The following is a 144,179-nucleotide window of genomic DNA, read 5'->3' on the forward strand; positions in this document are numbered from 1 at the left end:
TAACTGTGGTCAACCCAGGTTACAAGTACATGGCATGATGCCAAAACAGGTGATTTCTGTAACAGACCTGCACACTTGGTGCATCAGGTGCCTTGGGCCTTCTATCTGTTTAAAATGCAGTTGAGGACGCATGCAGGGACATTAAATCCAGCAGAAGAAACTTTATGGCTCTTTGAATGCTGGTCCATAAACATTGACACTGAAAGCATCAACCTCGATGGCTGCTCAGATTTCATCTACTACTGGGAGTGCAACAGCATCAAGGAGGTCTCCACCTCCCTCGATATCAGGTGCTGATATTAAGCCCCAGGATTGGTCAGCATTAGACCCAACTTCTAGGACATGTTCCGGTTCAATGTCATCCTCATCAGCACCAAAGGTTCACAATGCTGAGCATTGAGCGAAGCCAAAGAAGCATAAACATCGGTCCTTTCTGAAGCATGGTGCTGGGAGCACCAGGGCTCGGCATTGCTGGTACCTAGAAGCACCAGCACTTAGAGGATAGTTCCCCCTCTTTAGTTGATGTGCCAGTCTCCGAGCAATCATAGTGCACCTGGGAGGAAACGATCTGACTGATATCAATAGTGTTTTGGTAGTAAAAAAGATACAAAATGATTTTCTGGCACTAGTTAGCCTTTTTCCACAGTCACGCCTGGCCTGGTCTTCTATCACCCCGAGATGGAAGTGGAGGGGCGAAAGATCTCACAGGTCGATAGACAAGGCCAGAAAAAAGATTAATAAGTGGATGTTGAAGCTTATTCACAAGATAAAAGGACATGTAATAGTGCATGAGTTGATCTCTGAGTTCTGCGATGGACTGTACAGGCCAGATGGAGTTCATTTATCAGACATTGGGATAAACATTCTGAACTTGGATTTCCAAGAATATATCGAAGCAATACATTTAGGAAGAGGCCGCAGCTAGGATTGGTGGCGGGAGCCCCGGCAAGCGAGGAGTCACTGCCGAAGCCTGTGGCGGTATGTGATGTCAGTCATGGCTGGGTATGCAGCACCTTGACAGTTAATAGTTGAAAGTGAAGTGTTCAACTATGTTGGTTAAGTTGAAACTGATGAAAGGAAGGTATGGCCACAAAAACAGAGACAGGGTGCATAGATGGCAACACTTGTGAGGTAGTAGGAAATTGCAGATAATGAAGGCTGTGCACCCTAGGCAGGTGTTTGATAGCAGGAATGTTGCAAGTCATGACATTTTTAGATTGTTTAAATAAATACTATGTTTATGTTCCTGGCTGCGGTATTATTAATAAATTCCAAATTCTATCAAAACTGACTCCAGTGTTTTGGCAGAATTATAAGGCTCAAGCTGAGTGTGTGCCGAATGCCCAATTTGTTTAAAAATAAACTTGCAGAGCTATTGTGAGTAATATGTAATTTATTTTAAAATCAAGCATGGTACTGGAAGATTGGAGGGTGGCCAGTGTAATAGCAATTTTTAAAATGAGTTCCAGAGGTGATCCAGGAAATTATAGACCGGTGAACCTGACGTCAGTGCCAGGCAAAATCATAGAGACTATTATAAAGAACAAAATTACAGAGCATATACATAAGCATGGATTAATGAGACAAAGAGGGGCATAATCAAAAGGGACGCCCAAGTTTTGCTAAGGACGTCCTTGCAAAACATCCCGGCAAAGAGGTGGGGAAACCTGTATTATTGAAACAAGATGGCAGGGGCGTAGCCACGGGTGGGGCCCAGGCCCACCCACTTTTGCTACAGGCCCGCCTCGCCCGCGACAGCCCCCTGCACTGACCTGAAGCGTGTTCTCCCTCCAATCCAGCACCGGCGATCATAGCCAGCCTTCTACCACGTCTAGCAGGAAGTTGCAGAGTAGGCGGGACGCGCCTGAGAAGAAGCTCCGACGATGCGCGCTGGACGTGGTAGAAGGCTGGCTATGATCGCCGGTGCAGGATTGGAGGGAGAACGCGCTTCAGGTCAGTGCAGGGGGCTGTCGCGGGCAGGGCGGTTGTGGGTGGACACAAAATGTGGTGGCGGCGGACGGTGGAGAGGAAAGAGGTCTGTGCCCACCCAGTCCACCTCCAGGCCCACCCAAAAATTAATCGCTGGCTACGCTACTGCAAGATGGGCGTCCATCTTTCGTTTCAACAATACGGTTGGGGACGCCCAAATCTTGACATTTAAGTCCCTAGAGCCGTATTATTTTAACAAGATGGGCATCCATCTTTTGTTTCAATAATACGGTTGGGGACACCCAAATCTTGAAATTTTGGTCGCCATTAGAGATGGTCATCCCTAGACTTGGTCGTTTCTGATTTTCAGCAATAATGGAAACTAAGGACGCCCATCTCAGAAACAACCAAATGCAAGCCCTTTGTTCATGGGAGGAGACACCATTCGTAGTGCACTGGTCCCCCTGACATGCCAGGACACCAACCGGGCACCCTAGGGGGCACTGCAGTGGACTTCAGAAATTGCTCCCAGGTACATACTGTAGCTCCCTTACTACGTGTGCTGAGCTCCCCAACCCCCCCCCCCCCCCCAAAACCACTACCCCCAACTGTACACCACTACCATAGCCTTTACGGGTGAAAGGGGGCATGTAGATGTGTGTACAGTGGGTTGTGGTGAGTTTTGGAGGTCTCACATTTACCCCCACAAGTGTAACAGGTAGGGGGGGGTGGGCCTGGGTCCGCCTTCCTGAAGTGCACTGCACCCACTATAACTGCTCCAGGTACCTGCATATTGCTGTGATGGACCTGAGTATGACATTTGAGGCTGGCACGACAACTTGTTTGTTGAGGGTGGGAGGGGGTTAGTGACCACTGAGGGAGTAAGGGGAGGTGATCACCGATTCTCTCCGGTGGTCATCTGGTCAGCTCAGGCACCTTTTTGTGCCTTGGTTGTAAGAAAAGCAGGACCAGTGTTACACTCTGTTACACTCCTCCAGGTGTACACCCTGCTTGCACAGGGTATGGTCATTCGAGGATGTGGTGGCCATCTTGGATTTGGGCATCTCCAGGATAGGGCAGCTATCTTGGAGATGGGCGTCTTAGGTTGTGGCAGCCATCTTGGAGTTGGGCGGCTTGAGGAAGGAAGCCAATATTTGGACATTGGACATCTCCTCTGATGGAGGCAGCCATCTTGGAACAGCTGCACATGTTTGAGCCTAATTCCTGCACTATTTAAAGCCCTGCCACCAGTCCTTCCATGCTTCGGCTTCTATTGCTGTAGAGGTCGCAGTCCTCATCTGTGTTCTACTGCTGGTTATCTTATGATCCTGTGTTCCTGTGTTTTGACCCTTGGATTGTTTCCTGACTACTCTGCTGTGTTGCTGCCTTCCTGGTTCCTGGTCTGTGTCAGTTTTTCCGCCTGTCTGGTTGGTGGCCATTCACCCTGCAGGTTCCGGAAGTCCTGGTGGCTGCCTGCACTTGGGGGCTCAAATCCCGGGGAACGGCGGTCGCTTCCCAGGTGAAGCTAGGGGTTGCCTGGCTGCCTGACCGAGTGCGGTGTTGCTCCATCTCCGCCATGCTCAGCCGGGGCACAAGGGCTCACTTCCTAGACGTAACAACCAGGTAAAGTCGTCCAAATTCTAGTCAGGGATGCCCTTTTTTTTCCATTATGGGTTGAGGACACCCATGTGTTAGGCACGCCTAAGTCCCACCTTTGCTACACCTCCGACACGCCCCCGTGAACTTGGTCGTCCACACGACGGAAAGCAGTTGGGGATGCCCAAAATCGGCTTTCGATTATGCCGATTTGGGCGACCCTGTGAGAAGGACGCCTATCTTCCGATTTGTGTCGAAACATGGGTGTCCTTCTCTTTTGAAAATAAGCCTGAAAGCCAACATGGATTTAGTCATGGGAAATCTTGTCTCATCAATCTACTACATTTCTTTGAAGGGGTGAATAAGCCTTTGGATAAAGGTGAGCCAGTCAATATTGTGTATCTGGATTTTCAAAAGGCATTTGACAAAGTACCTCATGAAAGACTCCTGAGGAAATAAGAAAGTCATGGGATAGGAGGTAATGTCCTATTGTGGATTAAAAACTGGTTTAAAGATAGAGAGTAGGGTAAAATGGTCAATATTCTCAAGGGAGAAGGGTAGATAGTGGGGTTCCCCAGGGATCTCTGCTTGGACTGCTGCTTTTTAATATATTTGTAAATGTTCTAGAGATCAGACTAACTAGTGAGGTAGTTAAATTTGCTGATGACACAAAGTTATTTTAAGTTATTAAATCGTAAGAGGATTGTGAAAAATTGCAAGAGGACCTTATGAGACTGGGAGTCTGGGCATCCAAATGGCAGATGACTTTTAATGTGTGCAAGTGCAAAGTGATGCATGTGGGAAAGAGGAATCTAAATCATAGTTACATGATGCAAGGCTCCACATTAGGAGTCACCACCCAGGAAAAGGATCTAGGCATCATCATTGATGATATGTTGAAACCCTCTGCTCAATGTATCGTGGCAGCTAAGAAAGAGAATGTTAGGAATTATTAGGAAAGGAATGGAAAACAAAACTGAGAATGTTATAATTCCTTTGAATCGCTCCACGGTGCAACCGCACCTCCAACACTGTGTGCAGTTCTGGTCACTGCATCTCAAAAAAGATATAGTGTGTGATGACTCAGAAGCTTTATCTAAAGATGGCAGGCAGATCAGGGAGAATTCCCCCCTGTTTTACCCTGTGGCCTAGGTTTTTGAGAGAGGTAGAAAACCTGGCTTGGCAAGAGAAAGGGAAGGTACTCAGTCAGCTTCCATGCCATCTCAGAACCAGCCCTTAAAGACAGACCAGGATAGCCAAGCTCCCTGGCTAACCAAGCAGTTTAACATGGACACGGGCTAATAAGAAGGAGACGGTAGGAAGTGAGGAGATGGAGTGGGTTGATTAAGACGTGCCCCAAACTGCTCCATAGATCGCATTTCCTGAACAGGAGGAAAGGATGGATGTAGCTACAGAGAATGATTGAAGATAGCTGTTAGAATTTTCAATGATTCAATGCACTCTACATTCTGTTTTCACATTGTCCCTGTGGGAGGACAGGACCAGTAAAGTGGGAAGTGGGGACAAACCCCAGTGTAAGTTATGCTGGGGCTGTTGCAAGAGGTATGAAAAGCAATTACCGTGCTCCCAAATTTGGGAGGAAAATGTGGGTGCATTTTATAGTCCGAATGTAGCGTACCTGCTTGCTGTGGGGGGGGGTGGGGGTGGCCAGGGCCGGACTTAGACTGAGGCGAGCGTTGTGACCGCATAGGGCCTCGCGTTCAAAGGGACCTCGCGCAGTGCGCCTCAGCTCCACCCAGTGCTTTTTTTGTGAGGTCCGGCTCACCTGCCTGCTCCCTTCCGTTCGTGCACCCATGCTCCCTGTTTTGAAATCTTTAATTTACCCGAAGTCGCGGCGAACCAGCAGTAAAAGAAGCAGGCAGGCTCGCCTTCTCGTTGCGTCCCTTCCCTCTCAGCGCGTCCCGCCTTCCTCTGATGTAACTTCCTTTCCGTGAGGGCGGGACGTGCTGAGAGGGAATGGAAGTGACGAGGAGGCGAGCCTGCCTGCTACTTTTACTTACTGCTGGTTTGCCGCGACTTCGGGTATGTAAATCAAAGATTTCAAGGCAGGGAGCACGGTTGCATGAACGGAAAGTCGGGGAGGTGAGGATGGACAGACAGGCAGGCGGGCGGGCAGGCAGGTGGGCGGGGGATTGAATGAATCGCTAGACATGGGAGAAGAATTGCTGGACAGAGGGGAGGGGAGGGCAGGGGAGAGAGGAGAATCGTTGGACATGGATGGCAGGGAACTTTAACATAAGCAGTAGCAGTGCTCTAAGTTTCATTTTCTGTTTATTTTGAGACTAGTATAAAAGGCCCGTTTCGGTAGGCAATGAAACGGGCGCTAGCAAGGTAAACCCCCCCCCCCCCCATGCAGCATCCTTCCTGTCTCCCCTGCCCCCCTGCAGCTACCCATCTGGTCTCAGGACCCCCTCCCCACCAACCCTCCTCTGCCCCTGCAGCCACGCATGTGCAGCGACTCTCCTCTCCCCCTGCCCCCCCTGCAGCCACCCAGGTCCAGCGACTCTCCTCTCCCCCTGCCCCCCCTGCAGCCACCCAGGTCCACCAACCCTCCTTTCCCCCTGCAGCTACCCATGTCCAGCGACCCTCCTCTCCTCTGCCCACCTGCAGCCACCCATGTCCAATGACCCTCCTCTACTTTCCCCTTGCCCCCCCTGCAGCCACCCATGTCCAGCGACCCTCCTCTCCCCCTGCCCCCCTGCAGCGTCCCTTCTGTCTCCCCTGCCCTCCCCTGCAGCCACCCATCTGGTATCAGGACCCCCTCCCCACCTTCCTCTTCCCTGTCCCCCCTCCAGCCACCCATGTCCAGCGACCCTTCCCTCCCCCCCTCGGCACATCACCCAAACCCCTACCCCCCCTCAGGCACATCAACCCCCTCGCCACCCGCAGCTGCCAATACTAACGTTGTCTGGCTTCACCAAGACAAAGTAACAGTCAGTGCTCCTTAGCATAGATAGTTCTTTCTGTAATGTTAGTCCTCCTATGGTTTAAATCCAGAAAAGGATGGCACACTTCACTCTCCCTCTCCAGATGAGACAAACTCCCAGACCAAACAGTTTAAGGATCTGTATTTCTGCAGACTTGAAAACTATCAGAGAACTTAAATGTCTCCCACTTCTAAGCACAGTCTTATCCTATATAATAATTCTCACCTCCAACGTTCTAATGTGCCTGGGACCGTGGCTCCCTTGGAGGTGGTCTGCTAGGCAGTTTAGAATGCACTGACGTCAGTGATGTCACTGACAGCTGATTCCAAGGCAAGGGGAGGAGTAGGGAAACACGCTCCGCGTGTTTCCCTACTCCTCCCCCTGCCTGGGAAACAGCTGTCAGTGCCCCCCCCCCTCGGCGCAACACCCAAACCCCTGCACTGCAAAACCGCGAGCCAGGCAGGGGGAGGAGTAGGGAAACACACGGAGCATGTTTCCCTACTCCTCCCCCTGCCTACCAATCAGCTCTCAGTGCCCCCCCTCGGCGCAACACCCAAGCCACTACCCCCCCCTCGACGCATCACCCAAGACCCTCCCCCCGGCACATCACCAAAGCCTCTACTCCCCCCCCCCCCCCTCTCGGGCACATCAACTCCCTCGCCACCCGCAGCCGCCAATACTAACGCTGTCCGGCTGCTGCTGCGTCTCCTGTGGAGCAGTAGCGGCCAGTACAAAAAGAAAAAAGCCAAAAAAAGATTTTAAACCTGAAACATGGCTTCGTAGACAGCCATCTGGCATTGGCTGTCATCTCTGCAGCCGCTCCTCCTCTCCCCTCTGACGTCGCTGCACTCCTCCGGGGTCTTCCTGCAGGGGCAGTGACGTGGAGGGGAGGAGGAGCGGCTGCAGTGATGACAGCCAATGCCAGATGGCTGTCTACGGAGCCGCGTTTCAGGTTAAAAATCTTTTTTTGGCTTTTTCTTTTGTACCGGCCGCTGCTGCTCCACAGGAGAAGCAGCAGCAGCCGGACAGCGTTAGTATTGGCGGTTGCGGGTGGCGAGGGAGTTGATGTGCCCGAGAGGGGGGGGGGGGAGTAGAGGCTTTGGTGATGCGCCGGGGGGAGGGTCTTGGGTGATGCGTCGAGGGGGGGGGTAGTGGCTTGGGTGTTGCACCGAGGGGGGGCACTGAGAGCTGATTGGTAGGCAGGGGGAGGAGTAGGGAAACATGCTCCGTGTGTTTCCCTACTCCTCCCCCTGCCTGGCTCGCGGTTTTGCAGTGCAGGGGTTTGGGTGTTGCGCCGAGGGGGGGGGGCACTGACAGCTGTTTCCCAGGCAGGGGGAGGAGTAGGGAAACACGCTCCGCGTGTTTCCCTACTCCTCCCCTTGCCTTGGAATCAGCTGTCAGTGACATCACTGACGTCAGTGCATTCTAAACTGCCTAGCAGACCACCTCCAAGGGAGCCACGGTCCCAGGCACATTAGAACGTTGGAGGTGAGAATTATTATATAGGATAAGACTGTGCTTAGAAGTGGGAGACATTTAAGTTCTCTGATAGTTTTCAAGTCTGCAGAAATACAGATCCTTAAACTGTTTGGTCTGGGAGTTTGTCTCATCTGGAGAGGGAGAGTGAAGTGTGCCATCCTTTTCTGGATTTAAACCATAGGAGGACTAACATTACAGAAAGAACTATCTATGCTAAGGAGCACTGACTGTTACTTTGTCTTGGTGAAGCCAGACTGAAATCCTGGACTGGAATTACAATTCGGATTGCAGTAGTTTTTTTTAAATTGTTTGTTTTGTATTTTTGGGAGACTTGCTTTATAGCAGCCTCACATTCCAACACCAAAAAGAACTCCGTCCCAGCATCTACAAGCATCGCAGCCAAGGGGGCGTGCTATAAATGGAATTAGAAAATGTACAGGGAAGGGTGACAAAAATGATATAATGGGATGGGACGACTTCCTAATGAGGAAAGGCTAAAGTGGCTAGGGCTCTTCAGCGTGGAGAAGAGACAGCTGAGGGGAGACGTGATAGAAGTATACAGGTAGATGTGAATCACTTGTTTACTCTTTCCAAAAATACTTGGACTGGAGGGCATACAATGAAACTACTAAGTAGCAAATTTAAAATGAACCAGGGAAAATTTGTTGCCAAAGAATGTACGAAAAGAAGTTAGCTTAGCAGGCTTTTAAGAAGGTTTGGATAAAGTCCTAAAAGAAAAGTTCATAAGCCATTATTAAGATGGACTTGGGAAAATCCACTGCATATTCTTTGTCCTGTTTCTCTGTCCTAATTAGATTGTAAACTCTGTCAAGCAGGGACTGTCTCTTTATGTCCAGTGTACAGCGCTGCGTACATCTAGTAGCGCTATAGAAATGATAAGTAGTACTAGTAGTAGTATTCTAGGATAAGCAATATAAAATCTGTTTTACTCTTTTGGGAGCTTACCAGATACTTGTGCACTGGATTGACCACTGTGGAAACAAGATACTGGGCTTCATGGACTTTCGATCTTTCCCAGTATGGTAATGCCTATGCTCTTAAAATCCTGAAAGGTGTTGAAAGGGTGAAGGTGAATTGATTTTTCAAAGACCAGGAGACACTCAATGAAATTGCATGGAAATACTTTTAAAACAAATAGGAGGAAATATTTTTTTCATTCAAAGAATAGCTAAGCTCTAGAACTCATTGATGAAGGATGTGGTAATGGTGGATATCGTATCTGGGTTTAAAAAAAGGTTTGGACAAGTTCCTAGAGGAAAAGTCTATAGTCTGCTATTGAGATGGACATGGGGGAAGCCACTGCTTGCCCTGGGATTGGTAGCATGGAATGTTGCTACTATTTGGGTTTCTGCCAGGTACTTGTGACCTGGATTGGCTACTGTTGGAAGCAGGATAATGGGCTGGATAGACCATTGGTCTGACCCAGTATAGCTATTCTGATTCTTATGTAAATTAGATCATACTGATCTCCAATGAGGGTGTGGTCATGGGAGGGGCAAGGGCATTTTGTGGGTGTTCCTAAACATTATACGCAATGTTACTGAATATACTCGATCTACACATAAATATACATCAGCTTTAAGTTCATGTAAATGGCTGTACCTAAATTTTAGTCATGAAATGGCCCACTATCCATATTGTATAAACTGCAAATTTGTTTGATGCCATATAATCTGGTCCAAAATGTATAACTTCTCTTTAAATTTTGGGATAAGAGGGAATGGATATGGTCAAAGAGAAAGACACAAAAAGAAATCCACTCAGAGGTTCATCTATCAATCAGTTAGTGCTTTATTTGTCACAACCTCTCAACAAAATTATATGACTTAACACAGGCCTTTTACGCACCTTACTTTAGGTACTGAATTGGAAGTTGGCACACTTATAAAAATCTATCCTTGCATAACCACCATATTTGACATGAGTCTCTTTAAGGATTACTGCCCGCTTAACATGCATTAATAAGTTGAATGAAATTAAAGGCCCTAGCTATGAATTTCCTCTCCCTGCTGATGACCCACTTAGTCGATTGCTCATTTATTTGCGAGACCAATTGCCTTGCTGGATCTGCATCACCCTCCTGTCTCTCTCCCCCACCCCAACCATCCATTATTGTTCCATTTCTACCCCATTATCCCTTTTATCTTCCCCTCCTACTTACTCACTTATTGTTCAACCGGCCCGCTGCTTCCTGAGGTCAGCACTGTAGCACCAGCATCATAAAACAGAAGTCAAGCACAGGGACATTGCCCTATGTGTGCCATTGATAGTCCCAGAAATAGAAGTTAGCTCAGAGTCTATGTAACTTCCTGTAGCTGTGGTGTGTACAGCAGTAGTTGGTTACAAATTCTCACTGCAACTTATTAATTATCCTAAATGATACAATCCAAAGTATAAAACAGTTTGAGTTAAACTTCCTGGAAACAAAGGTGAATTCCCTTAACTGAACCCAAGCCAAAAGGAGAATAAAATAAACCACCATACAACTTTTTCTGGCCAACAAGATGCTGACTCAGGATCCTGTTCCAGGAAACAGCAGCTGCCAAGGTGTAACTTACTGTTTCTGGGACTGACAGAGCCAGCTGTGGAACACATAGGGCAGTGCCCCCATACCTTCCTTCAATTTGCTGTTGCTGCCTCTGCCATTGAGACCTGGGGAAGCAATGGGCCTGGCAGAAGAGTTGGAAACCAAGTGAGTGAGTGAGTGGAAGGGGGAGAGGAAAAGGAGAAAAATGGGGGAATGCAGGATGGTGGTGGTGGTGTGGGGAGTGAGACAGAGAACATTGCTGGATTGGAGGAGAGAGGCAGAAAAACAGGCAAAATTGGATGGAGTTGGTAAGAGGAGGAGAGATGAGACAATACTAAAGTCCGTCTCAGATAGGAGAGACAGAGAGATGGTGCTGGATGGTGAAGGTGTGAAGTAAAATTAAGATATTCCCTTACCTGTGGATAGTGGTAAATCTTGGACAGGCTGGAAAACTCACTCGATTGCTCAGCTGAAAGACCTTCAATGACAGCACCCAGTCTTCCAGATGTTTTGCAGCTGTAATTTGGGATCCCAGTGTCCATTCCTGAAAATATATTCATGGCAGCAGTATATGTTAAGAATAAATTGTTGCAAGGGTTATAAATGTGGAATCCCAGCGTGAGATTGGGTAAGAGCTCCGAGCTGTTGTTAATCTCCTCCACCGCAGACACAAAGGCCAAGAAGTTGTAATAGTTCAAAACTGTAGGACTTTAAGGACAATAAATGACAGATAATATGAAATTAGCACCAAACTAAACAAATACAGAAACATTGGTAGTAGGCATGAGTGAAATAGGGTTAGGATTAGGTAAAAAAAAAAGAGTTTGCTACATATTTGTCTGCTAACATGATGGAGAAGTAGATATTTCAGTTTAGCACAAATTGAGGACATTTCTTTCCTCTCTCTCTGCCATAATGAGTACATCCAGTGGTGTGCTGGTAAATGTTTAACAACAGGCTCTCTCCCCGGTCCCCCTCTGCGCCCCCCCTCCCCCCAAATTGCAGAGCTGGCTATAGCCGGGGAGAGAGCCTGGGTGGGGGGGGGGGGGGGAGGTGGCAATGCATTACTCCAGAAAAAAAATTAAATGATCCCAGGTTCCAATCTAATTCATGTTTAATGTGCGATAAAATGCCATAAATAAGTAAATAAATATAAACTCTTAATGTTGAGCACCTGATTCTCAAGGTGAACATATTCCAAACACTATAATGAAAATAAAATGATTTTTTTTCTACCTGTGTTGTCTGGTGACTGTTTTTCTGATCATGCTGGCCCAGTATCCAATTCTGCTGCTATTTGTCCTCTTAACTCCGTTTCTAGGGCTTCCTTTCCATTTATTTCTTTCCTTTCCTCCTTTCTTCTTCATTTCTGGTCCTCAGCTTCTGCCTATTTTCTTCATCCATGTGCAGTTTTTCTCCTCTCTTCCTTTTCCCTCATCTCATCTCCTTCCTCACTCTTCCATCCCCTCCATCCATGTCCAGCATTTCTTCTCTCTCCCCTCCTCTCCCCTGCCCTCCATCCACCCATACCCAGTGACCCTCCTTTCCCCTGCCCTCCATCCACCCATGTCCAGCAGTGACCCTCCTCTCCCCTGCCCTGCATGCACCCATACCCAGCGACCCTCCTCTCCCCTGCCCTGCATGCACCCATACCCAGTGACCCTCCTTTCCTCTGCCCTCCATCCACCCATGTCCAGCAGTGACCCTCCTCTCCCCTGCCCTGCATGCACCCATACCCAATGACCCTCCTTTCCCCTGCCCTCCATCCACCCCTGTCCAGCGGTGACCCCCCTCTCCCCTGCCCTGCATGCACCCATATCCAGTGACCCTCCTTTCCCCTGCCCTCCATCCACCCATGTCCAGCAGTGACCCTCCTCTCCCCTGCCCTGCATGCACCCATACCCAGCGACCATTCTCTCCCCTCCATCCACCCATGCCCAGCGACTCCCTTCTCTCCCCTGCCACCCCTCCCGAGTTGTTCAGCAGCGACTTCTCCTCCCTCCCTCTGGATCCGTCCCTCACCAACCTGTCCTTCAAATTCCTCGAGGCAGGCAGTCTTGCCTTCCCACTGAAAGCGCTGACTCTCCCCTGCCGGTTCGCGCTTCAAAATGGCCGCTGAGACTTACAAGGGCAGCCTCCAAGACTTCAGCAGAAGTCTCGCGAGGCCGCCTCTGGAAGTCTTGGTGGCCATTTTTAAAGCACAAACCGGCAGCGGGGGAAGAGTTAGCGCTGGCAGCGGGCAGGTAAGACTGCCTGCCCCGAAGAATTCGAAGGACAGGTCGGTGAGGGACGGATCTGGAGGGAGGAGACCCGGCTCGCGGGTTTTAACAACCAGCTCACAAGTCGGAAGAAAAGTTAACAACCGGCTCTTGCGAGCCGGTGTGAGCCGGCTCCAGCACACCACTGAGTACATCTATATCCTACCCACATGCACACAGCCTTAATCAATGGACTGTAGCACCTATTTCTCTGACCATCCCATCAAATAAACTCAACACTCAAGATTAAGCAGGGGCTAGAGGAGACTGATTCAGGAATTGGCATCAGGGGGAGACGGTATGGCTGGAAGTACCGGTGGAGGTTTTCTACCCCCACCAATAATAATGAGGTGTTAGCAGAAATTCATATGCAATGTAGTGAATATGTGGCTCAGACTGTGAGAAGTTAGGAGAGGGGGAGAATAAATAGAAGAAAGCAAAAAGGAAATGGGGAGAAATGAAGGGGTAAGAAAGAGGAGGCCTTAAAAGGGAATTGAGGAGAGGTGAAGTGGGAGAACGGGGGAGTGAGTATAAGGATGGAAAGAAAAGGATAGGTGAAGAAAAGAGAAGAAAAGCAGGAAGGGACAGACTAGCACCCCTGAATCCCTCCGCAATAGTACCCTTAAATGCCAACCCTTCTTGTACTCACAATGCCCCATACTCACAGGACTCACACAAGTAACATGCAAAAAATGCACAACCACAGAAAACATGCATTTTTTTTGATCTTTGAAAACTTTTGCAAATATGTGATCTTGATTTGTCCTTGCCATTTTTAGGGCATAGACCATAGAAGTCTGCACAGCAAGCCCTTGAAAAGCTCTACTTCAGCCCATCCAAATCTATTCAGCCTTGATTGGGGCACAGACCATAGAAGTCTACTCAGCACTGGCTTTCCTACCTAATCACCGCTATGCTTCTTTTGATCCATTCCTTCTAAACATGATTCCTTTGTGTTTGTCCCATGCATTTTTGAATTCTGTGAGACTCTGCATCTCTACCACTTTCTGTGGGAGGGCATTCCAGGTATCTATCACCCCTCTCAGTGAAAAAAATATTTCCTGACATTATTCCTGAGTCAGCCCTCTTTCAACCTCAATTCCTGTCCTCTAGTTCTACTGCCGTCCCATTCTGGAAAATATTTGCAGATTAATACCTTTCTAATATTTGAATATTTATATCATGTCATCCCCATTTCTCCTTTCCTCCAGGGTATACATATGTATTTAGGTCAGCAAGTCTCTCCATGTATGTCTTGTTACGCAAACCCCATAAAATTGTTGTTGCTTTTCTTTGAACCGTTTCAAGTCTTTTTACATCCTTAGCAAGATAAGGTCTCCATAACTGAACAGTATTCCAAGAGGGGTCTCACCAACAACTTGTACAGGGGCATCAACATCTCCTGTCTTCTGCTGGTCATACCCTATTCTATGCAACCTAGTATCCTTCTGGCTGCAGCCACCACCTTGTCACACTGTTTTGATAATTATTATTAGCACAAAATTGACTGGTTAAATGCCCCATCAGGGAATGCTAGGGAGATAAAATTCTTAGACATAATAAATGATTGCTTCTTGGAGCAGCTCGTCAAGGAACTGACAAGAGGGGGAGCTATTTTAGATTTAGTCCTTAGCGGAATGCAGGATTTAGTACAAGAGGTAACGGTGTTGGGTCCGGTGGGAAACAGTGATCATGACATGTTGAAAACTGACTTGATAGCTAGAGTGCAGACACTAAAGAAATCTACTGTATTAGCATTTAATTTTCAAAAGGGTAACTATGATAAGATGGGGGAAAGTGATTTTTAAAAAAGCTGAAAGTGTCGGCTACAAAGGTTAGGATTTTAAAGGTTTCTTTTATGAAACTGCACTAGAGGTCCCCACTTTGAATAGGTTTCATCAGCGTTACCACACGGATTGATAAAAAAGGCCCTAAATCAGGCATGGACATTGTTTAAAAATACCAGTTTGGAAGTCCACGTCAGATATATTCCATGCATTTCCAAAGGTGGAAACAAGAACAAACGATAGCCAGAATGGTTAAAGGGAGAATTGAAAGCAGCTGTTAGAGCCAAAAAAGCACCTTTCAGAATATGGAAAAGATATCTGAATAAAGAAAACATGAAGCAACTGAAACAGTTTTAGCTGCACTTGTCACAAAATTCAGAAGTATAATCAGCAAGGGACATAACATTTTGTTGTTACAATTTGACATGTTCAGTGTGTTTGATGTAGTGGATCACACTATATTATTGAGCTTATTAGACCATTTTGGGTTTAGCGGTGCTGTGTATACAAGGTTCAGTGGTTTCTAGAAAAATACATCATATCAGGTCAAACTGAACAATGTCATCTCGAGTCCATGGTCATCTGAAAGTGAAATACCTCAGGATTCTCCTAGTTCCCCAATTTTGTTGAATGTCATGATGGCTCCCATTGGATAAAATTAGCAATCCTAGGGTTCAATCCTTTCATTTACACAAATGATGTTACTATCTATATTATTTTTATAAATGAGTAATTGGAAATATTTGATACCATTAAATTGGGCCTAGAAATGGTGGAAATATGGGCCACAACAACTAAACTTAAATTGAACAGAGATGAGACAATATATCAAGCTCATATTCCCATATTTCCTATCAAAATGTTATAATTAACCAAGTTAACTACTCGATCGAAACCCAGCTAAAAATTTAGGAGTAATCTTTGGTATGCAGTGCACTTATCTTTTAAAACTCAAGCAGCTGTCATCATAGCCAAAATTTTAAAGATCTTTTGTAGATTAAAAATGATTAGAGACTATTTAACAAATCAAGCTTTCCAACTGTTAGTACAAACAATGTTATCATCACAAATTGACAAACTGTAATTTAATGTATGTGGGTAGAAAGGAGACTGATTAAAATGCTACAGACAGTTCAAGACACAGCAGCCCACTTGATTTTCAGTGTATCAAAGTACGACAAAGTAACTCCGTTATTCCTTAAAATACACTGGCTCACAATTAAAGCACAATTGATGTCCAAAACCAGTAACCTTATCTACAAAATTTTGCTTGGAATGACACCAGGTTATATGGCAGATTTAATTGATCTATGTAGAAGGAAAGCAGACCCAAGACAAGGGATTATCTACTTCTGCAACTCTCAGTTACTTGGGATCCAAATGGTGGAAACAAATTCCCAAGGAAATAGGAGACATATTTCACAAATACCTGAAAACATATCTTTTTAAGAAATTCTTTAATTAAAAATACATTGTAAAATTGTGAAATAGTGGCCACCCATCTGGAAAGCTACCTAACCAATTTTGCTATTTTACACAAGTCCCAGTCAGGTTTCAGGCTCCACTTCAGCTCAGATATAGTACTGACCACACTAGTAGTCAACTTCAAAAAACTAATCAGCAAAGGTCAAAACATTCTGCTCCTACAATTCAACATGTCAAATGCCTTTGACATGGTCGACCACTAAATTCTGCTAAGATTGCTTGAATACATTGGCATCAGGGGGAAGGTGCTCAACTGATTCACCGTCTTTCTCACATCCTGCTCCTAATAATGGAAACCATAATGATTCTAGGTGTCATCGTGGACTGCCACCTAACCTTCAAAAAGTGAGTCAAAAATGTCACCAAGATGTTCCACATGATGGGGAAACTAAAGCGTATCAGGAGATACTTCCCTATATGTATGGTTCAATCTATGGTTTTAGCCCACTGTGATTAACACTGAAGAAATTAGAGACAGAGAAAACCACCGTAAGACTTATTTATGGGAAGTAGACTTATATATGCCTTGCCCCAGAATATATGATGAATATATAGCACTACCAATCTGAAATGCTATCATAGTCACAAGGAACTATCTAAACCTCCACTTTCCTAACCTCCAAGGTATAAAGTACCGAAAATACACATGCAACATTTCACCTGCTTATGCACCAAGGCATGGAATGCACTTCTGAAAGACCTAAAATGCAGAAATAAGGTTTCTTCAGAAAATTCTTCTTCGAGGAAGCACGGTAGCCCCGGCTACATCCATCCTATTCAATCAGATGCTTAATTATCCTTTGACAGAATATCTCTGTTAAACTTGTAATGTAAGCCATTTTGAACAAAGTCACATTTGGAAAAATGTGGGGTACAGGTGTTGAAATAAAATAAAATACATCTTTATGATTGATTCTTGTCTATTCTGATTGTATTCATTATATTGTTATAGTTGAGCTTCATTAACTGAAAGCCACATTGAGCTGAAATTAATTTTTTTAATAATGTATGATATAAGAATAAATAAATAAATAAATAAACAAACATAAGCAATGGCAAGTTAGATTCAACACATTGATAAAGAAGGATAAGCGAGTATATGAAGGGAAACTTGCCACAGAGGAAAAACTCATAGTAATAACTTTTTCAGGTATATCTGAAGCAAAAAGCCTGTTAGGGACTCTCTGTGACTGTTAGATCATCAAGGAATAAAAGTTGCACTCAGGGAGGATAGGGCTACAGCAGAGATGCTGAATAAATTGCCTTGATCTTTACTGAAGAAGATGTAAGAGATTTCTTTCAGTTCCTCTACATCAGTGATGGCGAACCTTTCAGAGACCGAGTGCCCAAACAGCAACCCAAAATCTAATTATTTCTCGCAAAGTGCCGGTACTCATTATGGGTGGGGTCACCACATATGACTCCACCCCTATGATAGCCACACCCCTTACACCAGCCATGGCGCATATAAACAGACATCATTGAAAATATTATACTAGTATATGAGAAAAAAATAACATGATTTTCTTTCATTATAAATCATTTCTGTAAGCTGTTACAGCTCCAGTATACCCAGTGCAAAATAAGACAGCAGATGTAAATTCTCAAATTGGACATATTCCAAACACTAAAATGAACATAAAATGATTTTTCTACCTTTGTCGTCTGGTGATTTTGTTTTTCTATCCATATTGGTCCTAGTCACTGATTCTGCTGCTCTCTATCTGTTCTCTTAACTCTATTTCCAGGGCTTCCTTTCCATTTATTTCTTTACTTTCCTCCTTTCTTGCCTTCCATCCATGTCCAGTAACCCTCCTCTCCCCTCCAGCCACAAATGTCCAGCCACCCTCCTCTCCCCTCCAGCCACCCATGTCCAGCCACCCTCCTCTCCCCCCTGCCCTCCCCTCCAGCCACCCTCCTCTCCCCCTGCCCTCCCCTCCAGCCACCCATGTCCAGCCGCCCTCCTCTCCCCCCTGCCCTCCCAGCACCAGGCAGGCCTCCCTCCCACCCAGCAGCACCCAGCATCAGGCCTCCCTCCCTCCCACCCAGCATGTAGCAGCACCCAGCAGCAGGCTTCCCTCCCTCCCTCCCACCCAGCACGCAGCAGCACCCAGCATCACGCCTCCCTCCAAACCAGCACCACCCAGCATCAGGCATCCCACCCACCACCAAGCATCAGGCCTCCCACCCACCCAGTACCAGGCCGGCCTCGATCCCTCCCTCCCTCCAACCAACCAAGCAAGCATCAGGCCGCCCACCCGTCCTCCTTCCCTCCCAGCACCAGGGCTCTCCCTCCTCCTCTGAAATTTAAAAGGCGTACCTCGGGGTTAAGGCGGCGTTGGCAGCGGCAGCGAAAAGCATGTTCTTTGCTCGGCACACCGAGCAAAGAACACGCTCTTTGCTGCCAACGCTGATGCCACCTTAACCCCAAAGTACGCCTTTTAAATTTCAGAGGAGGAGGGGGGGGGGCCTGGTGATGGGAGGAAGGGCGGACGGGCGGCCTGGTGCTTGCTTGGTTCGTTGGAAGAGGGAGGGAGGGAGGGAGGGCAGCCTGGTGCTTGGTGGGAGGGATGGAGGCCGGCCTGGTGCTCAGAGGGAGGGAGAGTGGGCAAACCAGCGACGGCGCGCATGCCAAAGGAGAGGGCCCTGCGTGCCCTCTCTGGCACGCGTGCCATAGGTCCGCCATCACTGCTCTACATCTTCACCCTTGAAAACCATCTCTGGTATAAGGGTGAAGTTGTAGAGGAACTGAAAGAAATCTTGGTAAACCTGAAAGATATATTGAGCAAAACTGACAAATTAAAGAGTAGTAAATCAACTGGACTGGATGGTATATACCCCAGGGTACGGAAAGAAAAAGAATTCAAATATGAAATTGTAGATGTGCTGTTAGATGTCCATAGTACCTGAAGATTGAATGGTGGCCAATGTGAAGCCTATTTTTAAAAAGGGACCCAGGAGTGATCCATGAAATTACAGTCCAGTAAGCCTAACTTCATTGCTGGGCAAAATAGTTGAAACTATTATAAAGAATAAAATCACTGAACACATAGACAAACTTGGTTTAATGAGACAGACAGGCTCATTTTCAAAGCACTTAGCCTCCCAAAGTTCCATAGAAACCTATGGAACTTAGCCTCCCAAAGTGCTTTGAAAATATGTCAACAGGATTCAGCCAAGAGAAGTTTTTTTCTCACCAGTTTGCTTCATTTCTTTTAATGCATGAATAGACTTGTGGCTAAAGGTGAGCAGGTTGATGTAGTGTATCTAGATTTTCAGAAAGCTTTTGACAAAGTTCCTCATGAGAGACTCCTGAGAAAATTAAAAACTCATGGGATAGGAGGCAATGTTCTCTTATGGATTAGGAACTGGTTGATGGATGGAAAACATGGGATATAAATGTCACAAATAAATAAATGGTCAAATTCATTCTGTGGAGGAGAGTGAATAGTGAAGTGCCCAAGGACCTGAACTGGCACCGGTGTTATTTAACATATTAATTAATAATTACATTTGCAGATAACACAAAATTATTCAAAGATGTTAAAATGCATGTGGATTGTGAAACATTGTAGGAAGACCTTAGTAAGTTGGAAGACTGGGCATCCAAACGGAAGATGAGATTTACGCTCCTGTTTACTAAGCCAAACTAGCGGCTGTCCTGGTGCTAATGCCGACAGAACCCATTCAAAGTGAATGAGCTCTACTGGCGTTAGCGCCAGGACAGCCGCTAGTGTGGCTTAGTAAACAGACCCTTTAATGTGGATAATTGAAAATTGATACACATTGGAAAGAATAATCCAAGTAATAGTTGTTTGATGCAATCTTCCACCCTAGGAGTCAGTACCCAAGTAAAAGATCTGGGTGGTAATCACGGATAATACATAAGTATTGCCATACTGGAAAAGACCAAAGGTCCATCAAGCCCAGCATCCTGTTTCCAACAGTGGCCAATCCAGGTCACAAATACCTGGCAAGATCCCAAAAATGTACAAAACATTTTATACTGCTTATCCCAGAAATAATGGATTTACCCCAGTCCATTTAATAACGGTCTATGGACTTTTCCTTTAGGAACCCGTCTAAACCTTTTTTAAACTCCACTAAGCTAACCGCCTTTACCACATTCTCTGGCAACGAATTCTAGAGTTTAATTACACATTGAGTGAAGAAAAATTTTCTCCGATTCGTTTTAAATTTACTACATTGTAGCTTCATCGCATGCCCCCTAGTCCTAGTATTTTTGGAAAGCTTGAACAGACGCTTCACATCTACCCGGTCAACTCCACTCATTATTTTATAGACCTCTATCATATCTCCCCTCAGCCGCCTTTTCTCCAAGCTGAAGAGCCCTAGCCGCTTTAGCCTTTCCTCATAGGGAAGTCATCCCATCCCCTTTATCATTTTCGTCGCCCTTCTCTGCACCTTTTCTAATTCCACTATATCTTTTTTGAGATGCGGTGACCAGAACTGAACACAATATTCAAGGTGCGGTCGCACCATGGAGCGATACAAAGGCATTATAATATCCTCATTTTTGTTTTCCATTCCTTTCCTAATAATACCTAACATTCTATTTGCTTTCTTAGCCGCAGCAGCACACTGAGCAAAAGGTTTCAAAGTATCATCAACGACGACACCTAGATCCCTTTCTTGGTCCGTGACTCCTAACGTGGAACCTTGCATGACGTAGCTATAATTCGGGTTCCTCTTTCCCACATGCATCACTTTGCTTAAACGTCATCTGCCATTTAGACGCCCAGTCTCCCAGTCTCGTAATGTCCTCTTGTAATTTTTCACAATACGCTGAAACCTTCTGCCCAGTGTGGCAGCAGCCAGAAAAATAAACAGAATGCTAGGAATTATTAGGAAAGGGATAGAAAATAAGACCAATAATACCTCTCTATCGCTCCATGGTGCAACCACACCTTGAGAATTGTGTGCAGTTCTGGTCACCGTATTTTAAAGAAGATATAGCAGAATCAGAAAAGATTCAAAGAAGGGCAACTAAAATGTTTAAAGGGATGGAGCTCCTGTGATATGAGGAAGGGTTATGAGGTTAGAACTTTTCAGCTTGGAAAAGAGACAGCTTAGGGGGGGGGGGGATATGATAGAGTTTTACAAAATACTGAGTTGTGTAGAATGGGTAAAGGCAAATCAATTTTTATTCTTTCAAAAAGTAGAAAGACTAGGAGATACTGAAGGAAGTTATATGGTACAACATTTAAAACGAACAGGAAAAAATACTTTCTTCACTCAACAAATAGTTATGCCCTGGAACTTGTTGCCAGATGATGTAATGTCAGCAGTTAGCATCTCTGGGTTTAAAAAATGGTTTGGACAAGTTCCTGGAGGAAAAGTCCATAGTCTGCTATTGATATAGATATGGGGAAAGGTACTGCCTGCCAGTGGCGTACCAAGGGGGGGCGGTGGGGGCGGTCTGCCCCGAGTGCACGCCGCTAGGGGGGGTGCCGCGGCGCGCGCCTGTTGCCCTGTTTCAGTCCGATTTCGCAATACCCATGTGTTCACGGCTCCCTCTGAGTCTCAGAGGGAGTAGTGAATACATGCGAATTGTGAAATCGGACTGAAACAGGGCAACAGGCACGCGCCACGGCACCCCCCCCCAGCGGCGTGCACCCGGGGGGGGGTGTCATTTCATTGGGGGGGGGGGAAGAGGTGTCATTTCGCCAGGGGGGGGGGGGGGTGCACTGCATCTGGGGGCGGGGGCGCATCGGCGATCCGCCCCGGGTATCAGCTAGGGTCGGAACGCCACTGCTGCTTGCCCCTGGGATCAGTAGCATTTTACTACTATTTGGGATTCTGTCAGATACTTGTGACCTGAATTGGCCACTGCTGGAAGCAGGATATTGGGCTAGATGCACCATAAGTCTGACCAGGTATGGCTGTTCTTATGTTCTTAATTGAAATACAAGGTGCAATCAGTTGACTATCTGGCAATAAGTAATCTGTTGAAACAGACACTGTATATGTGATACCATTAAAATACATGAAAAGGGAATTCCAACTATTGCAGAGGTATTCAGATGTGTCCTGGAAATCAGAATCAGTAAAAGCTCATTGATTAAGATTTTAGGGAATTACTGTGCTCAGAAGTTCAGTGATATAGAAACCCATAAGATCAATTATGGGTGGAAAATATTGCCATTGCTGCAGTAGTGCCTCTATATATTTTTTGTTAAGGTGAAAGGATAAAAGAAAAATGGGTGGTGGCAGGGGAGATATATACTTAATAAGAAGATAATTGAATTATTTTGCAATGAGAGTCTTATAAAGACTTAGGAATTAAAATGAATGACATTTTGATTTAATTAACAAATTAATTAGCAAAAAGAGGTAAACAAAATAAGAAAGGATTACTGGGAAGAGATGTTAAGGTTTAGTAAGGAATCCAAATTAGAGCAGAAAGAATGGTGACTTCAAAGGGTATGTAAATTTTGGTTTGTTTTTTAAGGTTGGGGACGGAGCAAAAGAGCACGAGAACGTCAGGAAAATTAGCGGACTCTGGGCTGAGGAGAATTGATGGGCAGCAAGGAGGAAAGATAGTTGAGGGAACTGAAGCAAGAAATTTCATCTCACCCAATCCCTCCCATAATTTAAAAGAGTGAGGGTTGGGATTGGGATCTTGGTAATTTTGTAGTTGGACTAGCAAAGTTTAGGGATGTTTAAAGGGATAGTTTAAGTCGCAGCTGCGGTAATTTAAATGAGAATTTTTCAGCAGCCTTCATTTAAGGACAATGAATTTACTGGCTATGTGGATTTTACAGTGTAATCTGCTTGTGCGCAAAACCGCCAGAAGCAGAAGTGAGGCCTTTACGTCACCGCAGGTCTCACTTTACAAGGTGATTCATGGAGTATTAATACATTTTATGGAATAAATATGTGCAGCAGGGTTGGCATCCACTAGCTTTATAAAAGGTAATAAGAAAAGTGAAAGTTGCATTGAAATATTGATAAAATTTTTATTTGTGTTGGTTATGCATTTTTGATTGGTTAATAAAGTTGTGGCCAAAATTATTTTTCCAGTTTATAAAACTGTCATAGTATTCTTTGTTCATGTGTGTGTGAGGAACAGTTGCAATGCAAGTGCCAATATTAAGCAGAGAAGAGCTTTATTATCTTCTAGTATATATGAGGTTTGGAGAACAGAGTACTTAATGGAAACAAAATGGAGCGAAATGTAATACACAAGAAATTCAGTGAATAGCAGAATTTGCAAACAGAATGACTTTTGTGAGGATGAAATTGGAAGATAGTGTTTATAGGTCTATGATAAGACATTTCATTGGATACTGGAGACCAAATGCACAAATGGACATTGATAAGGTGAAAGAAATTCAAATGGAAAATTACCAAAATGGTGAATGCAGAATAGGTCACACATAAAGAGGCTGAAGGAGCTAAAGATGTAATTTGCATAAGAAGACAAGTAAAAGGAAAATATTATGCAAGTTTCAAATACATATCTGCTTTCAATAAGGTATAAGCAAGTAGTATTTTTAAAAGAATGAAAACCTCAATGTTAAGGAGATGTTGAAGGAATTAAGCAGGAGTAAACCTCAAGAAAAAGGTATGACTTTTTTTATTCATAGAGAGTTTGGTGAACATCTGAAGTAGTTCAATATGAAACAGCGACAGAATTCAAACATGGAAGGCACTTTCATGATCTTTTTACTCAGGATTTAAGGCTGTCTGAAAAAATCCCTCGCTCTACACTGGAAAACTGCACACAGTGTATTTTTATGTGTCAGAAAGGTATGAGGACAGCACATCTAGTTGTGTATTCAATGATTAATTTAAGAGGAAAAGTATAGACAGGGCAAGTATCAAAAGGAAAACACTCATACTTTATCTGAGAGAACTATTAAAAAGTCCACAGGTCATATCTGCAGTTCATGTAGTGAAAACCAAAATAAAACTACAAGCCCGTCTCAGATAGGAACTAAACCATGATGCTACTTACATTGCATGTTCTTCAAACGAAGGAACAGTGGTGAAGGATGGAATATGAAGTGAATAAGAGGTTTCCACAGATATGAGTCCCCCAATCACGATGTCCCCATCCCTATGGTATCCTGGTTTTAGATTTATCGATAAATAGTTTCTAAGTGTACACTGACACTCAGCCATCTTCCACAGGATGTCACAGAGCATCAATACAATCAGAAGCAGATGAGCTTCCATCTTTAACATTTTGAAACAGCTTCTCCTACGATAATGCCACTCTTCCCACTCCAGTTGTTATACTTGGGTATTGTGGGGATGATGTGCAATTCTTGATAGTGTTATCAAATTAAATATTTGAATGATAGGTAGAAAATAATAAGTACTAAGTAGACCTTGCCTTTATACACAAGGAGAATGAGGAAAGAAAGTGAAATTATAATGCATAGGGTGAGGTGACCTCTCCATTTTTACCTAAGCTCAAACACCTGTGAAGACATCATATGGTCTCTGTTGGGCTGTGATGAACAGAGATTCGGCCTTAAGGGATATCTGCTCCTGACATCTGCATTTACCATGAAATATGGATTGTTTCATTTAAATATAATCTTATTGAAACTGTCTTCATTAACATAAAGACAAATATTAATTTGATTGAAGTGCTTGTGCAGGACACAATTTAATAACACAATAGTGTAACAGATGAAATGTCTCATCCACTGTGCAATTATTCTGTTCATACTGTTTTGAATACATCTGATATTTCAGTCAGAGATTGTGACTGATACAAAGGGGGGAAATTATCAAGGTGCGGCAAGAGATGAGTCTTTACTACAGCTTGATTTACCATGGGAGTCACTAACCTGCAGTACCTCTAATTCACAGGTTGTTGGTTCCCATGGTAAAGGACTAACACGTCCGGGCCTCATTGCTCAAGGAGAAGTACTGGCCAAAAGTATCAGTGGTCCTTTTACCAAGCTGTGGTAAAATAAGCCCTGCGGTAGCGGTGCCAGTCGTTTTTGCCATGCACCAGGGCCCTTTTACCGCAGCGGGTAAAAAGCTCAAAAAAACCACATGGCTATGTGCTAAGCTTGCACTTACAATGTGGCCATGTGTGGGGGAGCACTTACCACAACCCATTAAGATGGTGGTAGGGGCTCCTGCAATATCCCAAGGTATATATATTTTTTAATCCAGCAGTGCCGGGAATGCCACCAGTGGTCAAGTTGTGCCAGAGGTAGTTACAAATTGCTGCTCTGCAACCCTTTTGTTAAAAAGCCCCTCATAAGGCCCTCCCCCAATCCAAATTCCATTCTAAGGTGCCCCCTTCTCACAAGACCACCCCCCAAGAGTGATTAATTTCTGTATTCTTGCACAACTGGTATAAATGTTATATTTGGCAAAGAGCTTTTTCCTGACTAGTGATGTGCTCTGTGAAAGGCTCTCTGGTACAGTTTTGGCTGGTATCAGTCACTGAAGCCTTTTTCTCCTTTGCCATTTTTTATGTTTATGAAGTATTGAGTGGTTGGATTTTTATATATTACTCACTTTAGATCTTTTACTTTGTAACTGTTTGTGGCACTATTAGTGGGCTGGTGTTTTTCACATTTATAATGGCCTCTAACTCATGGTGCACTACTTATGGGTTTTCAGCTTTACTTAAAGATTCTACTATGTTTGGTGCATTGGATAATGCAAGAACTGGATCTGGGTGGGACTGGACAAGGCAACAAGCAAGACAGGCAAGGCTGGGTGTTGACACTAAAGACAAAACAAGGAATGGAGAATGGCAAGGTCTAGGTTAGACTGGGCTAGTAGGGGCAAGGACAAGAATCCAAGGCAAGGCAAGATTGGCTGGGTCTATGGTAGGGCAAACTCTGTAGATAAGGCAGGACTGAAGCTTGGTAGCAACTCAACAAGGCAGGGCTGGAGCTTGTCAGGAACTCATAGACAAGGCAGGGCTGGAGCTTGGCAGGAACTTGGAGAAAGGCAGGGCTAGAGCTTGTCAAGAACTAATAAGGCAGGGCTTGAGCTTGGCATGAACGTGGAGGCAAGGTAGGGCAAAACAGGAACAAGAACACCTATTGCTAAGGTGACGGGAGCAGAACAGAAAGTGATGCTCTTCATGGGAATTCCCAGTAACACTGTACCAAGACTATAAGAAATGTCTCTTCATCTCGCACGTGACCTTAGGAGAGGCATACAGTGCACCCCAGCAGACAAATGGAAGTGGGCATCACTCAAAGGATGCCGCAGGACCAGGAAAAACAAAGGTGTATTGGAGCGGGAGTCATAGCAGAGCCATGACACTATAAGGAGGGCTGACAAAGGTTGAGTGGTGGTTGATTTGAACAAAAATGATTATGCACTAGAAGTGTCCAGGAAATTCTCTGATAGCTCTACCTATGAGCAACTTTGTATAGATCTGACTGAGAGACTGTGATTTCTGAATCACCACTCAGGCTCTGAATGCAGGATTTTTGACCAAGAATGAGTTTCAGTTTTTGAATCTCCGGCATCCCTCCACCTCAGATTTCTATATTCTTCCTAAGATACACAAAAACATAATACCTCCTCCTGGGAAACCTATCATGTCTTCTTGTAAACCTTTGCTTGAACCACTGTCTACACATGTAGATTGGTTCTTGAAGCCCTTGGTGGAGGGTAGTACTTCATACATATGGGATACTATTCATTTTCTTTGTATTCTGCAGCAGATCTCTGTCCGGAACAAGACCAAAAAAGTGGGCAAAGAACACCAATGTCCCACGGATAATCTCAGGAGCAAAAGAGGAGTGGGAACAGAACCAGGCTCTTCAAGGACAGATAGGAAACAGTCAAATTTTAGAAATTCAATTTATTGAAGTCTCTACAAGGTACCCTGTTTCGGTACTGCAAGTGCCTTCCTCATGAGTGTTATTACTTTGTCTAGGGGAGCTACTTGACAAAGCTTACCGGATGGAGTCAAACTCTTCACTACTATCCAAAGGTCTTTTTCAAGACCAGAACGTTTACTATCAAGTGACTCCATCCGGTAAGCTTTGTCAAGTAGCTCCCTGAGACAAAGTAATAAGACTCCTGAGTGTCACGTGTTTTTATATGATCAATTTTGAAAACACCTGGATTTATGAATATCAAAATAAAATGAAGATTGTCTGCTGGTATCGCTCCATAGATAATGTTTTTGTCCTCTGGCCTGGTGATGTTACCTCTTTTCAGTCCTTTGTGGACTGGTGTAATGGATGTAATCCTCATATTAGATTTAGCTCTCAACATTCTTTGACTGAGATATCTTTTTGGGATGTTACTGTGATCCAGGTTGGTTCATTTTTTAGAACCAAAGTATATACTAAAAGTACAGAGAGGAATTGTTCCTCTCTGTACTTTTAGTATATAATTGTTACCACCCCTCTCGGCTGGACTGTAGTGATGTGCTCCCACATACCTGTTGTTGTAGTCGTGGTGAATATCCAGGGAACACACACTCACAGCCGAGGGAGTAGAACAAATAAACTAACCTCGTCCTTTACTCTCAAAGAATAAAGGAGGAAAAGAAGCTAAATTTAGGATTGGTTCCAGAAATGGAAGGCCCAAACTTTCAGATTTGCAAGATATCTTTTTCTTTATTGAATACAAATGCAAGCAAATTTTCATTCAAATAAACTGAAATTCACAATTAGTGTGTGGCTTAATAGAACTACAATAACATATTCAACATTCAAATGTAGAACTACATGTATACCCTTAACTTTTTCTGTTTCTTTCAACAAAATCACCTAAAAAGGCAGAAAAGAACCTTTTCAGATAAGTATTTAAATTGTCTTTTTATCAAAATCAGATATTTGTTTTAATACTCTTTCCTTGCTATTGATGTCAGAATTGGAGACTTTATAGGTATTATGGATGTTTGTGCAGAGATCTCACTTGAACCCAGAACACTTAGGCAAGTCAGGAAAACATGGATTTTTTTTATATTTGATGTTGTTCTGTTCTTTAGTTTTCCCTTAAAATGTTGTAAACCAACAAAAAAAAAAACGATATGTCTTTCAACACCCTTTGCAAATGTCACTTAGCTATGGCTGAATTGATTTGGTGATTTCTTTCTTGTGTTGGAGCTCATCTGGAAATCCTTCAGTGGATGATCCACAGAGTTCTCCTTCCTCAACCTCACTTATAAAGAAAATAATCAGGGAAGCAAAACCCTAAACTCCCTGTGCTTGTTCAGGAACTGACTCCACTCTGGTGACATTTAATCAGTTTTCAATACTGTAGCCACACTCTCTATTTAAAACAAAATAATTTACAGGAGTACTCACTTCACAGCCTATTTCTCACTGTTAATTCCCTATTCTATAAGGTTGCAGAAGACTTTTACACTGCATTCAGGGATCTCACACAGTAACCCATTCCATATTCAAATGGTAATTCAACATTCCCTCTCACAGACTTCACATAAAAACATAACATTTTTCTGCACAGCTATCAGATCAATCTGGAGAATATAGCACACTCATACAAATGCAGGGCTTAATCTGCCACTTGATCTTAAACATTGTTCTGCAATCAGAACATTTGCACAGAACCCACACAGACACAGCCTAATAGCAACTTTCTCCAAATAACAAATTCACCTTCAATTTCCCCTTTATCACACTTTAAAACCCTACACACCTTTTTCCTGACACCCTTATAGGCTTTCTCATGTAGTACAATTCCCCCTACAAGTCAAAGCCTCTCTCACCCTAAAATGGTAAATCACTGTTTATCCCTTGAAATTCAGTGCTAACACTGGAACATTTACACTCCAGCTCACTTTCAGTAACTGGTACACATAAGCCTGTCTCTAAATTACTCTTCCTATCACTTATTTCACTTTAAAGCCATAAAATATATACTTTGCTTCTTACATTTCACACACCCAGCAAACGTTTTTTTCCCTTTCTCTCCATGATCACAGCCAGCTCTCTCTCCATGTTCAGCCAGCCCTCGTCTTCAGCTCATCCGTCTCCCTAGCAACTCACCCCCCTAGAAGAACATCTGACATCACTCAACCAATCAGCTTGTCAGCTAAAGACTGTTTTTTATTCTCTGATCTGTTTTAGAATCTTGGCTGTTTCAACCCCCCATAGAAGTTAATGCAAAACTTACTATATAGAGAGTTTCAAAGTCAATTTTAACCTAACCTGTACCCAAAACAGCAAGAAACATTTTATAGTACACTCCCCACCTAATCATGGGTTATTCATTTGTAAAAAAAGAACATATTTAAGAAACATCTCACACTTTCTTCCCCTAACTCCATTAACAATTCCCAAACTAAATCTAAACCTTTTCCAGCCAGCATCAGCCACCAAAACCCTGGAACAGCCCCCCCCCCCCCCCCAGAGCCCCAGGAAAAAAACCATTTAATATATCTTACCATATATTACAAAATACTCTTTTATAATTCAACAAAAGTCATCCCTTGCATCTCAAGGAGAGTTTACCGTATTCTCAAATATTGCAGTTTTTCCGTGTGACAGAACAGTGTGTTTTAAGCCTGTAAATATGCGTTTATTAAATCTCGAAGTGCATTTCTTTAGTTTGGTCAGCAGGTGGTGCATGTTATGTTGTAAGCTGTTACAAACAACTGACCTTTCTTTCTTTAGTTAACACAGGTAAGGAAATGACTGGGTGATGTAACCAGCTTTTTTCAAACGCTGTTGTTAACTGGGCTCTGATTGGCCCAGGAGACTATTTTCTTTTTCTTTTCTTTTTTTTTTATTTCAATTGTACTGGCTTTTGCTCCAGTTTCAGCCCAGGAGAAGAGAGAGAGAGAGCTCTTTGCTGAAGCCCTGTAAAATACAGATATATTTGATAACTGGAGAACAACTGTTTATGTCCTGATCTCCCCAAGAAAGCAACCAAATGTTTAGTTAGTGCTATAATTGATCCATATTTCAGTTACCTATTTTTGTTTGCTGATTGCATATTTCTTTTGTTCATTGTTCAAGTGTGACAGTAAACCTGTTTAGTTTGTTGACTCTGCTGTCTAGACTGATAAAGAATCATGGTGGTTTGTGTGTTGGGTCTGTGAGTGCTTTCTAGGAACTGTTGGACCAATGGGAGAGGAGCCCCAGTAATCTAGAAATCACTGGGGATAACTTGAGAGCGGGAGACTTGAACAGAGGCGGTTGGAACCCAGTCGGAGGGTGCTAGTGTAGAGCACAAGCGGCAGGTGTAGGCAGACCTGAGCTGTGCTGGGAATAGACCCTCTAAGTGGCCACGGGGTAACACCAGGCAGGTGGCTAGGCATTTCATGACAGACCTGTCCTTTTTTGGTGGCAGCATGGTGGGATTGGCAGGCTCAGTGTGTGGTGTGAGGGTCACCATCCCCTGAGTGGTTCAAAGTTTTTTTTCATCTGCAACCTCCAGACACAGGTCAAAGTGAACAAGTGCAGCAGAAACAGGGTCCCTTTCCTGTTCATTTTTTTTTGGTAGTGTTAAGAGATTATAAGTGTGCTGATGGTGACTGGTAGCAGCCAGCAGACACTGGAGATGCCTGTCCTAACACAAGAGCAACCAGATAACCTCAGTGGGGAGGAGCAGCAGGACTGGCCTATGCAGAGTTCTCCTGGGGGTAGAAGAGACCCCTTGTGGGCCAAGAACAGTGATTTGGCAGGGCCAGATGCCATGCCAGCTGAGATCTATCAGATCTATATGCTAGTGTGACAGCGGCTAGACCAACAACAGCTGCAGTGAGAGGAGTGGGAAGAGCGACAGCAGCAAGAGGAATGGGAAGAGTGACAGTGGCACGAAGAGTGTGAATTCCAGTGGCAGTGTGAGGAGTGTGAGCGGGAATTCCAGCTGCAGAAAATTAAGCTAGAGATGAAAATGGCTCATATCCGAAGCTCTACCCAAACCCCTGCACCAAGGCCAGAGACAGGATCCACAGCCCGGATCGGGCCCAAATTGTTCTAGCAGTTTGATGATACCAGAGGTGACATAGATGGATATCTAACTGCCTTTGAAAAAATTTGCCACCTTAATGAAATTCCTCAGAAAGACTGGGTATGCTATCTGGGATAGAGCACTTGAGACATTCCAAAGACTGTCCATAGAGACGTGCTCCAAGTTTGAGGAGGTGCGTGAAGCATTATTAAACCATAATGCTACTACCCCCGAGATGTACAGACTAAAGTTTTGGATTTTGCGAAAGGGAGTGGATGATACACAGCGAGTTTGTGATTCAGCTAAGATACCAGCATCAGCAGTGGCTTAGTGGAACTGAGGTTAAAACCCTAGAGGACTGTCAAAACCTGATGGTCCTGGAGCAGTTTCTTCAGCATTGTCATCCAGAGGTGAGGAAACATGTTCTAGATCACCAGCCCCATACTCCAGAGAAAGTGGCAGAGTTGGCTAACATCTTTATGGCTAACCGTCCTTGGTTGGCAAAGAGAAGCCATCCTTATTTGCAGCAGCCAGGATCTAAGAGAAGCCAGGTCCTAAGCCAAAAATTCCTGCAGCCTCAGAGGCTGTCAGAAAACCCTCCAGTGTTCCCCTGCTGCTGTGTTTGTTTCCTTCTCTTGATGTCCCCTTAGCTGTTCTGCAAGGGCGGGGCTATGAGAGGGAGTGTGATTCCCCTGGATCATGTTGCTTTCTTGTGGTTGGTTAGTGTTGATGCTGACGTACCAGGAAGTGCACTGATGCCTCAAGGTTTTTGTCCACAGTCAGCAGCCAGCTTCAGATGTTGGAGGTGCTTTTTATTATATAGGATTTGTTATTCTGCCATTCATGAACCAACAACTTCCAAACTGCACTTGCTTGCTATGAGTGAAATTCAGTCAACACATTAGCAGAAGCAGCATCGGAGCCTGTGATTTTTTTAATAAAGCTTCGCTTAAAAAAAAACACGTCCATTTTGTGCGGCCTCCCCCGCAATAATACCACACTTGTACCACACTTGTAAGCCGCACTGAACCTGCTATTGAGCGGGAAAGAGCGGGGTATAAATGCTACAAATAAAAATAAAATAAATAAAAACGTATTATAAAGGCGTATTTGGCATGCACAGAGCAGCCAGCCAGTGGCGTAGCAAGGGGGGGCGGGGGGGGGGGCGGTCCGCCCCGGGTGTCAGCACAAGGGGGGTGCTCCGCCGCTCCCGTGCACCCCCCCGCACCCAAAATCCGTCCGCCCACCCCCCCCCCCATGGACGCCTCGTAGAACCCTCCTCCTCCTTCCTTCCTGCCCTCGGCAGCCCTCCTCCTCCTCCTCTCCGCCCCCCCTCCGTATCATAACCTTTTACTTCCCGTAGTGGCAGCAACGTCAGTTACTTACGAAGAAGGCTGCAGGCTCCCCTCCGGCTTCAGCTTCTCCCTTCGCTCTTCACACAGTGAGTGTCCCGCCTTCGCGGAAACAGGAAATGCATCATCACGAAGGTGGGACACTCACTGTGTGAAGAGCGAAGGGAGAAGCTGAAGCCAGAGATGAACCTGCAGTGCCTTCTTTGTAACGGAACTTACGCCGCTGCCACCACAGGAAGTAAAAGGTTGTGATACGGGGAGGGGGGGGGGCAGAGAGGAGGAGGAGGGCTGCCATGGGCGGGAAGGAAGGAATGGAGAGGGCAGGGGACAGAGGAGAATACTGGACATGGATGGGAGGGGAGAGCAGGGGGAGAGAACAGATTGCTGGACATGGGGGAGAGAAGGGGAGAGCATGGGTGAGAGAAGGGGAGGGCATGGGGGACAGAAGGGGAGGGCATGGGGGAGAGAAGAGATCACTGGAGGGGAGGGCAGGGGAGGAGAATTGCTGGACATGGGTGGGTGGATGGATGGAGGGGAGGGCAGGAAGGAACGGAGAGGAGGGCTGTGGGGGAGCTGAGGGAGGGCAGGGAGAATCGCTGGACATGGATGGGAGGGGAGGGCATGGGGAGAGAAGAGATCACTGGAGAGGAGGGGAGGGCAGGGGACAGGGGAGAATTGCTGGTGGATGGATGGAGGGGGCAGGGGAGAGAGGAAATTTGCTGGATATGGATGGATGGTGGAGGGGTAGAGGAGAGAAGAATTGCTGGACATGAATGAATGAATGGGGGTAGGGGAGAGAGGAAATTTGAAGGATATGGGTGGACGGAGGAGACGGCAGGAGAGAATGGAGAGTTCCTGGACATAGACGGAGAATTGCTGGATATGGATGGATGCATGGGGGCAGGGGAGAGAGGAAATTTGAAGGATATGGGTGGACGGAGGAGACGGCAGGAGAGAATGGAGAGTTCCTGGACATAGACGGAGAATTGCTGGATATGGATGAATGAATGGGGGCAGGGGAGAGAGGAAATTTGAAGGATATGGGTGGACGGAGGAGACGGCAGGAGAGAATGGAGAGTTCCTGTACATAGATGGAGAATTGCTGGATATGGATGGATGAATGGGGGCAGGGGAGAGAGGAAATTTGAAGGATATGGGTGGATGGAAGAGACGGCAGGGGAGAATGGAGAGTTGTTGGACATGGATGGATGGATGGAGGGGAGGAAAGTCAGGAAGGAAATGCACATGGATGGAAAAGAGAAGAGAGGAGAAATGTTGGACAAGGATGGAGGGAAGGAAAGACAAAGGAAGGAGATGCACATGGAGAGAGGGCAGATCCTAGATGGAAGGGGCAGGGAGAGAGGGCAGACTTTGGATGGAGGGGACAGGAGAGAGAGGGCAGACACTGGATGGCAGGGAGATAGAGAGAGAAGGCAGATGCTGGATGGAAGGAAGACAGTGAAAAGAAGATGAGGAAAGCAGAAACCAGAGACAACAAACTGCAAGTAAAATATATATTTATATTTTTTTGCTTTAGGATAAAGTAGTATTGTAGCTGTGTTAATAAATAGAACATGGAAATAAGGTAATCTTTATTGGACTAATTTTAATATATTTTGACTAACATTCGGAGAACAAAACCCCCTTCCTCAGGCCAGGATAGGATATTGTAAAATCACTATACTGTACTGATCTGATCTGATGAAGGAGGTTTTGGTCTCTGAAAGCTAAATGTATTAGTCCAATAAAATGGTGGTATTTTATTTTCTGTTTCTGTGGTGTTGCATTGTATGCTTAGTCTGGCCTCTTGGGGGTTCAGTTTAATTTTTGTCTAAATAGAAAGTTTGATTACTTATTCTATAGTGGTTTAGGGTTTATCTGTGTTTGTGAAAAAGACACGGCTTTCTGTTGGCATTGACTGTGCAGGATCGACGATCTGTACTATTCTGTCTGGTTACGTTTTACAATAGGCGAATTGATGTTCTAGTGCTCACTGTAGTGTTTAAGATGCTTTCTTTTTCCTTATGTGACTCGTAGAAATGACTGCTTATGGTATGGTAAAATTGTTCTAGAGATCCTGAGTGTTTTGTATTCTCGGTATGCCTAGTACTGGATTTTGGAGGGGGGTGTTAAAAAATGACCGGCCCCGGGTGTCAACTACCCTAGCTTCGCGACTGCAGCCAGCATAACACTTTGCTGCTCTGCGCATGCTTGACCAGCCGATTCTCTGACTGTTTTAAGAAGGAATAGAGAATGCAAGTGAGCTACAACGAGTAGCTCATTTGCATTCCCTTTCCTTGATGCTTAGCAGTTCCCTACTGATTTGCTATGGAATTTGGTATAGAACGGCTCTAACAGTGACTTTAGTGCTTCTTGGCCTGAATGACATCAGCAGGTAGAAAATGCCAGTCTGAGACTTTTGAAACTGCTTGGCATGTTGGTACAAACAATTTATGGAGCTCAGCAGCCAAGGGATGGATTTCTGCTGCTAAATTAAGTTACCTTGGAAGGACAGAAAGTTGGATAGATGGAAATGTGGGACCTTAATAGGAACGTGGAAGGAGTCTAAGAGAGAAAGACAGACAGAGAAAGGGACAGATGATGTATAAGGGGGAAACGGTGGTGAATTCAAGGAATGGCCTCCCAGTGGAGATCAAAACAGTATCTGAATATAAGAAAGCTTGGGACAAGTACATAGCATAACTAGAAAAATACAAAAAAAAATGTGCAGTCTCTACTAGAGTTCAAAATGGGTACTCTAATACTGATGAGGCAAAACTCTAGCTAATAACATTTAAAGCAGCTGTAATTCAAATTGATTGATTGGAGAAAAGTCCTCAGAAACCAGGGCAAACAATCATTGGTTTTAAACGCTATTACAAAATAGATATATGTAAAAAAACGCTTCGTTTCTATCACTGGGCTACAAAAACTCAAAACTGTTTTTTAGAAAAGATTTTTGAGATGCTTAACAAATATCATACAAAAGTGAAACAGTGCATTACGTTTGTTGTCCACTTCTCATAACATTTCATCTCTATCCCAAGCTTTTTAAATCATGAAAAAAGATTTTTTTAACATATACAATGTTGTACGATTCCTTTATGTGGCCCTACCACATGAACCTTATCTTACCACAACAAAACCTTGTATTTGTTTACTCCGGAGTTTGCAACAACTCTCCGGCACTATGTAAGCCACATTGAGCCTGCAAATAGTTGGGAAAATGTGGGGTACAAATGTAACAAATACATAAATATCAGACAGCACTTACCTTGTATCTCTCATCCAGCACTGATACTCTCTCGTTCAACAGGGCCACCGTTTCACCCCACTAGGCTTCTTCAGGAACAAAGGCTGAACGGCAGAGCAAAGATCTGTAGATCTTCTTTGTGTAGACAGTGGTGGAGATAAAGAAAAAGCCTGACCATTGTTCCACTATCTCTTCCAGAACTTATGAGGGGGTCAGTATTCAGTCAGCATAACTGACTTAACTTAAGAGTTGGCACTGATGTTTAACATAATCCATAGAGGCAAGGCCATTATCTATATAGGCAGTAGGACTGAATCTACTGATAGTGTGGTGACCTCACTGACTTTATGTTTTTAGCGTAGGCAAGCGGAATAAATCTGTATCAAGCAGATTTATTTTAATTATTACAAAGCCTTGTGGTTAAATATGAGAAAGATGGGGTGCTGCATGATAGTAATATGCTGTTCAAGGTGCTGGAGAGCCACTTTCAGGCTCATTTTCGAAAGAGAAGGACGCCCATCTTTTGACACAAATCGGAAGATGGGCGTCCTTCTCACAGGGTCATCCAAATCGGTATAATCAAAAGCCAATTTTGAATGTCCCCAACTGCTTTCTGTCGCTGGGATGGCCAAAGTTCAAGGGGGCATATCGGAGGCATAGCGAAGGCGGGACTTGAGCGTGCCTAACACATGGACATCCTCGACTCATAATAGAAAAAAAAGAGCACCCCTGACGAACACTTGGACGACTTTACCTGGTCATGTTTTTCTTATGACCAAGGCACAAAAAGGTGCCCAAAATGACCAGATGACCACCAGAGAGAATCGGGGATGACCTCCCCTTACTCCCCCAGTGGTCACTAACCCCCTCCCACCCTCAAAAAATATCTTTCAAAATTTTTTTTGCCAGACTCAGATGTCATACCCAGCTCCATCACAGCACTATGCAGGTCCCTGGAGCAGTTGTAGTGGGTGCAGTGGACTTCAGGCAGCTGGACCCAGGCCCACCCCCCCTACCTGTTACATTTGTGGAGGAAACAGTGAGCCCTCCAAAACCCACCACAAACCCACAGTACCCACATCTAGGTGCCCCCTTTACCTGTAAGGGCTATGGTAGTGGTGTACAGTTGTGGGTAGTGGGTTTGGGGGGCTCAGCACACAAGGTAAAAGAGCTATGTACCTGGGAGCAATTTCTGAAGTCCATTGCAGTGCCCCCTAGGGTGCCCGGTTGGTGACCTGGCATGTTAGGGGGACCAGGGCACTATAAATGCTGCCTGCTCCCATGACCAAAGGGCTTGCATTTGGTCGTTTCTGAGATGGGCTTGCTTGGTTTCCATTATCACCGAAAATCTGAAATGACCAAGTCTAGGGATGACCATCTCTAATGACGACCAAAATTTCAAGATTTGGGTGTCCCCAACCGTATTATTGAAACAAAAGATGGATGCCCATCTTGTTAAAATAATACGGCTTTCCCCGCCCCTCCATCAGGACGTTTTGTGAGGACGTCCTCAGCAAAACTTGGGTGTTCCTTTCGATTATGCCCCTCTTTGTATCAGTCTCACTCTAACTGGAATCTCAGATGTATCCAAAGCAGTATAGACACAATAACTGTTCGGAGTGGATGAGCTATTTCATCTTTTTTTCTTATCATCAACTGTATTACAATGTTGTGTTATACTGTGATCCATACAAGCATCCCAATCAAATTAATATTTGTCTCTAAGTTAATGAAGATAGAGGATACATAAGGTTATATTTAAAAGAAACAACCTATATTTCATGGTAAATGAAGCTGTCAGGAGCAGATATCCCTTAAGGATGAACCTCTGAGCAGCAGGACCCAACAGGGACCACATGATGTCCTCACAGGTATTGGAGCTCAGTTAGAAATAGAGCGGTCACCTCAACATAAGAATTACAATTTTGCTATCTTTCTTCATCCTCCTTGTGTGTAAATGCAGTTTAATACTTAATGTTTTCTGCCCATTATTCAAATATTCAATTAGATAGCACCATGAGGAACCATACAGCATCCTACGCCATGCCCAATTGTAACATTTGGAGTGGAAAGAGCGAGCATAATCACAGTAGAAGCTGTTTCACAGCATTAAAGATGGAAATTCATCTACTTCTATTTGTGTTGATGCTTTGTGACATCCTGTGGAAGACAGCTGAATGTCAGTGCTCACTTGGAAACTACTTATCAATACCTCTACGACCAGGTTACCATAGGGATGGGGACATCATGATAGGGGGACTCGTAACTGTAGAAACCTTTTACCCACTTCATCATCCATCCTGCACAACTGTTCCCTCATTTGAAGGACATACCATGTAAGTAGCATCATGGCTTTGTTCCTATATGACACAGGCTTGAAGCTTTTATTTTGGTTGGTCGCAGCATGAACTGCGAAAATAACCTGAAGTCATTTTACTAATTCTCTCACATTAAGTCTGAGTATTTTCCCTTTGAAAGGTGCCGTGGGAAAAAGGACTTGCTAGGATTTTCATGTCTTTATCTGTGAATATTTTCCCTTAAAACCATTGTGAAAATATACAACTAAATGTGGTGTTGTCTTTCTGAAACCCTCATACCTTTTAAAGCAGGCAAAAATATACTTTTCCCTGTGTCTACTTTTTCCAATGAACAGAGTGAAAGGTTTGCAGACAGCTTTAGATCCTGGGTATACATATTGTGAAAAGTGACCGCCCTACATTTTTCCAAAGCATGTTTGCATTCTGATGCTGTTTGTGTTGAACCACTATAGATACCCACCAATTCTCCATGAATGAAAAAATTCAAATCTTTTTTTCAGGTTCTCCCTTTCTTAATTCCTTTGACATCCTTTTATAATTGAACTTTTCCTTCTTTTGAAAATACTACTTGTTTGTACCTTACATAAGTACATAAGTAATGCCATACTGGGAAAAGACCAAGGGTCCATCGAGCCCAGCATCCTGTCCACGACAGCGGCCAATCCAGGCCAAGGGCACCTGGCAAGCTTCCCAAACATACAAACATTCTATACATGTTATTCCTGGAATGTTGGAGTTTTCCAAGTCCGTTTAGTAGCGGTTTATGGACTTGTCCTTTAGGAAACCGTCCAACCCCTTTTTAAACTCTGCTAAGCTAACCGCCTTCACCACTTTCTCCGGCAACGAATTCCAGAGTTTAATTACACGTTGGGTGAAGAAAACTTTTCTCCGATTTGTTTTAAATTTACTACACTGTAGTTTCATCGCATGCCCCCTAGTCCTAGTATTTTTGGAAAGCGTGAACAGACGCTTCACATCCACCTGTTCCACTCCACTCATTATTTTATATACCTCTATCATGTCTCCCCTCAGCCGTCTCTTCTCCAAGCTGTATAGCCCTAGCCTCCTTAGTCTTTCTTCATAGGGAAGTCGTCCCATCCCCGCTATCATTTTAGTCGCCCTTCGCTGCACCTTTTCCAATTCTACTATATCTTTCTTGAGATGCGGCGACCAGAATTGAACACAATACTCAAGGTGCGGTCGCACCATGGAGCAATACAACGGCATTATAACATCCTCACACCTGTTTTCCATACCATTCCTGATAATACCCAACATTCTATTCGCTTTCTTAGCCGCAGCAGCACACTGAGCAGAAGGTTTCAGTGTGTTATCGACGACGACACCCAGATCCCTTTCTTGGTCTGTAACTCCTAACGTGGAACCTTGCATGACGTAGCTATAATTCGGGTTCTTTTTTCCCACATGCATCACCTTGCACTTGCTCACATTAAACATCATCTGCCATTTAGCCGCCCAGTCTCCCAATCTCGTAAGGTCCTCTTGTAATTTTTCACAATCCTGTCGCGATTTAACGACTTTGAATAACTTTGTGTCATCAGCAAATTTAATTACCTCGCTAGTTACTCCCATCTCTAAATCATTTATAAATATATTAAAAAGCAGCGGTCCTAGCACGGACCCCTGAGGAACCCCACTAACTACCCTTCTCCATTGTGAATACTGCCCATTTAACCCCACTCTCTGTTTCCTATCCTTCAACCAGTTTTTAATCCACAATAGGACATTTCCTCCTATCCCATGACCCTCCAAATTCCTCTGTAGCCTTTCATGAGGTACCTTGTCAAACGCCTTTTGAAAATCCAGATACACAATATCAACCAACTCCCCTTTGTCCACATGTTTGTTCACTCCTTCAAAGAATTGAAGTAAATTGGTCAGGCAAGATTTCCCCACACAAAAGCCATGCTGACTTGGTCTCAGTAATCCATGTCCTCGGATGTGCTCTGTAATTTTGTTTTTGATAATAGCCTCTACCATTTTCCCCGGCACCGACGTCAGACTCACCGGTCTATAATTTCCCGGATCTCCCCTGGAGCCTTTTTTAAAAATGGGCGTTACATTGGCCACCCTCCAATCTTCCGGTACCACGCTCGATTTTAAGGATAAGTTGCATATCACTAGCAGTAGCTCCGCAAGCTCGTTTTTCAGTTCTATCAGTACTCTAGGATGAATACCATCCGGTCCAGGAGATTTGCTACTCTTCAGTTTGCCGAACTGCCCATTTACGTCCTCCAGGTTTACCGTGAAGTCAGTAAGTTTCTCCGACTCGTCTGCTTGAAATACCATTTCCGACACCGGTATCCCACCCAAATCTTCCTCGGTGAAGACCGAAGCAAAGAATTCATTCAGTCTGTCCGCTACGTCTTTGTCTTCCTTGATCGCCCCTTTTACCCCTCGGTCATCCAGCGGCCCAACCGATTCTTTTGCTGGCTTCCTGCTTTTAATATACCGAAAAAAAATTTTTACTATGTTTTTTTGCCTCTAATGCTATCTTTTTTTCATACTCCCTCTTGGCCTTCTTAATCTGCGCCTTGCATTTGCTTTGACACTCCTTATGCTGTTTCTTGTTATTTTCATACGGTTCCTTCTTCCATTTTCTGAAGGCGTTTCTTTTAGCCCTAATAGCTTCCTTCACCTCACTTTTCAACCAGGCCGGGTGTCTTTTGGACTTCCGTCTTTCTTTTCTAATTCGCGGAATATGTATGGCCTGGGCCTCCAGGATGGTATTTTTGAACAGCGTCCACGCCTGTTGTACAGTTTTAACTCTCTCAGTTGCCCCCCTAAGTTTTTTTTTTACCGTTCTTCTCATTTTATCATAGTCTCCTTTTTTAAAGTTAAACGCTAACGTATTTGATTTTCTGTGTACAGTTACTTCAAGGTTGATGTCAAAACTGATCATATTATGGTCACTGTTATCAAGCGGCCCCAGTACCATAACGTCCCTCACCAGATCATGCGCTCCACTAAGGACCAAGTCTAGAATTTTTCCTTCTCTCGTCGGCTCCTGCACCAGTTGCTCCATAAAGCTGTCCTTGATTTCATCAAGGAATTGTATCTCTGTAGCGTGTCCCGATGTTACATTTACCCAGTCTATATTTGGATAATTGAAGTCACCCATTATTATCACATTGTTCGCGTCTCTGATTTCTTTTATCATTTCTGTGTCTACCTGCTCATCCTGGCGAGGCGGACGGTAGTACACTCCTATCACCATTTTTTTCCCTTTTATACATGGAATTTCAACCCACAGTGATTCAAAGGTGTGATTTGTGTCCTGCTGAATTTGTAATCTATCTGAGTCAAGGCTCTCTTTAATATACAATGCTACACCTCCACCAGTCCGGTCTACCCTATCATTACGATATACTTTGTACCCCGGTATGACAGTGTCCCACTGGTTATCCTCCTTCCACCAGGTCTCAGTAATGCCTATTATATCCAATTTTTCATTTAGTGCAATATATTCCAACTCTCCCATCTTATTTCTTAGACTCCTAGCATTTGCATATAGACATTTCAGAGTATGTTTGTTGTTCTTTTTTGCATGATGCTTAGTACCTGACACTATTGATTTGACATCTTTTGTCTGATCTTTAGTTGTATTTAAGGGCACCTGGCCTACCATGGTCTGTTGTGCAACCTCACTATCCAGAAACCCTATCTTCCCTGTTTGTGAGGTATCTTTGCAAGATACCTTTTCCCGAACCATGCACTTTTGAGCGACTGTCGGCCTTCCCCCCATTTCTAGTTTAAAAGCTGCTCTATCTCCTTTTTAAATGCCGACGCCAGCAGCCTGGTCCCACCCTGGTTAAGGTGGAGCCCATCCTTTCGGAATAGGCTCCCCCTTCCCCAGAATGTTGCCCAGTTCCTAACAAATCTAAAACCCTCCTCCCTGCACCATCGTCTCATCCACGCATTGAGACTCTGGAGCTCTGCCTGTCTCTTGGGCCCTGCATGTGGAACAGGTAGCATTTCAGAAAATGCTACCCTAGAGGCTCTGGATTTGAGCTTTCTACCTAAGATCCTAAATTTGGCTTCCAGAACCTCTCTCCCACATTTTCCTATGTCATTGGTACCCACATGTACCAAGATAGCTGACTCCTCCCCAGCACTATCTAAAATCCTATCTAGGTGACGCGTGAGGTCCGCCACCTTCGCACCAGGCAGGCAAGTCACCAGGCGATCCTCACGTCCACCAGCCACCCAGCTATCTATATGCCTAATGATCGAATCACCAACAGCTGTCCTAACCTTTCCCTCCCGGGCAGCACTTGGAGACATATCCTCAGTGCGAGAGGATAGTACATCCCCTGGTGGGCAGGTCCTGGCTAAAGGAGTACTTCCTACTTCACCAGGGTGATGCTCTCCTTCTAGGAGACCTCCCTCCTCCAAGGTAGCACAAGGGCTACTAGACTGGAGGTGGGACCTCTCTACAACATCCCTGTAGGTCTCCTCTATGTACCTCTCTGTCTCCCTCAGCTCCACCAAGTCTGCTACTCTAGCCTCAAGAGAACGGACATGTTCTCTAAGAGCTAGGAGCTCTTTGGATCGGTCGCAAACATATGACATCTCACCAACTGGGACATAATCATACATGTGACACTCAATGCAAAAGACTGGATAGCACCCCTCTCGCTGCTGGACTGCTGACTCCATCTTAGTGTTTTTGAGTTTTCCAATATTTTAAAACTTGCTACAGTATTAAGGATATTAGCCTAATATAAAAGTGTCTTTTACTTTATATAGTGTATTGTATGATTTTAGTATTTCCTTCTTAGATGGTAATGAAATGTATTTAAAACCCCATAAGACCACTCCTTGCTTGTTTCCCTAATTACAATAACTGACTATAAATGAGGAGTTGTCCTAGGGGTGGGTGGGAATACTAAATTAGATCCTGCAGTGGCTGTTAGATTCTATCTATTAATGCTGTGGTACAGTGGAAAAGACTATGGAGATTAGCTGTTTTCTGTTAGCTGTTGAAATTTGCTTTTTAAGTTTGCCTAACACTAACCTACAATTCCTCCTTTAAACCCCAATCTTTAAGTTCCCAAAGCACAAGCAAAGTAGTGTTCACTTACCAGAGAAATGTCCTCTTCTCTCAGAACTTCTCAGAAAGAAAGTTCAGTGGGACCTTCCCTCTTTATATACTTTTGAATCTAAGGGGCCTCTTTTGAGCAACCTATGCAAGTATTCTACTTCCCCCACACCTTAATTATCACTTAATTGAGGTCACTGGATGAGCCAACTCTCCAGCAGCCAAGGAAAAGAAAAATAACTGCCGTTTAGAACAAAGGAGTTCCTACTTCTAGAAAAGGTTTCAGTTTAAAACTAGGTCACTGGATGAGCTAACTCTCCAGCAGCCAGCAGCCAAGGAAAAGAAAAATAACTGCTGTTTAGAACAAAGGAGTTCCTACCTCTAGAAAAATTTCAGTTTAAAACTATGTGGAAAATGCCTATTTCTAGAGAAAAGTTCAGTTTAAAACTGTGGGGAAGGGGTTTATACACTATGGCAACTAGTTAATGGTGCTTGCTTTTCTCTCTCTCTCTCTCTCTCTCTCTCTCTCTTTTTATTCCTCTAAACTAGGCCCTGCTTGCTTTTCCCCCTCTCTCTCTCTTTTTATTCACCCTTAATACTAAATTAGATCCTGCAGTGGCTGTTAGATTCTATCTGTTAATGCTGTGGTACAGTGGAAAAGACTATGGAGATTAGCTGTTTTCTGTTAGCTGTTGAAATTTACATTGAGGGGCATAATCGAACAGAAACGCCTATCTCCATGGGCGTTTATCTCCGAGAACGGGTCCGTGAAGGGGCGGACCCAAGCGTATTTTCGAAACAATTAGACGTCCATGTTTTATTCGCCAAGTTGTGAGCTGGGCGTTTTTGCTTTTCAGCGATAATGGACAATGAAATCGCCCAGCTCAAAAACGAATAAATCCAAGGCATTTGTTCGTGGGAGGGGCCAGGAGTCGTAGTGCACTGGTCCCCCTAACATGCCAGGACACCAACCAGGCACCCTAGGGGGCACTTTTACAAAAACAGAACAAAAGGTAAAAGAGCTCCCAGGTGCATAGCACCCTTCCCTTGTGTGTAGAGCCCCCCAAATCCCCCTCAAAACCCACTGCCCACAAGTCTACACCATTACTATAGCCCTAAGGAGTGAAGGGGGGCACCTACATGTGGGTACAGTGGGTTCGGGGGGGGGGGGGGTTGGACGACTAAGCATTAAGCAGCACAATTGTAACAGGTAGGGGGGGGATGGGCCTGGGTCCACCTGCCTGAAGTCCACTGCACCCCCTAACAACTGCTCCAGGGACCTGCATACTGCTGCCAGGGAGGTGGGTATGACATTTGAGGGTCAAAATAAAAAGTTGTGAAACATCATTTTTTGTGGTGGGAGGGGGTTTATGACCACTGGGGGAGTCAGGGGAGGTCATCCCCGATTCCCTCCAGTGGTCATCTGGTCATTTAGGGCACTTTTTGGGGCCTTATTCGTGAAAAAACAGGGTCCAGGAAAAGTGCCCTAAATTCTAGCTAAAAATGCATACTTTTGTCCCATTATCTGTGAAATGCGCCCATCTCTGTTCGGCAGATAACCACGCCCCAGTTCCGCCTTCGCCACACCTCTGACATGCCGCCATCAACTTTGTCCGCATCCGCGACGGAGTGCAGTTGAAAACGTCCAAAATCGGCTTTCGATTATACCGCTTTAATCGTTTTTGTGAGATAAACGCCCATCTCCCGATTTAGGTCGGAACTTGGGCGTTTTTCTCGTTCGATTATAAGCTGAATTGTATCTTCCTTTTGCTTTCCCAATATGTTGCCCAGTTCCTAACAAATGTAAACCCTTATCCCTGCACCATCGTCTCAACCATGCATTGAGACACTGGAGCTCTGCCTGCCTCTTAAGTCATGTGTTTGGAACGAGGTGCATGTCCAAAAATACTACCTTGGTGGATCTAGATTTCAGTTTTCTACCAAAGAGCCTAAATTTGGCTTCCAGAATTTTCCTCCTACATTTTTCTATGTCATTGGTTCCCACTTGCATCATGACTGCCGGCTCCTCCCCAGCACTAGTGAAAATCTTATTTAGTTGTTGTGTGAGATCCATCACCTTTGCACAAGGCAGGAAAGTGACCAGGCGATTCTCACACCCACCAGCCACCCAGCTATCTACATGTCTAATGAACAAATGGCCAGTATTCTCAGTGGAGGAGGGTAGTTAGTGGGGTCCCGCAGGGGTCTGTGCTGGGTCCGTTGCTTTTTAATGTATTTATAAATGACCTAGAGATGGGAATAACTAGTGAGGTAATTAAATTCGCCGATGACACAAAATTATTCAGGGTCGTCAAGTCGCAGGAGGAATGTGAACGATTACAGGAGGACCTTGCGAGACTGGGAGAATGGGCGTGCAAGTGGCAGATGAAGTTCAATGTTGACAAGTGCAAAGTGATGCATGTGGGTAAGAGGAACCCGAATTATAGCTACGTCTTGCAAGGTTCCGCGTTAGGAGTTACGGATCAAGAAAGGGATCTGGGTGTCGTCGTCGATGATACGCTGAAACCTTCTGCTCAGTGTGCTGCTGCGGCTAGGAAAGCGAATAGAATGTTGGGTGTTATTAGGAAGGGTATGGAGTCCAGGTGTGCGGATGTTATAATGCCGTTGTATCGCTCCATGGTGCGACCGCACCTGGAGTATTGTGTTCAGTACTGGTCTCCGTATCTCAAAAAAGATATAGTAGAATTGGAAAAGGTACAGCGAAGGGCGACGAAAATGATAGTGGGGATGGGACGACTTTCCTATGAAGAGAGGCTGAGAAGGCTAGGGCTTTTCAGCTTGGAGAAGAGACGGCTGAGGGGAGATATGATAGAAGTGTATAAAATAATGAGTGGAATGGATCGGGTGGATGTGAAGCGACTGTTCACGCTATCCAAAAATACTAGGACTAGAGGGCATGAGTTGAAGCTACAGTGTGGTAAATTTAAAACGAATCGGAGAAAATTTTTCTTCACCCAACGTGTAATTAGACTCTGGAATTCATTGCCGGAGAACGTGGTACGGGCGGTTAGCTTGACGGAGTTTAAAAAGGGGTTAGATAGATTCCTAAAGGACAAGTCCATAGACCGCTATTAAATGGACTGGAAAAATTCCTCATTTTTAGGTATAACTTGTCTGGAATGTTTTTACGTTTGGGGAGCGTGCCAGGTGCCCTTGACCTGGATTGGCCACTGTCGGTGACAGGATGCTGGGCTAGATGGACCTTTGGTCTTTCCCAGTATGGCACTACTTATGTACTTATGTACTTATGTAAATCACCAATTACATCACTTGTCCTGACCCTTGCTCCTTGGGCAGAAATTCCTGGAGACACATCCTCAGAGCGAGAGGATATTGCATACCGTGGTGGGCAAGTCCTGTCTACAGGATTACTTCCTACTTCACCAGGGTGATGCTCTCTTTCTGGGAAACCTCCCTCCTCCAAGGCAACACTGGATCACCATGGCATTTTGTGGTTCCCTCTTTGACTACTATTATCCGTAAAAATGGTGATACCTTACAAGAAGGGAAACAAACACGCCCAATGCAGCAATATGCAGTGTGCACTATTTTTCTATCATTATGCATTTTCTAAAGCAGCAGTAGTTTGCTTGCCATTAGTTTACTGAATCAAGAGTAAAGTTCTGCATATGCATTAGAGCATTTTGTGCTAAAGCTGAGTTCAACACTGATGTGCAGATGATTGCATCTCACACTTGACAGCACATAAAGTTACACTGGCTTCCTCTTAAAGAACGCATTACGTTCAAAGTATGCACTCTGGTTCATAAAATCATTCACGGAGATGCTCTGGCCTACATGCTAGACCTTATTGACTTGCCACCCAAGAATGCTAAAAGATCATCACGCACATTCCTGAATCTTCACTTCCCCAGCTGTAAAGGACTAAAATACAGATTAATACATGCATCCAGCTTCTCATACTTGAGTTCGCAGCTGTGGAATGCATTGCCATTTGACCTGAAAACAGTTCACAACCTAATTAACTTTCGTAAATCATTGAAGACTCACCTCTTTAACAAGGCATACCACAATGATCCATAATAAGAACTGTAACGCATCACCACTTAAATGCTATTCCGAATGCTCTCTCTCTTTGTACCAATCATTTAATTTTATTATGTCACCCATGTTTTATATGTAATACCAATTGAATGTTTTTTCTTCTCACCTGATTGTTTAATTTTATTATGTCATCTATGCTCTCCATGTAATACCAATTGTATCTTTTACTCTGGAATGGCAAAAGCCATGACAGAAAATTGTAAGCCACATTGAGCCTGCAAATAGGTGGGAAAATGTGGGATACAAATGCAATAAATAAATAAATAATAACCAGTGAAGTGTTTGCCTGAATATCCAGTGAAACCTGTAAACACACAATCTGTGCAGTAAGATTGAGGAAAGTTATTTGTGTGAACAGAGTTTTCAAGCACTGATGTAGTAATCTCAGAGGTTTCCTGTGAGTTGTCTTATATTTTGCACAAAATTCAACTACAGCTACCCATAAAATGAATTGGATAATGAATATTTGCATGAAGCTTTATAATAGTCAACTTCATTGAGGTTTAGTGATCTCCCACCTCACCTCCTCTTCCTCTTTTTTTTTTCTTAGCCTCATCGTTTTTCCTTCCTTCCCCTCCCATCCCTCCCCTTCTCACTCTCTGGGACACATTTTCACCTGTGGTGGATGTGAATTTCCACTAACACTTCCAGCTGTTCCATCATAGGTCTGGCCTCATTTTTATTGCTGGTGATTGGGAATTTCCACCTGTACTTCCAACCATGCCATGTCTCCTAATATCACTTTCTCATCCAACCTCCTTTGGTTCCTGTATAATCTTGGTGGGGAGTTTCTATTGTTGGTTCAGATTCATATGGATGGGCAAAGAAACAGCAGTGCTCGAGTCCAGTGATTATGTGTTTGTGCATGTGGGTGGGATGTGCATTTGCCTGCTGTGGCCAGTTTCCTGCCAAAATGCAGTTAATTTGTGCTAAACCTTTTTAGTCTTTGTTGTCAGACCAATATGTAAAGTTTGCTACAAACAATGCTTCTAACCCTAATCCTAAGCTTATTTCTCTCTTGTATATTACTAATGTCTGTGCTTCTGTGTGTTAAAGTTCAATGCTAATTTCATATTAAATTACATTTATTGTCCTTAAAGTCCTGTAGCATTGAACTATTATAACTTCTTGGCCTTTGTTTCTGCGGTGGAGGAGATTAACAACAGCTCGGAGCTCTTACCCAACCTCACACTGGGGTTCCACATTTATAACCCCTATAACAATTTATTACTAATGCATAGAGCTGCCATGAATATATTTTCAGGAATGGACTCCAGAATCCCAAATTACAACTGCAAAACATCTGGACCACTGGCTACTATTATTGAAGGTCTTTCGGCTGAGCTTTCGAGACAGTTTTCCAGTCTGTCCAGGATATACCACTACCCACAGGTCAGGGAGCATCTTTGACTTCACTTCATTCCCGCTTCTGTAAATCTTCCTTAAAGAACATCAACCTTTAGCAGAATGAAGCCAAATTACTAACATCTCACCCTTAACTGTGACAAACTGTAGAATTTAAATGATGATTCAGAGACAAAAGTTTGTAAAATGAACTTCATGAAAGTAAATGATGGGTAAAATATTTAGTTGTCAGAGCAGTGGGCTGACACATCCTATTTCCCCCTTCTGGTATTTATTACAACTTCAGCCTCTGTTGCTTTGGTTCAAACTTTAATATTATTATTTTAACTCAGGAGGTGCAATAAGAAATCTGAGAGGGGAATTCCTCCCAAGCAATGATTTATTGTATAATAACCAAACTAGTGGGGTTTTATTTAAGCAGCAGTTTCATGATAACTAATACATTTTCCTGAAATGAAACAAACCAAAGCAACAAGTAGCCTGACTTCTACTTTCTGGAAGAAAGGCAAATTGCTCTAATTCATTGGTTCTCAACTGGTATATTGGGGCCGGCACCTAGAGCAACATTTTTTCTCTTCCCCTTCTTTCCTGCCACAGATCAAGAGCCTCACATTCTTCTCAGCTTCTTCCCCCTCCCCTGTGACTGCTGCTGCTCCCCTCCTTCGCCAGCCCCCTCCTCCGGTGGTCAATACTCACTTCACCACTGGCAGCAGCAGTCATAGTGCACTGTCTTGGCTGACCCAGAGCCTTTCTTCCGCAGCTGTCCCTGTTCAAGCATAGATTGAGGGTGGATAGAGATATCCCTGATTTAATGAAGTGTGTCTCCTGCTGTACTATTTATAAAATACAGGTTCACATCTGGATCACAGCAGGAGTTAGCCAACCTATGGCATGTAAACCAACCATGCACCCTCAAGTTGTACGGCAATCTTGATCTACAGAAGCTGAAGGACAGAATAGCAAGATTGCTCCTGCCTTGTTAAGAAATTAATAAACAAAGGGTCTGTGGATTTTGAGGGTCTGGAGGAAAGTCCCAGGGTGGGGCTTTTATTTCAGAATTTAATTAGTAGCAGCAACAGAGGTCACATGGGGGAAAGTTCCCTTTTACTTTGCCACCTCCCCAGAGAAGGGAAAATAGTAAAACTAGAAGACATAAATTGCGGTTTCAGGGTGGTAGACTTAGGAGTAATGTCATAAAATTATGTTTCATTGAGAGGTTGGTTGGTGGCAGAAATGCCACCCCAAGGGAGGTTGTGGAGAAAAAAAACAATGACAGAATTCAAAAAGGCATGGGATGAACACAGAATATCTCTAATTAGAAAATGAATAGTATAAAAATATAACTTAAATGACTGTATGTGTGTTTGCATGTCACGTGGTGTTTAGATGGCGACTCTGGCTGTAAAAAACTAAGGCTGATACTGGACAAGCTTTTATGGTCTGGGTCCTATATTTGGCAAACCAGTTTAGGACGGGCTGGAGGGGGCTTTGATGGCATCTTCAGTAGTTGAAACCTAAGGACAGGTGGGCGGACTTCTACAGTCTGTGTCCCAGAAATACCAAGAGAGCCAATGATCAAGTATTTTATATCACATTCATTGTTAGTATAATCAGGAGTTGATAATGAGTGTGAATGTTGGGCAGACTGGATGGAAAGTTCTGCCATCATTAATATATTACTCGTTGGCTTTATCATTTCACTTTTTTTCTCCTCTGCTCTTTACAGTATAATTATGCCCTAAGTATTTGATATGTGAATGAAATGTGATATTTTAATGAGAAAGGCGCTGATAAATGTAACAGAACCAGGTCATCAGGAACATACCTAAGCCTTCATTACCCAAATTGCAAAGGACTCAAATACAAAACAACCTATGCATCTAGGTTCTCCTATATAAGCACACAACTATGGGACGCACTCCCAAAAGCTGTGAAAACAATCCATAGCCACCTAAATTTCAGGAAATCACTAAAAACCAACCTGTTCAAAAAGGCTTACCCTACCGATCCAACATAAATCCCCACACCCGGCAACACAACAAAACCAATGATCGCATTGGACAATATACAACCTTCCCTCCCTTCGAACCTCATGGTGCCTGAAACACACCGACTTTATTCGACCACAATATAACTTTGTATTTGTTCTCTATCGGACTTGGTGAGCGCCTTTACAGTACTATGTATGCCACATTGAGACTGCAAATAGGTGGGAAAATGTGGAGTACAAATGTAACAAATAAAATAAATCTTTTATTTTCAACAGATCAGTTACACCTCAGGGAATCTTGTCATGAGTGACATGGTTAAGTTTCCTTATTTCTACCGGACTGTCCCCAGTGAGCTGAGGCTCTGTGCTGGAATAGTGAAACTATTGAAGCATTTTGGCTGGACCTGGGTCGGTATCATTGCATCCAGTGATGAAAACAGCATGAGGGCTGTGCAGGTCCTGAGAGAAGGGATTGAGCAGAGTGGAGGTTGCATTGAATTCATAGAAACCTTTAGTCACTCCAAATCTCTGCTGCTTCAAAATTTGGGTAATATTTCTGAGATCATCCATAAATCTTCAGCTAAAGTGATTATTTTGTATTGCAATAAAGACCACACAGAGGCTATAAGACATACACCCATTTGGGATGCACCTGGAAAGATCTGGATCATCACAACTGAATGGGAATTTTTAATTTCCTCATACTATGTTGATACAAAAAACACCTTAGCGTTTACTGTGGGAAAGAAACTTATTCCAAATTTTCACAAATTTGTCCGTGAGGTGAATCCTGCCCTGCTTCCAAGTGATTCATTTACAGAGCTGTGGTGGAAGGACCTGTGTAACAACGAGTGCCCCAAAAGCATCCAAAGATCCTGCAGCAGTGATGAAACATCTAACTACATCTTACACTGTAACATTATAAACTCTGGGGATAGTTATAATATATACAACGCTGTGTATGCCCTGGTATATGCACTGCATGACATGATCACTTCTGGTTCTGGGAGTATCACCCTGTGGAGTGGAGAAAGTGAGAGCTTGCTAGGTTTTCAGCCATGGAAGGTAATGTCCTATGTTAAGGGAATGTATATGATTGTACAGTGTGAAAGGGAAGCAGGATGCAGTGCAATCTGTATACTCACATAGATGCTTCATGTCAAACATCAGAAATATGCAGCTGATTGCAAAGGTAAAAGTGCATATAAAATCTACTTGGTCAATATTTATCCTGTGGCTGTCAGGGATTTTTAAAATGCTGATTACCATTGGTTGAATTAGATCTGAATATTCAGTGTTGGGCCTAACCCAGCTGAAAATACTTAACGTCCAGTGGACCACAAGGACCTGGGTATTATCTGTGGCCAGCTTTATATGTGGTCCAACTTGCCCAGTTAGTTCAGGAAACACAGGGTAGGAAGAAAGGGAGGGGAAGTGGCATTATATGTTAAAGATAATATTAAAGCCTCACAATTGCGGGACCTACAGGCCAAGGAAGAGGAACTGTGGGCCAATTTGGAAAGATTGAATGGCAAATGTATTTACAATGGTCTGATATATAGGCCTCCTTCATAGACAGAAGAAATGGACAGAGATTTGATTGAAGACATTTAAAATCTAGCTTTGAAAAGGAAAGTACCACTAATACCTGCCTCTTGGGTCCTGGGCGTGGAACAAGGATCATTTCTGAAAATGCTACATTGGTGGAACTAGATTTCAGCTTTCTACGTAACAGTCTAAATTTGGCTTCCAGAAGTTCAAAAATTCAAAATAGAAGTTTATGTGGTATTCCTCCTGATGAAGAGTTCAAACTAAGGGGGACCCTTGAGAGGATGTTGGACCCTGTGCTACAGTGATTGGACAATGGATATTATTTGGCATTATTAGCCGAGCGGTTTTTGTAGCTAAAGCGTGGTGAATGTTCATCTAAATCTAAGTGACTTTGTTTTTCCTGTGCCCAGGTTTAGATTTGTATTTTAAATTTTTGAACTTTTCTAGCTAATAATGAACACTGAGCGTGAAGAGACTGGTAAGGTGTTTTTGTTTTAATGGTAGCATCCGTTTTTTTTGTAACAGCAATTTGTTTCTCCTGTGAAGGACTTGTTTTTTGCTCTTGCTTTTTCGGAGCTCCATTAGAAATCAGTGATTATAGCCACTTATCAATGGTCATCTACATAGACCTTCAGTGGCAGATGAGGTTTCATTGGCAATTAAAATTCAATGCGAAGAAATGCAAAGTGATGCACTTAGGGAGTAGAAATCCACGGGAGACGTATGTGTTAGGCGGTGAGAGTCTGATAGGTACGGACGTGGAGAGGGATCTTGGGGTGATAGTATCTGAGGACCTGAAGGCGACGAAACAGTGTGACAAGGCGGTGGCCATAGCTAGAAGATTGCTAGGTTGTATAGAGAGAGGTGTGACCAGCAGAAGAAAAAAGGTTTTAATACCCCTGTATAAGACGTTGGTGAGGCCCCACCTGGAGTATTGTGTTCAGTTTTGGAGGCCGTATCTTGTGAAGGATGTTAAAAAAATGGAAGCGGTGCAAAGAAAAGCTACTAGAATGGTATGGGATTTGTGTTACAAGACGTATGAGGAGATACTTGTTGACCTGAAAATATATACCCTGGAGGAAAGGAGAAACAGGGGTGATAAGATACAGACGTTCAAATATTTGAAAGGTATTAATCCGCAAATGAACCTTTTCCGGAGAGGGGAAGGCGGTAGAATGAGAGGACATGAAATGAGATTGAAGGGGGGCAGACTCAAGAAAAATGTCAGGAAGTATTTTTTCACGGAGAGAGTGGTGGATGCTTGGAATTCCCTCCTGCGGGAGGTGGTGGAGAGGAAAATGGTAACGGAATTCAAATGTGCGTGGGATAAACATAAAGGAATCCTGCTCAGAAGGAAGGGATCCCCAGAAGCTTAGCCGGTGGTGGGAGGCAGGGCTGGTGGTTGGGAGGTGGGGATAGTGCTGGGCAGACTTATACGGTCTGTGCCAGAGCCGGTGGTGGGAGGCGGGGCTGGTAGTTGGGAGGCAGGGATAGTGCTGGGCAGATTTATACGGTCTGTGCCCTGAAAAAGACAGGTACAAATCAAGGTAAGGTATACACAAAAAATGGCACGTGAGTTTATCTTGTTGGGCAGACTGGGTGGACCGTGCAGGTCTTTTTCTGCCGTCATCTACTATGTTACTATCCTGCTTATAATCGAAATAGAAAAACGCCTATATTGTGACGCAAATCGGGAGATAGACGTTTATCTCACAAAAACGAATAAAGCGGTATAATCGAAAGCTGAATTTGGACGTTTTCAACTGCACTCCATCGCGGATGCGGACAAAGTTGATGGGGGCGTGTCGAAGGCGTGGTGAAGGCGGAACTGGGGCGTGGTTATCGGCCGATCAGAGATGGGCGCCTTTCGCCGATAATGGAAAAAAATATGCGTTTTTAGCGAGAATTTAGGGCACTTTTCCTGGACCCTGTTTTTCCACGAATAAGGCCCCAAAAAGTGCCCTAAATGACCAGATGACCACTGGAGGGAATCGGGGATGACCTCCCCTGACTCCCCCAGTGGTCACAAACCCCCTCCCACCACAAAATATGCCGTTTCACAACTTTTTATTTTCACCCTCAAATGTCATACCCACCTCCCTGGCAGCAGTATGCAGGTCACTGGAGCAGTTATTAGGTGGTGCAGTGGACTTCAGGCAGGTGGACCCAGGCCCATCCCCCCCACCTGTTACACTTGTGCTGGTAAACGGGAGCCCTCCAAACCGCCCCCCAAACCCACTGTACCCACATGTAGGTGCCCCCTTCACCCCTTAGGGCTATAGTAATGGTGTAGACTTGTGGGCAGTGGGTCTTGAGGGGGATTTGGGGGGCTCAAAACCCAAGGGAAGGGTGCTATGCACCTGGGAGCTGTTTTCCCTTTTTTTTGTTTTGTAAAAGTGCCCCCTAGGGTGCATGGTTGGTGTCCTGGCATGTGAGGGGGACCAGTGCACTACGAATCCTGGCCCCTCCCATGAGTAAATGTCTTGGAGTTATTCGTTTTTGAGCTGGGCGCTTTCGGTTTCCATTAGTGCTGAAAAACAAAAACGCGCAGCTCAAAAAAAGATAAACGTCCATGTTTTTCGAAAATACTGTTCGGTCCGCCCCTTCACGGACCCGTTCTCGGAGATAAACGCCCATGGAGATAGACGTTTCCGTTCGATTATGCCCCTCTATGTATATTTGTTAAAATTGTTTGTTATTCCAGCCTCTTCCTTCATTGTTCAGAACAAAATAATGATTGATATAAAAAAGTCACTGCTGGAGAGACTTATCCAAACTAGATTATATCTTAAGGTGGAACAATGCTTGTCTAATAGCTAAATGTGAGAGGGTGGCTGCATAAAAGACAAGATCAGTACCATCTTATCAGAAAGTATAGGTACCACTCATAGAATTCTTCAGATCACCATAATGATGACTATATTGCTAATACACTTCATACATTTTATGCTGCTTATCCCAGAAATAATGGCTTATGGACTTGTCCCTCTAATTACCGACCCATCTCCCTCCTTCCTTTTCTCTCCAAATTACTTGAGCGTGCTGTTCACCGCCGCTGCCTTGATTTTCTCTCCTCACATGCTATTCTTGACCCACTACAATCTGGTTTTCGCCCTCTCCACTCAACCGAAACTGCGCTTACTAAAGTCTCCAATGACCTATTACTGGCTAAATCCAGAGGTCAATATTCCATCCTCATTCTTCTTGATCTTTCCGCTGCTTTTGACACTGTCGATCACAGCATACTTCTCGATACCCTGTCCTCACTTGGATTCCAGGGCTCTGCCCTTTCCTGGTTCTCTTCCTACCTCTCCCTCCGCACCTTTAGTGTTCACTCTGGTGGATCCTCTTCTACTTCTATCCCTCTGCCTGTCGGCGTACCTCAGGGTTCTGTTCTTGGTCCCCTCCTCTTTTCTATCTACACTTCTTCCCTTGGCTCATTAATCTCATCCCATGGCTTTTCCTACCATCTCTATGCTGATGACTCCCAAATCTACCTTTCTACCCCTGATATTTCACCTTGCATCCAAACCAAAGTTTCAGCGTGCTTGTCTGACATTGCTGTCTGGATGTCTCAACGCCACCTGAAATTAAATATGACCAAAACCGAGCTTCTCATTTTCCCCCCCAAACCCACCTCCCCGCTCCCCCCGTTTTCTATTTCTGTTGATGGCTCTCTCATTCTCCCTGTCTCCTCAGCTCGAAACCTTGGGGTCATCTTTGACTCTTCTCTCTCCTTCTCTGCTCATATCCAGCAGATCGCCAAGACCTGTCATTTCTTTCTTTACAACATCCATAAAATCCGCCCCTTTCTTTCCGAGCACTCTACCAAAACCCTCATCCACACCCTTGTCACCTCTCGTTTAGACTACTGCAATCTGCTTCTTGCTGGCCTCCCACTTAGTCACCTCTCCCCTCTCCAGTCGGTTCAAAACTCTGCTGCCCGTCTCATCTTCCGCCAGGGTCGCTTTACTCATACTACCCCTCTCCTCAAGACCCTTCACTGGCTCCCTATCCGTTTTCGCATCCTGTTCAAACTTCTTCTACTGACCTATAAATGTATTCACTCTGCTGCTCCCCAGTATCTCTCCACACTCATCCTTCCCTACACCCCTTCCCATGCACTCCGCTCCATGGATAAATCCTTCTTATCTGTTCCCTTCTCCACTATTGCCAACTCCAGACTTCGCGCCTTCTGTCTCGCTGCACCCTACGCCTGGAATAAACTTCCTGAGCCCCTACGTCTTGCCCCATCCTTGGCCACCTTTAAATCTAGACTGAAAGCCCACCTCTTTAACATTGCTTTTGACTCATAACCACTTGTAACCACTCGCCTCCACCTACCCTCCTCTCTTCCTTCCCGTTCACATTAATTGATTTGATTTGCTTACTTTATTTATTTTTTGTCTATTAGATTGTAAGCTCTTTGAGCAGGGACTGTCTTTCTTCTATGTTTGTGCAGCGCTGCGTATGCCTTGTAGCGCTATAGAAATGCTAAATAGTAGTAGTAGTAGTAGTAGTAGTAGTAGAAAGCTATCCAAACCTTTTTTAAACCCCGCTAAACTAACTGCATTGGGACCGTTGGGATTTACACCAAGTAAAACATGGTGTACATGGCCATGACTACATTTGGTCATGTGGGGAGGTGCTCGGTGTTATTCTATATACAGAAGAGTAATTTAAGCCTATTCTATAAAATGTAGGTGTACTTTACAGAATACACCTAGGCATATTTTTTTCCATGTGGAATTTTTGGGTACCATATATAGAATCTAACTTTATGTGTACATGATCTGATAGTGTGATTCTTGCAATATTGGAGTGGTATTTTTTTATCTAAAAGTAAGCTGGATATCGCCAAAAAATCTATTCTGGAATATGAATTGTGTTACGGGGAATAAAATGAGTAATCCCTCTCATTATTGTGCATAAGGTGCCAAACATCTTGTAAATGTGGTTGCATCATTACATCTGTAGAACTGACCAAGCCTTATATTTTTTGAAAGGATATACAAATTTTCTAGATTTCAGGATTTTGGATTAAATTAAAATTTCCCCATAGAATATATGATGAGTCACCTTCATTAGATATTACGTCAGCAACAGTGTGAAAGAAATCAGGGCTATCAGAATTAGGAGCACATATGTTCATTATGATCAAGGGGTTGCCCCTGATAGTGACTTTTACTTCAACCCAGCGTCCAGCAGTATCACTGTCTTGAGATATCAATTGCATGGCGTTTATAGTTTATTAAAACTTGATATACCGCTGTTGCAACAGCATTGATCACAGCGATTAACAAACATTAAAAAAGAATAAAAACATACAAGAAAAAAACTCCGTAAACTGATAGGACAGAACCACACATACCATAGGAAGGAATCACTGAGATCAGTGGCATAGCCAGACAGCCAGTTTTGGGTGGGCCTGAGCCCAAAGTGGGTGGGCACAAAATTTTCTCTGCTCCGCCCTCCCTCCACCACTATACCCACCATTTCTCCCTCCTTTCCATAACCCCTATGCTTACCATTTCTCCCCCTCCCCACCTATCCCCTCTGTATGCAGCATGTGTCCCTCCCCTCCACCTCATACACAGCCAAGACTTCTCCCTTCCTCACCCCTTCACCCCTTTGCTGCATCTCTCCCTTTTTCCCCGTGCATCTCCCTCACCCACCAACCAAGCCTCATCTTTCCATTTCCCCCCCCCCCCCCGTGCAGCTGCTGTGTCCCCCGTCTTCCCTCCCCCATGCAACATCTTTCCCCCATCATCCCTCCCCCCCCCCCCCCCCCCCCCGTGCAGCTGCAGCATCTCACCCTCCTTGCAGGCCTGCCCAGCAGCAGTGTTCCTGATGGCGATTCTACTCGCAGGCTCCGCTCGCAGTCGCAGCGATTCCCACATGCTGCCTGCCGGCTGCCGCTCAACAATCTCCTTGCGCTACTAAGCGCTAACCCGGACAGACTTCCGGGTTAGCGCTTAGTAGCGCAAGGAGATTGAGCGGCAGCCGGCACTGGCAGGCAGCGTGTGGGAATCGCTGTGACTGCGAGTGGAGCCTGCGAGTAGAATCGCCTTCAGGAACTTTGCTGCTGGGTGGGCCTGACCCGAAATTGTGTGGGCCCAGGCCCACCCGGGCCCGCCCGTGGCTACGCCCCTGACTGAGATGCCAGAGACCGTGCACGCAGGACACCAAGCTCAAAGCTTAAACATGACAAGGTCATGGCTGAAGGCCGAACAATAAAAATGCATTTTTAAAAGTATCTTGAATTTGGGGAAATGAAGGTTCCCCTCTAATATCAAAAGGGAGACTATTCCAGAGATGAGGGGCCAGAAAAAAAAAATACAGACTAGGTCGATTCATAGTGGGCCATCCGAGGTGAAGGTGAAACAAGACAATTTGAGTCAAGAGACCTAAGAGCACGAGTGGGAATATAAGGTATGTTAAAAGATTATAGATAGGAAGGGGAACCTGTGTGAAAAGCTCTATGAGCTAAACAAAGAATTGAACTGAGGACAGTATAGCATTGGAAGCCAGTGAAGGTACGCAAGAAGCACTGTGACATGATCAAACTTGCGGGCTCTGAAAAGTAAATGAGCAACAGAGTTCTGAAGAGTTTGGAGATGTCAAAGCAGAGAACTAGAAGTGGCTACTCCATTGTTTATTTTTGGGGGGGGGGGGGGGGGTTGCAATCTGCTGGAGAAAAACTTGTTGGTAGGGACCATTTGGTTCATAGCTTAGCAGATTCAGCCACATTTAAATGTGTTTCCTGAAAGAGTATAAAATCTGGTGACAGTGAGTTAAGGATTTTTTTTTCTTTTTATAGGGTTGTTGAATCCTTTAACATTCAATGAAATGAAGGTGACAGCCATTCTTATAAAATATTGTTAAGGTTAACTCCAATCAGTTGTGTAGTTATTAGAAAAGTATGGGATATACTAGAGAAGCATACCTTTGCAGCTGAGAATATGAAAGGGCGTTATAAAAAAACACAACAATATGCGTTTATTTTATTTATGCATTCTTGTATCCAACTGTTACCAAAAACAAGTTTTGGTTCAAAGTGACTTAAAATTACATTCTGGTTTACAGTTACAGTATTGGTTTACATTTTACGGTTTGGTTGAGACTTATGGTGATGCTTACAATTACAATTTATCTTTTGTTCGGGGCTTATAGGATAGTTTATGATTAGTAATTGGAAAGGACAATGATAGCTAAGTTATTTGTTGTAGAATTTTTTTAAAGAGGTATGTTTTCAGTTCTTTTCTAAATTGAAGATACTTCATGATGCTTCTTGTGATCTTTGGTATTGAGTTCCACCATTTGGCGCCCAGGTAGTTAAATCTGTCCATGTAGATAGATTTGTAAGTTATATTTCTATAGTTGGATAGGTGAAGAGCTAGGTAGCTTCTGGTTTCTGGGCTTGCATTTCTTGGGGATAGTTTTATCAGGTCTATTATGTATTCTGAAGACAAACCAAATAATATTTTGTAGATGATGGTACTCACTTTGAAGATCAGCCTTGCCTTGATTGGCAGCCAGTGTAGTGCTTCGAGTAGTGAAGTAGCTCTTCATATTTTGACTTCTTGAAAATTAGCCTTGCCGCTGTGTTTTGGATGGTTTGCAGCAATTTCAGTGTGCTTTCCTTGAAACTAACGTATGCTGCATTGCAGTAATCTAGTTCGTTTTGTTGTTACTGCTAATATTTGACTATCTAGTTTGGTGTTTGTCAGGAATGATTCCTAGTATTTTTAATTATGTTTCAATTTGGTATGTTTGGTGGTTTATTGTGAAGTTTTGGTGGACTGAGCACTTCTTCCCTTGGTTCATTAATCTCATCCCATGGCTTTTCCTACCATCTCTATGCTGATGACTCCCAAATCTACCTTTCTACCCCTGATATCTCACCTTGCATCCAAACCAAAGTTTGAGCGTGCTTGTCTGACATTGCTGTCTGGATGTCTCAATGCCACCTGAAATTAAACATGACCAAAACCGAGCTTCTCATTTTTCCCCCCAAACCCACCTCCCCACTCCCCCCGTTTTCTATTTCTGTTGATGACTCTCTCATTCTCCCTGTCTCCTCAGCTCGAAACCTTGGGGTCATCTTTGACTCTTCTCTCTCCTTCTCTGCTCATATCCAGCAGATCGCCAAGACCTGTCATTTCTTTCTTTACAATATCCATAAAATCCGCCCCTTTCTTTCCGAGCACTCTACCAAAACCCTCATCCACACCCTTGTCACCTCTTGTTTAGACTACTGCAATCTGCTTCTTGCTGGCCTCCCACTTAGTCACCTCACCCCTCTCCAATCGGTTCAAAACTCTGCTGCCCATCTCGTCTTCCGCCAGGGTCGCTTTACTCATACTACCCCTCTCCTCAAGTCGCTTCACTGGCTCCCTATCCGTTTTCGCATCCTGTTCAAACTTCTTCTACTAACCTATAAATGTACTCACTCTGCTGCTCCCCATATCTCTCCACACTCGTCCTTCCCTACAACCCTTCCCGTGCACACCGCTCCATGGATAAATCTTTCTTATCTGTTCCCTTCTCCACTACTGCCAACTCCAGACTTCGCGCCTTCTGTCTTGCTGCACCCTACGCCTGGAATAAACTTCCTGAGCCCCTACGTCTTGCCCCATCCTTGGCCACCTTTAAATCTAAACTGAAAGCCCACCTCTTTAACATTGCTTTTGACTCGTAACCACTTGTAACCACTCGCCTCCACCTACCCTCCTCTCCTCCTTCCTGTACACATTAATTGATTTGATTTGCTTACTTTATTTTTTGTCTATTAGATTGTAAGCTCTTTGAGCAGGGACTGTCTTTCTTCTATGTTTGTGCAGCGCTGCGTACGCCTTGTAGCGCTATAGAAATGCTAAATAGTAGTAGTAGTAGTTATGTGGGCTTGACAGTACCAGGAATTTGTTTTTTTTTCTCTATTTAATTTGAGTTTGAAAGTTTATGCCCAGTTTTCTATAAGGTCCAGACATGTTTTGACTTTGTCATTATTTCTGTGATATTGTTTTTGAAAGGTATGTAAATGGTGACATCATCTGTGTAAATGAATGGGTTAAAACCCGTGATCTCTAGTTTTTTTCTGAGTGGAGCCATCAATACATTGAACAGTGTTGATGATATTGGTGAACCCTGTAATACCCCACAGTTAGAGATCCAGGAGGTTGATAGCTGGTTGGACATCTTTACAATGTAGGATCTAGTCTTTAGGAAGCTGTTGAACCATGCGGCCATTGTGCCACTGACTCCCATGTAATCGAGCAGGTTCATCAGTGTTGTGTGGTCTACTAGATCGAATGCACTTGACATGTCGAATTGAATTAATAGTATATTCTGACCATGGCTTATTAAGCTTCTGAACTTTGTTATCAGAGTGGTTAGGAACATTTCAGTGCTGTGTTATGGTCTGAAACCTGATTGGGATTTATGTAGGATTCAGATAGATGCAATATGTAATGTATAAACCACGAGTTGATGAGACCAAGGGAAAAACAGCAACCTGACACTGACCCCTATTAGATGGAATGATAGTGAAATAAAATTCTTAATTATGATAACAACTACAATCTTAAGTGTATATGAATATAGAAAGAATTAGTAACGGAGCATATATACATGCCTATTAAATTATTATAATTATAACATAATGGTGAACAGCACCTCATAATAATAAAGCAATTATACAGTTGCAATGGTTAGATAAATTAATGAGAAGCAGCATTATATAATATAATACAACATAGAATGACACATATAAACTATGCAGCATCATTAAAATTAGTGTGGACCCTTACATGCTCATGAGGTCTCCCTGAAAATTCAGAGAGGTCAAACATATTTTTGGAAAAGTTCATTCCTGATATTCCAGGTCGTCAGTTTACTAATGATTTTGAGCTGGAGCACACACACCGGTCCCAGCACAATGTGGTCAACATAATGGACTATAGTAATGAAAGTGCTGAGATATACACAAGTCACGGAAATTTTACAGTGCGTCGGAATGAGAGCGTCAGTGAAACACAAGGGCAGTGTTCTACTATTTCACCTAGATTTGAGCAAGAATACCATAAAGATCCGGAAGCAATTTGTTGCTTTCAGACCCAGGCTTCAGGAGATAAATGTGGAGAGAGTTTATCAAAAGTGAAGATTCTAGACAAAAAAAAAACTTTGTTCACATGGGGGATTAACTCAAGGAATTGTTGTCTGGATGGGAACATCTGGAAGAAGTTGGAAAGAAGGGCAAAACTGTAAGGAAAGTAAAGAAAAGTAAGAGGAAAAGAAGGCCACTTTAGTTCTAAAAGTAGCAACTAAAAAAGAGGTTAACCTTTATAAACTACAAGAGATCGCAAAAAGTGGAAGACTGATGACAATATCTGGGAAAGTTAAGAGAAGCTGGTAGAATGGTCAGGAAAGCAAAGATGCAAATAGAAAAAAATAGCCAATACGATAAAATGGAGGGACAGGATATACAGATATATTTTTTAGATATGTTAGTGATAGGAGGAAGTGCAAAAGTGTCATTGTGAGACTCAAAGATGAAAAGAAGGAATATGTTGAAGCTGATAAAGATAAGGTGGAATTGCTTAACAAATATTCTGTTCTGTGTTCACAGATGAAGGGCCGGAAGCAGGACTACAGAAGATAAACACAAATAGGAATGGAGGGGGGTGGTAGTGCCTGAATGATTTTCAGAAAACTGTATTTGTGAGGTACTTGCTAAACCAAGGTGGACAAAGCGATGTTGCTAGATGGCATACATTCGAGGGTACTGAAGGAAGTTCTAGTGGCTGACCTTTTCAATGCTTCTCTAGAATTGGGAGTGGTCCCAGAGGACCTAAGAGAGCAGATATGGAACTAAGGAAGAGGTTGGAAACTACAGGCCGATAAGTCTGACTTTTGTTGTAAGTAAATTTATGGAAACGCTTTTAAAGAAGAGAATAGTAATGTTTTTGGAATCCAATGGATTACAGGACCCGAGGTAAAATGATTTCAATAGAGACAGGTCTTGTCAGACAAATCTAATTAATTTCTTTGACTGGGTGACCAGAGAGTTGGATTGAGAGAGAAGGCTAGATGTGATGCATTTAGATTTTAGCAAAACCTTTGACACGGTTCCCCAAAGACGACTAATAAATAAACTGAGTACCCTCGATATGGGCTCTAAAGTGACTGACTGGGCTAGAAACTGGTTGAGTGGAAGGTGACAGAGGGTAGTGGTAAATAGAGCTCATTCTGAGGAAAAGGGATTTTACCAAAGGTGTGCCACAAGGTTCAGGACTTGTGCCGGTTCTTTTTAACATTTTGTAAGCAATATTGCCAAAGGGCTGTCTGGTAAGATTTGCCTCTTTGGGGAGGATACCAAAATCTGCAATATGGTAGACACCTCTGATGGTATGGATAACATGAGGAAGGACCTAGTGAAGCTAGAGAAATGGTCTAGAATAAGGCAGCTAAGATTTAAGTCTAAAAAATGAAGGGTCATGCATTTGGGCTGCATAAACCGGAGGGAACGGTACAGTTTAGGGGAGTGAAGACCTTTTGTGCATGAAAGAGGAGCAGGACCTTGGGTGTGATGATCTTAGAGGCCAAACAGGTTGAAAAGGCAACATTGAAAGCTAGAAGAATGCTTGGGTGCATAGGGAGAGGAATTTGCAGTAGGAAAAAGGAGGTGATGATGCCCCTGTATAATAATTTAGAACATTATTTACAGTTCTGGAGACCACACCTTCAAAAAGATATAAAATAAGATGGTGATGGTCCAGGGGGCGGTTACTAAAATGATGAGTGGTCTTTGTCTTAAAGGTTATGGTGACAGACTTAAAGATCTCAATATACATACTTTGGAAGAAATGTGGGAGAGGGGAGATATGATAGAGACATTTAAATATCTAGACAGCACAAATGCACAGGATGTGAGTTTCTTTCAATTGAAAGGAAGCTCTGGAACAAGGAGGCATAGTATGAAGGTGAAAGGGGATAGACTCAGGAGTAACCTATGGAAATACATCTCCATGGAAAACGTGGTGAATTCATAGAACAGCCTCACGATAGAAGTGGTGGATGCAAAAACAGTATCTGTATTCAAGAGAACTTGGGACAAGAACATAGAATCTCTAAGGGAGTGATAAGGAGAGTAGATGGCATGGATGGGCAAATTTGATAGGCCATATGGGTTTATTTGCTTTCATTTTTCTGTGTTTCTTAGTTATCCAGCCACTGGCACTGAATACCAGCAGGGGTCTAATAACTTCCAAGTACAGCCCATCTCTGCCCCTGGACTGCCTTGGCACTAATCAAATAGTGCTGTAGCAGAGTCAGTTAGCCAAGACTCCGTGGCACTAAGCTGCAGAGTGCTATTTAACTAGGCAAGAGAGGATCCTGCCTGGTTAAATAATGCTGAATGTCAAACTCTACCTACTTTGCAAATAAGGGGATCTGAAGCAAGATGATTTTGAAAATTTGGCTTCCTTTGCAAGCAAAAAGATTGTATAACTTTTTCCATTTCAAAATGGGCTGCAAAGTTTAGGTGTACATCCTTTCAAAATTGTTAATCTTTAAAATAACTGCCCACTGGTAAATCTAATCTTTATACTTGTAAATTTGTTAAGCAGGTGCAGTTATGGTTTGGAAGAATGGCAATGTACAACAAATTTGGGCTAGTCTGAATCAAATCCTTATTCATTGCATTTATTTTCAGCTCAGACACAGCCCAAGAGATGGGAGAGATTGGACAAACTGGAGCTTGTTTGAGAAAAGGAGAAGACAAAAGCACAAGGCACTTCTGCAGTTTTGCAAAAACATTGACAAGCAGCTAAACAAGCCTATGCTTATGATTCTTCCCTCAAATTCAACTGTGCTCCACTGCTCCCACTCACCAGAATGGCCACTGTCTTGATCTTATCCTCTTCTCAAACTCTCACTCTCCAGTTTCTGTGCCTCAACTCTTCCTCTCTCTGACCATCATCTGATAACTTTCACACTTAAACACCCTCCTCCCCAATCTTAACCAATATATTTAGGAGTCTTCATGCTATTGACCCTTCTACTCTGTCCTTCAGTGTTTCAAATCTCTTCTCTACCACTATGTTATCCAAGTCTGTCAATGAGGCTGTCTCTTCCTATAATACTATTCTCTCCTCTGCTCTGGATACTCTCGCTCCTCCCATTCCCAGTTCTGTAAAACATACCAAACCCCAGCCTTGGCTGACCTCTAGAATCCGCTACCTACGTTCCTGTGTCTGCCCTGCCGAACGCCTTTGGCTGAAATACCATGCCCATGCTGTCTTCATACATTTCAAATTATTGCTGACCTCCTTCCAGTCTGCTCTTTTACTTGACAAACAGGACTATTACATCCAGTTGACAAATTCTCTTGGCTCAAACCCTCAAAGTGCCTTAACCTCCAACCCCCCCCCCCCCCCCCCCCTCACTTTCCCCAGACTCTGGCTGAGTTCTTTCATGATAAGGTTCACAAGATTAAACTTGAATTCTCAACCAGGTCACCTCTATCTCTCCTTCCCTTAGTCCATTCTCTCAACTCTCCAACCCCTGCCTCCTTTTCTTCCATTTCTGAAATCACTGAAGAGGAAACTACACATCTTATTTCCTCCTCGAAACTAACTATCTGTTCCTCTGATCCTATTCCCACCCATCTACTTAACACTATCTCTCCTATTGTCATCCCTTTTATCTGTCATATCCTCAATCTTTCACTGTCCACTGCGACTATTCCTGATGCCTTCAAACATGCCGTAGTCACACCACTCCTTAAAAAACCTTCATTGGACCCTACCTTTCCTTCCAACTATCGCCCCATCTCCCTCCTCCCTTTCCTATCCAAGATACTTGAACGTGCTGTTGCCTTGACTTTCTTTCATCTCAAGCTATTCTTGATCCACTTCAATCTGGCTTTTGCCCCCTTCATTCAATTGAAACAGCGCTTGTTAAAGTCTCCAATGATCTGTTCCTGGCCAGATCCAAAGGTCTCTATTCTATCCTCATCCTTCTCAATCTATCTGCTGCTTTTGACACTGTTAATCACAGCCTACTCCTTGATACGCTGTCCTCACTTGGATTTCAGGGCTCTGTTCTTTCCTGGTTTCCTTCTTATCTCTCCCCGCATACCTTTAGTGTATACTCTAGTGGATCCTCCTCTACTTCTTTCTCACTGTCTGTTGGGGTACCTCAGGGATCTGTCCTGGGACCTCTTCTTTTCTCCATCTATACTTCTTCCCTTGGTACTCTGATCTCATCCCATGGTTTTCAGTATCATCTTTACGCTGATGACTCCCAGATCTACCTCTCCACACCAGAAATTTCAGCCGAAATCCAGGCCAAAGTATCAGCCTGCCTGTCTGACATTGCTGCCTGGATGTCTCAGTGCCATCTGAAACTAAACATGACCAAGACTGAGCTTCTCATCTTTCCCCCTAAACCAACCTCTCCTCCTCCTCCATTCTCTATTTCTGTGGACAACACTCTCATCCTTCCTGTCTCTTCAGCTCGTAACCTTGGGGTCATCTTCGTCTCCTCCCTCTCCTTCTCTGCACATATTCAGCAGAGTGCTAAAACCTGTCGTTTCTTTCTGTATAATATCAGCAAAATTTGCACTTTCCTTTCTGAGCACACTACCAGAAACCTCATCCACACTCTTATCACCTCTCGCTTAGACTATTGCAACTTACTTCTCACAGGTATCCCACTTAGCTATCTCTCTCCTCTTCAATCTGTTCAAAATTCTGCTGCACGACTAATATTCTGCCAGTGTCGTTATGCTCATATTAGCCCTCTCCTCAAGTCACTTCACTGGCTTCCTATCCGTTTCCGCATACAGTTCAAACTCCTCTTATTGACCTATAAGTGCATTCACTCTGCAGCTCCTCAGTACCTCTCCACTCTCATCTCTCCCTACATTCCTCCCTGGGAACTCCGTTCACTGGGTAAATCTCTCTTATCTGCACCCTTCTCCTCCACTGCTAACTCCAGACTCCGTTCCTTTTATCTTGCTGCACCATATGCCTGGAATAGGCTTCCTGAGCCGGTACGTCAAGCTCCATCTCTGGCCGTCTTCAAATCTAAGCTAAAAGCCCACCTTTTTGATGCTGCTTTTTACTCCTAACCCTTATTCACTTGTTCAGAACCCTTATTTTATCATCCTCACTTTAATATTCCCTTATCTCTTGTTTGTCCTGTTTGTCCTAATTAGATTGTAAGCTCTGTCGAGCAGGGACTGTCTCTTCATGTTCAAGTGTACAGCGCTGCATACGTTTAGTAGCACTTTAGAAATGATAAGTAGTAGTAGTAAATTCCATAAGTAGTGATGTCCTCAGGAAAGTGTAAGCAGAGCAGTTCATTATTTCTTTGCACTCAGATAGAGTGAATCAGAGAAAGGTACTAGCCTAAGCTCTGGAACACATTACTGAAGCAAATGGTAAAAGCAATTAATGTAGCTGTGTTTTTAAAAAGTTTGAATAAATTCCTGGAGGAAAAGTTCATAAACTGTTATTAAGGCAACCTGGGAAAGCCACTGCTTTAACCATGGAATTAAGTATCATGGAACATTCCTTTTGGGGACCCTGCCAGGTACTTGTAACCTGAACTGACCACTGTTGGAAACAGAATACTGGGCTAGATGAACCCTTGATCTGACTCAGTAGGGCAACTCTTATGTCCTTATGATCTCGGTCCAGCAGCGGCATTATAGGGAGGAACAAAGAGAAAGTTCTACATCTGCAGAAGCTTACTAGAAGAGTAAGAGAGATTGTTGTAAGGAATAGAGTATGAATATCTGCAGCTTCAAGACTAGTTTTTTGCTCCTAACTCCACAGAGAGGTGAAGGAAGGCAGTGGCAACACAGGGTGAGCGAACAGAAGATCAGCAACATATAAAGCCAACAGGGTGGAGCAGGAGGCAACCTCTACTGTCTGCTGAGAAGGTCACGGAGTAGCTTTTGCCAAATACAGATTCTGATGAATCCTCATTTCTGAAATTTCCCTCAGAAGCATCAGATATTAACAGTTTATTTGCTGAGGAGGGTCTGCAAAATGTGAGTGCTAACAAGCCAAGTGGTAAAGAAGGACCCCCCCTCTAAATGTAGAGCAGGTATTAGAAGATTGCAAATGATTCACTTGGCTGTTAATCTTTTGTCCTTCATAGGCGGTCGGTGGCCCAACTGTTTGGGGAGGCTAAAGGGAGTGGGGTTAGGGGTGGGGCCAGGGGCAGAGCTTACATCCATAATTGTCTGACAACACACAGAAAAAAAAAAGTACAAATAAAATAGTTATAATTAATACCTTTTATTAAATTTAGATATTAGATATGTATCATATGTCAAAGAATAAAGTGATTGCTCAAAGCATATACTAACCACAATCGTTCAACTGCAAAACACTATGCACAACTTTGTGCAAAAACACACTCAGAACCTTATTGTACCATACAGTGCTTTTTTTGTGCTGGTACGCACCGGTACAGTGTACCTGCACCTTTTTTGTGAGGTCCGTCCGGTGGTGTGCTGGAGCCAGCTCGCACCGGCTCATAAGAGCCGGTTGTTCTTCAGGCATAGGCGGTCGGTGGCCCAACTGTTTGGGGAGGCTAAAGGGGGCGGGGTTAGGGGTGGAGCCAGGGGCGGAGCTTATAGCCACAATTAACAGAAAAAAAATAAGTAAAAATAAAATAGTCACAATTAATACCTTTTATTAAATTTAGATATTAGATATGTATCATATGTATCATATGTCCAAGGACAGGACAAGCTACAACCTTATGCGTGGAAAGGCAGCACTGTAATTACTCTGGGCTCTAAAACACCAGTACACAACCAAGTGAAACAAAAAAACAAACAAACCAAAAAGGGCTGTAAATACTACACACTAGTAGAATACTGCACCTTGATTACACATGAAAAACACATGACACAACAGATATGAAGGCAAAACTGGAAAGTTACCTCAAGAAGTCAGACTCGGCATGCAGCAATACTAGAAAAATTGAAACTTACATGCAAAATATCACAGATGCACATTTCCAAAAGCTGACATATTCCAGTTAATAAATTCTGAATAAAATACTTTTTTCTACCTTTGTTGTCTGATCATTTAGTTTTTCTATTCGCTTTGGTCCCAGTGTCTTCTTTCCATTTGATATTTTTTCTCTCAACATGTCCACCATCCTCCTCTGTCCTTATGCGTCCTGTCTACCACCTGTAGCCCTGTCTCTATCCTTTCTCCAGTTTCAGCATCTGCCCTCAAAGTGTTCCAATCCAGCCCTTAAATTCAGCAATTTCCCCTCCATCCAAATCCAGCATGTCTCCCCTCCCCTCCATCCATGTGCATGAACTTCCTCTGTCTTTCCTCCCCTCCATTTATGTCCAGCATTTCTCCTCTCTCCCTTCCACTCCATCCGTGTACATCTCCTTCCTTTGTCTTTCCTTCCCTCCATCCTTATCCAACATTTCTCCTGTCTTCCCTGCCCTCCACTACATCCATGTCCAGATTTCTCCTCTCTTCCCTCCCCTCCGTCCATCCATGTCCAGCACCTTCCCTCTTTCTCTTCTACCCTTCCATCCAGTGTCATTCCTCTTTCTCTCTCCATCCTTCTACCCATTACCCTCTCCCAATCCTTTTGTCTATTGTCTCCCTCTCCTTCCATCCATTGTCTCCCTCTATCTCCCCTTCCTTCTAAACAGTTCTCTCTCTCAACCCTTTTCCATTCAGCATGTCCTCTCTATCCCCATCCTTCCAGTGTCTTTCCTCTTTCACTCCCTACCCTTAAGTCCAGTGTCTTCCCTCTTTTTGCCCCCTCCTTCCAGCATTTTCCCTCTTTCTCCCTCCTTTCATTCAGCATTTCTCCGTCTGACAGCTAGGGTCTCCCCCAGTAGCTTCTCTCTCTCTCTCCTGCCCATGTCCCTTCTTTCTCTCCCCATCTTTCCACTAATCTCTCTCTCTGTACCCCTCTTCCATCCAGCATTTTCTCTCTGGCTCTCCCCTGCTCTTTTCCATGTCCCCTTTTTCTCTCCCCAACTCTCTCTGGCTCTCCCCTGCTCTTTTGCATGTCCCTGACTCTCCCCTGCACTTTTCCATTTTCTCTCTCCTCCAGCGTCTTCATGCATCTCTCCTCTCCTTCATGCATCCCACCTTTCTCTTGCCTCCCCTTCTTGCTTCCATCACTCTCACTCCTTTCTCCACCCCCTCCTTTTTCCCATTCCCATGCCCTGCTATTGCTTTTCTTCCTCCCTCTTCCCTTTAGATGTGGCATCTCACATCCTCCTCTCTCCACCCCCCTTTCCCTTTGGTCTGGCAGCTGGCTGGCTGGCTGGCTGGCCGGCATCGCTTCCCACCCCCACCCACCAACCGGACTAGTGCGGTATCGCTCTCCCCCTTCGCTCCTGTACGTCGTCTTTCAACTTCGAGGCTTCCTTCTGGTAGCAGCAGCAGCATCAGCAATGATGTAAGCGCTGCTTTCAGCCTGCCCCAGAAGCCTTCTCTGGACAGCGTCTCTCCTACGCGGGAAGCTGTACAGAGAGTGCTTCCGGGGCAGGCTGAAAGCAGCGCTTACATCATTGCTGATGCTGCTGATGCTACCGGAAGGAAGCCTCGAAGTTGAAAGACGACGTACAGGAGTGGAGGGGGAGATGCGACACTGCACCAGACGGGGGGGGGGGGGGGGGGCAAAGATCGGAAGCCTCGAAGTTGAAAGCCGACGTGACAGGAGCGGCGGGGGAGAAGTGATACCGCACTTTACGGGGATCGCACGGTCCGCCCACCACCCCGCCCTTGCTGCACTTCTGGCTGCGGAGGCTTAGCCTCCCCAAGCCTCTTATACCGGGCGCCTATGTCTTCAGGGCAAGCCGGCTCTTCTCCCTCCCTCCCTTGAGCTACAGGATCCCAGTCATATCTGACGAAGGCAACGGATTCTTCGGGGCAGGCAGGAAAGATCCCCAGTCTTGCCTGCCTGCTGCCGGCGCTGACCCTCTCCCGCTGCCAGATCGCTCTTTAAAAATGGCCGCTGAGACTTCCAGGGTGGCCTCGCGACACTTCTGCTGAAGTCTTGGAGGCCGCCCTTGTAAGTCTCAGTGGCCATTTTGAAGAGTGATGCAGTAGCGCCGCGGGAGAGTCAGCGCCAGCAGCGGGCAGGAAAGACTGGGGATCTTTCCTGCCTGCCCCAAAGAATCCACTGGACAACCTGGGTGGCTGGAGGGGGGGCAGAGGAGTGAGGAGAATCGCTGGGCACAGGTGGCTGGAGGGAGGCAGGGGAGAGGAGAGAATCGCTGGGTATAGGTGACTGGAGGGGGGCAGGGGAGAAGAGAGAATCGCTGGGCATGGGTGGCTGGGGGGAGAGGAGGGTTGCTGGACATGGGTGGGTGGATGGAGGGGAGGGCAGGGAGAGAGAAGAAATGCTGGACATGGATGGAGGAGAGGGAAGAGTTACTCTAAGTCAAGAAACGAAGGGAGGAAGATCAAAAGAAAAGACAGAACTCATGCCTAAAAATGTTGGCTTCCTTGTTTCCTTGTAAAGCATTTGTATCTTTTTCTTTTAATTGCTCCATCGAAAGGTGCCAAGATGAAAGATCCAGGGAACCGCCTGCTGCTGTCTGTATTCACGGGTACCTGCGTGGCTCGCAATATCCATGCTCCAGAAGGCCCCCTCTATCGTGTGGAAGGCATAGCCATCTCGATCCCCTGCACAGTTACAGAGTAACATGGACCTTCCCTTCAGAATTTCGAATGGTATATCATTCAGATTTACCAAATAGAGTATTGAATATTATAAGCAACAATAATCCCCATTTCAACTATGCCATACAGTGGGGGAAATAAGTATTTGATCCCTTGCTGATTTTGTAAGTTTGCCCACTGACAAAGACATGAGCAGCCCATAATTGAAGGGTAGGTTATTGGTAACAGTGAGAGATAGCACATCACAAATTAAATCCGGAAAATCACATTGTGGAAAGTATATGAATTTATTTGCATTCTGCAGAGGGAAATAAGTATTTAATCCCTCTGGCAAACAAGACCTAATACTTGGTGGCAAAACCCTTGTTGGCAAGCACAGCGGTCAGACGTCTTCTGTAGTTGATGATGAGGTTTGCACACATGTCAGGAGGAATTTTGGTCCACTCCTCTTTGCAGATCATCTCTAAATCATTAAGAGTTCTGGGCTGTCGCTTGGCAACTCGCAGCTTCAGCTCCCTCCATAAGTTTTCAATGGGATTAAGGTCTGGTGACTGGCTAGGCCACTCCATGACCCTAATGTGCTTCTTCCTGAGCCACTCCTTTGTTGCCTTGGCTGTATGTTTTGGGTCATTGTCGTGCTGGAAGACCCAGCCACGACCCATTTTTAAGGCCCTGGCGGAGGGAAGGAGGTTGTCACTCAGAATTGTACGGTACATGGCCCCATCCATTCTCCCATTGATGCGGTGAAGTAGTCCTGTGCCCTTAGCAGAGAAACACCCCCAAAACATAACATTTCCACCTCCATGCTTGACAGTGGGGACGGTGTTCTTTGGGTCATAGGCAGCATTTCTCTTCCTCCAAACACGGCGAGTTGAGTTCATGCCAAAGAGCTCAATTTTTGTCTCATCTGACCACAGCACCTTCTCCCAATCACTCTCGGCATCATCCAGGTGTTCACTGGCAAACTTCAGACGGGCCGTCACATGTGCCTTCCGGAGCAGGGGGACCTTGCGGGCACTGCAGGATTGCAATCCGTTATGTCGTAATGTGTTACCAATGGTTTTCGTGGTGACAGTGGTCCCAGCTGCCTTGAGATCATTGACAAGTTCCCCCCTTGTAGTTGTAGGCTGATTTCTAACCTTCCTCATGATCAAGGCCAACATACAATCTCTCCACTGCAAAACACTATATACAAACTTGTGCAAAAACACACTCATAACCTTACCAAACCATAACAGCACTAATTCCAAGGACAGGACGAGCTACAACTTTATGCGTGGAAAGTCAGCACTGTAATTACACTGGGCTCTAAAACACCAGTGCACAACCTAGTGAAACAAAAAACAAAAAGGGCTGCAAATACTAAATGCTAGCAGAATACTGCATCTTGATCATGCATGAAAAACACATGACACAACAGATATTCAGGCACAGGCAGCTCCTTGTGATTCTGGGCAAGTCACTTAACCCTTCATTGCCCCATGTAAGCCGCATTGAGCCTGCAATGAGTGGGAAAGCGCGGGGTACAAATGTAACAAAAATAACAAAAATATGAAGGCAAAATACTGAACTGGAAAGTTACCTCAAAAAGTCAGACTCAGCATGCAGCAATACTAGAAAAATTGAAACTTGCATGTAAAATATCACAGATGCACATTTCCAAAAGCTGACATATTCCAATTAATAAATTCTGAATAAAAAAATGTTTTCTACCTTTGCTGTCTGAGCATTTAGTTTTTCTATTAGCTTTGGTCCCAGTGTCTTCTGTTTTATGCAGTGTCTTCTTTCCATTTGATATTTTTTTCTCTCACCATGTCCACCATCCTTCTGTGTCCTTATACGTCCTCTCTACCATCTGTAGCCCTGTCCCTATCCTTTCTCCAGTTTCAACATCTGCCCTCAGTGTTCCAATCCAGCCCTTAAATTCAGCAATTTCCCATCCATCCATATCCAGCATTTCTCCTCACTCCCCTCCCCTCCCTCCATGTGCATCTACTTCCTCTGTCTTCCCTCCCCTCCATCTATGATCAGCATTTCTCCTCTCTCCCTTCCACTCCATCGTTGTGCATTTCCTTCCTTTGTCTTTCCTTCCCTCCATCCTTGTCCGACATTTCTCCTTTCTTCCCTGCCCTCCACTCCATCCATGTCTAGCATTTCTCCTCCCTTCCTTCCCCTCCATCCATGTGCATCTCCTTCCTGACTTCCCTCCCCTCCATCCATCCATCCATGTCCAGCAATTCTTCTCTCTCCCCTGCCCTATCCATCCATGTCCAGGGATCTCTTCTCTCCCCCTGCCCTCCCCTTTTCTCCCCCTGCCCTCCCCTTTTCTCCCCCTGCCCTCCCCTGTATCCATCCCATGTTCAGCAATTCTCCTCTCTCCCCTGCCCTCCCCTCCATCCATCCATGGCCAGCAATTCTCCCTTGCCCTCCCCTCCTCTCCAGCAATCTCTTTTCTGCCCTTCCCTTCTCTCCATGTCCAGCGATCTGTTCTCTCCCCCTGCCATCCCCTCCTCACCAGCGATCTCTTCTCTCCCCTGCCCTCCCCTTCTCTCCATGTCCAGAGATCTGTTCTCTCCCCCTGTCCTCCCCTCCTCTCCAGCGATGTCTTCTCTCCCCTGCCCTCCCCTCCTCTCCATATCCAGCGATCTGTTCTCTCTCCCCTGCCCTCCCCTCCCCTCTTCTCCATGTCCAGCGATTCTCCCTGCCCTCCCTCAGCTCCCCGACATCCCTCCTCTCCGTTCCTTCCTGCCCCCCCCCCAAGCGTTTAACCCTTTTACTGTCCATGGCAGCGACATCAGTAAAGAACAAGGCACTGCAGGCTCGCCTCCAGCTTCTCCCTTCCCTCTTCACATAGTGCCCTGCCCTCGCGGAAACAGGAAATGCATCATCACAGAAGGCGGGACACTGTGTGAAGAGGGAAGGGAGAAGCTGGAGCTGGAGGCAAGCCCACAGTGCCTTCTTCCTCATTGATGTTGCTGCCACAAAAGCTAAAACATGCGCGGGGGGGATGAATGGAGTGGAGTCGGGCTGCCAGTCGGGGAGCTGAGTCGGGAGGGAAGGAGCCTTGCGCTTATGGGGGCAGCAGGGGAAGAAGGTCACAGTTGGGCTGGGGAGGCTAAGCCTCTTATACGGGGCGCCTATGATAATGTCCTTTCCTCAGACCCAGTACCAGTAAAACAGCAGCAAAAACACCAGCAGAGAGAAAGCATCAGAAAATATTAGAGGTGTGGTGGTTTATGATTTCTTCATCTTGTTATATTGCACTTCCTGACAGGCAGAAAAATTACATTAAACTATTAGGGCAAAGATAACTCTGTTACAATTGTAAGATAGAGAAATGAAAGTAAAAGAAGAAATGTAGGCTAAGTCAATTTGCTCTCAGCTGACTGAGGAACTCTCTCTCTTTTAGCTCCAATGCTCTTCCATCATATATCCGGTCAGAACCATCATTTGCTAATTTTAAAATCTAGCTTAAAACTCATTATTTTGAAGTAGCTAATAGCATGGGGTGACAAGGAGACTGGGAACTCAGCAGCCTCTTATTTTATTGTGACCTTCTGCTTGTTTTGTATGAATGAGTTCTGTTCTATTAATTTTATGGAATTCTTTTCAATGATTTTATTTTGGATATCATGTTTTTATTTAAAGCACTTATATAGCAATGGAAATAATAAACATAAATATACCATAAGCCTTTTATTTAAATTAAATCTTTATTAGAATAAAACAATACACATTAACCCCCCCCCCCCCCATATTCTATATATGGTGACTAAAGTTACATATGCAATTTCAGCAGATGAATAGTGCATGCAAGCGTGGAGGGGAGGAGTAGCCTAGTGGTTAGTGTAGGGGACTTTGAACATGGGCAACTGCGTTCAATTCCCACTGCAGTTCTTTGTGATTCTGGGCCCTGTATTGCACCAGGTATAAGTAAGTAAATATATATATACTCTATACACCATTTTGAATGTAATTGCAACCCCCCTCCCCCCCACAAAGAGACAGTATATTAATTCCCATTTACCTTTCCCTTCATTGGTTAACAATCAATCAGTACCAATAATCAGACCTTATCAAGCAATTAACAGCAATAATTAGAATTTATGCACACAACTTGCTAAGCGTATTCTATAAAGTGATGCATATAAATTCTACCATGCAGATCTCATAAGGGGGAGGAGCATAGGTAGATCGTGGGTGTTCCTAAAATTTATATGCAGTGTTATAGAATAAACCTACTGTGCGCCAAAGATAGACTTGGGAATGTACATGGAGAAGTTTTACTTGGTATAAACGGCCACACCTACATTTAGTCACAGGGAGAGGCATTAGGCATATTCTATAAACCATGCCGAACTTTAGACACTAGGTGTAGTCTATAAAACACGCTTAAATTTAGTCGTAGTGTATAGAATATGTCTAGTTGTATTTTTTTTTCTAATGCTGATTTTTTAGGCTGCATAAATAGAACCTAGCCCTACATGCAGTGGTGTGCTAGAGCCGGCTTGCACCAGCTCGCAAGAGCCAGTTGTTAAAATTTTTAACATCTTGCGAGCCGGTTGTTCTGGCATGGCGATCCAGCTCTCCAGATCCGGCGCAACCCGGTAAGCGAGGTAAGCATGGCTGGAGGGTGCCACAAGCCATGCTTACTGCCACTTACCTCACCTCCCACAGCCCATTTGCCTGCGCCCGCACCGCCCTGGGGGGTTTAAATCTTTTATTTACCTCCATCGCAGCGGCCGCATCAGTGAAAGCCCTGCCCATCTCTAGCCTTCCCTTCATTCCCTCTCAGTGTCCTGCCTTCTTCTGACATCATCTCCTCTTTCCGTGAGGGCGGGACACTGAGAGAGAACGAAGGGAAGGCTAAAGACGGGCAAGGCTTTCACTGATGTGGCCGCTGCGACGGAGGTAAATAAAAGATTTAAACCACGCAGGGTGGCAGGAACAAAAAGAGGGATGTTGGGGGGAGAAGAGGGCGTGCAGGAGGACATGAATGGGAGGGGAGGATGGGGCAAAGGAGAATACCTGGACATGGATGGAAGCAGGAGCGAGAGGGAGAGGGGAGGGGAGAGAGGAGAATTGCTGGATAGGAATGGATGGAGGGGGCAGGGAAGAGAGGAGAATTGCTGGATATGGATGGATAGATGGATGGAGGGCAGGGGAGAGGAGAGTTGATGGACATGGGTGGATGGAGGGGAGGGCAGGGAAGAGAGCAGGGTTGCTGGACATGGATGGATGGAGGGGAGGGCAGGAGAAATTCTGGATGGATGGAGGGGAGGGAAGACAGGAAGGAGATGCACATGGATAGAGGGGAGACAGAAGAAATTCTGGACATGGATGGAGGGGAGGGAATACAGAGGAAGGAGCTGCTCATGGATGTAGGGGAATGGAGAGAGGAAAAATGCTAGACCTGGATGGAGGGGAGAGAGGAAAAATGCTGGACATGGATGGAGGAGAGGGAAGGGAGAGAGAAGAAATGCTGGACATGGATGGATGGGAGGAAGGAGCTGAGATGAGGGAAAAGGAAGAGAGGAGAAAAACTGCACATGGATGGAGAAAATAGGCAGAAGCTGGATCCACTGATAGAACTGAAAAATGAGCCTGCGGAGCTACTGCTAGTGATATGCAACTTATCCTTAAAATCGAGCGTGGTACCGGAAGATTGGAGGGTGGCCAATGTAACGCCGATTTTCAAAAAAGGCTCCAGGGGAGATCCGGGAAATTATAGACCGGTGAGTCTGATGTCAGTGCCGGGGAAAATGGTAGAGGCTATTATTAAAAACAAAATTACAGAGCACATCCGAGGACATGGATTACTAAGACCAAGTCAGCACGGCTTTTGTGTGGGGAAATCTTGCCTGACCAATTTACTTCAATTCTTTGAAGGAGTAAACAAACATGTGGACAAAGGGGAATCGGTTGATATTGTGTATCTGGATTTTCAAAAGGCGTTTGACAAGGTACCTCATGAAAGGCTACAGAGGAAATTGGAGGGTCATGGGTTAGGAGGAAATGTCCTATTGTGGATTAAAAACTGGTTGAAGGATAGGAAACAGAGAGTGGGTTTAAATGGGCAGTATTCACAATGGAAAAGGGTAGTTAGTGGGGTTCCTCAGGGGTCTGTGCTAGGACCGCTGCTTTTTAATATATTTATAAATGATTTAGAGATGGGAGTAACTAGTGAGGTAATTAAATTTGCTGATGACACAAAGTTATTCAAAGTTATTAAATCGCGACAGGATTGTGAAAAATTACAAGAAGACCTTACGAGACTGGGAGACTGGGCGGCTAAATGGCAGATGACATTTAATGTGAGCAAGTGCAAGGTGATGCATGTGGGAAAAAAGAATCCGAATTATAGCTACATCATGCAAGGTTCCACATTAGGAGTTAAGGACCAAGAAAGGAATCTGGGTGTCGTCGTCGATAATACACTGAAACCTTCTGCTCAGTGTGCTGCTGCAGCTAGGAAAGCGAATAGAATGTTGGGTATTATTAGGAAAGGTATGGAAAACAGGTGTGAGGATGTTATAATGCCGTTGTATCGCTCCATGGTGTGACCGCACCTTGAGTATTGTGTTCAGTTTTGGTCGCTGCATCTCAAGAAAGATATAGTAGAATTGGAAAAGGTGCAGCGAAGGGCGACTAAAATGATAGCGGGGATGGGACGACTTCCCTATGAAGAAAGATTAAGGAGGCTAGGGCTATTCAGTTTGGAGAAGAGACGGCTGAGGTGAGACATGATAGAGGTATATAAAATAATGAGTGGAGTGGAACAGGTGGATGTGAAGCATCTATTCACGCTTTCCAAAAATACTAGGACTAGGGGGCATGCGATTAAACTACAGTGTAGTAAATTTAAAACAAATCGGAGAAAATGTTTCTTCACCCAACGTATAATTAAACTCTGGAATTCATTGCCGGAGAAAGTGGTGAAGGCGGTTAGCTTAGCAGAGTTTAAAAAGGGGTTGGACAGTTTCCTAAAGGACAAGTCCATAAACCGCTACTAAATGGACTTGGGAAAAATCCACAATTCCGGGAATAACATGTATAGAATGTTTGTACGTTTGGGAAGCTTGCCAGGTGCCCATGGCCTGGATTGGCCGCTGTCGTGGACAGGATGCTGGGCTCGAAGGACCCTTGGTCTTTTCCCAGTATGGCATTACTTATGCATATGCATATGCGGATGCATGTGGGTAAGAGGAACCCGAATTATAGCTACGTCTTGCAAGGTTCCGCGTTAGGAGTTACGGATCAAGAAAGGGATCTGGGTGTCGTCGTCGATGATACGCTGAAACCTTCTGCTCAGTGTGCTGCTGCGGCTAGGAAAGCGAATAGAATGTTGGGTGTTATTAAGAAGGGTATGGAGTCCAGGTGTGCGGATGTTATAATGCCGTTGTATCGCTCCATGGTGCGACCGCACCTGGAGTATTGTGTTCAGTACTGGTCTCCGTATCTCAAAAAAGATATAGTAGAATTGGAAAAGGTACAGCGAAGGGCGACGAAAATGATAGTGGGGATGGGACGACTTTCCTATGAAGAGAGGCTGAGAAGGCTAGGGCTTTTCAGCTTGGAGAAGAGACGGCTGAGGGGAGATATGATAGAAGTGTATAAAATAATGAGTGGAATGGATCGGGTGGATGTGAAGCGACTGTTCACGCTATCCAAAAATACTAGGACTAGAGGGCATGAGTTGAAGCTACAGTGTGGTAAATTTAAAACAAATCGGAGAAAATTTTTCTTCACCCAACGTGTAATTAGACTCTGGAATTCATTGCCGGAGAACGTGGTACGGGCGGTTAGCTTGACGGAGTTTAAAAAGGGGTTAGATAGATTCCTAAAGGACAAGTCCATAGACCGCTATTAAATGGACTGGAAAAATTCCTCATTTTTAGGTATAACTTGTCTGGAATGTTTTTACGTTTGGGGAGCGTGCCAGGTGCCCTTGACCTGGATTGGCCACTGTCGGTGACAGGATGCTGGGCTAGATGGACCTTTGGTCTTTCCCAGTATGGCACTACTTATGTACTTATGTACTTATGTACTTATGTAAGTCTGCAGAGGATCCAGCTTTTACTTATGGATATAGGGCAAGAAATGAAGAAGAAAGGAGGAAAGTAAAGAAATAAATGGAAAGGAAGCCCTGGAAATGGAGTTAAGAGGACAGATAGCAGCAGAATCAGATACTGGGCCAGCATGATCAGAAAAACAAAGTCACCGGACAACAAAGGTAGAAAAAATCATTTTATTTTCATTTTAGTGTTTGGAATATGTCCACTTTGAGAATCAGGTGCTCAACATTAAAAGTTAATATTTATTTACTTATTTATGGCATTTTATCCCACATTACACATGAATTAGATTGGAACCTGGGAGCATTAAAATTTTTTTTTTGCCTGGAGAGAGTAATGCATTGCCCCCCCCCCCCCCCCCCCCCTCAGGCTCTCTCCCCAGCTATAGCCAGCTCTGAAATTTGGGGTAGGGATGCAGAAGTGGACAGGGAAGAGAGCCTGTTGTTAAATATTTACCAGTACACCACTGCCTACATGTATATCATAGACACTGCCAACGGTAGAGGCACCTTGGGGGTCATTCCATGACAAGGGACCCTCTTCAAAAAAAGCTCCATCCTAATGTTGCTTCAAAATGAAAACATGTCCCTAAAATCAAGAGCAGATTGTATGTGCTTGAAATTAGCAGAGTATCCCTGCAGTGAACCTCACTAATAAATATGTTTCTCATTTTCATTAGCTTCATCATTATCTGAAGAACCTCCACTTTAAGAACGTTCTGGGTGAGGAACTCTTTTTTGATGAGAATGGAGATCTTGCCATTGGATATGATATTGTAAGCAATGTCCTTCTACCTGATGGGACACAGATTAATGAAATTGTTGGAAGCTATAACTCTTATGCTCTACCAGAGCAGGAATTTACTATGAATGAAAAGACGATCATGTGGAACAGCACATTCGCTGAGGTCAGATTTAAATTCAGTTTAAGCTGCTCACTCTGGCATTTAAGGCTCTTCACTTTGGCAATCACCCCCCCCCCCCCCCCCACACCCTTCATACCTCACTGCTCTCCTTTCTTCTTAAATCCCTTCTCGCCCACACCATTTTCTCTTTGCCTGCCACTTTCTATCCCTCTGATCCATTTGTCCCCTCTGGAATCCACACATCACTCTGCTTTCTTTTATCTTTGGAATCCTTCTCCCGTTAACCCTCCATTCTGAACAATCCTTTGGTCCTTTTAAGTCTTTGTTGAAAGCCCACCTGTTTAAACTAGCCTTTCCCTTTGATACCATCCATAGATTGGAGCCACAGTCTACTTAATTTACTAAAAACTAGAGACACTCATGAGTGTGCTAAAAAAGCTAGCGTGCCTTTGTAAAAGGACCCTTTAATTAAATTATTTAAATTTATTTTTTACTCCATTTTGATTTTAATCTCATTTTATTTTATTTTAATACTCTTTCTTTTTCTTGAATTTTGCAATTTTTTTCCTCTTGGTTTAATTTGACTATTGCACACCGCTCTGATGTGATTGTGAAGGGTGGTGTATCAAATTTTTAATAAACTAAACTAAATAAAACAAAAACAAGATGGAAAACACTGAACCATGTGTATATTGAGAGAGATTCAGTAAATGGGACCCAAAGTTAGGTGTTGTAAAGATGTGCGGTAAACCAGCATTCTACAAAGGGCACATCGTGCAGAGCACCATTTAAAGAATAGCGCTTAAAGCCAATTCCCATGCACAACTTTGGGCCCGAGGACTTATGCCTGTCAAAACCTAGGGTAAACTCTCATGCCAAACTGATGGCAGCCTTTAACATGGTGCCTATTTTTTAGGAACGGCATGACCCACCCATGCCCCTCCCATGCCAAGCGCCCTTTGGAGTTGCTCATTATGAAAGTTAGGCACACATGTTATAGGCACATATGGCACGTGTGTGTGTAACTCTCAATTATTACCAATTAATCAGCTCCAGTAATTAAATGTTGGGCACCTAACTATTTTCTGCACACATCTGGAGTATGTGCAAAAATTTGGGTGTTCAACTTTGGGCGACTTTTATAAAATCCAGGAGATTATCAGGCTCATTTTCGAAAGAGAAGGATGCCCATCTTTCAACACAAATCGGAAGATGGGCGTCCTTCTCTCAGGGTCGCCAAAATCGGCCTAATCGAAAGCCAATTTTGGGCGTCGTCAACTGCTTTCCGTCACGGGGATGACCAAAGTTCCCGGGGGAGTGTCGGCAGTGTACTGAAGGCAGGATGGGGGCGTGCTTAACAGATGGGCGTCCTCGGCCGATAATGGAAAAAAGAAGGGCATCCCTCATGAACATTTGGTCGACTTTACGTGGTTCTTTTTTTTTTTTACGACCAAGCCTCAAAAAGGTGCCCGAACTGACCAGATGACCACTGAAAGGAATCGGGGATGACCTCCCCTTACTCCCCCATTGGTCACCAACCCCCTCCCACCCAAAAAACATAAATTAAAAAACATTTTTTTCCAGCCTCTATGCCACCCTCAAATGTCATTCCCAGCTCCATCACAGCAGTATGCAGGCCCATCCCCCCCTACCTGTTACACCTGTGGTGGTAAATGTGAGCCCTTCAAAACCTACCTGAAACCCAATGTACCCACATTTTGGTGCCCCCTTCACCCCTTAGGGCCATGGTAGTGGCGTACAGTTGTGGGGAGTGGGGTTTGGGGGGGTTTGGGGGGGCTAAGCACCGAAGGTAAGGGAGCTATGCATCTGGGAGCAATTTGTGAAGTCCACTGCAGTGCTCCCTAGGGTGCCTGGTTAGTGTCCTGGCTTGTGAGGGGGACCAGTGCACTACGAATGCTGGCTCCTTCCATGACCAAATGCCTTGGATTTGGTCATTTTTGAGATGGGCGTCCTCAGTTTCCATTATCGTCAAAAACCGGGAACCACCATCTCTAAGGTCCATGATTTCAACATTTAGTTCGACCATCTCTAAGGTCGACCTAAATGTTGAGATTTATTTATTTATTTATTGTTTGCATTTGTATCCCACATTTTCCCACCTCTTTGCGGGCTCAGTGTGGCTTACAATAAGATATGAATAATGAGAATACAGTTGTTACAAATTGGTTATGGGTTACATTGTACAAGTTATGCGAGATAATCGAATTATCATTAGGAATATCACAATGGGACATTAACAGGGAGAGTTTGGGAGGAGACAATGGGAAGCTTAAGGGCAGTGTTAAGATCCATAGGCACATGGTGTACATATTCCTGTAAGTATATGTATGAGTAATGTGGAATTAGGGGGAATGGGAGATCATAAGTGGATGCGTGATGCATTTATGTAAGTGAGTGTGGGCTCTATGTGTTTTGGTTTTTTCCGTAAATTGTCTCAAATAGATGGGTCTTCAGTAATCTGCGGAAGGATGCTTGTTCGTGGATTGCTCTTAAGTTGTGTGGCAGTGAGTTCCAACATTGCGTGCTCGTGTGAGAAAAGGTTGACGCGTGTAGCGTCTTGTATTTCACGCCCTTGAAAGTAGGGAAATGGAGGTTGAGGTATGTTCGGGAAGATCTCCTAGCATTTCTGGGTGGTAGGTCAATCAACTCGGACATGTAGGCTGGGGCTTCACCGTGAATAATCTTGTGGACTAGTGTGCATACCTTAAAGGTGATGCGTTCCTTCAGCGGAAGCCAGTGTAGTTTCTCTCGTAGTGGTGTTGCCCTTTCATATTTTGGTTTACCGAAGATGAGTCTGGCTGCTGTGTTCTGGGCTGTTTGAAGTTTCCTCAGTGTTTGCTCTTTGCAGCCTGCGTATAATGAGTTGCAGTAATCCAGATGGCTGAGGACGAGGGATTGCACTAGGTTACGAAAGACGAATCTTGGGAAGAGTGGTCTTATCCTTTTCAGTTTCCACATGCAGTAGAACATCTTCTTAGTTGTGTTGTTTGCGTGGGTTTCAAGTGTTATGTGGCGGTCGATAGTGACTCCAAGGATTTTTAGCGTTTCTGAGATTGGAAGGTTTAGGTTTGGTGTATTTATCGCGTTGAATTCGTTGGTGTTGTGTTGGGAGGTGAGTACCAGGCATTGAGTTTTTTCTGCATTTAATTTCAGACGGAATGTGTCTGTCCATGTGTTCATGATGTTTAGGCTTTGATTGATTTCGTTGGAGATTTCTTTGATGTCTTGTTTGAAAGGGATATATATTGTCACATCATCAGCGTATATATGTGGATTGAGGTTATGGTTTGATAGGAGTTTTGCTAGAGGGATCATCATTAGGTTGAAAATAGTTGGTGAGAGGGGTGATCCTTGTGGGACTCCACATTCAGGTATCCATGCCTTGGACGTGGTTGAGTGTGATGTGACTTGATACGAGCGCATGGTTAGGAACCCCTTGAACCAGCTTAGGACATTTCCTCCAATGCCGAAGTATTCAAGTATGTGTAATAGGATTTCGTGGTCGACCATGTCGAAGGCGCTTGACATGTCAAATTGTAGGAGGAGTATATTGTTCCCGGTTGCTATTATTTGTTTAAATTTGGTCATAAGGGTGACTAGTACTGTTTCTGTGCTATGGTTCGACCGGAATCCGGATTGGGCATCATGCAGTATTGAGTGTTTGTTTAGATAGTTTGTGAGTTGTTTGGTTACCATCCCTTCAGTTAACTTGGTTATTAGTGGTATGGATGCTGCTGGTCTGTAGTTGGTAATTTCGCTCAAGTTTTTCTTTGTATCTTTAGGAATTGGGGTGAGTAGGATTTTTCCTTTTTCTTTTGGGAAGAGTCCATTTTGTAGCATGTAATTTACATGCTTCGTTAGGTCAATTGTGAATTGTTGAGGGGCTGATTTCATGAGGCTGTTTGGGCATGCGTCTAGTTTGCAGTTGGATTTGGCATATTTTTTGAGAGTATTAGAGATGAGGTCTTCTGGTATTGGTTCGAACTCGGTCCAGGTTCTGTCTGCTGGGTGTGCTCCTTCTTCTGGGTCCAGACAGTCTAGAAGAGTGGCGTATTCTATGGGACTGGCGGGTATTTTGTGTCGTAATAGTATGATTTTCTCTTTGAAGTACTTCGCAAGACTGTCGACGTCTGGTATGTTTTTACCGTTATTTGTAACTGGTGTGGTATCTAGCAGTTTGTTCACGAGGCTGAAGAGTTTGTGTGTGTCTTTGTAATTTGGTCCTATTATTGTTTTGTAGTGTTGTCTTTTTGTCTGTTTTATGGTGTATTTGTATTTTCTCCGAAGTAGTTTCCAGTCGTTTCGTGTTTGTTCGTCTTTCTTTTTGTTCCAAGCTCGTTCTAGTTTTCTGACTTGTGTTTTAAGTTTTTTCAGCTCTTCGGTGAACCATGGGTTTGCTTTTTTCCTGTGTGATGTTCTGGTTTGGGTTGGGGCGATTTTGTCTAATATTGTTGTACATAGCTCATCCCATTCTTGGAGGAATTGGATGGTGTCAGCATTTGTTGTCCATTCGTACTGGTAGATCTGTTGCCAGAATGTTGTGGAGTCTATTTTTCCTCTCGTTGTGTATGTTGTTCGCTCGGGTTTATTGGTCGTGTTTAGGTGTGTTTTTCGCCAGCAGAGAGTGACATTTGCTTTATGGTGGTCTGACCATAGTGTAGGTGTCCAACTTGTGTTCGTAATCATGATATTTGAATCCAATTCGAATTTGTTCGTTATGATATCTAGTGTGTGTCCTTTTTCGTGAGTCGGTTGCATGTAAGGTGCTTGTAGATCCCAAAGGTTTAGGAATTCTTTGAACTCTCGTGTGCTTGGTGAGGTGTCATCTTCTAGGTGTAAGTTGATGTCTCCTAGTATGAGGATGTTTGAGGAAGATACGCAGGAATTCGAGACGAAGTCCATGAGTTGTGTTTGGGAGTCTTGCCATTTCCCTGGAGGTCTGTAGAATAGGATTGTGTTGAGGTGGCCTGTTAGATTTGGATGGTTGATTCTTGTCGATGCAATTTCGAGATGTGGGGAGGTAGATTCACCCGTGATTGTGATGGTGAATTCGGGTTTGTAAATTATAGCTATTCCGCCTCCTCTTTTTATTCCATTCCTTGTCCAGTGGGTGATTTTGTATTCTGGTGGGCATATTTCTAAGATGGCTGGATCTGTAGGACTATGGAGCCAGGTTTCTGTGATAAATAGGAGGTCTAGTTTATCTGCGACGATCCAGTCTAGTATGTCTACTGAGTTCCTTACTGCTGATCTTGCATTGATGTACCCTAGATGAATTGAGTGATATGGTTCCAAGGGAGGGTTTGACGTGTTTATTTTTATTAGTTGTCTGTTCCTTCGGTGGTTGAATTTGTTGTTGTTTTCCTCATTTTGTCGATTGTGCTCATTTCCGGAGGCTATTCCTCTTGATTGGTTATTGTGTCTTTGGTTTGGTGGGTTGTCAAAAGTTTGTGCATATGATTCGTGGGTTGGTGGTGAGTGATTATGGGTGCTGTTTGGGGTGTTCATTGTGTCTGTGTGAGTGTTGTATGATTTGTAAGTAATTGGGTTGTTGTTGTCTGTGTTGTTTTGGTTTGTTAAGTTGTTCATAGGTTGTGCGTGGAGTTGGTGTGTTGTGGTTGGCTTGTTATCGATGCTCTTCAGGGTGGGCATTGTGTGTGTGTGAGTGCTGTGTAATTTGTGGGTTGTGGTGTTATTGTTGTCTGGGCCGTAGGTAATGTTTGCGTGAGAAAGTAGGGTGATGCAGAAAAAGGTTAGGAGTGTTTTACTGGTATTCATATCAGTATTTAAGGCGCTGTAGCAAGCAATCCGCAAGTTTATAGTCAAAACGAAGCAGGCCTGTAGTTGCATTTAAGCTTGGCAACATTTCATGCTAATCATGCTTGGTTAATCAGAGCAAGCACGCCTGTATTTACAATTAAAGCATAACAGTGAGCGTTAAGTGTTGATCCAATTATCTCACTGTGCAAGGTGGCTCATTTGTCTGGAGGTCTTAAGCAAGCAGAGTGAGATAATTACATTTAGCATAAAGCTGTAGCGGTGTAAGTTACAATTTTTCTTTGTTTTACAGTTGAACAAGGCTGTTCACTTGCCTTGTATTTAGATCGAGGCAAGGCAATAGCAATTAAATCATTATAGAGATAGTGTTATTTGGCTAAGCAGCTTAGTTGCCTTCTATGTACAATATTTAAGATAATTAAAGCATCTGCATTAAATACTACTACTACTACTTAACATTCCTAGAGCGCTACTGGGGTTATGCAGCGCTGTACAAAATAAACAAAGAAGGACATAACAGAAAGTGATGCTATTGTGGCATAGCAGCTCTTTACCTTCTATTTAGTGCTAGCATAGCAGAGTATAAGCTGTAAGTCCTAGCCTACATCGGTGCATGCAGTGAAGCAAAGCAAGCAGTTAGTTGTAGTGGTTTTTTGGTAGTTATTTTTTTTTTTTGGCCTTCACCACGTGGTCCTGGGTTCCTATGTGGTTCGTCTACAATTCTGCAGCGCTCGGAGTGCAAGGGGTAGGCGCACCTCACGCCGCCTCAGAAATCCGTGGGTGCCTCGGTTGGGGGGCGATCGTCCGCTGCAGCGTTCTCCAGCTTACCCAGGCGCCGGTAGTGTGCACCTACTTCGCGTAAGGGGTTAGCGCACCGCCGTGCCGCATTAGGAATCCGCGCCACCGCACTCCTTCGGGTCCGATGCCCGGGTCACGCTCGGTCTGCCCAGGCCCAATTGGACGGGACACTCTCCTGCGCTCGACAGGCTCACAGCCTTTCCGCACCCCAGGCCAGCTCCGAGGTAGGTTCTGGCCTTGGTTTAGTGCGTTTCTCCCCTGTCTCGCTCCGTTCACGGTCGTGGCTCAGCCTGCCGAGTCCAGCCAAGGTGGCGTCTCTCCCGACTTCCCACAGCCTCTGTTACTCGGCCTCAGAGTCCTCAGCGGACTCGGGATCCGCGAGGTTCGCTCTGGTCTGGGAGCTCGTCGCAGGGCTGCTGGTTTGGGCGTCCCCGACCGTATTATCGAAATGACAGATGGACGTCCATCTTGTTTCGATAATATGGGTTTCCCCGCCCCTTCGTCAGAACGTCCTTAGAGATGGACGCCCTTAGAGATGGTCGTCCCCGTTCGATTATACCCCTCCACATATGTTGCTATAAAACATATATCATTGTTGAAAGGCCAGTTTAAAAAAAACTGAATTCCCAAATATTGAAACCTAAATTAGGCCCTATGTTCAACTAAATTTAGCAGCCTAACCTTTCAGGTTCAAATTCAACTAAATTTACACACCCACAACTTAGTAGGGGTATGTATGTCGTAATTTTCCAAGTTTTAGTTTCCTGTGTGGTTTACTAGATTTATTTTATTCAGGTTTTTGATTTTTTTTTTAATTTCCATTTTTTTAATCTCCTGTATTGTTTACTAAATTAAGGTGTCCTCTTACCAAGCTGTGGACCCTGCGCGTGCGATGGGGGCCGTTTTTCCTGTGAACCGGGGCCCTTTACACCGCAGTGGGTAAAAAGACCCCAGGCACACATGGCCATGCGGTAACAGTTCTCTTGCTGCATGGCCATGAGACAGGAGGCCTTACTGCCATGACCGCCGAGAGACTGAGCCGGGCCCGGGGCCCCGCCGCCCCACCCCGAGGCCACCGCCGCCACCCCCCCAATCGCTACTCAGGCCGCCGGCGCCACAGTCCCCAGTCTCCAACCGCCCACCCCCAGCCCCGTCGACAGCCCCCCTCCATTCGCCACTGGGCCCCCTGCATTCAAATCGATTTGTCACCGCCTCATCTCCGTGTGAAAGCACAGCGGCAGATCGCCTCCTTTCGGGCCTTCCCTCCCTGTGTCCCGCCCTTGTGGAAACTGGAAGTTACATCAGACAAGGGCGGGACACAGGGAGGGAAGGCCTGAAGAGAGGCAATCTGTCGCTGCGCATTCACAAGGAGGTGAGGCGCTGCCGAATCGATTTGAATGCAGGGGGCCCAGTGGTTGACGGATAGGGGCTGTCGATGGAGCCGAGGGCGAGTGGGTGAGAATGGGGACTGCGGCGCTGGGTCCGCCTTGGAAGCCTGGGCCCGGGGAATTTTGTCCCCCCTGCCCCCCCCCCCCCCCCACTCTCGATGGCCCTGCTTACTGCCACCCATTCAGGTGGTGATAAGGGATCCTGCACTACCCGGCGGTAATCAGGGAGGATGCAGCAAAGTCCGATTATCACCGGGTTATCACCGTGCAAGCCATTTCTGGGAGTTTTCTTTTTCCCCCAGAAATGGCATTCACGGTAGTCCTCAAACATGTTGGGCTTACCGCCACTCTGTAAAAGGGCCCCTTATTGCTTTATTTAGGTTTTTCTGGTCCAATGTATATCAATAGTGCACAGTTTTGCTCAAATATTGTGCCTTAACTGTCCAAATTGTATACTATGGACTACATTCAGTAAATCGCTCTGAAAAAACAATCAAGAAAAAATTTAACTTTGAGTGCTATTCCTAGAACACCTTTGCTGCGTCCTTCACATATCAAGACAAATTTGGCCAAAATATATCCATTTGACAAGGCAGCAAATTTAAACAAAAAACATTTAGTGTACCTGAATGAAACTCACTCTATTAGGTAAATGATTAAAGAAATAAAAGTACTAATACAGTAAACAACCAAAAGTGAGCAGATCTATTAGGTAAATGTTCATTCTTGGAAATAGAAAAGTAAACTATGAAGATAAAACCTACAAAGTCCGTTTCTCATAGCCAAGTCTTATGAGGAAAGGGCGAAAGAGTTATGTGAGAAAGCAGAGGTATTTTCTCATGCTTTTAATGAAACTTAAGGGTGATTTCAGGCTAAGCTTATTTCATATTGTTTATATTTCCAATCAAAATACCTCTCATACCTCCATATTCTTGTGAATAGCCTGGTAATGAGCTCAAAAACTAAATGGGAAAACCGGCTCATGTTTATACAGAAAAGTAACACTGCATTTGCAAAGTCATAATCCAGTATTATTTCAGGTTATTCTCAATCCTCAGACACTTCCAGAGTCCAGATGCAGCCCGAGTTGCCGTCCTGGTTTCAGGAAATTAATCAGGGAAGGAGATCCCGTCTGCTGCTATGACTGTATCTCCTGTCCAGAAGGAGAGTTCTCCAACCAAACTGGTGAGTGATTTCATGTTATAAAGTGCCACATTCATGGGCAATTTTAGTCACTATCAGGCCCATATTCAGCCTTTATTGAAGACCCAACATGGGCCAGCAAATATGTATGCACTCTTGCCTTTTCCAAAACATCACCAGAATTGAGCACATCCTGGTCTGGTTGTCTCAATTGCAATCTCAGTATTCTATGAGCAATGGGTCTTGATGTGTCCTAGTGGAATACCTTGTGTCTGATTCAAACATATGAGCTGGATACCACTAGCAAAACTAAACACACTCTGATTAGATAAGACGCATGAAATCCTTTAAAAGCATGCTTTTCAGGTGCAAGTACTTCGAGATAATACATGATTTTATTTCTAGGAAACTCCATTGTTCATTAGCTGTTTAGTGTTTGCTACTGTCTGTCATTTTGAAACAAGCCTTATTAAAAGAGAACAGTTACTGTCCTATAATTGATGCTATTTGTGAGATAATGGGACAATATTTTTCATTCTCAGATGTGGACGTGTGTATGAAATGCCCAGAGAACCAATGGCCCAATCAGAATAGGGATGCCTGCATCCCGAAAGTGATAACCTTCCTGACCTATGAAGAGCCTTTGGGGATAACTTTGACTTTCATCTGTATTTTATTAATTCTCATTAATACTGTCATTTTGGGGATCTTTATTCATTACAAAGATACCCCTATAGTGAAAGCCAACAACCAAGAACTCAGTTACATTCTCCTCATCTCCATCATGCTCTGCTTCCTCTGCTCCTTGATTTTCATCAGCCACCCTGACAAAGTGACTTGTGTTCTCAGACAGACTGCCTTTGTGATCAGTTTCTCCATTGCCCTCTCCTCTGTATTGGCAAAAACCATCAATGTTTTCATGGCTTTTCATGCCATCAAGCCTGGAAGCAAGCTCCGGAAATGGATGGGTTCCAGGGTCTCAGTTTCTATAGTCCTTTTCTGTTCCCTTATTCAAACTGTTCTGTGTCTTGTCTGGTTGTTCACTGCTCCCCCATTCCCATATCTTAATATGAAAACAGAAATTGGAACAATAATAATTGAATGTAATGAAGGGTCAATAGTTGCATTTTACTGTGTTCTGGGTTACCTGGGATTTCTGGCTGGTGTCAGTTTCATTGTAGCTTTCCTAGCAAGAAATCTACCTGATAGTTTCAATGAGGCCAAGTACATCACCTTCAGCATGCTGGTGTTCTGCAGTGTCTGGGTCTCCTTCATCCCAACATACCTGAGTACCAAGGGCAAATACATGGTGGCAGTGGAGATATTTGCTATCCTGGCCTCCAGTGCTGGACTTCTGGGCTGTATCTTTTTCCCTAAGTGCTATATTATTCTGCTGAGACCTGAAAGGAACAGCAGAAAATGCTTATCAAAAAACTAGAATTATTAATATTTGTGTAAAGAATGGTTTAATTTAAATATTGTTATCAGCTATTGGGCTAGTCCAAGTTGAATATTGATTTTTTTAACCCAGAAACTGCATCATTGGTTGAGGCCATCCTAACTTTCATGTATTTTATATTATAACTAAAATGAGATATTATCACAATTTGAATATAAAATTAAGTAGATAGAGTGGTCAATAATAAAGTTGTTGGTGATATCTTTTTATTGGAATAAATAGATTTCTAAATCTTCCTCCACAGATCAGGGAAACAATACACTAACACTTGGAGGCTATTTAGGAAAGGAGAAGGGACTGATACATTGCCTTTCTGTGGTTACAATCAAATCAATTTATATATTATATACAGTTACTTATTTTGTACCTGGAGCAATAGAAGGTTAATTGGCTCCTTTTTAAAAGAGATAGACATCCAAAAATTGACAAACGTCAGCATTTGGACGTTTATCTCACAGAAACGTCCAAATCAGTATTATCAAAACCTCTTTTTGGACGTCTTTCTCTGAAGTCAGTCAGAAGGATGTCCAGATCTCAAGGAGGGCATGCCAGGGGCATTTTCAAGGTGGGACCTGGGCATTCCTAAGACTTGGATGTCTTTCAGCTATAATGGAACAAAGCAAAAACGTCCAGGGCTAAAACTTTTTGCGCTGGACCTGTTTTTATTACAAATACGGCACAAAAAGGTGTCCCAAATGGCCAGATGACCACTGGATGGAATCAGGAATGGCCTCCCCTTACTCCCCCAGTGGTCACTAACCCCTTCCCACCTCCAAAAAGTGTGTTGAAGAACATTACTTGCCAGCCTCAGATGTCATACTCAGGTCCATTACAGCAGCATGCAGGTCCCTGGAGTAGTTTAGTAGTAGGTGCAGTGCACTTCAGACAGGTGGACCCAAGTCCATAACCCCACTACCTGTTCACTTGTGGAGGAAACTGTGAGGCCTCCAAAGCTTACCAGAAACTCACTGTACCCACATATAGGTGCCCCCTTCACCCGTAAGGTCTATGGTAGTGGTGTACAGTTGGGGTAGTGGATTTTGGGTGGGTTTTGGTGGGCTCAGCACACAAGGTAAGGGAGCAATGGTCAGATGTGTACCTGGGAGCATTTTATGAAGTCCACTGCAGTGCCCCCTAGGGTGCCCTATTGCTGTCCTGGGATGTCAGGGGGACCAGTCTACTAAAAATGCTGGCTCCTCCTACATCCCAATGGCTTGATTTTGGACATTTTACACTTGGATGTTTTTTTTCGAAAATGGCCGAAAAACAAAGACGTCCAAATCACAAAATGTCCAAATCACAGGACATCCATAGTATTTTCTTACACAAAAGATAGACGTCCATCTTTTTCGAAAATGACCTTCTTTCCTGTTCAGAATTTGGATGTCTTTGTAAAACATCCAAATACTGATTTAGAGGTTTCTTTTGAAAATGCCCCTCCACGTAACTTGCCCAGAGTTGCAAGGAGCTGTAGGGGGAATTGAACCCAATTCCCCTAATTCTTAGCCCACTGTACTAACTATTAGGCTCCTCCTCCACTCTAAGCTTCATTAACTGCGAACATGAAAATTCAATTGTACTGATAGTTAATATGATACCTTAGCAGCTATTACACATTAATTGTGACAGTTACTCCAGAGTAGATGGATAAACTCACTGCATTAATAACCTTTTCATTTAAATAGCTCAGTCAGCTTTTGGTTGCTTACAAATGTCTTTAAAAGTCAATAAAAGACAGCGGCTGTTGTATATAAAAGAGGTGATGGGACAGATTATCTTTTTCAAAGACATGGAGAAGTAGAGTAGTCTGGTGGTTAGAGTACTGGCCTGACCTCCAAAGAAGGCTGGCCCAAATCCTGCTGCTCCTTATGATCTTGGGCAAGTCACTTAACCTTCCATTGCCCTGAACAGGTCCTGATGGTTAAATGGTACTTAACAGTCTTTCAAGCAGGTAGAAAAAGCGATGGCCAAAGTCAGAAAGATGCTTGGGTGCATAAAGAGAGGAATGACCAGCAGGAAAAAAGAGGTAATAGTGCCGTTGTATAAGTCTCTGGTGAGTCCCCATTTGGAGTACTGCATGCAGTTCTGTAGACCGCACCTATGGAAAGATATAAACAGGATGGAGTCGGTCCAGAGGGCGGCTAGGAAATTAGTAAGCAGTCTTGAATGCAAAAATTATAGGGACAGGCTTATGAACCTCAACATGTATACGCTGGAAGAGAGGAGGGAGAGAGGAGACATGATAGAAATGTTTAAATATCTCAAGGGCATTTATGTACAGGAAGAGAGCCTTTTTCAAATGAAGGAGAGCTCTGGAATGAGGGGACATACGACAAAGTTGAGAGAAAATAAGCTTAGGAGTAACCTAAGGAAATACTATTTCACAGAAAGGCTAGTGGAGGCGTGGAATGGCCTCCCGGTGGAGGTGGTGGAGTCAAGGACTGTTCCAGAATTTAAAAAGGCATGGGATAAGCATGTGGGATCGCTTAGGAACAGGAAGAATTAGGGGTTACAGAGGATGGGCAGACTGGATGGGTCATATGGCCTTTATCTGCCGTTATGTTTCTATGTGTTCTAACAGAAATACAGAAAAACAAGGACCTTGCAGAGAAAATCACACTCAAGAAACAGCGACACAATAAAACAATGATACTTTATGATCTAGAAGATTTATTGAAGATTCATTGAACAGCATTACACTCTACTCAACATGGCCGTGTTTCGGCCAGTGGCCTGCCTAAGGAGTCTATATATAAGAACATCAAAATCACATAAATATGTAAAAGCAGTGAAAATAATTATGAAAAGTAAAAACAATGTGTATATAAACTACAAAATGTTGTAAATGCTAAAAAGTAAAGTGACAGAGAAAAAACAAGAAATAAAGCCAACATTAAGATTACATTATTATCATCATATAAAAAATAAACATCAAAATGACAATGAATGAAATAAAAGAATATAAACATTAATCATCTTCACAACTTATGGATATAAAATAAACCATAAAATAATTTTTTTTAACTCTTTATTTATAGCTTTTAACAAACATAATTCATTTTTATGAGTGTCAATACACAAAAAGAAAAAGTAATTCACATGTAACCTTACATCTAATGTCGAAATTTTCTTCTTACTATCGTCCACAATATTACAGTAAATAGTGATCTAAGATAAGGAAATAAATTATCCTGCTTATTTTAAGCAGTTACATCACAAATTAACTAAGGAAGGTCCTTCCAAGTGGTTAACTCTAGCCTGCTATACAGTGGTACATATGGGATTAGACTTGTACACTAACCTCTTTGCTAATTAGAAATTCTTCTAACTGCTTTGGGTCAAAGAATTGATATTGCTTTGATTGAAATTTTACTCTACAAACACAGGGAAACCGCAGAAGGAAGTCCGCTCCCACAGGGCCGTGCCAAGGGTCTCTGGCGCCCCCCTGCAGACTATCAGTTGCCGCCCCCCCCCCCCCCCCCCCCCCCGGTGAAAATGATCGCTCACCACTTACCACACTGACAGGAATTGTCAGCAATATTCTTAGAAACAAATTGCTATACATTGCAAAATAAGATAGCAGATGTAAATTCTCAAAGTGGACATATTCCAAACACTAAAATGAAAATAAAATGATTTTTTTTCTACCTTTGTTGTCTGGTGACTTTCTTTTTCTGATCATGCTGGCCCAGTATCTGATTCTGCGGCTATCTGTCCTCTTAACTCCGTTTCCAGGGCTTCCTTTCCATTTATTTCTTTCCTTTCCTCCTTTCTTCTTCATTTCTGGTCCTCAGCTTCTGCCTATTTTCTTCATCCATGTGCAATTTTTCTCCTCTTTTCCTTTTTCCCTCATTTCATCTCCTTTATCTCTCTTCCCTCCCCTTTATGTCCAGCAGTTTCTCCTCTCTCCCTGAGCCCTGCCCTGCAATCCATATCCATCCATGCCCATCTGTCCCCTGCCCCCTCCATTCATCCCTATCCAGCAATTCCCTTCTCTCCCTGAGCCCTACCCTCCCATCAATCCATGCCCATCTGTCCCTTGCCCCCTCCATTCATCTCTGACCCTATCCAGCAATTTCCCTCTCTCCCTGAGCCCTGCCCTCGCAATCCATGCCCATCCATGCTCCTCTGTCCCCTGCCCCCTCCATTCACCCTATCCAGCAATTCCCCTCTCTCCCTGAGCCCTGCCCTGCAATCCATATCCATCCATGCCCATCTGTCCCCTGCCCCCTTCATTCATCCCTATCCAGCAATTCCCTTCTCTCCCTGAGCCCTACCCTCCCATCAATCCATGCCCATCTGTCCCTTGCCCCCTCCATTCATCTCTGACCCTATCCAGCAATTTCCCTCTCTCCCTGAGCCCTGCCCTCCCAATCCATGCCCATCCATGCTCCTCTGTCCCCTGCCCCCTCCATTCACCCTATCCAGCAATTCTCCTCTCTCCCTGAGCCCTGCCCTGCAATCCATATCCATCCATGCCCCTCTGTCCCCTGCCCCCTCCATTCATCCCTATCCAACAATTCCCCTCTCTCCCTGAGCCCTACCCTCCCATCAATCCATGCCCATCTGTCCCTTGCCCCCTCCATTTATCCCTGACCCTATCCAGCAATTCCTCTCTCTCCCTTCCATGAACCCTGCCCTTGCATGCTCCTCTCTCTCCCCTGCACTCCGGCAACTATTCCCTTTTTTTTTTTTTCTTTTAATTTTACCTCCATGTCCACCCGGCAGCGCAGCGTCAGTGCAGGAGGCGGCGCTCCCGACGTGTCTAGCCTTCCCCTTCGCTCATGTTCCGCCTTCTTCTGACGTCAAGGAAATGACGTCAGAAGAAGGCGGAACATGAGCGAAGGGGAAGGCTAGACCGGGAGCGCCGCCTCCTGCACTGACGCTGCGCTGCCGGACGGAGGTAAAATTAAAAGTATTAAAAAAAGAAAAAGGGATCTTGCTGCAGGAGAGAAGAGAGCGCCGGCAGTTGGGCAATGGGAGTGGGAGGGCGAGGAGGTAAGCATGGTGCGGCGGCGCCCCCCAAATGACTGCGCCCCCCCTGCCATGCTTACCTCGCTTACCGTATTGGCACGGCCCTGCGCTCCCACTGCTACTGTTCTAGCCCGCAGCAGTAGGAACCTCTTATGCCTCCTCTGCGTTTCCCTGGAAAGATCTGGAAAGACCCTTATCTTTAAACCCATAAACTCTGAATCTAAATGCCTTAGAGATAGTTTGAGAACTGCATCTCTATCCATTTCTAACGCAAACGTTGCAAGCAGTGTAGTTCTCTGTGTAATTACTTCAAGAGATGTTTCCATGAATGCAGTTAAATTCATTGCCCCCTGTAAAGGTAAATTTTCAGATGATTTAACATCTAATTGAAGGTAAAATGCTCTAGTTATGGGCGGCAAAGATGTCTCCTGCATTCCTAGTATCTCTACTAAATATTTTTTAAGCATTTGGACTGGTGAAATTAAAGGTGATCTAGGAAAATTTAAAAAACGAAGAGACAGTCTTTTAGCTTGATTTTCCAGATATTCCAAACGCCTAAAGGAAAAATTTCTCTCCTTAATTGAAGCCTGTTCGAAAAGTTCCAATTTTTCAATTTTTTCAGTCAGTTTTTTTTGCTTCAGAGGTTTGAGAAAGATTAATTTGTAGTTGGTTCAATGCAGTCTCTGATAGTGCTTTAATTGTCTCTGTATTTTGAGAAATTAAAGTTTGTAAAGCATTCCGAGTGGTAAAAGTCAAGTCCCAGAGTGACTCTAAGGTCACTACGGCAGGTTTTACTATCTCTCCCAATAAAACAGCCGGTTGAGGGGCTTTCACAGCCTGCTCCAAGATACTCACAGTTTTAGACAAAACTGGTTGAATTGTTGTTATTTCTGAATCTCTCTGGCTGTCTGCTCCAGCTCTTCTCTCCCGCAGGCTCCCTCCCTGATCACTTTGTTTACCATTTCGGTCCGAGGTATCAGGGCTCAGCAGGAGGTTTTCCCTTTCGGGTTGAGGAGGTGCCACACGTTCAACAGGGCTCAGGGAAGCCCCGTCTCCACTGCTGTTCAGCAACGAAACGCTGACTCGAGCAGAGGGAGTAGAAGCCGACATGGAAACAGGCACTGCAGTAAAGCTATCCAACGTCGTCTGTTTGAGCTGAGGAGTTCCACTCGGGGCAAGGGGAGCCTCCCGAATTTTTCCTCGCCTTTTTCCCATCACACGGAGGGGGTAAGGTGCTCGTTCCAGCGATAGTCGGTCTGCCTTAGAAGCGTGTCTGTTGACGCTTCCTATACCGTCGCCATCTTGGATCAAGACCAACCATAAAATAATTAAATGTAAATGTCATCTGACTATAAAAATGCAATAACTGAATAAGTAAAAAGACAAAATGCACCCAAATAGAACATTAAAAATGTACCTTCCTCTGTGTCTGCCTGTGTCTCTCGTTGTGATGAAATGTTTCAAATCCTATTTAAGGATAAAAGTACCGAATATAAATCCTACTTTGAAACGCATTGTTGAAAACAAAGGTGTTCAAATCAACTGAGTGCTGGTCATAAAAAGACCGGGCTGACTAAAAAGGTAACAAGCTGTCTAGATGGGAAATGCCATGAAAGTCAAATACTACCAATGTACTGAGTACCAGCATCTCAATGCAGCATATGACCAGAAAATATACTATACTTTACTTTACCTAAGTGTTCTAATGCATAACTACAACAGAGGCATTCACCGGCAAGGGCATGGGTGTATCGCCAAGCAATGTATGCAACTAATAGGATAATGACAGTTACGTATGCTGGATGGCACAATTGGGTGTGCACATTTACACCTGCCATTGACATCCATAAGTGAGTGCACCTAAATGTTGGCGATTAGCAGTCGACTTATGCTAGTATATAAAACAGATTTGGCATCCAAATTTGCCTTTATAGAATACTATCTTAGTGCTTAGATTTTTGGCGCATAACTTTTCGTGCCCTTTGTAGAATTGTCTCCTGTATATTTAGAGAAACCAAGTTTTCACATTTAGAGAAATAATCAAGTTTTCACTGATTACCATAGCTCGATATTCTCCGAGTCATACCTTGAAGCTCAAGGTAATCTTTGTTTTTAGATTTCCTTCACAGCCTTTCAACTCTACTCAGTTGTCTGTAAACAAAAATCATCATGAACCCATGGATTTCCCTTCCTACTCTGAGCAGCTGTGACTTAGCAGGAATCATCGTATTGTGGGCAGGACTGCATTGTGACTTTTCTGGGCCCTCGGCACTTTTGCCTTCATAGGTCCCTCCCACAGTGGCATTTCATATATCACTGAGCTTTTAATTTGAACTTGTATGTATATTTTATTTGTTTATCCTTATTCTATTTATTGTATATGCTTTCAAGACTGAAAGGTAAGGCATGAAAATGAACAACTTATATTTCATTTTTATTCTTTCTAATTTAACAAAATTAAAACATTTTTGTGGGCCCTAGGCACTGTGCCTAATATATGCCTAATATGTTTAATGGATAACTCTGCCCTGGTTGAGGGTCTCAGAAAAGAGAAAATTCCAAATGGAAGGCTGTGCTTCAAATGGGGGAAAAATTATCAGGAAAAAGATAAAGGGTGTAATCCAGTTGGGAAAGGCCAACAAAATACTGACTGCCGCCAGCTGAATATTACCTCCATGAGTGTATGCAGCTACAGACGGAACCACAAGGTGGAGCCAAGGACAAAAGAAACAACTTTATCCAATGACCCGACACAACATGTGTTTCGGCAAATGCCTGCATCAGGGGTCAGGGAACATTCCAAGCAGGATATATCTTCCTTTGAACATCTTCACTTCATAACAAATGAGGATGTGAAATGCACCCACTTAAAATGTCTGAAGCAAACAGGCAAAATGTCCTGCATCATGAAAGAAACAAAGTCCAGTAGAACTTCCTGCATCATGCAAGAAACGGTGCAAGTACTTCAAAAGCTGCCCAAATTATGCTCCTAAACATACCTACACATGGGTCTGTGTACAAGTGCATATCTTCTTGTCAACACCCATACTTTTACACTCTATGGCCCTAATTCTGTAAATGGCGCCAAAACCCCTTCACGTTAAGCACTATACTATAAATGGCGATCAAAGTTAGGCACCATTGATAGAATAGCACTTATATCTGGGATCTAAGCCTAACTTTAGAAGTGAGGATTTATACCAACTAAACCCTGGTGTAAATTCTTGCTCCTAAATTAGGTGTGGACCTCCCTTATCCTATATCAGTGCACATAAATTGCAGGAATACCCCTGATCTTCCCCTGATGTTCCTATGGCTGCACCCCCTTTTTGAAGCTGTGTGTAAATTTTATGTGCAGAACCCGATGCCTAAAAATGCACATATAAATTTTAATTACCAATTAGCACCGATAATTATTACCAACCAGTTATCTGCGCTAATTGGCTTGTTATTCAATTAAATTGCACATGCAATTCTGAGTGCCATATATAGAGTTTGGGAGTATATCATAGGGTAATTCTATAAATGCCCAATTCTGTGGATAAAACAGGATTTACCCCTAATTATCCACTTTACTTTTCTATAAAAGTGATTGCACAGGGATGCTCAGAAATTAGGCATGAAAAGATAGTCTCTCTCCAGAGCTATCAGAGGTGTGTCCAATTTGGTTCAGTGCCAAAAACTCTTCTTCTCTGTCTTCCAAAAGTCCTATCTCAGTTCTTTGTCCACTGTCCACAGGTGACTGTTTTGGCCCAATCAGATCACACATTCCTCCTGTCCAGCAGACATAATGCAGGCCTGGAGAGCAATAATGTCCATAGTTGAATCAGATATGCTCCCTACGAGTGCTGGCACCAAATAAGGGACCTACAAGCCTTATCTCCTGCTTTTGCCAATATAAACCTGTCTTGTTACCAATTTCACCCCTAAAGATGAACTGCAGATGTTCTCTGTGCTGTCAGTGTCCTTGAGCTGATAGAGATGCAGGAAATGTTTAGGTAGCCATGAGTCTTGCTCTAAAAAGATGGTTCCTAGCCTAGTCAGACTTCTGTACATAGGCCTCAGTTGCATAATAGGTGGCACACTGAGGACACTCCTACAGACCTGCATCTCACTTCCTCTACTCAACCCTAAATTCAGCATTTGTCCCCTTGCCCACAGCCCAGCAACTCTCCTCATCTCTGAACATCCTCTTCATGCTCTACTTCAGCACTTTCATTGGTGGCAGCAGCAATGCACCTCCATTGCCTGCATTAGCCTTGTAGACTTCCCTCTGCTTTGTCTTGCCAGAGAGGAAATAGGAAGTGACATCAACAAGGGAGGAATGCAATAGAGAGAAGCATGTGGGGCCAGCTCAGGCAGTGGATGTACATTGATGCTGCTGCTGCTGCTGCTGCCGGCGAAGGTGCTGAGGTAGAGTGATAAGGGGGAAGTTAATTGGCAATGGGTAGGGGGAGGGGAAATTCCACATCCAGGGGCAGAGGAGAGGGAGAAATGTGAACAATGCGGTTGCCACTAAATGGTTTTAGATTTAGATTTATTATTTGTAACACACCCTTATCTAGAGCAGTGAACAAAATAGCATACATAAAATCACATAAATAAAAAAAAACAGTGACAAAACATACCCAGGACCACCCATAGCTATGCCACTGGTTCAATCCTCTTTATCATTTGAATTCCATTATATCTTCTTTGAGATGCCGCAACCAGAATAACACACAATAGTCAAGGTGCAATTGCAAGAGGAACATAAGGTTGCTTTGGTAATCAAATATAGTAGCTGAAAAGGTAAGGGTAAAAAGGTTATTTATAAATTATAAGACATTGCACAAAGAAGAAGACGGACAAAAATATCTGGAAAGGAGAAGCTGGAAAAGCTGTCAGGAAAGCAAAGTTGCAAATAAAAGAAACCAGTATGTTAAAATTGAACTGCTTAACAATTACTTCTGTGCTGTGTTCACGGATGAAAGGTTGTGGGTAAGACCACAGAAAACAAATGCTAATGGGGATGGATGTGTGGTAGACCAGCACCAATTCTCAGAAGACTGTGTTTGTGAGGAGTTTGATAAACTAAAAATAGACAAAGCAATGGAACCTGATGGGATATATCTCAGGGTACTTAGGGAACTGGGAAAAACTCTTACAGCTTCATTGTCTGACTTTTCAATGCTTCTTTAGAGTCTGGACTGGTCTTGGAGGACTGGAGAAGGGCTGATGTGATCCCTCTACACAAGAGCAGAAATAAGGAGGAGGTTGGGAACTACAGGCATGTGAGTCTGACCGTAGTGATAAGTAAACTAATGGAAATGCTTCTAAAACAGAGTATTGTGACGTTTCTAGAATCAAATGGACTGCAGGATCCGAGGCAACATAGTTTTACTAGAGGCAGGCCTTGTCAAACAAATCTGACTGATTTTTTTTACTGGGTGACCAATCAGTTGGCTATGGGAGGGGTGCTCAGAGGCATTCATGTACAAGAGGTGAGACTTTTTCAAATGAAGGGAAACTCCAGAATGTGAGGGCATAAGATGAAGTTAAGAAGTTACAGGCTCAGGAGTAATCTAAGGAAATACTTTTTTTTACAGAAAAGAAGGTGGATTCGTGGAATAGCCTCTCGGTACAGGTAGTGGAAACAAAGACTTTATCTGAATTCAAGAATGTGTGGAACAAGCACGTGGGATCGTTTAGGGAGAAGAAGATAGTGGATGCTATGGATGGGTAGACTTGATGGGCCATTTGGCCTTTATCTGTTGTATGTTTCTATCAATTTATATATGTGTGTGTGTGTGTATATATATATATATATATATATATATATATATATACACACACACATACATCTGTCTCTATCTATCTTTACATATCTGTCTATTTATCTATGTACACATAGATCTATCTATCAATATGTATCTGTCTATCTAGATATGTAGAATAGGCAACTGTTACACTGGGTGTATGGCTGGCGTAATTGAGGGGTGCATAAATATTGGGTTACACTAGTAAACTGTAATGGAATTTGGGCCTCCAAATGCTGTGGTAGAAGAGGTTCTCACCGCATGGCCTTGGGGTGCCTTTTAGAATTACCCCCTAAGTGCCTGAACAACTCAGTGGGTGTCAGTGATTAGGTGGAGTTTGAGAATGAGATCATGGGCTCTGTGTGTGACAGTGGCGTAGCCAAGGGTGGGCTCAGGTGGGCCCAGGCCCATCCACTTTGGGTTCAGGCCCACCCAGTAGCAGCACATCTATAATGTGGCTGGCAGGGATTCCCAAGCCCCACCAGCCAAAAACTCCCAACTGTCCCTCCTGCATACCTTTTAAATAGCAGATCTTTGCCTGCAGCAAGCAGCGACTGATACATACTGTACGCACCGGCCCCGCAGCCTTCCCTCTGATGTATTCCCACCTATGCGGAAACAGGAAGTTGCATCAGAGGAAAGGCTGTGGGGCCAGCATGAGCAGTGTGTATTAGTTGCTGCTTGCTGTTGGTGAAAATCTGCTATTTAAAAGGTATTCAGGGAAGGGCGGATGTTTGAGAGACCATATGGATGCAGGCAAGAGAGGGAGAGACCAAATTGCTTGTGGGACAAGGCGGAGTTCTTCTGCCCACCCATCTTGGGCCCAGGCCCACCCAAATTTGGGTGTCTGGCTACGCCCCTGGTGTGTGAGACTGGATAAGTTCTGGTCAGTGAATGGGTGGGTCTAAGACAGAAGTAGGGATGTGTAGAGAATTAGTAGCGGTTTCTCTATTTTATTCTTTTTCTATGTGGACCTAACAAAACCCACTGGATCCAACACAGCAGTCCAGGCAGCGCAAATGACACAGCCAGCAGAAGCAGAGAAGCACAGAGGTACTGAGGAGGGTTTTCTCTTCTCTTTATAAATGTGGGGCAGCAACAACTGGCCAAATCACAGCAAGACATCAAGGCAAGAAGAGTAAGGGCATGCATGTCCTATACCGCACACCCTTGAAATCTATGGGGTTCATTTTGAAGCACATGGATGTCTCAAAATGAAGTCTATCTGTCAAAAACATCCAAATTGCAATTTTGGAACAGCAGAATTTGGACATCCTACACTGCAGTTCATCCAAACAGCAAGGATGTGTGTGTTGTGGGCATGTTTGGGCAGGACTAGGGAGGGTCCAAAATTAAGACAGCCAAAATGTAATAATCAAATGAGTAGAAATGTCCAAGTCTAAAAAGAAGAACATCTTGTTTCAGTCACATCCAGGATATAAAAAGGTGCTCTGACAGAATCAGGTATTATGGGCATTTTGAGCAAAGCCAAAAGTAGGTCTGAGGAGTAGCTTAGTGGTCAGTGCAGTGGACTGTAAACCAGGGGACCCAGGTTCAATTCTTCTTTCACCTCTTTTTTTATTTCCTTTGAGTTGTGAACACCTCCAGAAATAGACATATAACTACAGTGCCTAAATATTTATGACACCTGCAAGCCTGGAGTCTATTGAGGTGGTGTACAGTTGGGTACAATAGGTATTTACCTGCTCCAGGAGGGGTCAGCATTTAAAATAAAAGACTTATAGGAGGATATGAACCTGGGTGCCCTGGTTTACTGTTTACTGAACAGACCACTAGGCTGTCCTTTTGCCCTGCAATTACGTCGTGTGGCTATTTCTGTTAAAATGCTGCTAAACGGATATCCTTGTCTCTAATTTTTTTGGCTGTTCATTTTGGATGTTCTCACATATTTTCAAACAGGAAACCCAGACATACTTCCTGTTCAAAAATAGTTGTTATTTTGGACATTAAGGAATAGATCCTATAAATGGTGTCTAAAAAAATCGGTGCTAAAAAATAGCTCATATGGCTATTCTATAAACTGCTCTTACAGTTAGGCAAGGTTTTTAGAATAGTGATAAGGGTCGTGAATCATAACTACATTTAGGCGCATCCATTGACACCAATGAAAACCTGGCGTAAATCCCCATGCGTAAATTAGACATGGATCCCGCTAATTCTATACAATGTGCATACATTTTAAAAACACTCCCGACCTACCCATCCCCCTTTTTGAATCCACGTTCTAGAATTTATACGCACCTCTTTATAGAATACACCTAAAAATGTGTGTGTAAATTCTAATTACCACCAATTAGTGCCGATAATGGCTTGTTATTGCTCAATTATGGTGCTGATTTGCTCATTAATCAATTAAATTGCATGCTCAAATTGGACACGCATCCAATTTGCATGTGTAACTCAAAGCACCATAAATAGAATTGGGGGTATAAGCAGGACATCCCGATTCTGATTTGGACATTCTTTCGAAAATGGCCCTCTGTATGTGCTGGTAACCTATATAAATAGCTGATTTTCCAAAATTGCTACTTGTAAGAGAATTTATTATTTACTTGGATTTGGTTCTTGCTTTTTTTCAGTTGTAGCTCAAGATGAGTTACATTCAGGCACTATAGGTATTTCCCTGTCCCCTGAGAGCTTGTAATCTAAGTTTGTACCTGAGGCAAAGGAGAGAAGTGACTTGCTCAAGATCACAGAGAGCAGCAGTGGGATTTGAACTGGGGCTTCTACAACTCTAACCATTAAGCTACTCCTCCCCTCCACTAGCTTTTTGCATGTGTACATTTTCTCACACCTTTCTAAAAGGACCACTAGAGTGACACTAGTGATTAGATTATTAAAGGGCAATGTTACTTATGTTCATAAATCTACAGGTTCCCAACACATGACATTACGGTGCCTAGAAGGAGGTGTCCACTTATAAAATTGACCCCGTAGATGGAAGTCAAATTTCAAAGACTATCTCTATGGGGACCCAAGGCAATGACTGGATAATGTCAGAAACTTTTGATATGTAGCTAGTTTTTATTTGTATATTTATTTATTTATTAGCGGGTTTGATAGACCATGCTAAGAGCATCAAGGCAGTGTAAACACAGAAATGTTTATCTGTAAACCATTGTAACGTTCTACAGACAATAGAACAATTATAGACAATTAAGGAACGTATTGTGTTCAAGATCTTCAAGATCTGCACGATTGTACATAAAATCATTCATGCAGACGCCCCAATCTACTTGCTAAACCTCGTGGACCTACCTCCCAGAAATGCCACAAGATCATCTCGCAAAATTCTCAACCTGCACTACCCCAGCTGCAAAGGACTGAAGTACAAACTGATGCATGCCTCTACCTTCTTGTACACGAGCACACAATTATGGAATGCATTACCCGCAGACTTGAAAGCAATCAACGAAACAACTATCTTTCGAAAATCTCTGAAAACATTCTTCTTCAACAAGGCCTACAATGAACACCCATAATCTCACTAACCTGCTTATAATCGTAATAGAAAAACGCCTATATTGTGACCCAAATCGGGAGATAGACGTTTATCTCACAAAAACGAATAAAGCGGTATAATCGAAAGCCGAATTTGGACGTTTTCAACTGCACTCCGTCGCGGATGCGGACAAAGTTGATGGGGGCGTGTCAAAGGCGTGGTGAAGGCGGAACTGGGGCGTGGTTATCGGCTGATCAGAGATAGGCGCCTTTCGCCGATAATGGAAAAAAAATATGCGTTTTTAGTGAAAATTTAGAGCACTTTTCCTGGACCCTGTTTTTCCATGAATAGGGCCCCAAAAAGTGCCCTAAATGACCAGATGACCACTGGAGGGAGTCAGGGATGACCACCCCTGACTCCCCCAGTGGTCACAAACCCCCTCCCACCACAAAAATATGCCGTTTCACAGCTTTTTATGTTCACCCTCAAATGTCATACCCACCTCCCTGGCAGCAGTATGCAGGTCACTGGAGCAGTTATTAGGGGGTGCAGTGGACTTCAGGCAGGTGGACCCAGGCCCATCCCCCCCCCACCTGTTACACTTGTGCTGGTAAATGGGAGCCCTCCAAACCGCCCCCCAAACCCACTGTACCCACATGTAGGTGCCCCCCTTCACCCCTTAGGGCTATAGTAATGGTGTAGACTTGTGGGCAGTGGGTTTTGAGGGGGATTTGGGGGGCTCAACACACAAGGGAAGGGTGCTATGCACCTGGGAGGTCTTTTACCTTTTTTTTTGTTTTTGTAGAAGTGCCCCCTAGGGTGCCCGGTTGGTGTTCTGGCATGTGAGGGGGACCAGTGCACTACGAATCCTGGCCCCTCCCACGAATAAATGTCTTGGAGTTATTCGTTTTTGAGCTGGGCGCTTTCATTTTCCGTTATCGCTGAAAAACAAAAACGCCCAGCTCACAAATTGTTGAATAAAACATGGACGTCTATTTTTTGCGAAAATACAGTTCGGTCCGCCCCTTCATGGACCCGTTCTCGGAGATAAACGCCCATGGAGATAGACGTTTCCGTTCGATTATGCCCCTTTAAGTCACCTAACCAACCCACTCAATTATGAAAGCTCACCTTATACAACTATCCTAATCACTCCCTTCCTTCTTCCCTCCTCCCTACCTGATCACTTCACATTACTAATTGTATTTGTTATCTTGTTATGACAATGTCAACAAACCTATGTAAGCCACATTGAGTCTGCAAATGGGTGGGGGAATGTGGGATACAAATGCAATAAATAAATAAATAAATAAATAAATAAATAGACAAGGACCATGAAACATGAAGAGGAGGAATGCATAGCACCACAATCATTTCTATAGGACTAACACAGATGATCAACTAAAAACAAATCAGAATACGCAATGTCTTTCAGATCTTTGTGACATACCTAGCAGTAGTTCAAGAGGAAGATGGGTATGCTCACCGAAATAGCCAGACCCAATTTAATACATATTAAAGATGAATAATACCATAAAGATTCAGGCAGCAGGTTCCCTAAAGTAGAGGCAAGGCAACTGAATGCCAAACCGTGAAAGGGTGTGGTGTGGGAATGACTGGGTGAGCTGGATCTCTGAGTAGTGATTGAGCATATGGGTGTGATGTAGGTGAGTAAGTGAACATGTAAGGAGTGAGTAATAGATGAGTTTAATATGATTGAATAAACTTGTAGGAAGCAAGTGAGTGGGTAAATGAATGGGAGTGTGAGTGAGTGCACATTTGGGTTTGGTGTGTATAAAAGAGAGTGAATAGGTTATGTGCACTCTCTATTTATCAGTCTCTGGTTTTCCCACTTTTCTTCCCTGTATGTCCTACCCTCTCTCCTCATTCTTTTTTCTCTTCACCCTCTTCTGCTTTCCTCTCTACCTGCCCCCTCCTTTCATCCATCCCCTACTCGTCATTTCTCTAAGAAAACAAAACTGCAAGATCAGATAAATAGAGGATCTAAGACCATAACTGGATAAATATAAACAGTAGGAGAGCAAATTCTTCTCAATGGATAAACCATTGTACAATCTGCCTTATATTCTCTTTCCATGCATTGTACATATGCAGCTACATGTTTGTAATATGTATGAGACTGAGTGTAGATGCAACTCAACAGATAGGTTCTTTGGGATGATATAGGATTTGTTGTTTCCATTCACAAAATTGTTGGTATTACTTATAGACCTATCAGTCATTCCGTTTTTTCGTTAGGTATTTCCTTTTGTTCCAATCGGGTTTAAGCAGAATAATGTAGCATTTGGGGAAAAAGATACAGCCCAGAAGACCAGCACTTGAAGCCAGGATAGCAAGTATCTCCACTGCCACCATGTACTTGCCCTTGGTGCTCAGGTATGTTGAAATGAAGGAGATCCAGACACTGCAGAACACCAGCATGCTGAAGGTGATGTACTTAGCCTCATTAAACCTGTCAGGTAGATTTCTTGCTAAAAAAGCTACGATGAAGCTGATACCAGCCAGAAATCCCAGGTAACCCAGAACACAGTAAAATGCAACTATTGACCCTTCATTACATTCAATTAGTATTGTTCCAATTTCTGAATGCATGTTAAGATATGGGAATGGAGGAGCAGTGAACAACCAGGCAAGACACAGGAAGGTTTGTAGAAGGGAGCAGAAAAGGACTGTAGAATTTGAGACCCTGGAACCCATCCACTTCCGGAGCTTGCTTCCTGGTTTTGTAGCTTGGAAGGCCATGACCACAATAATGGTTTTTGCCAGTACAGAGGAGAGAGCGATGGAGAAAGAAATCCCAAAGGCAGTCTGTCGGAGAATACAGGTCACTTTGTCAGGATGTCCAATGAATACCAAAGAACAGAGGAAACAGAGCATGAGGGAGATAAGGAGAAGGTAACTGAGGCCCCGATTATTGGCTCTCACAATTGAAGTATCTCTATAATTAATGAAGATTCCCAGAATGACAGCATTGATGAGAAGAAAAAAAAGGCTGATGAGAGTCAAAGCTTTCCCCAAAGGTTCTTCAAAAGATAGGAAGACTATCACTTTTGGGATGCAGGCATCTCTTTTCTCATTGGGCCATTGATCCTCTGGGCACTTCACACAGACATCCATATCTGAGAAAAAAAATATTCTCTCTGTATTTCACAAATAAAATCAATTATTTTAAATTGTCAGGATATTTTTCACTGTAGCTTAGAATATAGGGCGAGTGCCCTTTATAGAATCGTACTTAGTTCCGATTCCCATGCCATAACTTTGGGTACTAGACAAAGGGGCCCTTTTACTAAGCTGCAGTAAAATGGGGTCTGCAGTAGTGTTAGCATGTGTTTTTGATGTGCACTGAGGCACCCTTTATATTGTAGTGGGTAAAAGGCCATGCAATAAATGAACTACTTTCCACACAGCCATTACAGGAGGAAGCACTTACCTTCACCCACTGAGATGTCGGTAAGAACTCCTGTGCTAACCTGGTGGTAACCTTGCAGCTCACAGCACTGCCTGATTACCACCGAGTAAACACTAGTGCCACAAAAATAGAAAATATTTTTGTAGCACTGGAAATGGGGCACGCTGGGGGTCGGAACTACCGCCTGGCTCCTGCGCTAGTCCATCTGTAGTTTCTGTTTGGCACATGGTAAGCCCACGATGGACTTAGTGCCACTTAGTAAAAGGGCCCCTTAATGCTTTCTGAAGCTTGGAGTAATTGCTGGTTCGCTGACCAGTGGCGTAGGTATGTGGGGCCACAGGGGCCTGGGCCCCCCAAATTTCCTCTGGGCCCCTGGGTTTGCTCAGTTTCACTAAAAGGAGCATGCAGGACATGAGGGGAAGAGATAGCAGAACAGGCAACATGGTGGCACTGGAGACCGGCACTGGACAAAGCTTCAGCTGGTGGGGGATAGGGACCCCCGCCAGCCAAGGTATTTGCTGTGAGAGTGGGTGAGGATAAGCGGGGTGGTGAGGCGGTGTGGGGGGGCTGTGGGGGCATCTGACCAAAATGTACCCCCCATACCTCGGGCTCTGGCCCCCTCCCACCACATGGTCTGGCTACGCCCCTGCGCTGACCCTCTATTCTGTAACAAAACATACATCTTTTTGAAATGTCCCTGACATGCCTATGTTCCTCCCATGGCCATGCCCCCTTTTGAGTTAGGTGCAATACCTTATAGACTAGCATGTAGCTAGATGCGGGCACAAATTTTAATGAGTGTCAATTAAGTTCAATAGTTGGTTGTCATCACTCAAGTATTTTGTTACTGAATACAAAGGTTAAGATAAAATCACAGAAAACCCAATTGTGCCTATACCCGTATGAAAAATTTGTTTTCTTATTTTTTACTTTTCTTTATATAGCAATTTTAATTATGAAAAAATGGAGGAAAATGACTTCAGCAGGTCTGGAGCAAGGCAATACTATGACTATCTTTTTGCTCCGTCAGGACTTCCGGTTCCAATCATTGGTCAAAAAATGTCCAAAAGAAACTGTACTGCACTTTAATATTTCAAAACATCTTCTTATTTTATATCTTCAATCTATTGTATATCTTCAATCTCTTATAGTTTTTCTTTTTCATTTAAAAGCAGCAGCCTGACATACTAGATGATTCACATAGCAGCAAAATCTCAAATGTATTCACACCTTCAAACAATGCAAAATCTCTTAACGACTTCATTGGTAGTCTATTAAGCACTTATCTGTACCCAATTTATTGGCATTAATTGACTTGTCAGCTTATTAATTCGCGCACACATATCAGGAGCATGCCCACATTTTTAAAATCTATGGCTCCTGGTCAGTAAAATAACATTTGAGTGCCTAACCATGGACATTCAGCAGGAGATAATCAGTTATCTCCCCCTGAGTATCCCAGTTAGCGGCTAGTCACTGACTATTTCGTGCTACAGTCAATTAGGCACATACAGTGGTGGAAATAAGTATTTGATCCCTTGCTGATTTTGTAAGTTTGCCCACTGACAAAGACATGAGCAGCCCATAATTGAAGGGTAGGTTATTGGTAACAGTGAGAGATAGCACATCACAAATTAAATCCGGAAAATCACATTGTGGAAAGTATATGAATTTATTTGCATTCTGCAGAGGGAAATAAGTATTTAATCCCTCTGGCAAACAAGACCTAATACTTGGTGGCAAAACCCTTGTTGGCAAGCACAGCGGTCAGACGTCTTCTGTAGTTGATGATGAGGTTTGCACACATGTCAGGAGGAATTTTGGTCCACTCCTCTTTGCAGATCATCTCTAAATCATTAAGAGTTCTGGGCTGTCGCTTGGCAACTCGCAGCTTCAGCTCCCTCCATAAGTTTTCAATGGGATTAAGGTCTGGTGACTGGCTAGGCCACTCCATGACCCTAATGTGCTTCTTCCTGAGCCACTCCTTTGTTGCCTTGGCTGTATGTTTTGGGTCATTGTCGTGCTGGAAGACCCAGCCACGACCCATTTTTAAGGCCCTGGCGGAGGGAAGGAGGTTGTCACTCAGAATTGTACGGTACATGGCCCCATCCATTCTCCCATTGATGCGGTGAAGTAGTCCTGTGCCCTTAGCAGAGAAACACCCCCAAAACATAACATTTCCACCTCCATGCTTGACAGTGGGGACGGTGTTCTTTGGGTCATAGGCAGCATTTCTCTTCCTCCAAACACGGCGAGTTGAGTTCATGCCAAAGAGCTCAATTTTTGTCTCATCTGACCACAGCACCTTCTCCCAATCACTCTCGGCATCATCCAGGTGTTCACTGGCAAACTTCAGACGGGCCGTCACATGTGCCTTCCGGAGCAGGGGGACCTTGCGGGCACTGCAGGATTGCAATCCGTTATGTCGTAATGTGTTACCAATGGTTTTCGTGGTGACAGTGGTCCCAGCTGCCTTGAGATCATTGACAAGTTCCCCCCTTGTAGTTGTAGGCTGATTTCTAACCTTCCTCATGATCAAGGATACCCCACGAGGTGAGATTTTGCGTGGAGCCCCAGATCTTTGTCGATTGACAGTCATTTTGTACTTCTTCCATTTTCTTACTATGGCACCAACAGTTGTCTCCTTCTTGCCCAGCGTCTTACTGATGGTTTTGTAGCCCATTCCAGCCTTGTGCAGGTGTATGATCTTGTCCCTGACATCCTTAGACAGCTCCTTGCTCTTGGCCATTTTGTAGAGGTTAGAGTCTGACTGATTCACTGAGTCTGTGGACAGGTGTCTTTCATACAGGTGACCATTGCCGACAGCTGTCTGTCATGCAGGTAACGAGTTGATTTGGAGCATCTACCTGGTCTGTAGGGGCCAGATCTCTTACTGGTTGGTGGGGGATCAAATACTTATTTCCCTCTGCAGAATGCAAATAAATTCATATACTTTCCACAATGTGATTTTCCGGATTTAATTTGTGATGTGCTATCTCTCACTGTTACCAATAACCTACCCTTCAATTATGGGCTGCTCATGTCTTTGTCAGTGGGCAAACTTACAAAATCAGCAAGGGATCAAATACTTATTTCCACCACTGTATATTCAGCATCAAATTGGCTATGTTGACTAGTCATAAGTACATAAGTATTGCCATACTGGGAAAGACCAAAGGTCCATCAAGCCCAGCATCCTGTTTCCAACAGTGGCCAATCCAGGTCACAAATACCTGGCAAGATCCCAAAAATGCACAAAACATTTTATACTGCTTATCCCAGAAATAGTGGATATTCCCCAAGTCCATTTAATAACGGTCTATGAACTTTTCCTTTAGGAAGCTGTCCAAACATTTTTTAAACTCCACTAAGCTAACCGCCTTTACTATATTCTCTGGCAACGAATTCCAGAGTTTAATTACACGTTGCGTGAAGAAAAATTTACTACATTGTAGCTTCATCACATGCCCCCTAGTCCTAGTATTTTTTGAAAGCATGAACAGACGCTTCACATCTACCCATTCAACTCCACTCATTATTTTATAGACCTCTTTCATATCTCCCCTCAGCCGCCTTTTCTCCAAGCTGAAGAGCCCAAGCCGCTTTAACCTTTCCTCATAGGGAAGTCATCCCATCCTCTTTATCATTTTCGTCACCCTTCTCTGCACCTTTTCTAATTCCACTATATCTTTTTTGAGATGCGATGACCAGAATTGAACACATTATTTGAGGTGCGGTCGCACCGTGGAGCGGTAGAAAGGCATTATAACATCCGCATTTTTGTTTTCCATTCCTTTCCTAATAATACCTAACATTCTATTTGCTTTCTTAGCCGCAGCAGCACACTGAGCAGAAGGTTTCAACGTATCATCAACGATGACACCTAGATCCCTTTCTTGGTCCGTGACTCCTAACGTGGAACCTTGCATGACGTAGCTATAATTTGGGTTCTCTTTCCAACATGCATCACTTTGCACTTGCTCACATTAAACGTCATCTGCCATTTAGCCGCCCAGTCTCCCAGTCTCGTAAGGTCCTCTTGTAATTTTTCACAATTCTCCCGCGATTTAACAACTTTGAATAACTTTGTATCATCATCAAATTTAATTGCCTCACTAGTTACTCCCATCTCTAGGTAATTTATAGATATGTTAAAAAGCAGCAGTCCCAGCACAGAGCCCTGGAGAACCCCACTAACTACCCTTATCAATTGAAAATACTGATCATTTAACCCTACTCTCTGTTTTCTATATTTTAACCAGTGTTTAATCCACAATAGAATAGTACCTCCTATCCCATGACTCTTCAATTTCCTCTGGAGTCTTTCATGAGGTACTTTGTCAAATGCCTTCTGAAAATCCAGATACACAATATCAACTGGCTCCCTTTTATCCACATGTTTGTTCACCCCTTCAAAGAAATGTCGTAGATTGGTGAGGCAAGATTTCCCTTCACTAAATCCATGTTGACTTTGTCTCATTAATCCATGCTTTTGAATAGGCTCTGTAATTTTGTTCTTTATAATAGTCTCTACCATTTTGCCCGGCACCGACATCAGATTCACCAGTCTATAATTTCCCGGATCTCCTCTGGAACCTTTTTTAAAATCGGCGTTACATTGGCCACCCTCCAATCTTCCGATACCATGCTCGATTTTAAGGATAAATTACATATTCCTAACAATAGCTCCGCAAGCTCATTTTTCAGTTCTATCAGTACTCTGGGATGAATACCATCCGGTCCAGGAGTTTGTAATGGGGCAGTTTATAGAACTGCCCCATTACATCCTCCAGGTTTACAGAGAATTCATTAAGTTTCTCCGACTTTTCAGCTTCGAATATCATTTCCGGCACCGGTATCCCACCCTAATCTTCCTCGGTGAAGACCGAAGCAAAGAATTCATTTAATCTCTCCGCTACGGCTTTGTCTTCCCTGATCACCCTTTTTACTCCTCAGTCATCTAGCGGTCCAACCGATTCTTTTGCCGGCTTCCTGCTTTTAATATACCTAAAAAAATTTTTACTATGTGTTTTTGCCTCCAACGCAATCTTTTTTTCAAAGTCCCTCTTAAGCTTTCCTTATCAGCGCTTTGCATTTGACTTGACATTCCTTATGCCATTTCTTATTATTTTCAGTCGGTTCTTTCTTCCATTTTCTGAAGGATTTTCTTTTAGCTCTAATAGCTTCCTTCATCTCACTATTTAACCACGCCGGCTGTCGTTTGGTCTTCCGTCCTCCTTTTTTAATACGTGGAATATATTTGGCCTGGGCTTCCAGGATGGTGTTTTTCAACAGCATCCACACCTGATGTAAATTTTTGACCCTCGCAGTTGCTCCTCTAAGTTTTCTTTTCACCATTTTTCTCATTTTATCATAGTCTAACATATTTGATTTCCTATGTCTACTTACTTCAAAGCTAATATCAAATCCGATCATATTATGATCACTGTTATCAAGCAGCCACAGCACCATTACCTCCTACACCAGATTTTTAAAAAAAATTTACTATACCGTTTCAAATTGCATTCACAAAACAGAACGGTTTACATCTTAATTTAAAAATATCATATTAAAAGACATATAAGAAATCCATCGATTCGATAGAAAAGCACAACAAACTAAAACAACCATTCTAAAAGATAATAACACCAATACACAATGGACAGCCATTCATAACAAATACATAAGCAAGCATATTATTTTACTGCATATTCATTCTGCGCTCCACTAAGGACTAGGTCTAGAATTTTTCCTTCTCTCGTCGGTTCCTGTACCGGCTGCTCCATAAAGCTGTCCTTGATTTCATCAAGGAATTTTTCCCGATGTTACATTTACCCAGTCAATATCAAGTAGGCAGTGCCGGCCCAAGGCAAGATTCTGCCTGAGGTGAAGCTAAGATGACACCCCTCTGTTTGCGGCATTTACCTGTTTCATCACGTTCCAAACCCAGTAGCGGCAGAGATTCCCATATGCTGTCCTGCTGCCAGCACTAGCCTCTTCCCTATACTGCGGCTGCCTGATCCTCTGACAAAACAGGAAGTTACATCAGAGAGGTGGCCTCAGTAAAGGGAAGAGGGGGTGCCAGAGGCAGGGCAGCGTATGGGAATGACTGCCGCTGCCAGGTTTGGAACGTGATGAAATAGGTAAACGCCAAGTGGAGAGATGCCGCCCCTGAAGAGTGTCGCCTGAGACCCCCGCCTCAGGTGACCTAATGGTCTGGCTGCCCCTGCAAGTAGGCCACTTAAATAGTAGACCTATCTTTAACCACTAAAAAGTTAACCGGTTAACTTTTTAGCGGCCAAAATAAACCCAGATATTCAATGTCAGTCGTCGGATATGACCTGGCATTGAATATCTGGGTTTAGCATCGGTGGCTGAATATCAGACCCCCGTATATAGAATCCGGGATAAATGCTGTAGCTCATAACTCGAAAGGGGGCATACACATGGAAGGGGCACAAGTGCTTCTGTAATGTACGCTTGTAATTTATAAAATGCTCTTAGTTAGGCATACCAATTTATGACCGCCATTGATCTGATGTAAATGATCGTGCCTAACTTTAGATGTGCCAGTAGCAACTTGTGCTAGTATTTCAAAATGGCATCCTGGCTCACTGATACCTTTATAGAATTTGGCACTCGGTATTGGTGCACCCTAACTGGAAACATCTAGTTATAGAACTGTCTCCTTAGTAGTTAACCTACAATCATGGACATGCTACATATTCCACATAGAAACACGGAAAAAGCACCAGAGAAAAATGAAGGCAGATAAAGACCATCCAGCTTATAATCGAACGAGAATAACGCCCAAGTTCCGACCTAAATCGGGAGATGGGCGTTCTTCTCACAAAAACAAATAAAGCGGTATAATCGAAAGCCGAACTTTGGACGCTTTCAACTGCACTCCGTCGCGGATGCGGACAAAGTTGACGGGGGCGTATCGAAGGCGTGTCGAAGGCGGAACTGGGGCGTGGTTATCGGCCGAACAGAGATGGGCGCCCTTCGCCGATAATGGAACAGTTTTGAGCTAGAATTTAGGACACTTTTCCTGGACCCTGTTTTTTGACGAATAAGGCCCCCAAAAGTGCCCTAAATTACCAGATGACCCCCAGAGGGAGTCGGGGATGACCTCCCCTGACTCCCCCAGTGGTCACTAACCCCCTCCCACCACAACAAATGATGTTTCACAACTGTTTACTTTCACCCTCAAATGTCATACCCTCCTCCCAAGCAGCAGTATGCAGGTCCCTGGAGCAGTTGTTAGGGGGTGCAGTGGACGTCAGGCAGGTGGACCCAGGCCCATCCCCCCCCTACCTGTTACAATTGTGCTGCTTAATGCTATTAGTCGTCCAACCCCCCCAAACCCACTGTACCCACATGTAGGTGCCCCCCTTCACCTCTTAGGGCTATAGTAATGATGTAGACTTGTGGGCAGTGGGTTTTGAGGGGGATTTGGGGGGCTCAACACCCAAGGGAAGGGTGCTATGCACCTGGGAGCTCTTTTACCTTTTATTTGGTTTTTGTAAAAGTGCCCCCTAGGGTGCCCGGTTGGTGTCCTGCCATGTGAGGGGGACCAGTGCACTATGAATCCTGGCCCCTCCCACGAACAAATGCCTTGGATTTATTCGTTTTTGAGCTGGGCGATTTCATTTTCCATTATCGCTGAAAAGCAAAAACGCCCAGCTCATACCTTGACGAATAAAACATGGGCGTCTTTTTCTTTTAAAAAATACGATCCGCCCCGCCCCTTCACGGACCCGTTTTCGGAGATAAACGCCCATGGAGATAGGCGTTTCTGTTCCATTATGCCCCTCTATATGGCCTGTCTAGCCTATCTATCCATGCCATCTATTATCTCTTCCTATCCCTTATGTAGTTGTCCCAAGCTTTCTTGAATTCAGACACAGTCTTCATCTCCGCCACCAAGGTCATTCCATGAGTTCATCATCGTTTCTGTGAAGAAGTATTTCCTTAGGTTACTCTTGAGTCTATCTCCTTTTACCTTTATCCTATGCCCCTCATTCTAGAGCTTCCTTTCATTTACCAGTTTGTGTGGAGATTTCTCCATTGGGACAGGAGATGCAGTCATAGCAGCAGATTGGCAATCCTTTCCGGATTACTTTCCTGAAGCCTGGTAGACAGCTTTGGCTGCATTTGGACTGTGGAGGGATCTGAGGAGAGAAAGAAACATGCAAGATAAAGCAGTCATTTATGTACGTTCCCAGATTTGGAACCAGCTTCTGCATGAATTAAGAGATGATTATTATTTTTTCGATAGAGCGCTAAAGAGAATAGTGTTTTAAATATGATATAAGGGGTGGGAGAGGGCATTCCATAACCTTGGGGAAACTCCCTAGAAAAACTCATTCCCCCCTTAAAAAAAAAATCTAATCCACAGGAGGAAGCATAAAACAAATATGATCTCTTGGGCTTCCGTATCTTGTAACATGGTTTTTGCAGCTCTCCAGGTGCTATCATTTGGCTTTCTTCACTTTACTACCACTACGTATCATTTCCAGTGGCGTAGCTAGGGTAGTTGACATGGATTTAAAAAAAAAAGGCAGGGTGGTAGCAGGAGACGACGGAGCACCCCTCCACCCGCTGACACCTGGGGCGGACCGCCCCCACCGCCCCGCCCTTGCTACGCCACTGATCATTTCTATAGTGGTACTAGATGTACACAGCGCAGTACAATGAACATGTAAGAGACAGTTCCTGCTCGACAGAGCTTACTATCTAATCAAGACAAACAAACAGGACAAATAAGGGATAAGGGAATTACTTAAGGTAGGAATATAACAGACATGGATACTGAACAAGTGAATAGGCGTTAGGAGTTAAAAGCAGCCTCAAAAGGTGGCTTTTAGCCTAGATTTGAAGACAGCCAGAGATGGAGCTTGACACATTGATTCAGGAAGTCTATTCCAGGTGTATCGTGTAGCAAGATAAAAGGAACAGAGTCTGGAGTTGACAGTGGAGAAGAAGGGTACAGATAAGAGAGATTTACCCAACAGAGTTCCCGGGGAAGATCATAGGGAGCAGTGACGTTCCTAGGGGGGGCTGACACCCAGGGCGGATCGCCGATGCACCCCGCCCCCCGGGTGCAGCGCCCCCCCCCCCCCGTGCAGCGCGCCCCCCCCCCAGCGAAAGAACACCCCCCACACTTGCAAAAGAACCCCCCACCACGACAAAAGAACCCCCCCTGTGTGCACACCGCTGGGGGAGAGTACTACGCGCCACTCAGCTTCGTTTGTTTCCATGCTCCCTCTGCCCCGGAACAGGAAGTAACCTGTTCTGGGGCAGAGGGAGCATGGAAACAAACGAAGCTGACTGGCGCGCGGCACCCCCCCAGCAGCGTGCACTGGGGCAGACTGCCCCCACCGCCCCCCCTTGGTACGCCACTGATAGAGAGAGATAAGAGTGAAGAGATGCTGAGGAGCTGCAGAGTGAATGTACTTGTAAGTCAATAAGAGGAGTTTCAATTGTATGCAGAAACGTATGGGGAGCTAATGAAGTGAATTGAGGAGAGGGCTAATATGAGCATAGCAATACTGGCAGAATATAAGTTGTGCAGCAGAATTTTGATCAGATTGAAGGAAAGAGAGATAGCTTAGTGTGAGACCTGTGGGAAGCAAGTTGCAGTAGTCTAATCAGGAGGTGATAAGAGTATGGACAAGGGTTTTGGTAGTATGCTCAGAAAGGAAGAGACAAATTTTGGTGATGTTTTAGCAGTCTGTTGGATATGTGTAGAGAAAGAAAGAGAAAGGATTCAAAGATGACCCCAAGGTTATGAGCTGATGAGACAGCTTGGTGCTGTGTGGTTGGTCTGGGTTCTGGTTTTTATGTAGTGGTTCTCTAGATTGTACGGTCTCTGTGCAATCACATCTAAACTCTTGGAAACAAGAGAAGTCATTGGTCTCTATCTAATCAGTTTAAACTTTTGAAGGCGGGAAAGAGTTGGTCATGGAACCACCAGGGCAGCTGCAAGAATCATAAAACAGAGATGTTCACTCACCAAGCATAGCAAGAGTGTTGGCCTTTGCCAATGCAATATGCTGTCTTCAAATATTGATCCCTTAAGAAATTATGACAGAACATGATTAATTGTCTCTTTAGGTCTTCCCAGTAATTGGATCCCAGTTTCATTCATGGTCTACTATTCTGTTATATTAGATTGGGGCAGATCATATAGCAGCTAGTCAAAGTTCATTAGTTCTTTTATTTTTTAAATTACATCACGCAAGCCCCCCTGATTCTATATGGTGCCCAAAATTAGGCACCGACCCAAGATGTGCATCCAACTAAACTGGCTAGCGAGCCAATTAGTCCCAATAATCATGAGCTAATTAACACTAATTGACAGCAATTTAAATTTACGGGCACATCTTGCTATGCGCTATTCTATAACAATGTACATCGAAATCCCATAGCATGCAGCCCAAAAGGGGATGTGAGCATGGCAATTGCATGGGCAGGCCAGAGGTGTTCCTAAAATTTGCACGCAGTGTTATTTTTGGGGGGGGGGGGCATCCAATTTGGGCACCAGGAATTACACCTGGTTTCAGCAGGCATAAGCCCTGGCACACAGTTTTGGGTGCTGAAATCGGCACTTAATGCAATTCTACAATGGGCATTCAACTTTGAATACCCATTATAGAATTAGCATTGAGTGCCAAGATGTCTGTGTGGTTCAGTGATTTCCATCATGCTGCAAAGTTAATTCTGACCTTGGTGAATGCACTCTCCCACATGATTGCCTCCTTGTTGATGGTGAAATCCTGTCCTGGAGGAGCATAAGGGTTATAACTTCCAACAATGTCACTATTCCATGTCCCATTGGGTAGGAAGACCATATTTATAATATCGTATGCAATGGGTAGGTCCCCATTCTCATCATAAAAAATCTCTTCACCTAGAATGTTTTTAAAGTGGACCTTCTTGAGATAACGATGAAGCTGAAGAAAGAGACACTCATTTTCAATAGTACAGCTAACTGCTGGGTTGTGCATGTAATTCCAAGCATCTACCAACTCAACTCGGTTTTCGTTTGCATTACTATGTGTTGTAAAAAGGAAACAACAGCTTGATCACCCCCAACAGTGAGCAAACAACTTTTGTATTTACCATGGGGCTGATATTCAGACTGTGGGAGTTAGATAGACTAACTTCTACAGTCGGCACTGAGCCTTGATAGTCAATGCCGGGTCGTTTCCGGTGACTGACATTGAATATCCGTTTTATTTTTGGCCGGTTAAAGATATCTCACATATTCACACAGCCAAATATAGCCGTTAAAGTAGGGCTGAAAATCAGTGGATAGCCGGTTATGATGGCTGATATAACCGGCTATCTGCTAACCAGTGATATTCATCGGGTAATGACAAGCTATCCCCAGCTGAATATCACCAAATAGCCGATTATGGGGCATTTAACTGGCCAAGTGCTGATCCTGGCTGGTTAAATGCTTTTGAATGTAAAGGGGCATGTATTGCCTGTGGCTCTTAACGTGCAGTACATTAAAAATTTACTGCATTTTAATAAATGGGCCACTTAGCCCCTTTGGAGGTAATTTAAAACCCTTCCACACTTGTACATAGCAATATTTACATTGGTTACCCATTTGGTATGAGATAGTTTTATTGTCTTTCAAGGTTCTGCAAGATGGTCACCCATTTTCCCCCTGATTCTCTATGTCATCGAAAACTGTGCACCTAAATTTAGGTGTAGCCCCAATTTGTGCATGTAATTTAATAGAATGGCAAGCCAATTAGTGCCAATAATTGGCTTTTTAACGAGAGATTATTGGCACTAATTAGATTTAATTTGGACTAACATACCTAAAGATTATGCACGACCCAAAAAAGGGGGTATGGAAATGGGAGGGTCAAGGGCATTTCAAGGCAGATTGGGGGTGTGATTTTGAGTTACACTTGTAATTACAGAATATGGGTGCTCCGTGCATAAATTTAGGCATGGGCATTTGCACCACGTTGTCAGTGGTGAAAGTGGTGGCACCTAAATTTACACATGACCTCTCTGCTTAAGCATTATTCTATAAACCATTCCAAACTTTAGACGCAGCCTATAGAATACCGCTTAAGCGAGGGGGGGGGGGGGGTTCAGCCATAATTTTTTAGGCATTATAAGTAGAATCTAGTCCTGTATCCCTCATGTTTGTTAATATCTTTTTTCTAATTGAAACTTGGTTATGAACTGGTGAGGAACGTCTAGCTGAGTGATTACCTCATGGCTTTAGTGCTATTTCTGTGTCAAGGCCTTCTAAGAGTGGTGGAGGGTTGGCTGCTATTTCCTCTAATAAATTGGAGCTCACTGAAATAACTTTCCTATCTCCTTTCCGGAAGTACTGGCCATCCATTACGTCTAAGACATCACCATCTCCCCTCATTTTTCTGCTTTTTTATTGCTCTCCTTCGTTGACTGAGACCCAGTGGGACTCTTGTTTTCAGACAATTATAGATGTCACAGTTAGCTAACCTAATAACTTTATCCTAGGGGACTTCAATGTTCAAGTAGATGTTCTTATCTTTTCCTCATTGTAAACAATTCCTAAGTCTTCTTTCTGATCTGACTTTCATGCAATGGATCTCTTTCCCAATCCATCAAGGTGGTCATACACTTGATCCAGGGGCATAGCCAGACTCGGCGGGAGGGGGGTCCAGAGCCCGAGGTAGGGGGGCACAGTTTAGCCTGCTGCCGACCCTCCCCTGTCGCTGCCCCTCCTCCGCCACTTTCGACCCTCCCCCGCCGCCAGGTACCTTTGCTGGGGGGGTCCCCAACCCCCACCAGCCAAAGTATTCTTCAGCACCGGTCTCCAGCGTCTTTGCTGATCTGTTTCTGTGAGTCCTGAATCCTGACGTCCTACGTGCACACGTGCAGGATGTCAGGAGTCAAGGCTAACAGAAACAGATTAGCGAACATGCCTGAGACCGGTGCTGAAGAAGACTTTGGCTGGTGGGGATTGGGGACCCCTGCCAGCAAAGGTACCTGGCAGCGGCAGCGGGAGGGGGGTCGAAAGTGGCGGGGGAATGTCAGCGGTGGGGGGATCAAAAGTAGAGGGGGCCAGGGCTAAATCTTTGGGGGCCCATGCCCCCGTGGACCCACCTAGCTACACCCTTGACTTGATCTAATTACCTACCTGTTTAAAAAGGCATATCCTACCGACCCAACATAAGTGCCTGAACTCTGCAACACAGCAAAACCACAGCTCATAATGGACACCACATAACCCTTCCTCTCTTCTATCCCCATTGCACCCGAAACTCATGAACCTTATTCGACCACAACATCACCTTGTATTTGTTTCTCTACTGGACTATAAGCCATATTGAGCCTGCAAATAAGTGGGAAAATGTGGGATATAAATGTAACAAATAAATAAATAAATAAATAAATAAATAAATAAATAAATAAATCTATTTTCCCTACAATGATTCATTGGTCTGATCATTTGCTTATTCATTGTTCAATCCCCCTATTCTTGCCTCCCTCTGTACCCTTGACCTCTCAAAGATGGTCCAGACATCTTTCTCAGATTGACCTGTCCACACTATCTCCTTCCATGTTCCCATTCCCATCTGACTTTGAGTCCCTGAGATTGGATAATTAGGCAAGCATCTTTCATTCTGTGCTTTCTGAATCCCTTGATCCCTTGCTGGGCAGACTTCTATGGTCTACGCCCTGATCGTGACTGGATAGGAATGGGCTGGAGTGTAAATTTGAAGGGGCTTCAACATTAGCTTTAGAATTTTTAGTACACGAACAGTGCTGGGCAGACTTCTATGGTCTGTGCCCTGAGAAAGGCAAGGACAAATCAAACTCGGGTATACATATAAAGTTTCACATACCATGTAAAATGAATTTATCTTGTTGGGCAGACTGGATGGACCGTACAGGTCTTTATCTGCCGTCATTTACTATGTTACTATCCAGCTCATTTTTGAAAGTGATCGCCGCCATTTCCCGACATAAATCGGGAGATGGCCGGCGATCTCGGAAAAGCGGTGAAATCGGTATAATCGAAAGCTGCTTTTTTGACAGCATCACCGCTTTCCCATCGCCTCGCTGGCGAAAGTTCAGAGGGGCGTGTTGGCGGCGAAGCGAAGGCGGGACATGGGCGGGCATGGGCGTGGCTACCAGATGGCCAGCTTTCGCCGATAATGGAAAAAAAAAGCGGCGTTAAGCAGTATTTTGCAGGGTTTACTTGTTCCTTTTATTTTCACGATCAAGCCTCAAAAAGGTGCCTCAACTCACCAGATGAGCACTGGAGGGAATGGGGGATGACCTCCCCATACTCCCCCAATGGTCACCAACCCCCTCCCATACTAAACAAATAAAACTAAAAACCTTTTTTGCCAGCCTGTATGCCAGCCTCAAATGCCGTACCCACCTCCATGACAGCAGAATGTGTTCTATCCTTTGACAGCCTTTCCCTGGTTGTGATGTGGCTCTCGGGTGAGTGTGACACCTATTCTGTTAGGTGTACTGCAGAGTCACATCAGCAATGCATTGTGGAGGGTGTAGGGTACTGGGCTCTACTTTTCCCCCTGCTAACTGGGTCAGAGTGTGCCCTGTTTTGTTTCCGGTAGTCCATGAGGTGGTGGCCATTTTTGTAAGCCAGTTTTAGATCCCTTTCATGTGTTACCCACGTTAGAGACCTTAGTTATTACCTTGAATGTGGCTGAAAGAGGGCATTGTACACCATTCTGCCAGCTCTGACCTACTGCTAATCTCAGTCCCGGGGAGACTCTTTGCCAGTGGGGCACAACCTCTGATCTGTAGTTAACTGTGAGTAAACGTGCTTATTCAAATAAAGGACTTTTTCAACGAGATTAGTCTTCAGGTGTCAACTGGTGTGTCAAGGTTATACAGCAGCAACAAGTCCTAGAGGCCTGCATGTATGCAGGTCCCTGGATCACTGTTAGTGGGTATTGCAGTGCACTTAAGGCAGGTGGACCCAGGCCCATCCCCCCCCCCACCTGTAACACTTGTGCTGGTAATGGGAGCCCTCCAAAACCCACTGTGCCCACATGTAGTTGCCCCCTTCAACCCTAAGAGCTACGGTAGTGGTGTACATTTGTGGGTAGTGGGTTTTAGGGGGGGGTTGGGGGGCTCAGTACCCAAAGTACGGGAGCTATGCATGTGGGAGCATTTTCTGAAGTCCACCGCACTGACCCCTAGGGTGCCAGTTGGTGTCCTGGCATGTGAGGGGGACAAGTGCACTATAAATGCTGGCTCCTCCCATGACCAAATGCCTTGAATATCGCCGGGTTGGAGATCGCCAGCATTTGTTTCCATTATCGCTGAAAAACAAGACCGGCCATCTCAAACCCGGCGAACTCTGGCATTTGGCCGGGCTAAACTGTATTATCGGAAAAATAAGATGGCCAGCCATCTTTTTCGATAATATGGTTCCAGCCAGCTGTAGCGCCGCCGCCAAAATAGATAGCCGGCGATCTATTTCGCCGGCGACGTTCGATTATGCCCCTCTATGTTGATCATATTGCTCCTCTTACTATTTTGAAGATTCCCAGCTCCAAGAACAGGAAGCCTTGGTATCATGTGGGTTTTAGGCACCATAAATAATGGTTACATCAAGCAGAATGCAAATGGAAACAGATTAGACCAGTCTCTGCTTTATCACTTTTTAGGGCTGAACATAAGAACTAAAAATAGTTGTTAAAAAAGCTAAGTCTAAGTTCTATTCTGATCTTGTCAAGAAAACTACCAATCCAACTAGGGAGTTATTCTCCATCTTCTGAAACCTGACATCTCTTCCAACTGTGAATAGTTCTCCCACTGGTTCACATTTGGGCCCATCAGCAGAACTTCTTTCTCAATACTTTACTACCGAGGTCCAGTATCTTTCCCTACTAGTCACTCTTTCTCTCCTAACAATCATGCGGATTCACTTACGCCAACTATGTCTGCTTCAACATCCCTCCTTCTGACTTAGTCAGTTTTCTTAGTTTCAGGGACAGCCTGCAAAGAGGTGGGAAAATGTGGGATACAAATGCAACAAATAAATAAAATAAAATAAATCCTCATGGCTTTTCAACTCCAAAGTTTTCATTCCCTTTCAAAGACCCTTTCCTCTGTGCATATTACAACATCCTTACTTGACTCTCTTCCATCATCATAGTTAAAGATAAGTGAACTACAGCTGCTTCCTAAAGTTTTAATCAATAATAGTTTTTCATCTAACCAGGTTCCCAACTCTTGGAAATCTGACATTGTCTGTCCTATTCTAAAAAAAAACCTTCCCTTGACCCCCAGATCCCAGACCACTATCACCTGGTATCAAACCTTTATTTTCTCTCTTAAGTTATTAGAAAAAGCGGTCTATGTTCAAATTTCAGCTTTTATTGATAAATCTCTGGTCCTACATCGTAGACAATCTGGCTTCAGGAAACACTAGAGGTGTCAGGATCTTTCTTTTCTTGATTTACTTCTTTTCTCTCAAGACATTCTTACCAGGTGACCACCTTCTCCTCTACTACTACCACTTAACATTTCTAAAGCGCTACTAGAGCCAACCCCCACTGGCCCCTGACTTTGGGTCTCCCAGGGCTCTGTCCTTTCACCTCTTCTTTTTAATATATTCCTTAGTCCTCTTGCTGCTCTATTCAATCCCTCCATATATCTTCTAATTTTTACACAGACGATATTCTGCTACTCTTCCCAACTAGTCCACACTCCTTTTCCATCCAACCCTTAAAAGATTGCCTTTCTGCAGTTCAAAATGACTCTTTGATCACAAGATTGCTCTGAATAAGGAAAAAATGGTAGCCTGGCTCTTTTGGCAGAATACCAGCGGGTGGAGTCAGCACTTGGCCAGTTAAGTCCCAATATTCAGCACTTAACCGACCAAGGTCACTGTATAAATAGACAATGTAAAAGTCAGTCCTATCTTTATGTGGTTTGCCACATCCAGTTAAATGTTGAATATCGCACATAGGGCTCCTTTTACAAAGGCACGCTAGCGATTTCCATGCGGCAAATGCGATGAAGCCTATAGTAACTGAACGAGCTTCATCACATTTGCTGCACCAAAATTGCTAGCACAGTTTTGTAAAAGGAGCCCTTGACTATGTTTTCACCAGCTCCATAAATCTGGATATGGCCTGGCATTGAATCTCTGAAGATAATGCTAGTGGTGCAGCAAAACACTGAGTGCAGCCAGCTGAATATTAAGAATATTAAGTCCCTGGCCAACTTATGTTAAATGGGCCTTTATGGGTACTAGTAAGTACTTCATATTTACTAATTTAAAGAGAGACATAAGACAACTAGCTTGTCTTTGAAAGTCTGAGTGAAGTACATGTTTGAAATTGGCCATGCAGTTGGCAATTACACATATTTGAAATTTTCCCCTCTTTGTCTCCATACCAATCAGTCCATTCTTCCATTATCTGCTTCCCTTTCATAGAATTCCTCATCCACCACACCAGACTTCCAACATGATAATCATGTTTTGATATTTATCTGCATGAGGGAAACCTTCTCATCAAATAGTCAATCAATCTTGGTCCAACCAGGGCCATCTAGAGACAGTGCCGGCCTGGTCGGATAGTGCCCCCTTACTCCCCCTCTCAGCGGTTCTAAGTCCAACCATCTTTAAGGTTTGGAGGACTGTACAGATAAGTTTTGATGTTTATTCTCTGTCATTGGATATTCAGAAAATTGAAGAGACTTGCTTATGGACTATTTATGAAAACAGACCTATAATAATACAAGAGCTGGTAAAGACAATGAGACTGAAGTTGTCTTTTGAAATGTCCTCTAAGGTTTGGTGGTCCACAATTTTTTTTTTTTTTATAAGAGTGGTGGATGAGGATTTTTTTTTAATATCCTCTTGGTACAGTATTGATCATATCAACCTTTTCCTTCTGAACATAGCACTCCATATAGAAAGGATGTTACCTTCCATGGCAAATCATCAGAAATTCTCCAAAGGTCTCCACTCCGTGTGGTACTGTTTCCAAAGCTAGACATAAGCATATCATGTAATGCATGTGCCAGGATATACACAGTGTTATAAATTCTATAGCTGCTTCCTAGGTGTTTGGTCTCACAGTGTAAGTCAATGTAAAACGTCTTATTTTTTTTGCAGGATCTTCGGATGCTCTTGCTGCACCGACTGTCACACAGATCATTCCACCATGACTCAATTAAAAAATCACTTGGTAACCACAGAGGATCCACCTCACGGACAAATTTTGAAAAGCTTGGAATGTTCTTCTTTACCAAAGTGAAGGCCATGGTGTTGTTCTTCAAACCAAGGTCCACTGGATAGGTTGGGGGAAGCTCCCAGTTAATTGTGGTGATGATAACCTTGCCAGGCATCTTCCTTATACGTAAGTCATCATATATATCCCAATTACTCTCTGTATTATGATAGGCAATGATCACATTCACTGATGATGAATGGAGAAGCTTGTAAATTTTACGTATCTTCCCTAATATCATGGAATTGGAATGAGTGTTACTGAAGGTCTCTATGAATTCAGTGCAGCCTCCATTCTGCTTAATCCCTTCTTTCAAAATCTGGACAGCTCTTAGACTGATGTCATCATCAGGTGCAATGATACCGACCCAGGTCCAGCCAAAATACTTTAGTAACTTGATTATCCCAGTACAGACATGTAGAATACTGGGTACAGTCTGGTAGAAATAAGGAAACTGAACACGATCACTCATTAAGGGATTCTGAGAAGAGTAGCTAATCTGTTGAGAAAAATAGAGTCATCTTGTTATTATTAAGATCATTTCAGAAGGCTTGTAAGGATATAGCCCGATACACTTGGGCTGGAGTGTATTTCGACAGAGGCTCCAATAGTTGAAAATTAAGCCAGTGGCAGCAGACTTCTAGGGTCTATGCCCCGGAAATGGAAAGGACAGATCAAGGTCAAGTATGGATATGTTAAATCATATGCTATGAGTTTATCTTTATGGATTTATTTTGATGCTTTATGATATTCTCTGCAGATGAACTATACAGTAAAGCATAAAGGGAAATGTGGATGTCTCCTTACCTGTGGGTAGTGGTATATCCCAAATGTTTTGTACAACTGAGCTGATATCTCAGCTGGAAGGCCTTCAATGATAGCAGCCAGTGTACCAGATGTTCCACAACTGTAATTAGGGAGTCCATTGTTCTTCCTTGAAAATATATCTATGGTGGCTCTAATCATGGGGAACTGATTTCTATAAGAATCATACAAGTGGAACCCCAGTGTGAGGTTGGGTAAAAGCGCCAAATTGTTGTTAATTTCATCCAAAGCAGAAACAAAGGCCAGATAGTTATAGTATGTCTCTGGAAAAAAACTAGAACATGGAATGTCAGATAATATAGACTCAGAAAGCAACTTAAAAATATGGGGAAATGGGCATTCACTGAGGAAAAGACCATAATCTTCATCTCAACCCAGTCAGTAAAATAATATTTCTTTCTACAGATGAACACATTCCAATGAGCTTGGAGAAAAGGCGGCTGAGGGGAGATATGATAGCAGTCTATAAAATAATGAGTGGAGTTGAACGGGTAGATGTGAAGCGTCTGTTTACGCTTTCCAAAAATACTAGGACTAAGGGGCATGCGATTGAAGCTACAATGTAGTAAATTTAAAATGAATGGGAGAAAATATTTCTTCACTCAACGTGTATTTAAACTCTGGAATTCGATGCCAGCGAATGTGGTAAAGGCGGTTAGCTTAGCGGAGTTTTAAAAAGGTTTGGACGACTTCCTGAAGGAATCCATAGACCATTATTAAATGGACTTGGGGAAAATCCACTATTTCTGGGATAAGCAGTATAAAATGTTTTGTACTTTTTTGGGATCTTGCCAGGTATTTGTGACCTGGATTGGCCACTGTTGGAAACAGGATGCTGGGCTTGATGGACCTTTGGTCTTTCCCAGTATGGCAATACTTATGTACTTATGAGTTGACCTCAACCCATTGTATAGGGGCAGTAATAAGTCAATGGACATACCAAATGGATTCAGTGGTGACCTCTGGCTCTATGAGGACAAGCACTATTTCTGAAGGTTCTTCTGACTAGTGGCTAAAAGCATAGGCGTAGACTGGGGGGGGCGAGGGGGGGCAATGCTCCCCCAAACGACGACGAGGCGCCGCCGCGCCATTAGTTAAAAAAAAAAAAAAACACATGCAGGCACGCTCTCCTCTCCATCCGCTTGGCTTCCCTGCCCTCTCTGTCTGCGTCCCGCCTTCCTCTGAGGAAGGCGGGACGCAGACAGAGAGGACAGGGAAGCCAAGCAGACGGAGAGGAGCGTGTCCGTCTACCCCTCTCTCTTCCTCCCTCCCTCCGGTGCAGGCAGCAGTCTTTTTCAGCGTTCCTGGCAGCGGTAGCGATGTACACACTGCCTTCGGCTCTGCCCCAAAGCCTTCTCTTCAAGTTCCTGTTCCCGCATAGGTGGGAACAGGAACTTGAAGAGAAGGCTTCCAGGGCAGACACCGGTGCCGGAAAGAATATTTGAAGCGGGGGAGTCGGAGAAACTAAACAAATTCTCTGTAACCTTGGAGGATGTAATGGGTCAGTTCAGCAAGCTGAAGAGTAGTAAATCACCGGGACCTGATGGTATTCATCCCAGAGTATTAATAGAACTAAAAAATGAACTTGCGGAGCTACTGTTAGAAATATGCAATCTGTCCCTAAAATCGAGTGTAATACCGGAAGACTGGAGGGTAGCCAATGTTACTCCGATTTTTAAGAAAGGTTCCAGAGGAGATCCGGGAAATTATAGACCGGTGAGTCTGACGTCGGTGCCGGGCAAGATGGTGGAGGCTATTATTAAGAATAAAATTGCAGAGCATATACAAAAACATGGACTGATGAGACAAAGTCAGCACGGATTTAGTGAAGGGAAGTCTTGCCTCACCAATCTAATGCATTTTTTTGAGGGGGTAAGCAAACATGTGGACAATGGGGAGCCGGTTGATATTGTATATCTGGATTTTCAGAAGGCGTTTGACAAAGTGCCGCACGAAAGACTCCTGAAGAAATTGCAGAGTCATGGAATCGGAGGTAGGGTATTATTATGGATTAAGAACTGGTTGAAAGATAGGAAGCAGAGAGTAGGATTGCGTGGCCAGTATTCTCAGTGGAGGAGGGTAGTTAGTGGGGTCCCGCAGGGGTCTGTGCTGGGTCCGTTGCTTTTTAATGTATTTATAAATGACCTAGAGATGGGAATAACTAGTGAGGTAATTAAATTCGCCGATGACACAAAATTATTCAGGGTCGTCAAGTCGCAGGAGGAATGTGAACGATTACAGGAGGACCTTGCGAGACTGGGAGAATGGGCGTGCAAGTGGCAGATGAAGTTCAATATTGACAAGTGCAAAGTGATGCATGTGGGTAAGAGGAACCCGAATTATAGCTACGTCTTGCAAGGTTCCGCGTTAGGAGTTACGGATCAAGAAAGGGATCTGGGTGTCGTCGTCGATGATACGCTGAAACCTTCTGCTCAGTGTGCTGCTGCGGCTAGGAAAGCGAATAGAATGTTGGGTGTTATTAGGAAGGGTATGGAGTCCAGGTGTGCGGATGTTATAATGCCGTTGTATCGCTCCATGGTGCGACCGCACCTGGAGTATTGTGTTCAGTACTGGTCTCCGTATCTCAAAAAAGATATAGTAGAATTGGAAAAGGTACAGCGAAGGGCGACGAAAATGATAGTGGGGATGGGACGACTTTCCTATGAAGAGAGGCTGAGAAGGCTAGGGCTTTTCAGCTTGGAGAAGAGACGGCTGAGGGGAGATATGATAGAAGTGTATAAAATAATGAGTGGAATGGATCGGGTGGATGTGAAGCGACTGTTCACGCTATCCAAAAATACTAGGACTAGAGGGCATGAGTTGAAGCTACAGTGTGGTAAATTTAAAACGAATCGGAGAAAATTTTTCTTCACCCAACGTGTAATTAGACTCTGGAATTCATTGCCGGAGAACGTGGTACGGGCGGTTAGCTTGACGGAGTTTAAAAAGGGGTTAGATAGATTCCTAAAGGACAAGTCCATAGACCGCTATTAAATGGACTTGGAAAAATTCCGCATTTTTAGGTATAACTTGTCTGGAATGTTTTTACGTTTGGGGAGCGTGCCAGGTGCCCTTGACCTGGATTGGCCACTGTCGGTGACAGGATGCTGGGCTAGATGGACCTTTGGTCTTTCCCAGTATGGCACTACTTATGTACTTATGTACTTATGTACATCGCTACCACTGCCAGGAACGCTGAAAAAGCTGAAGACTGTTGCCTGTGCCGGAGGGAGGGAGGAAGAGAGGGGGTAAACGGAGTCACCATCTTGGACCTCGCGACGGGGGGGGCAAGAGAAGGAAGATGGATGGAACTGCGAAGGGTGGGGAGCAGAGGGAAGGAGCAAGAGATGGATGGGACTGGGAGGGGTGGGGAGCAGAGGGAAGGAGCAAGAGATGGATGGGACTGGGAGGGGTGGGGAGCAGAGGGAAGGAGCAAGAGATGGTTGGGACTGGGAGGGGTGGGGAGCAGAGGGAAGGAGCAAGAGATGGTGGGGAGCAGAGGGAAGGAGCAAGAGATGGATGGGACTGGGAGGGGTGGGGAGCAGAGGGAAGGAGCAAGAGATGGTTGGGACTGGGAGGGGTGGGGAGCAGAGGGAAGGAGCAAGAGATGGATGGGACTGGGAGGGGTGGGGAGCAGAGGGATGGACCAGGAGATGGATGGGATTGGGAGAGGTCAGGCACAGCAGAGGGAAGGAGCAGAAGATGGATGGGATGGAGGGATGGTGAGCAGAGGGAAGGAGCAAGAGATGGATGGGACTGGGAGGGTGGGGAGCAGAGGGAAGCCTACTGGAAAGAAGACACTGCATAAAACAGAAGACACTGGGACCAAAGCGAATAGAAAAACTAAATGATCAGACAACAAAGGTAGATAAAAGTATTTTATTCATAATTTATTAATTGAAATGTGTCAGCTTTTTGAAATGTGCATCTGTGATATTTTGCCTGTAAATTTCAATTTCTTCCTCCATATTAGCATATTAATTTGCATATGTATATATGTAAATGATATGCTAATATGCTCCGCCCATTCTTTGCCCCCCCAAAAGAAACAGTCAAACTACGCCTATGGCTAAAAGTGACCCCGAGTTAGCAGTTGAATGAGTCCTTTAATATTTATGGACATCTGCTATGGCATCTGAGGTCTTTTCCTCCACATATTTGATTTTTAAGCTTGAAAAAGTATACAATGTGCAAGTTTAGGTACTAGGTTGTCAGTGATAATTGATTTTCACAATTTTGGTTGGAGTTGCTTATTCAAAAATACAATCCTGGAAGCCCAGACCAGATATATTCCATGTATCAAGAAAGAAGGAAGGAAGGAAGGCCAAATGACATTTGGCAAGGTTAAAAAGTGAGATGAAGGAAACTATTAGAGCTAAAAGAAAATGGGAGAAGGATCCAACTGAAAATAATAAGAAACAGGAAAAGTAGACTTCCGGTGACGTCACTGTCCTCGATGGAGGCTTGATCCTGTTGCTCCCGACCAACCCAGCCAATATAGCAAAATTTAGCACTTCAAACGTCGAAATCTCTACCTATGTTACGGACTGAAACTTACCTGAAGTAAGGGACGGTACGATGTCTCAAAAATTGAAAAGTTCAGAGGCCAAAGGAGGGGGACGTAGCAGTCAACGCGTGTCCAAAACTCCATCACGCCATGTTTCGCTGCAGCCTGAGGAGGCCTCAGATTTTGAATCTGGGAGATCAGAGGAAGAAACAGGTGCAGTTAGAAAATCGCATTCCGCACGATTGCTCCTTGAGCTTCGAAAAGACTTAGCGCATATGAAGGCGGATATTGTTGAAAGAATTGACAACTTGCGAGGTGAGCTTAAGGAAGTGGGAGCACGTATTGAAGACTTGGAACTGCGTATGGATGAGCACGTGGAATATGTGCAGCAAATGAAGCAGCGAGAAGACGGAGTTGAAACGCAGCTGACTGACCTACAATATAAACTTGATGACATTGAAAACCGCAGCAGACGCAAGAACTTGCGATTTCGGGGAGTGCCAGAAACAGGGGCTCAGGAAGAAGTCCTGAGAATTGTACAGGAGATTTGTGGGCAATTATTAGCTGCAATGCCGGACACCCCTATGCCAGAAATTGAACGGGCACATAGAGCTTTGGGGGCTCCCCAGAATAATAAACCGAGGGACATAGTTGTCAGGTTTTGGAAATTTTCTGAAAAAGAAAGTATACTTGCTCAGGCTCGCCAGCAAAAAGAGCTGCGATATAGTGATTCTTTGATTACAATATATCAAGATTTGTCTGCACATACGTTGCAATGGTGTAGGGAGATGAAACCAGTATTGGCAACACTGAACAAACACAACATTAAGTACCGATGGTCCTTTCCATTTGCATTATGTTTTGCTGTAGCAGGCAAATCCCACCGGATGCGTACTGTTGCAGATGCGAAGCAGTTGCTACAAGAGGCAGGTCTGATGGAAATGGAAGCTGAGGACACCACAGTGGCAGACAAGGCTCGGGACAAAGTCCGTCAATGGCAGCAAGTGTTTAATAAAGTGAAGAAGCCACGATTGGCGGCAGCACGACATGCAACTTGAACTGTGAATGACACAGGGCTGTGTCTTATTTCTCCTTCTCGGGCTGACAAAGCCACCAGGAATACGAGAGGAACACTGTTATTTCTCTTTGTAACTATACCAAGTTTGAAGACAGGCTTCTGGGTGTGTGGGGGGGGGATGGGATAGAAGGCTGGGGATGAGGCTGTTGGCCTTGTTGGGAGTTCAGTGTGGTAGAGGGGAGAAGGTTTTTCTCTCTCTGCCACATAGAAAATATTGTTTGGGGAGGGAGGGGGGTGGGGAATATGTTTGTTTTCAGAGCCTAAGTGGGGGGAAGTTCTATACCAAACGAGATTTAATGCTTATATATATAACTTGCTTTCTTTTTGAGAAAGATGATGTCTGACTTGAAGATACTTACTTTAAATGTTAAGGGTTTAAATGCTCCAAGAAAAAGACAGTTGATATACCAAGAACTAGCTAGAGTGCGACCGCAGGTGGTAATGTTACAAGAAACACACTTGAAGCATGCACATGAATATCTGTTTCGTCCAGCATATTATTCAAAAAATTTTTTTGCCTCTGATATCGCGAATAGTAAGAAACGAGGAGTGGCCTTACTTTTTCATGATAGCATACCTATACAGATCCAGCAAATCAAAAGAGACCCAGCTGGCCGTTTTCTGTTTGTTCGTGGAACGCTGGAGTCTAGGGAATACACTTGGGGATCTATTTATGGGCCAAATACGGGCCAGGCCTCATTTTTCAAAACATTGAAGAAAAGTGTGTGATCTGTAGAGGGAGGCTATCTTATTTTTGGAGGCGACTTTAATGCCACCATGAACCCAGTGCTGGACCGGTCGGGGACAGTTTCTCGGGCGGACAGAACACTGGCTGAACATCTGGCTTCCTGTGTAGAAGAGATGGGGCTTTTTGATGTTTGGCGAGATGGACATCTGCTTGACCGAGACTACTCCTTTTATTCTTCAGTGCATGCTTCATACTCTCGCATCGATTTTCTTTTTGTAGATAAGTTACTGGGAGGACATGTGAGAGATGCAAAAATAGGAAACATAACTATTTCGGACCATGCCCCGTGCACAGTATTGCTTTCTGTTCCTAGTGAAGATGGCTCCCATAGGCAATGGGCCTTGAATAATACTATGCTTAAAGATGAGCAGATTTGCAAGAACTATGTGAAAGTACTTAAAGAATATTTAAGCTTTAATTTGGGATCTGGTCCCTCCATTGCTGTAGTATGGGAAGCTTTGAAAGCAGTCTCACGAGGGCATTTTATGACAGTGGCTGGACGCCTCAAACGGCAGAAAGAATACCTGAAGCGGTATTGGAGGAACCAGATTGTAGATCTTGAAGTTCAACATAAACGCACAGGCTCCCCTGTGATCTATAGATCACTCCAGAAGGCGAGATTGCAGTTAGATGCACTGCTCGCTAAGGAGCTAGATTTTGTTAATGAAAAACTCCATTTACATGCTTATAAAGAGAAAAATAAAATTAGTCGTCAATTGGCACTTCGGTTGCGTAAACTTAGGGTGGATAGAAATATATTTAGGATCAAAGATAGGGAGGGTAAGATTCTCTCCACATCTCAAGCTATTAGAAACCGATTTCAGGCTTTTTATGCTGAATTATACACTAATGACCCCTCTATTCAAAATACTGCTATTCAGGCATACTTAGAGAAATTGAATCTCCCATCCCTACGACAGGACCATTGGGATATGTTGGAAGCTAAGATTGATGTTAAGGAAGTACTCACAGCTATTAAGTCACTAAAGACAGGTAAATCACCGGGCATGGATGGATATACGGGGGAATACTATAAAGCTTTTGCCCCATATCTTGCACCAGTTTTAACTGAGGTCCTAAATTATGTGCGGGAGGGAGGAAACTTACCCCCTACCATGAAGGATGCGTGGATAGCAGTTATCCCTAAGCCTAACAAGGAGGTGACTGAGTGCGCCTCTTACCGCCCGATTTCCATACTTAATGTTGATGTACGTATTCTGGCTAAAGTAATGGCAACTCGGTTGGTGAATGTCCTACCAAACTTGGTGCATTCAGATCAGGTGGGTTTTCTTTTGGGAAGACAAGCCTCTGACAATATTAGAAGGACGTTGGATGTGCTATACTTGGCGAAACAAACACGATCCTCATGCTGTTTACTTAGTATCGATGCCGAAAAAGCATTTGATAGAGTGCACTGGGCCTTTTTGCATATGGTATTACAGAGGTTTGGCTTTGGGCCTATGTTTAGAGGCTTGATCCAGGAACTATACGCAGCTCCTAGGGCATGTGTCAGAATTAATGGCTGCACTTCTTCCTTTTTTGAACTACATCGAGGTACACGCCAGGGGTGCCCTCTTTCCCCTCTTTTATTTGCCCTTGTAATGGAACCTTTAGCGTATAACATTAGATCTAATCATGGAATCCAGGGGGTGAAGGCGGGTGCCTGGGAATCAAAAATTGCCCTCTTTGCGGATGATGTTTTGCTGACACTTACCTCTCCCTTGACATCAATACCGGCAGTGTTTGCCGAAATTGAATTGTATAGCCAAGTCTCGGGTTTCAAAATCAATTATACAAAGACTGAGGCGATGGCAGTAGGGATGGAAGAGATAGAGTATCAGACCTGTCGCCAGCTTTACCCGTTAACTTGGGTCACCCAGGGAATAAGATATTTGGGTGTAACACTCACACGCAAGATGGAAGATATGAGTGCAGTTAACTATTTACCACTAATAAAGGAACTTGGCAAGGATCTGGATAGATGGAATCCACTGTATTTGTCTTGGTTTGGGCGAATAGCAACAGTTAAAATGAACATATTACCACGACTGTTATATCTTTTTCAGTCTATCCCTTTGCCAATTGATGACCGTATGCTTCGGTTGCTACAAACCAAGCTTCAACACTTTATATGGCAGGGTCGTAAACCTCGACTTCCCAGATCTATTTTGTATGTAGCCCGTAAAGGAAAGGGTGGATTGGGTGTACCACATTTGGGGTTATACCACAGAGCAGCCCAGGCAAAAGCTGCTATTGAATGGTTTCATGAATCAGATCATAAACTATGGATAAGAATGGAACAATTTATGATTCGTAGCCCCTTAAAGTTAGGGCAATTACTCTGGTTGACACCTAAAAACAGATATCTTCCTCAGTCTCTTAACCCTATCAAACAATATACTTTTTCATGTTGGGATAAAATAGAACGAGTGAAAGGATTTCATGACTCACGTTTGACACCTATAGCATATAATGCTACGTTCCCTCCTGGATGCTCCCCTTCCCCTTTTATTAATTGGCGAAAGAATAGGTTGATATGGTGGGGGCAATTAATGAAAGAAGAACATTTTATTACTTTTGGAGAACTAGCAGCTGAGTATGACTTACCTCCACAAGATAGGTATGCGTATAATCAGATTATTCACTTTCTTCAGACATCTGGTCTAAAAAGTAAATTAAGGGGAGAGGTTACTTTGTTAGAGAAAATGTGTGTGGAGACGGAAGAAACTAAGGGATTGATCTCTAAATTATATGGTCATATGAGGGATTCATTAGAGGTTAGCAGTAAGCACTGTGATAGATGAGAAAAGGAACTGGAGGTGACTTATACGCCTGAACTTTGGCAGCAGATGGAGCGGGCCTCTGTCCATAGCTCCAGGGCAGTCAATATTCAAGAGAACTGCACAAAGGTTCTATACCGATGGTACCTCACTCCAGTGAGGTTACACCATATGTTCCCAGGGGCATCAAAATTATGCTGGAGGGGATGTGGACAGGAAGGCACAATGGGGCATATTTGGTGGACCTGTAGAAAAATAAAAGCATTTTGGAAGTCGGTGCAAGGAAGAGTACAGGTGTGGGTGGAGGGACAGATCCTTTGGGATCCGGCTGTGTTCTTATTTAATAGATCTATTGCCGGGCTTAGTGCTGGAAGAAACTTGTTGGCTAAGCATTGCCTCAATGCAGCTCGATTGTTGATTGCACGGATGTGGAAGAAGAATGAATGCCCTTCAATACGCCGTTGGTATAATCTGGTTAGGTATATAAGTGACATGGAAAAGCTATTGGCTAAGGAACATAAAACCCTAACAAAATGGGAACAGATGTGGGCTCCTGTGATAAAGTCATTAAAGTGAAAATGTTGGATAGAATTCCTCTTCATGAAGGGGTGAGGGGCGGGGTGAGGGGGATGGGAAGGGAGTTTTGGAGGGGAAGGGGTAAATTTGAAAAATTTAAATGTTACAAGAAAAATTATTGCTGTTGTGTGAAGGTTCTCAGTAGAGAAATGTATGTATACCAGATGTTTAATGACAAGGGACCTGTATGTTTTTTTTTATTTGAACAGCTTCAGTTGTAATATATGGATTCCTTTAATAAAGATTCTTGTTAAAAATTAAAAAAAAAAAAAAGAAACAGGAAAAGGAATGGAAAGTCAAATGCAAAGAACTGATAGGGAATGCAAAGAGAGACTTTGAAAAGAAGATTTTGTTGGAGGCAAAAACACGTGGAGAGGCATAATTGAACGCGAACGCCCATCTCCATGGGCGTCTATCTCCGAGAACGGGTACGTGAAGAGGCAGGACAAACCGTATTTTGGAAACAAATGGGCGTCCATCTTTTTTCCGATAATACGGTTTGTGCCAGCCAAATGCATTGGATTTGTGTGGATTAGAGCTGGGCAGTTTCATTTTTCAGCGATAATGGAAACCGAAGGCGCCCAGCTCAAAAATGAAGTAATCCAAGGCATTGGGTCATGGGAGGGGCCAGGAATCGTAGTGCACTGGTCCCCCTCACATGCCAGGACACCAACCGGGCACCCTAGGGGGCACTTGTAACAATTAAAAAAAAAGTTAACTACCTCTGAAGTCCATAGCTCCCTTCCCTTGGGTGCTGAGCCCCCCCAAATCCCCCCAAAACCCACTCCCCACAACTCTACACCATTACCATAGCACTTATGGCTGAAGGGGGGCACCTAGATATGGGTACAGTGGGTTTTGGGGGCGGTTTGGAGGGCTCCCATTTACCACCACAAGTGTAACAGGTAGGGGGGATGGGCCTGGATCCACCTGGCTGAAGTCCACTGCACCCACTAACAACTGCTCCAGGGACCTGCATACTGCTGTGATGGAGCTGGGTATGACATTTAAGGCTGGCATACAGGCTGGAAAAAAAAAGTTTTTAAAGTTGTTTTTTTTGGGTGGGAGGGGGTTAGTAACCACTGGGGGTGTCAGGGCTGGTCATCCCCGATTACCTCCGGTGGTCATCTGGTCATTTAGGGCACTTTTTGGGACTTGTTCGTGAAAAAAAAGGGTCCAAAAAAAGTGATCCAAATTCGCGCAAAAACGTCTTTCTTTTTTCGATTATCGGCCGAGGACGGCCATCTCTCCTTGGCTGATAAACACGCCCCAGTCCCGCCTTCACCACGCCTCCGACATGCCCCTGTCAAATTTGGCCATTTCCGCGACAGATTGCAGTTGAGGTTGCCCAAAATCGGCTTTCGATTATACCGATTTGGGAGCCCACGGGAGAAAGATGCTCATCTCCCATATTGGGTCGAAATATGGGCGTCTTTCTCTTTCGAAAATAAGGCGGGTATTAAAAACATTTTAAAGGTATATTTGAAGCAAGAAGCTGGTGAAAGAATCAGTTGGACCACTAGTTGACTGAGGGGTAAAAGAGGCACTCAGGGAAAACAAGGCCATAGTGGAGAGATTAAATGAATTTTTTGCTTTGGTCTTCACCATGGAAAATGTGGGAAAGATTACAGTGCCAGAAATGGTATTCAATGCTGATGAGTCAGGGAAACTGAAGCAAATTTATTAAACCTGGAAGATATAATAGGGAAATTTGACAAATTGAAGAGTAGCAAATCACCTGGACTGGATGGTGTACATAACAGAGCACTGATAGAATTAAAAAATGAACTTGCAAAGCTATTGTTAGTAATATATAATTTATCTTTAAAATGAATCATGGTACCAGAAGGTTAGAGGTTGGCAAATGTAATTCCAAAATTTTAAAAAGGGTTCCAGAGGTGATCTGGGAAATTATAGACCAGTGAGTCTAACATCAGTGCTGGGCAAAATGGTAGAGACTATTATAAAGAACAAAATTACAGAGCATATACATAAGCATGGACAAAGCCAACATAGATTTTATCAAAGGAAATCTTGTTTCACCAATCTATTACATTGAATAAACATGTGGATAAAGGTGAACCAGTCGATATTATGTATCTGGATTTTCAAAAATCATTTCACAAGGTACCTCATGAAAGACTCCAGAGGAAATTGGAAAGTCATGGGATAGGAGGTAGTATTCTACTGTGGATTAAAAACTGGTTAAAAGATAGAAAACAGAGAGTAAGGTTAAAGGATCAGTATTCTCAATGGAGATGAGTAGATAGTGGTGTTCCCCAGCGGTCTGTGCTGGGACCGCTGCTTTTTAGCATATTTATAAATGATCTAGAGATAGGAGTAACTAGTGAGTTAATTAAATTTGCTGCCGACATAAAGTTATTCAAAGTTATTAAATCACAAAGGATTGTGAAAAATTACAAGAGGACCTTACAAGACTGGAAGACTGGGCATCCAAATGGCAGATGACAATTAATGTGAGCAAGTGCAAAGTGATGCATGTGGGAAAGAGGAACCTGAATTATAGCTGTGTAATGCAAGGTTCCACTTTAGGAGTCACCGACCAGGAAAGGGATCTAGGCGTCATTGTTGTTGATACATTGAAACCCTCTACTCAATGTGTGGCGGCGGCTAAGAAAGCAAATAGAATGTTAGATATTATTAGGAAAGGAATAGAAAACAAAATTGAGGATGTTATAATGCCTTTTTATCGCTCCATGGTGTGACCATACCTCAAATATTGTGTGCAATTCTGATCACTGCATCTCCAAAAAGATACAGTGGAATTAGAAAAGGTACAGAGAAGGGTGTTGAAAATGATAAAGGGGATGGGATAACTTCTTTATGAGGAAAGGCTAAAGCAGCTAGGGCTCTTCAGCTTGGAGAAAATATAGATAACTAGTAAAAAAGGCCCGTTTCTGACACAAATGAAACGGGCGCTAGCAAGGTTTTCCTCGGAGTGTGTGTGTTTGGGAGAGTGTATGTGAGAGTGAGTGTTTGAGAGTCAGAGTGAAAGTGTGAGTCCAATCCATGCTCCTCTGTCACCTGGCCCCTCCATTCATCCCTATCCAGCAATTCCGCTGTCTCCCTGAGGCCTGCCCTGCAATCCATATGCATCCATGGCCATCTGTCCCCTCCATTCATCCCTATCCAGCAATTCCCCTCTCCCTGAGTCCTGCCCTTCCAATCCATGCCCATCCATGCTCCTTTGTCACCTGGCCCCTCCATTTTTCCCTATCCAGCATTTCCCCTCTCTGCCTGAGGCCTGCCCTGCAATCCATATCCATCCATGGCCATCTGTCTCCTCCATTCATCCCTATCCAGCAATTCCCCTCTCCCTGAGTCCTGCCCTTCCAATCCATGCTCCTCTTTCACCTGGCCCCTCCATTCATCCCTATCCAGCAATTCCCCTCTCTGCCTGAGGCCTGCCCTGCAATCCATATGCATCCATGCCCATCTGTGCCCTCCATTCATCCCTATCCAGCAATTCCCCTCTCCCTGAGTCCTGCCCTTCCAATCCATGCCCATCCATGCTCATCTGTCACCTGGCCCCTCCATTCATCCCTTTCCAGCAATTGCCCTCTCTCCCTGAGCCCTGCCCTCCCAATCCATGCCCATCCATGCTCCTCTGTCCCCTGCCGCCTCCATTCATCCTTTTCCAGCAAGTCCCCTGTCTCCCTTCCATGACCCCCCCCCTTGCATCCATGCTCCTCTCTCTCCCATGTCCCACTCCCAGCCTGGGCCGCCCTCTTCTCCCCCCCCCCCCCCCCCTTCGCATCCATGGTGTCGTTTCTCCCCTGCCCTCCCGCTCCCATTGTTTTTCTTTTGTGGCCACCCTCTTCGCTCCCTCCAACATGTTTTTTTTTTTTTTTCTTGTTTTTAAATGTACCTCCGTGGCGGTTCCGGCAGCGAAGCGTCAGGGAAGGAGGCGGTGCTCCCGACGTCTAGGTTTCCCTTCGCTGTGTTCCGCCTTCTTTTGACGTCATCCTTGACGTCAGAAGAAGGCGGAACACAGCGAAGGGAAGGCTAGACGTTGAGAGCGCCGCCTCCTTCCCTGACGCTTCGCTGCCGAGCGTTGCGATTGGTTGAGTGTCATTGCTCCGCCCTCGACGTCATCACGTTTGACGCGTGGGCGGGGCAGACACAATGCGATCTCACCCCCTTCACTTTTGGCTAACAGAGGCTTCATTCGAACGTTGGAGGTGCGTTTTATATAGAGAGATGAGTGGAGTGGAACGGGTAGACGTGAATTGCTTGTTTACTCTTTCCAAAAATACTAGGACTAGGGGGCACGCAATGCAGCTACAAAGCAGTAAATTTAAAATGAATTGGAGAAAACATTTATTCACTCAATATGTAATTAAACTCTGGAATTCTTTGCCAGAGAATTTAGTAAAAGCAGTTAGCTTAGAGGAGTTTAAAAATGTTGGATAGCTTCCTAAAAGAAAGGTCCATAAGCCATTATTAAAATGGACTTGGGGAAAATCCACTGCTAAGCAGCATAAAATGTACTGTTTTGGGATCTTGCCAGGTACTTGTTACCTGGATTGGCCACTGTTGGAAACAGGATGCTGGGCTCGATGGACCTTCGGACTGTTCTAGTATGTACATCTGTATGCTGCACAAGCCGGCATGTTTGAAAATATAAGTGAGATCAAATAACAATGATACTAGCAATAAAGAACGTCAACGTACAAAGAGCAGCTCATAGGTTTTCTTGCTTTGTTTACCGAGAACGGGGATGATGGCTGCGTAAAGGAGTGGGAAAGGGAGATTCACCTCATGGGCTTCAGCCGTCATGCCATCTCCTATTCTCAATCTAACCTCCTTGGTCAGCTCTCTCCTATTCGCTCCCTGCACCACTACCCTTCTTCAATTTTCCGGGCCTCCGGCAGCGTCAGTAAGGTAAGCACTCTGCCTTTGGCAGCCCCAGAAGCTCTCCTCCTGTTGCAGAGACAGTGTCCCGCCTGTGCTGGACAGGAAAATATAGCAGAAGGAAAGCTTCTGGGCTGCCAAAGGCAGTGTGCTTACCTCACTGACACTGCCAGTGGCCCGGAAAATTGAAGAACAGCAGAGCTGGGAGCGGGAGGGCAGCCAATAGTTCCCAAAACACAGGCACTTAACTGGCCACCAGAGTTGCGCAGGCCTGAGGATGGAATGGGGGGGGGGGGGTCTGGTCCCTCAAGGGCCCCCCATAGCTACACCACTGCTAGATTATAAGTGATAATTGATTTTCACAATTTTGATTGGTGTTGTTTATACAAAGGATGTTTTGTAAAATTGTTTTCCAAATTTTTATGGTAAAGTGTTCTTAAAAATCTTTGAACAGCATCCATGCCTGATGTCAATTTTTTTACCTTTGCAGCTGCTCATCTCTCAGTCTCCTTTTTGAAATTTAAATGCTAACATATTGGATTTCCTGTGTGTACTTTCTCCAGAGCTTATATCAAATCTGACCATGTTATGATCACTGTTATCAAGTAGCCCCAACACCATTACCTCCTGCACCAGATCTTGCGCTCCACTAAGGACAAGGTCTAGAATTGTTGCCCTACTTGGTTCCTGAACCAGCTGCTCCATAACCTAGCCCTTGATTTCATCAAAGAATTTTATCTCTCTAGCACGCCTTGATGCTACATTTACCCAGTCAATATTGTAATAATTGCAATCAAGAAAAGAACACAGCGAAGGTGACAAGATGGATGATGCCAAACAAACTTCTACTGGACTCAGAAAAAAGTTCACAGCAAGAGTTTATTCTTAAAATACTGGACTCGACACGAGTCGTGTTTCGGCCATTCAGGCCTGCCTCAGGAGTCCCTGTATGGCAAAGTGCTATTGGTTCTCATAAGGAGAGTCTTGTGCAAACACTGGATTTCTCTAACAACACCTTAGGAGAATGGAGAAAGAAAACTTCTGAGCTTCTTGATGAGGGTGTGAGCGTCACTGTTCTCCTATCACTCTCCTTTTCCCCTTTACACTTGGAATTTCTGTTTTTTGTTCTATTTGATTCAAGGCCCTCCTTAACATACAATGCTGCCCCTCTACCAATTTGATCCGCCCTATCACTGCAATATAATTTGTACCCTAGTATGACTGTGTCCCAATGGTTATCTTCCTTCCAACAGGTCTCCGAGATGCGTATTATATCTATCTTTTCATTTAGTGTAATATATTCTAAATTTCCCATCTTATTTCATAAGGCTTCTGGCATTTGCATATAGCTATTTCAAAGTATGTTTGTTGTTCCTATTTATAACTTGTTCAGCAGTTGACAATGATAATTTGCAATCTTTAAAATCTGTCTTTCTCCTGTATCTAACAATCCTCTTTACAGGTACAGGTTACATCATCATTTTATGTCTGTGACTACCGAAATAAGACTTGCAAGTATGTCCCAGGCATTAAGCAATGAATGTACTTACCGTATTTCTTCTTCAGCTTTAGGAGAAGTAAAGGAATAAGGTTTAGTTAGATGCAAACCTTTCACAGACACAATTCCCCCAATTATGATGTCTCCATCTGTGTGAAATCCAGATTCTGTCCACATGTGGTATCCTGGTACACACTGACACTCCACCATCTTCCATGGGACACCATAAAAGATCATAAAAATGAGGACAGCAGGAACT

General features: G+C 44.1%; 2 protein-coding genes across 2 annotated transcripts; one reads left to right on the plus strand and one right to left on the minus strand.

Moving 5' to 3' along the window:
- Positions 1-30,496: 30,496 nt before the first annotated feature.
- On the plus strand, positions 30,497-91,096 carry LOC115464509 (vomeronasal type-2 receptor 26-like). The gene is made up of 5 exons (XM_030194875.1): positions 30,497-30,697; positions 50,625-51,413; positions 80,345-80,572; positions 89,556-89,700; positions 90,201-91,096. Exons 1-5 carry the CDS (start codon positions 30,497-30,499, stop codon positions 91,094-91,096), a joined length of 2,259 nt encoding a protein of 752 aa, XP_030050735.1.
- A 16,491-nt stretch (positions 91,097-107,587) lies between these two features.
- Positions 107,588-127,999, minus strand: LOC115464510 (vomeronasal type-2 receptor 26-like). The gene is made up of 5 exons (XM_030194876.1): positions 127,841-127,999; positions 126,729-127,532; positions 119,516-119,743; positions 116,833-116,959; positions 107,588-108,492 (listed from the first exon to the last, which is right to left on the minus strand). Exons 1-5 carry the CDS (start codon positions 127,997-127,999, stop codon positions 107,588-107,590), a joined length of 2,223 nt encoding a protein of 740 aa, XP_030050736.1.
- Between the last annotated feature and the right edge of the window lie 16,180 nt (positions 128,000-144,179).

Source organism: Microcaecilia unicolor, chromosome 3 (assembly GCF_901765095.1).
Source record: "Microcaecilia unicolor chromosome 3, aMicUni1.1, whole genome shotgun sequence".
In the NCBI taxonomy this organism is placed as follows: Eukaryota; Metazoa; Chordata; class Amphibia; order Gymnophiona; family Siphonopidae; genus Microcaecilia; species Microcaecilia unicolor.

Coding starts and splice junctions, on each gene's coding strand:
- LOC115464509 (XM_030194875.1), top strand. CDS start 30,497: ATGGTGACTGGTAGCAGCCAGCAGACACTGGAGATGCCTGTCCTAACA. Junction 30,698..50,624: donor TCTATCAGATCTATATGCTA/GTGTGACAGCGG, acceptor TATTTTCAACAG/ATCAGTTACACCTCAGGGAA. Junction 80,573..89,555: donor GGAACAGCACATTCGCTGAG/GTCAGATTTAAA, acceptor GTATTATTTCAG/GTTATTCTCAATCCTCAGAC.
- LOC115464510 (XM_030194876.1), bottom strand. CDS start 127,999: ATGATTAGAGCCACCATAGATATATTTTCAAGGAAGAACAATGGACTC. Junction 127,533..127,840: donor GGATATACCACTACCCACAG/GTAAGGAGACAT, acceptor TTTTCTCAACAG/ATTAGCTACTCTTCTCAGAA. Junction 116,960..119,515: donor GGGAGAGTGCATTCACCAAG/GTCAGAATTAAC, acceptor TTCTCTCCTCAG/ATCCCTCCACAGTCCAAATG.